The 144,179-nt window shown below is 42.1% G+C and overlaps 1 protein-coding gene across 1 annotated transcript; it reads left to right on the top strand.

Moving 5' to 3' along the window:
• Positions 1-98,855: 98,855 nt before the first annotated feature.
• Positions 98,856-138,361, top strand: sp4 (sp4 transcription factor). The gene is made up of 7 exons (XM_042346973.1): positions 98,856-98,957; positions 99,339-99,421; positions 99,811-100,584; positions 100,654-101,356; positions 127,040-127,274; positions 132,648-132,847; positions 135,879-138,361. The coding sequence occupies exons 1-7, from the start codon at positions 98,951-98,953 to the stop codon at positions 136,130-136,132; spliced, it is 2,256 nt and encodes a 751-aa protein (XP_042202907.1). The 5' UTR covers positions 98,856-98,950; the 3' UTR covers positions 136,133-138,361.
• Positions 138,362-144,179: the final 5,818 nt, after the last annotated feature.

Raw genomic sequence — 144,179 nt, 5'->3', positions numbered from 1 at the left:
AAAAAAGCCTGTCTAGTCCAATCAAAAGAAAGGGACATAACTTTTAAATTATCCACTTAGCCTCTAATGTTTCCCATAAATGCCATTTCCATCTTCTTTTACCGAATAGCAAAACAACAAAGCAATGATTGACATTTATATCCTGAGGGGAGAGCCATGATGTGAACTGGTGTCAATTTTACTGAACATGCAAAGCAAACTCTTCTTTTCTCCCCCAACTTACAAAGATCAAAGCAGCAATAAACCTTTTCTTGGTTAAGCCATATTTAACAAGCAGTATCTGCTTATGGGAGGTTTCTTTTAACCCTTAAGGTGCAAAGCACAACAATGTGCAAACCTGTTGCAGGGATTTTGTATTTATTCAACAAGGTTAGGGGAACTCCATACAGTTTTATTTAATTGAAACTATGGCTCTATGTTTATTACTCCATATTTTATGTCATAATTATTGCATTTGGTAGCAGCCACAAACAGAGGTAATTGCGATTTAATATGTGGATTTATAGACTAATAAAGTATGAACAGCTTTCCCGACAGAAGATGTCTATTCATTATTAAATCACATTGAGTGTGTCATAATTACTTCATTCATAGCGTTTAAAACCCTGCTGTAATTACAGTTTAAAATATGGTTCAATAAATTATGCACATTTTCTTACTTGTAAAATGGTGCAGCATGCATTGCGGTATTGCCATTTTACTGATCTTTAGTGTTCAATCACTGAAGGGAGAATAGTCTGAAGTACCAAAGAGGCATTGTGTTGTGATAATTAAAGTAATTTTATATTGTGTTCTGTCTATAGCCTGTCTAGTATCAAGTACTATAGTAAAACATCTGGCCTCATAAATAGATGCTGATCGGGGGGCTTCTATTATTATTGGATGTTATTATAAGGGGTTCCCAGGGAAGTGGGACACTTGAGTCTGCCAGCCCTGTTCACAATGAGTTCTGTTCTTTTTTAGTTTATCGCTTTCCCAGAGATGTCTCATAACAATGGAGTGTGTTGCCTTGGGGGAGGAGGAGGGAGAGAATGAGAGAAATTACCATTTGCCATCTTACTCCTTAATTCCAATTTTTATTGAGAAACCCGTATGAATCATCCTCTACCAGTATCTGTGTTTCTGGATCTGTTGAAGTGGGATTAATAAAAAGATGACTTCAAAACAACACCAACAACAATAACAAATTGCATTTATGTAGCACCTTTCACGTTGGGAGGATGACCCAAGTTGCTGGGGTGAGGGGGGAAGATGACCGAAGGCACAGTCAATGAGGAAGCTCTTGAGACAGACCTTGAAAGAGGCGAGGAAAGGGGCGAGGCAAAGGGACTCTGGGATGGAGTCCAGAGATTGGAGCCGGATAGGCTGAAAGCCCGGCGGCCGATGGTGGAGCAGGCATGGTGGGGTCATGGAGCAGGCCAGTGCTTGCCGAGTGGAGGGAGCAGGTGGATTGGTAAGGTTTAGGAAGATGACAGAGGTAGAGTGGGGAGTTTTAATAATAATAATAATCCTTGCATTGGATACAGCGCCTTATCACGTTTTTGAGACATCTCAAAGCGCTTCACAGAATATACTGTAAAGTGAATTGACTGTATATTTTGTGGGCAAAATGCAGCAGCCAATTACGCACATCAGGATCTGCCAACACAGGATCTGCCAACAACAATCCCATCAACTAATTGAAGAACAATGTCACAGCAGTTGAAGAAAAGTCCATGGACTGTTGTTCTCCCCACCCCCTTTTAGTTGAAGGATGATGAGTACAGGTAAGTAATGCTTTAGGAAAATAAAATGCAATAGCAATCACTAAGCATGTAAAAGGGATTTTATTGTGTACAACTTTAGCCAACCCAATCACTTGTTTCCTCTCCCAGGCTCAATGAGGTCTTACAATTTATTCTGAGCCCCCTCTTCTCCCCATACTCCATGTTTATGCGGTGCAGAGATCTAGCTAACTGACCTAGGGCAAATGTTCTCTTTGAAATGCAGGGACTCCTACGGTAATTGGAAGCTCTTTATATGCAGGAAGCAGCTCAAGATGCTGTGTTGTTCACCAGGTAAGAATTTGTTCTAAATAATCTTGTTCGAAGCTGGAAGAGTTTCATTGTCAGTGGGAATGCTAAACTATTCTCCTTGACTTTAATTATGCATGGTTTTAAAATGCATTATTCCTGCAGGTGTGATCAAGCCTTTGTTGTGAATCTTTTGCCATTTCACCTGCATTAATCAGCAGAAAATCTATTTGTATGCGCACGGTCAGTGTGCTGGGGGTGGGGGTAAAAAAAATGCACAACCTGTTAAATAAACTCCCTGCACCTGTACCAAGACTTTAAATTGTTCTGTCTCCCATTATTCTCAGAGATCAAAGCCTCTGACTGTGAGGAACTGGACGGGTTGAGGAAAACGATAGACCCGTTTGTCCTTAAGGCATAAAAGTGGACCTTTTTGAGTTACCTGAAGGGCCAATTGTTGAACACTAGTAGTGATGCAGATGACCCACTGTATGAACTGTCTGAAGGGGAAGAAATTAATTTGCCAGGCATAACTGGTAGCTGTAGTAGTCTTGCTTTGACCTTCAATTTTTTAAAAAAGTTTAGTGCAAGTTTTATCCTGTCCACAGGTCAGTTTTGTTGCAAAGGCCAATTAGTGGTGCTACCTTAGCCTGCAGCTAAAGCCAACTAATAGCGGGGCTAGCCCTGTCGGGAGGTGATGAATAGCCTGTAGAGCCACAATTTGAGAAGAAAGCCTTTGAAGCATTTACCTTACATCGGACCTCATTGTCACTGCTGGCTGTTTGATCTTAAAATAATTCACTTAAATGATCTCACCATGGGAGCTATTGGTACTCCAAGATTAGGCTCCAAGGCCTAATGGACATGGGAAAAGTTATAAACCACTCTGGGACACACACAAAAAAAAGGGTTGTACAGGACAAAGATGTGTCGGAGCTTTTCTTCTGTATACATCGGTGGAAAATATTTTAGTGGCATATCGACAATGCAAGGGAAGATGTGTCACATGTGAAACAGAATGTCGTTTCTCCAGACTGCCAATAAACCACAGTGTTGCCATTTAGAGGTTCTTATTCAGATGAAACAAGAGGATCTAAATTTTTTTCATGAAAGTCTAAATGCAGCCAAGTCTTTTCTACATTGTCAGATGACGTTAACATAAATTGGGGATACTTCTTTATTGCCCAGTGATAAAGCTATCACAAGCTATCCTGAAGGTCACTAAATTCTGATAATCATCTCGCCACTTTACTTGGTTGTTTGTTGCTTTCTGACTCTACTTTCTCAACCTGCTTTGTGCTGTCTTTCGTGGAGTGACCCCAAGACAAGAAAAGCTTTTAAAGATTTACATCACAGTGGATGCCTAGAGACAGTGTAGAATTTTAGCTGGGCTATCTTTGAATATTTCCAATTATCTTTAATACTGCTTGAAATGCATTGTGCATTTATGTACTTTTGAAAGACCAATTCAATTTTTTTCAAGAAAGGGAAATATTTTTCTATGCCAAGCTCAGCAAGCATTTAAAAAGCTGTACATTTTTTGTTGTGAGTTATATGGTTTAAGTAATATCAACAATTTTAAAATGGACAGATTAATCTTTCCTACATTGAAGAGCATATCTGACAGATGAGTTTCCTGGGTAGTCTGACTATTCAGCGGAGATGGTCCCAGCTTCACTCCTGCACCATCACATGTTAAAATACTGAATTGTTTGATTCTCAATCCGCCTGTTACATGTTTAATACATTTGCTCTTCTCTTAGCCCAATAATGAGGTAGATAACCTCACAGATCCACTGGGACATTGGGAGGTAACATTAATAATAATAATAATCCTTGCATTTAATACAGCGCTTTTCACATCTTCTAGAGGTCTCAAATAATGGTAATACATAACAAAGGCTGTCTTGGTCCCACAAAAGTAAACTTTGTGTTAAATTGATATGGAGGGACAATAGGTCAGACAAGAGTTGCTCTGCTCTGCCCTCTTGGCTAAATATGAAGAAGTGACTTGTTGAGGGATGTGGGGGAATCATGGAAAAGAAAACATAAAATGGACAGACTAGCTGGTGTTCAAGCATAAGAATGGGCAAGTCTTATTGCTGTATTATAATCCTTACATTTGATAATGTCATTGAAACATCTCAAAGGATTTGCTGTAAAGTGCAGTGACTGTATTTATAGACTGCTGTTTTGTTATTGATTCAGTAATACACAGCCAGTTCAATTAATCTAGAGGCTTGAAAAGGTGAATTAATGGACATTTCTATTCTGCTTTCTTATATTCTAGGATTTATAGCTGTACAAATAAACAGTACTCAAGCTACTCACTTATCAAGTATATCAAAGGTCTTTTGTTTTATGATTATTAATGACTGGACTTTATTTAACCCTTTCACAGCCATATTGGTCTCTATTTTGACATGGTGCCATGACCCGTTCTGCCATTCCCCACCGCTGCAACACTGTTTGGCTCTGCCACTTCCTTTCCCACCAAGACCCTCATCCATGCATTTGATTTGATTATGCTAAATGCCTGCTTGTCGGTCATCCCAACTCCTCCCTTCCAGAAGCTGCAGATTATACAGAACTCTACAGCTTGTGTCCTCTCTCGTACCAAGCTGCATAAATCTATAAACCCCATTCTCAATCTGTTGGCTTTAAAATCCTCATGCTCACTTTCAAAGCCCTCCATGGCCTCGCTCCTTCCTACCTCTGTGACCTGCTAACTCCATACCAACCTGTCCACTCACTCTGCTCAGTGGGCTCCAGGCTGTTACTTGCCCCCCAACCTGCCCACCATTCCTCCTGATCCCAACCCCCAGCTCAGGTATCTGTTTACCAGCATTTCAATATAGCCGTTCTTCCCAGGGTATAGTGTGGGGAAAGATGTAACAATATCATAGTCCTATATATCTTTGGTACTTCTTTGAGCCATAGCTAATCTATGAAAATGGTACCAACTCTAAGACCAGAAAGTAATGAAATTGTTCTGGACTCACGAGGGCAGTTATTTTCCACTTGTATTAAACTTGGTCAGTAATAATGGGAAAATCACATTACTGGCACAAACCATCAAGGCCAGTGAATGTACCGACAAGTGGAAAATAACCAGCAATATTAGGGAGAAATTATTTCCACTCATAGGTGAGTCAGTAACTAAACATCATAGATTTAGGGTAATTATCAAAGACCAAAGGGAGAGGTTAGGAACTGGGAGGGTTGTTTGGATGTGGGATGCACTACCTGGAACAATGATTGAGGCGGAATCCATGTTAGCTTTAAGAGGGAATTAGATACATTTTTGGAAAGGAGGAATATTAGGCTAAGCCGCGTTTCGCCCTCAAAAAAAACAAGTCAATTTATTTTACAGGTATATTCCGTGAAGCGCTTTGAGACGTCTTGAAGACATGATAAGGCACTATATCAATGCAAGGATTACTATAATTATTATATTACAAAAGTAAATTAGGTCAAAATTAACAATTGAGTCAAACTGAAAATGTGAAGCCTCATAGTTATACCACAGAAAGAGAATAGTCACCTAGCAAGAGTTGAACAGGGAAGAAGACTTCAAGCTGAGTCATAAAGTGCCTGTAGGAGAGTGACATACTTAGTTTATCAAAAGATTTCCTCGCTATACACAATGGATCTGAAAGCTCTGGTGTGCAACTGCACTGATCCAGGAACTCAGGTCAGAACACACTCTTCTGAAAGTGCCACCTGTCCCCAGGACCTGCTAACATGGTACTGATGCTGCATGACCCGACCCCAACTCAATCCCCGTAGGCCATCTGAAATGAACCTGAGGCAAAACAGGCTAATCTAGGTTTGACTTTATGTGGACAATCAGAGGATGACTTCTGGCAGTGATGAACTCCAGATTCCTGTCACAGGTAAAGGACTTCACTTCATAAGGCTCAGGTCTCTGCCTGGTAGATTTTCCTAGTTTGAATTCTGAGGCCACCAAAAAAATTTCCCGTAGTGTTAGCCTTAAGATGTTTTAATGTTTTGTGAAATTTTTTTAAAAATGTATTCTTCATTTTTAATTAACTGGATTCTAGTTAGAGATTGGCTTTAAATATTTTCAAAAATTGTGCACAATATTAAATTGTAATATAATTAAATGTAATGCAATTTAATTTTGTCTAAAGCCTACGACCGGTTGGAATTTCTTGATTTTGGAACAATAACAAATGATATTTGTATAGCGCCTTTCACGTCGGGAAGATGTCCCAAGGTGTTGGTTAGTTAGGGTTTTGAATCTGAGCTGGGGGTTGGGATCAGGAGGGGTAGGGGGTAGGAGAGATAGGAGTAGGCACGGGCCAAAAGGAGGGTATTGAGACATGCCTTGAAGGAGGCAAAGGAGGCAGCGAGGCAAAGGGAATGTGGGGTGAAGTTCCAAAGTGTAGGAAGGTTTGCTTATTGCATTGTTTGAGGTCAATAACATGCCATATCTAAAAATGAAATAGCAGGCCAGATCAAATAGTTGAGTGGATAGAGCTACAGCGTACTGACCAGGAGCTTCCTGTTAGAATCACGGTGCATGCTGAGTCCGCTAGTCTCAACCAGGTCACTGCATTGACTTCAGCCTCCAGAGGGTTCGGGAGGGAAAAACCATCCAGGATTCCTGTTCCCTCTACAGCTCCCTCTACTGATTATGTGCATCTGTGGAAGCCGGGTTGGGAGAGTTCAGGCTCAGCTGTGACACCCTCCCCAAACAAGTAACTCACTGCAAAGTCTTTCAAATGAACAATGACCACTTGGGTGAGATGCTAGAGGACTACTAGTGCCTGTGGAACTGCACCTCAGCAAGAGAAATCCATGAACAGAGAGGTGTTTGCCAGTTGGGAAAAAATTAGGAAAAAATATTGGAATAAAAATCTTCGGAAGGCGAGGATACATGTGGTTTTCCTGGGATTGAAATGGCTCTGCTCTGATCCAAGGCATTTGTGATGGGTTGACCTACCTGGCTAGTGCATCAGTGATACATGTCCTCAACCCTGTGACTCGCAGTGAAATATACCACAGTGCCACTCACTGATAAACTGTGCATAACTTAAATCAGACTGGAGTACTAAAGGTTTGAATTCCATGTTCCAAATACAATACTCATCCAATCAAGAAATCGTAAAGATCAGATTTATTCAAAGAAGACAGATGCATTTCACACCCTCATTACTGCCGTGTGACAGTGGAAGACTGCTGGAGGTAGGCCTCTTCGGGGATAGATGACAGGAATCATGTTGTCAGGAGCAAAATCAATAGCAGTGAGGTGTGGTACACTGCTTGTACTGTTTGTGGGTAAATAATAGGTATTTGAAGCTTCTGTAATTCAATTCTCCAGGAAGTGCCAATTTGCAGATCAGCAAAGCTTACTGAATGGCACTGGAATACTAATTTTGAGGTCTATGTCTTCTTTTGAATGCTTAATGTCACCATTCAGCAAAACTTGAACAGATGGATGCCTCTTCTAAACGCCACAGTTGGTGAGTGAATACCTATGAGCCAGAGTTTCTGTTAATCCGCTGGAAAATGCCTCTGCCTGGATCTACTAAAGCTCACTAAATAGAGGTGTAATCAATAGAATAGTGAATCGTGAATGACCCATATTATATCATTCATTGATAAAACTTCCAGTTAATAAAAGTTTGAAGTATACTTACATTCTGAAATTTGTACTGTGATTACTTTCTGTGATTATTGCAGGAATTGGGAAAGGAGGGAAAATTTAATGTGTGGTCGTGCAGTGAACTCACTAATCAAGTGATCTTCTATCAGTGTTGCAAGTCCGCGGAATTGCAAACCAAACACATTTGAAACATGTGAACAATAATAAATTATATTTATTTAGCACCTTTCCTGTCAGGAAGATGTCCCAAAATGTTGGACAGTCGAGGGTTTTCACATGAACTGGGGATTGGAATCAAGAGGGGAGGAGGGCAAGGTGGTAGAGGGTAGAGGTGGGGGTGGGAGGAAGGCTTTGACTACATCTTTTCACCCTCCTACCCCTACTTATGCCACCCCCACCATCCCTCCTGATCCCAATTACCAGTTCGAGTGCAGATCTCTGACTGTCCAACTCCTTGGGACATCCTTCCGACGTGAAAGGCGCTATACTAATATAATTTGTTGTTGGGTTGATATGGGCCTTGAAGGAGGCAAAGAAGGGTGGAAGGCAAAGGGGCCTCCGGGATGGAGTTCCACAGGGTTGGGGTAAGAGATGCTGAATACCCATTCCCTGATGGTGGGGAGGCAGAAATGCTGAAGGCCTGGCTGCTGACGGTGAGGTGTGCAGGGCAGGGGACATGGAGCAGTCCAGTGCCCATTGAGTGGAGGGAGCGAGCTGGTTCGTGAGATTTTTCCAGGTTGCAGAGGTAGGTAGGGGCAAGACTGTGGAGGGATTTAAGAGTGAGAATGAGGATCTTAAACTTGATCCTCTGGGGGATGTGGAGCCAAGCGAGGACAGGGGTGATAGGCTCATGAAGTTGGGTGCGGGAAAGGACACAAGCTGCAGAGTTCTGAATAATCTGCATAACCTTCTGATGCAAAGATAAGAGTGCTTCCAATTGAGCCAGCGTGACACAGGCAACACATTTACACAGCAGGTAGTTGGAATGGTGAATTATCTGCCATAAAGCATAGCTGAAACAAAGTCCATAAACTCTTTTAAAATATATATGCTTGAATAAGAGGCATATTAAAGGACATAAAAGCATGCAAGTGGGATTCACGCGGAGAATAACACTAATGAAGATTTGTTGGGCTAAATGATCAGGTCCTCCCTACTTGAAAGGAGCTTTATAAATGTAAATTTATTGTTGTATTCTTGTAATGTATCATTCTATGATCCCATTGCCGAAAAATGTCTATTTGGCTATTATTATAAAGAGGAAAATTCTTTGCTTGAAGACATATTTTTGACAATGAGCCTCATGATTCATCAGTATTCAAATTTGTATAATATTTAGATTTTTTTACAGCAATACAAAATTATGATTTTCATTAGAGAATTGGAAGATAATAAATGATGAGCAGGCAGGTATAGATTTTTGCTTTACAAGTGAATTATCTGGGGCTTTCTTGTGAGTAATGTAAACATTGACATCTCGCTTATCATCTATTGTACTTGTTTATTAGATGCACGGAGATTAATACAGTATTTTAAAATCTATTTTTAAACAAATACAAGATATACACTTTTTTTAGTTATGGACCATTACAGGTTATGTGATACAATTTATATTAGTTGTACAATGATAGTACTGTCCTCTTTGGGGTCTCCTTGAGATAAACTGGCTTTAAGGTGATGTGCTTGGCATAAAATGTTGCTTGGGATTCCCAAGTGTTGGCTTCTGGTGTACAGTACATTCAAGTGAAAACATCAATTTCTTGTATCGGCCATTAGCAGGGATTGAACCAAGCTAGTTTCAGTTGTTTACTTTAAAGGTGCAAAGGCCAATTTTTTGTCAGTCTGTCAAATCAAACTGTGCTTCTGGCAGTTGAAAAGAATGTCAATGTAAAAAGAAACTGCAATTGTGCATGCACAAAAGTTCTTACTGTGAACCCAAATTCTACTTAGTTTTAGTTTGTGAGACTATTTTGTCTTAAAGTTTCAGATTGTGCAGAATTGTGAAAAATTCTTAAATTCAGCCTTCAGGACTACAGGTGAACAGAGGCACGAGAGATTGGGCTTCGATTCCTGGGCAGGGTGAAATCTTAGGCAAGTTTACTTTTGTGGAATGTGCTTGTCCCAGTTTTTAGATAAGAATGTGCCAATTATTTGTGTGGCCTAGCTGTGTGGAGTCCTATAGCTCAGTGGTTAGAGCGCTCGCTTCGCAAGCAAGAGACCTGGGTCTGATTCCCAGCAGGGCGAAACGTTGGGCAAGTTTCCTTACTCTACATGCCTTTGTTTACCTAGCAGTAAGTAGGCACCCAGTCGTTAGTCGATTGGTAGATCACTTTTCCGGGGGGAATAATTCCTTCAAAAAACAAGAAAAAATTGGTCACTCAATCCACGACTGTTTGTGGGACACTGCTGTGCACAATTGGCTGCTGCGTTTCACCCATAAAATATACAGTCAATTCGCTTTATAGTATATTTTGTGAAGTGCTTTGAGACATCTTGAAAATGTGATAAACGCTATATCAATTATTATGTTCTCATTTTTCTCTCTCATTCCAGTATATTTGCAGAATTGAATAAACATGCAGAGGTCTTCATAGAGAACCCTTAGCCATTTTGAAAAATAAACCTTCAGAGGCTCTATGTTTAGGCATTTACCTAGAATCATAGAAAATATTGCATAGGAGGAGGTGCCTATGCTGGTTCAGGTACATCAAATGGAGCTCACTACTTTTAGAGTCCTGTAGCTCAGTGGTTAGAGCACTTACTTTGCAAGCGAGAGACCTGGGTCTGATTCCCGGTAGGGTGAAACCTTGGGCAAGTTTCCTTTTTCCACACACCTGATAATAATCCCTCAAACAAAAATAATAAATTGGTCATTTCAATCCACGACTGTTTGTGGGACACTGCTGTGCGCAATTGGCTGCCTCATTTCGCCCACAATTATACAGTCAATTCACTTTACAGTGCATTCTGTGAAGCGCTTTGAGACATCTAGAAGACGTGAAAAGCACTATATCAAATGCAAGGATTATTATTATTATTTTGTTCCAATTCCAAATCTCCTAATCTTACTCCATATCCATTCTCTCCTCTTCGAATGTTTTTCTGATTTCTTTCAAGTACATATTAATGCCTCGGCGAAGCATTCTGTGTTGTAATAACTTTCCAAGTGTGTTGCTTGTGCAGTTACTACTTCCATTCACTCAAATATCTTGGCTTGTATGCTCCAGTTATGCATGTATGCAAAGTAATCGCTTCCTCTCGTGTAAAGCCAGGTTATTACAATTCACAATGGTAGATACAGAACTTTCAAAGTACTCATGCTACAGCTGATGGAAACTAATGAGAAAAAAATATTATTTGTACATTCGATATACACCTTTTGTGACGGGAGACTTAATACCATTTAATGTAATGTGTAGTAACTGTATTTTGTAGGTGAACATGGCAGCCAATTTGTGTACAGCAATGTCCCACAAACAGCCATGAAGTGAATGATCAATTTTATTTGGGGGATTGTTTCTCACCAGGAGAAACTCCCTTCTCTTTTTGAATAGTGCCATGAGATCTTTAATCTCCACCTGAACAGGCAGATGGACCTCAATTTCATGTCGCATCTAAAGTACAGCACCTCCAACAATGCAGCATGCTCTAAGCACTGCAATAGATTGTTAGACTAGTCTATCTAAGTTCAAAATCCCAATGTTGGTCTTAAACCCCAACCTCTGACTCAGAGGTGAGAGTGCTGTCAACTGAGATAGGCTGACATCTAAATGTTTGCTTCCTGTACATGGTAATTTCTGTGTCTGGAATGAAATGTACTCTCTCCTTGGAGGGTCATATGCTGCTTATCGAATTCCAGAGAGTATTAGGCACAGTAAGAGCCAAAGCTTGGGGAACTAAGAGTTTGTGTTAAGCTACTAATGGAGTTAACCAGTTAAAAACATATAGCTTGTCACCGAATGCATTGTGTGGCAAGCTTCCAACTGCTTATCCGGCTAGAACCACATTTACAGCTTTAGCTTACAGGGTTAAAGGGAGCTGAGTGGGAACAACCCCTGCTCCCAGTGACTGGTCTGCCTTTCCACATCCTCTCGTGAGCCAGGCTGGCTGCCCTGTCATCTATTCAAAACTGAAGGCTCAATTTTCAAACTTCACATAGAATCATTTGAGAATTGACTAACTGAGTGACCACAAGTTTCTACATTTTTTTAATTTTTGGAGTCTTATATTTAACTTAATGAAGTTCTAGAAGAAGGTTTATTCACAATTTAATCTTTGACCAGTTGGAACATATCACAGTTTTTGTTAACTAATGTCTCAATCTGGTCAATAAAATATGTTTTACAATGTGTTAGCCAAACTTGGGTGCCTGTATACAACCAGCTAATACTGAAAATTAATCAACAAATTAAGTGGCAGATTTTATGGCAGATGTTTGTCAACAGGATTGTTGTTTTCATGTGTTTCCAGACGTTGAGGAAGGTTCTGGAGTTATTGTCATTAAATGTATCTGTCTTCGCCAGCATGTGCATAAATGGGATTTCATTTAGTTAGCACCAAGAGTTTATCTATGTGCTGATAATAACTCCCAATGACCATGTTACAAAATGATTCCAAAATATGTCAACAAATTGTAGAATAATAGAAAGTTTGCATTGTAGAAAGAGGCCACTGTGGCTATGTTGGTATTAGACCCCACAACCCTCCCCCCACCCTCACAAGCCCCTCGCCCAACCCCCCATCCTTCCTGGAGTTGTCTGCTATAATCCCACTCCCTTGCTCTTTCCCCTAAACCTTTAATATTATTTTTGCTCAAGTATTTATCCTGCTCCCTATTGAATGCTATCACAGATTTGGCTTCAACCTCCATCAGCGTTAACATATTCCCCATTCCAACAGCCCTCAAGTCAACAGCACCACAACCATGAGAAATTCTAGTAAATAGCTCTTTTCTGAGTGCCACTGATGCATCCAAATTGTTGCCAGTGGTGCACCTTGTGTATTCTATAGGGTTGTTACAGAACCACCCTCAGTCACTCAGAGATGAACTTACTGTATGGGAGCTGTCATTCACTAAACAAACAAAATCATGGCGAATGACAAGAAAAAGAATAGTAAATTGATTTGGAATTCAAGTTAAATTAATGTAAGTGAAAGAAAATGTAGGAGACCAGTTACTGTACGGGAAACGATAGATTTAAGGTAGCAAAGTCCAGGTACACTGGATATCAACTGCTCTGATGTCAGGTTAGTAGGATAATGCTTTAAAACATTTTTTACTTATATTGCTACTAATTTCAGAGAAATCGTACATAACAGGAAACAATAGGGTAATTTGCAAAAGAATTGTAAAAGCATTCATAATTATACAAGCGAACAACAACAAATTACATTTGTATAGCACCTTTCACTTCGGAAGGATGTCCCAAGATGCTGGATGTATGTCCCCATACACATCTCACGCCAACCTTGTCACTCTGTTTCAATTTTTGAGAGGTCTTGAAGTCCAAGGAGGTTGCCAAAAATCAGCCAGATATCATTGCCCGAGAGGAGTTCTACCAGGTTGAAACAAATGTAATTTGTTGTTGTTGGGTGAGAAACATTGAGCGCATGTGGGATTCGATACTTTTAGATCCTTTTACGAATCCACAAGTAAGACACCATGGTGCAATCACTTTTTTAATACTAAACAAATACTTTTAAAGTAGCCACTGCACCTCTCTGAATTTCGAATCATTGGAGATGTGTCAACTATTACTTTAGTGGAACAAGCATCAGACTTGGTTCCTGTTATAGTCAGGATTCAGCAAAGGAGCTATGCACAATGCTGAATGGAATATTTATCCAATTGTTCTTACAAAAGCACTCATTCTGCACCACTTCAGGCATTAAGCAAAAGAAGAGAAATTTAAGCACCAAGGCAGTAAGACAAGTGGTGTTAGCACCCCACTGATCCTCCCCACTGGTGTTAGTAAGGATGAAGGACTCGCTCAGGATAGACGCCAGGAATTTTTCCTCCCACTGAGTAATCAGTAGCTGTAATGAAGTACTAGGAAAGTTGGTTGGATTAATTTTAAAAAAACAGCTTGATCTTGTAATTCCAAGATAATAGAGTGAGTATTTTGGAAGGATGAGATCAAATCAGCTAATTCTTCATTCAACCTCTCCTGCAATCTTGCAAAAGTGAAATGTTCAACAATCCTTGTATTTGATATGGCATCTAATATTGTCAAACTATCTCACAGTGCTTGTTGTAGTTGTAAGGAATTGATGTAAACTGTAATGACTGTGTATTTGTAGGTGAACTCGGCAGCCAGTTTGCACACAGCAGTATCCCATAAGTAGCAATAAAGTGAATGGCCCCTTTTTCTGGAAGATTGTTGGCCAAGCCACAGGAAAAAATTCCCTCTCTTCTCTTTTCAAATTGTGTCATGGGAACCACCTGAACAGACAGAGGTTACATGTAGTGGAAAGGAGATGAGAAGGGAGGTGGTTGCCAGCTTCACAGTCCAAAGAGTGACAATCAACTCACACAGTCTAAGATGACACTCCAATACGTGCTGGGGAAGTGCTGCATTGCCGGAGGTACCACCCTCCACTCCACTCCGCTCTCGCCTCGGCCAAATCACTTGTCTTCTCCAGGTTAATCCTGGAGGCGAAGGGCAACGCCAGGCTCCTGTTCTCCACCACCAACCGGCTCCTCTGCCCTCCCTACCACACCTCGCAGATTCTTTCCTCCGACTCCCACTGCGAGGAGATGCTGGACTTCCTTGAGTCCAAAATCAAGGGAATCCACTCAGCGGCTACTGTCCCCCCATCTTCCACCCTCACCCTACCCCTCACCCCATACTCTGACCACTACCCATCCCTCCTTCCACACCTTTGAACCTGTCACCACCTCTTCTGTCATCACCACCATATCCTCCATGAAGCCCACCTCCTGCTCCTGGACCCCACCCCACCCCTCTCCTTAAATCCCAGCTCCACCTGCTTGCCCCACTACTCGCTGACATCATCAACCTCTCCCTCTCATCTGGCACTGTTCCTACCCCGCTCAAAACAGCCACTATCATCCCCACTTTGAAGAAACCTTCCCTTGACCCATCACAGCTATCCAGCTACCGGCCCATCTCCTGCCTAAGATCCTTGAGAGAGCCGTCGCCTCCCAGCTTCGCTCTTTCCTCTCCTCCCACTCCCTCCATGAGCCCCTCCAATCAGATTTCCGTGTTGACCGAGGTTCCCTCTGCCTCCTCGTTCTCTTTGACTTCTCTGCCGCCTTTGACACTGTGGATCACTCAATGCTCCTCCACCGCCTTTCCTCCCACTTCAACCTTCAAGGTTCTGTCCTTGACTAGTTCAGGTCCTATCTTTCACACTGCCTCCACTTCTCTCTGCAAATGGCTTTTCCTCCAGCCCCTGCACCATCTCGTGCAGCGTTCCTTAGGGCTTTGTCCTCAGTCCTCTCCTCTTCACCCTCTACATGCTCCCCATTGGTGACATCATCCGCAGACATGGGGTAAATTTCCACATGTATGCAGATGACACCCAACTCTAATTTTCTGCCTCCATCTTCAACTCCAGGACTACTGGCATCCTGACCGACTACCTGTCCGACGTCAAGTCCTGGACGAGGGACAACTTTCTCCAACTCAACGTCAGCAAGACGAGGTCCTCCTGATTGGCTCGCACCAGTGCCTCCACACCTCAGGCGCTGGCAGCATCAGCTGCACACTCAACCTCACTAAGCCAGTCAGGAACCTGGGTGTCTTATTTGACCCTGAACTGTCCTTTCTCCCCCACATTCGCGCCATGACCGGCACTGCCTACCACCACCTCCGCAACATTGCCAGACTCCACCACTGCCTCACCCCTCAGGCTGCCAAAACCCTCACCCACGCATTCATCACCTCAAGGATCGATTATGGAAACTCCCTCCTCATCGGCCTTCCCAACTCTTCCCTTCACAAGCTGCAGATCATCCAAAATTCTGCAGCTCATGTTCTCTTGCACATCAGGCTTCATGACCCCATCACTCCCACCCTCGCCCAACTCCACTGGCTCCCCATCCCTCAGAGGATCGAATTCAAGATCCTCGTCCTCACCTTCAAGGCCATCCATGGCCTTGTCCCCTCCTACCTCTCTGATCTGCTGACTAACTTCCAACCTGCCCACTCCCTCCTTTCAGCGGGCTCCGGCCTGCTCCATGTCTCCCGTCTGACCCACCCTACCATCAGTGGCCGGGCTTTCAGCCTCTCTGCCCCCACACTCTGGAACTCCATCCCACAGACCCTTCACCTCGCTTCCTCCCTTGCCTCCTTCAAGGCCGGTCTCAATGCTCTCCTCTTCAATCGTGCCTTCAGTCGCCCTCCCACCTCTCTGCCTTCCCTCACCCCTACCCCATCCCTCCCCTATGCTCGGGTCCTAACCCTTGACTGTCCAGCTGTCCTTGGGATGTCCGCCCAACATGAAAGGCACTCCATAAATGTAATTTTGTTGTTGTTGATGTCCTTCACATATTGGCTGCCAAGTTCACCTGCAAAATACACAGTCACTACACTTTACATTAATTCCTGTATTGCTCTTTGAAACATCCTCCTAACATGAAATATTGATAAAGAAACTGTTTTAATTTAAGGAGTAATTTTGTAATGGTACACAAGGTCACATCTAAAATTTGACCTGATTATTTGAGGCCCTAAGAAAGAGTCATATTGCCTGCACTTAAACGTTGCATTGGAGCTGATTATTTTGTAATAGTTGACCAGAATAATACTAATAATCCTTGCATTTGAAACAGCGCCTCAAAGCACTTCACAGACTATATTGTAAAGTGAATTGACTGTATATTTTGTAGGCAAAACGCAGCACAGCAGTGTCTCACAAAGAGTCGTGAATTGAATGACCAAATTGTTTTTGAGGGATTATTACCCCTAGAAAGCAATCTGCCAATTGACTAACAACCGGGTTCCTACTTACTGTTAGTCAAACAGGGCCCTGAGGAGTAAGGAAACTTGCCTCAGGTTTCGCGCCACCCAGGCTTTAAACCCAGGTCCTCTCGCTTGTGAGGCAAGGGCTCTAACTACAACACTGGAACTCCGCAGAATACCTGACCTGCAGTCTTCCCATTCCATGTGATTGGTATGTGTAGAGGACATTCCTCTACAGTAGACCAAGAAGCTGTATAGTTATTGCTCCCGAGCCAGCATACATTGAGGTGGAATGTTACAAATACATGAGCACCTTTAGGTCCAGTTAATAGACCAATGCTCAAGCAGAGCGTATTCCTCATCTACAAACCGTTTGGAGCAGTTGCTGAGATGAGGGTCATGCTCATGCCCAGTAGAAAAGATGCTGCTGTGAGACGAACAGACCTTGTTTGTTATACTCCCATCCAATGAAGTTGGAAGTCATTCATGAAAACTGAGAGGGAAAACAGAAAATGAAAAAAAAAAAATTTTTTAACCTCCTGTCTAAAAATGTTTTAGATCCTATCTAAACATCTAAAAAAAGTTTCAAATGGCTTTTGGTTTCTGCACCTTTTGTGCTTATGCTGTTTAAAAGTGTGAAAGGAAACTTGCCTCAGGTTTAAATGTAAAAAATGGCCATTAAACATCTCCTGTACTTGCTGTGTGGTCTGGTGATGTCTGAGTATAAGTGTACACTCCTCCAATTGTGTCGATCGAGCATTCCTTTTATGAATTTGTGGGTGTTTGCTGGAGTTTCATTTCACTACATGACATGGTTGTATTACCCCCTGCACCCACCCCCCCCATCGCCCCACAGTGTGGACGAGTGAGGCTCAATGTCTATTGAACTGCCTGAATACCTGGAAGTGTATCCCTTGCTTTCTCATCTTCTGATCGGTTTGTTAGCCAGTCGGCTAATGAATACTGCATTCAGCAAAATACACTTTCCACAAGATGTGGCTGCACCCCACATCCAGCTCGATTGAAAAAGAAGGGCGCCTTCACCTCCCAACACTCAGCTATAGGAATTTCGATCCCCTTTGTCATGGTGTACTAACACCCTGCAATACAATTTAATATGTATCATTTAATTTCATCCTGTGATTTTATTGATATTTTAATATTGCTTTACAGTTATTTATAAATGCAAATTTACCAAAAAGCAAGCAGAGTAGATAGCTCTTAAAGCACAGTTATGAATTTGCTACTTGGAGTGCACAGAGCAGAATAACAACGCTAATTGTTGTAAATAGATTGCCTTCAGAAATTGGAAATCTATCTTCAGTGAATCCATTGCTTTTGTTTCCTTGTTCCAAGCAAGGTTCACAATTTAAATATTCTGGGAGGTAGTCATTCAGAACAAGTGCAGCCTCACATAAATTTAAGAGCAAAACATGCTCCATAATCGTATTCATATTTGGCAAAATGTTGCAAATACTGTTGAAAAATGTCTTGCGTTTATGAAACGTTGATAGGCCTTGATATTTTAAAGGCAGTTATAGAAATACAGGAAACACTCTTGCCTGATAAAGAATGTATTTATTGCAATTTTTTGTGCAAATCAATTAATCTGCTTCACTCTGGACTGTCAGCTTAAAAAAATGAAATGTTTTTTTTCTAGAGGACATTTTGAAAGCTTTAAAGGAGTTGAAAAGGGTAAGCACAGCTCTAAGTGGTCATGTGGTCAGTGCCATTCATCTAGACAGCACCTGACTATCCGTCAAATGTGGCAGAACCCTTCTTGACAGCGGTGACCTCTGGCATAATGAAGGAAAAGTGTACAGTAAAGTGTCCATTATCAGGCAGTTGGGAGCAGTAAATTGGTGCAGTTTTCTAGCAATCTCCCAGCAAGTTGAGATGGAAGATGTGTGGGGGAATCTGTAAGAGGTATTTTTTTAGCCCATGATCATTTCTGTCAGATGTTGCAGATCGCAGGCAGAGTGAGTATTCAGCGGGATTTATGCTTTTGAATTAAAGCAGTGTTAAAGGGGTGTAATAACTGTCATTCCTACAGATGTTAACCACTCCATGTTCCTACCAGAAAGAGTTCCAGTGATTAATGGAACACACCTGATGCACCACCAATCTAGAATAAAATTGGTGAATAAAAGATTTGAAACTTTTATGCAGATAATTCTTTAAGCTTCTTGCGTAAGGCATTTATTTTCACAAAAAAAATTGAAAACGATTTGGTTGACAGGTGAAAAAAATCTTACCAACAGAAGGATCCGTCAAGTGGAAAACAAAAAGCTGCAACTCAACTGCGCTGTATATTCTGTGTAGGTAATGATCATTTTGTGCTGCTTGATAAATTGTACAAGTCCTTTTATTGATGTCTTTGGGAATGTTTTGCTGTCCGTATAGGGTTAGACAGCTGTTCTGCTGTTGTGACACTGTAGGGCCCATTTACCAAGCACTTAATATCCTTATATTCAATTGTATTCGGGTTGTTCACAGCTGGATCAGGAGATGCTGGTGACATGGTGGTTTCAGAGGACACCCAATTAATTTATAATAATCCTTTCATATAGCCCCTTATCCTGTAGGTGAAACATCACAAAGTGCACTACAAGATTTTACTGTGTAACTTAGTAACTTGTAGGCAAATACGGAATCAATTAGCACACAGCAATGTCCCACAAACTGTCTTGAGATGAATGATCTATTTCATGTGGGTATCGTTCCCCATGACACCGGAAGAAACTCCTTTCTCTTTTAAATAGTGCCATTGGACCTTTAACATCAATCTAAACAGGCAGATAGGACTTTAGTTTAACACCTCACCTGAAAGACAGCATCATCGATAATGCAGCACTCCCCCAGCTCTGCATTAGGGTATCAGCCCAGATTCCAACTTGGGGCTTGAACCCACAACCTTCTGACTCGGTGACAAAAGTACTACCACTGAGCAAGGATGACGTATATTGAGCTACTGCCGCACTTGAGGCACATAATGTTGCTCAGTCACACTGTATGGTTTATAGCTGCTCCTCTGGATTCAAATCATCCACATACTTACTGTGAATTTTGTAGACATTTTGTTCACAAAATTCACAGTCAATCCACTTTACAGTATATCCTTTGAAGTGCTTTGAGACGTCTCAACTACGTGATTATGCGCTGTATCAAATGCAAGAATTATTATTACAAAGTAATGGCACACTGAGTGACAACAAACAGCAAATTACATTTGAAAAGCAAGTTTCACGTCGGGAGGACGTCCCAAGTCACTGAGGTTTTATATCCTTTGCCCCCGTGTTTACTACAATGCAGAGATTACATTGTAACTTTATACCAAACACTAAATTAATATGACTAGAAATGTCCAGGAATAAATGTATATCATGCAGAACTTGTCCCTATACGCATGCTCAGTACTTGTATTCTGAGGGAGTCTGTGGAAAAGTGGCAAGGTGATGTGGTAGACAGGAAGCCAGGAGGATAGAGATATCCAGGCCACCAGACTATATGCTGCCTTAGAATTGCCAGCAACTCAAAAACATCCAGCTTCTAAAGGCAACAAAAACACACCAACAACAATGTAAAACACAAAGGACATATTCTCCTTTTCCTCTCTCATTCCAGTATATGTTATGGCTCTGGATATATATATATGGCTCTGGAACTCCATCCCCCAGTGCCTTCGCCTTGCTTCCTCCCTTTCCTCCTTCAAGGCCGGTCTCAAAACCTTTCTCTTTGACCGTGCCTTCAGCTCCTCTCTCGACTCTCTTCCCCCTCCTCGCTCCCTCCCTTCCCTCCCCTCACCCTGACCATTTCCCCCCTCCTCGCTCCCTCCCCTCCCCTGACCATTTCCCCCCTGCTCGGGTCATGACCCAACTGTGCAGCGCCTTGGGACGTCCTCCTGACGTGAAAGGCGCTTTATAAATGGAATCTTGTTGTTGTTGTTGTTGATGTGCAGCATTGAATAAATACATACAGGTCTCCATGGAGAATTACAATTCACAATGGTAGATACAGAACTTTCAAAATACTCACTGCTACAGCTGATGGGAACTAATGAGAAAAAAATATTATTCTTACATTTGATATACACCTTTCACGATGGGAGTGTGTGGCAAAGTGCTTAATACCATTTAATGTAATGTGTAGTGACTGTATTCTGTAGGTGAGCATGGCAGCCAATTTGCGTACAGCCATGTCCCACAAACATGAAGTGAATGACCAATTTTATTATTTGGGGGATTGTGGCCCAGAACATTGGGAGAAGCTCCCATCTCTTTTTGAATATTGCCATAGGATCTTTAATGTCCACTTAAACAGGGGAATGAGACCTCTGAATAACATCTCATCCGAACAACGGCACCTCCAACAATGCAGCACACCCCCAGCACTGCATTGGAATATCAGCCAAGAATATGCAAGGTCAAAGTCCCAACGTGGGGTTTCAACATACAGCCTTATAACTCAATGAAACCCAGGGCATAAAGAACTGTTTGGACATATGTCTTATACACCACAAGTTTGACCTTCTTTGGGATTTTGTCGTCACTGAAGACAGACGAGAATGACTGGCGAGTGCCCTTCACTCCCTACGTAATGCAATCCTAAAGGACAGTGTCCAGGCAGAAATGATAGCCACCAATATATTACAGTGGTTGTCATAGATTCGTGTTATTTCATACATTTGCCACCCACTATCATTGAGCACAGATTATTTTGTTGTCCTACCTCTGTAGGCATTGTTTTAGTTATAATAACACACTACATATGATATTAATTGTGCTTGGACTGTTGACAAGAATTAAGTGAACCATGATTGAAGAAGGGCTAGGAGTATGTGTAAACAGAGAAAGCACTTTATACATCTGTTGTTCTCTTTAAATTAGACATTACTTGCACAATCTTTTGGTTGTCCTGCTGTTAATCAGCTCCTGTGAGGATATGTGAGAAGATGGTGTTCTCCAGAACTGTATTTAGTTCTTTAATATACTTTAATATAACAGGATGTGCATACAGCATTTACATTTGGATTGGAGTACTATCTTGGTGGCTCTGAACCAAAGTTATAATCTTTTCCATTGGCAATTTTTTAAAATTGATTTCAGTGTAACAGTGTAGATTCTGTGAATCTTCTTTGATTTAGTTTGCATTTTCTTCGATTCTGGCAGTGCAGCTTTTTTATTGTCTCTACCTGATGTAAGGGAGGGAAGGAGGGAGGGGGGGTTGTTTGTGACTGTTTTGCATACCGGGCAGGACCCAAAAAGTGAATGCACAGAAAAAAAACAATAATAAATTGGTCAGAGCACTTGCCTCATAAGCGAGAGACCTGGGCTCGATTCCCGGCAGGGCGAAACCTGGGCGTAACAAGTTTCCTTACTCCACACGCCTGATAATAATTCTTCAAGAAAAAAACAATAAATAATAATAAATTGGTCACTTCATCCACAACTGTTTGTGGGATACTGCTGTGTTGGCTGCCGCGTTTTGCCCACAAATATACAGTCAATTCACTTTGCCGTATATTCTGCGAAGCGCTTTGAGACGTCTAGAAGATGTGAAAAGCATTATACCAAATGCAAGGATTATTATTATTATATTTGCTAACAGAGCAAAACAACTGATTCTTATTGTAATGCTGACTACTTCACACAAACAATGTGATAAGATCATAGCTTTACTTTGCTCATTGGTTCCTGTAGGCCTCAGAATATGCATGTGATGTAAGTTATGCACTATAATTAGTGACAGATAATCAATGACTGATGGGAAATCCCATCAGAAAGACACAATGTAAAGACTGCTATTTTTAGTATTTGGTGTATTACGATGAAAAGATCTGCCAAAATCTAATAAACTGGTAGAACAGGCTCAATGCGCTGAATGGCCTCTTGTTCTTGTTCTAAGTTCCTAGTATTATAGTAACAAGCTAAGACAATTAAAAAATCTGTTCTGCAATTCTTCATAGCACCTTTATTTAATTGCAACAAATTTTGTTTATTTTTAGCTAAACAATTAATAATAACATCAACAACATTACATTTGTATAGCGTCTTTCACGTCGGGAGGCGCTGGACAGTGTACAGCATTTCAGATCCGAGCTGGGGTCAGGGGGGCGAAGGGAGGGGAGGGGAAGGGGGGTGACCAATGGCATGGTCGAAGAGGAGGGTTTTGAGGCGGGACTTGAAGGAGGCTAAGGAGGGGGCGAGGCAGAGTGATTGTGGGATGGAGTTCCAGAGGTTGGGGGCAGAGTGGCTGAAGACTCTCCTGCCAATGGTGGGGCGGGTGGGTCAGGGGACGTGGAGCAGACCAGAGCCGGCTGAGCGGAGAGAGTGGGCAGGTTGGTAGGGGGTTAGGAGGTCACAGAGGAAGGGTGGGGCGATGCCATGGAGGGCTTTGTAGGGGAGGACCAGGATTTTGAACTGGATCCTCTGAAGGATACGGAGCCAATGGAGTTGAGCGAGAATGGGGGAGATGGGGTCACGGAGTTTGGTGCAGGAGAGGACATGGGCTGCAGAGTTCTGGATTATCTGCAGCCTGTGGAGGGAGGAGTTGGGAAGGCTGATAAGTAGGCATTTGCATAGTCGAGCCTGGAGGTGATGAAGGCACGAACAAGAGTTTCAGCGTCCTGAGGGGTGAGGTAGTGGCGGAGTCGGGCGATGTTACGGAGGTGAGGGAAGGCAGAGCGGGTCATGGCTTGGATGTGGGGAAGAAAAGACAGTTGAGGGTCGAACAAGACACCGAGGTTCCTGACTGGTTTGGTGAGTTGTCGTGTACAACCATGGAGGTTGATGCTGCCAGAGCCTGAGGTGCTGAGGCGCTGGCGGGAGCCAATCAGGAGGGCCTCAGTCTTGTTCACATTCAACTGTAGGAAATTTGCCCTCATCCAGGACTTGATGTCCGACAGACAGTCTGTCAGGACAGCAGTGGTCCTGGAGTTGAAAGTAGAGGCAGAAAGATAGAGTTGGATGTCATCCACATACATGTGGAAGTTGGCCCCATGTCTGCGGATGATGTCACCAAGGGGGAGCATATAGATATTAAAGAGGAGAGGGCCAAGGACAGAGCCCTGGGGGACACCAGACATGACAGGGCGGAGGCTGGAGGAGAAACTGTTAGAGGCAACAAAGTGGAGACGGTGAGAGAGATAGGAATCGAACCAGGCAAGGACAGGTCCGCGAAGATTAAGTAAGGAGGAGAGGTGATGTATGAGGATGGAGTGGTCGACAGTGTCGAACGCGGCAGAGAAGTCGAGGAGGACAAGGAGGCAGAGGGAGCCCTGATCACAAATGTTCAGAATGTCATTAATGACTTTGACCAGGACTGTTTCTGTGCTGTGGGCAGCGCGGAAGTCGGATTGGAGGGGTTCAAAGAGGGAATGGCGAGAGAGAAAGGAGCGGAGCTGGGACGTGACAACTCGTTCCAGGACCTTGGAGAGGAATGGGAGGTTAGAGATGAGGCAGTAGTTGAAGAGAACGAATGGGTCCAGGGAAGGGTTTTTCAGGATGGGGGTGATGACGGCTGTTTTTAGGGGGCTTGGAATTGAACCGGTTGACAAGGAGAGGTTGATGACGTCGGACAGGAGAGGGGCCTGAAGGTGGAGCTGGGAGATGAGGAGAGAGGTGGGGATGGGATCGAGGGAGGAGGTGGTGGGTTTGAGTTTGCGAACAATCACGGAGAGGGAGGAGGGAGAGATAGGGTCGAAAGAGTATAGGGGGGATGGGTGGGGGGTGGGTCATGAAGGAGAGATGATGTGGGGGTGCCTGTGGACAGGGCTGAGGGGTTGAGTTGGCCAGCATCTCCTCACAGTTGGAGTTTGAGGAGAGGATGGGTGAGGCATGGCAAGATGGACGGAGGAGACGGTTGTGGTGGAAAAGAGAAGCCGGGGGTTGTCCTTTGCCTCCAAGATAACCTTGGAGTAGAAGGAGGATTTTGTGGAGGCAAGAATGCAGTGGTAGGTCTCAGTGTGGTGAAACCAGATCTGCCGATGGACCGTTAGTTTGGAATTGGTCCAGGCGCGTTCGGCAGCTCACACTTGTGCCTTGAGGGAATGGAGATGGCTGGTGTACCAGGGGATTTATGGGAGTGTGAGGCAGTTCGGGAGGTGAGGGAAGCAAGGGAGTCCAGAATGGAGGAGAGGGAGTTATGGAGAAAAGAGAGTGAGGAGGGGAGATCGGTCAGGGAGGGCCAGAGCAGAAGGAGTTCAGATGACTCCAGGGCAGTGGAGAGGGAGGAATTTTTTTTCGGACGGACAGTATGTGATGGTGGAGGTCGGGAAAGGGGAAGGGGTACAGAGGTGTTGAGGGAGATGGTGGTGGTCCGAGGTGGCTTTATCGACGATGGTGATGTCTGAGACGGTGAGGCCCCGGGTGATCACCAGGTCAAGGGGGTGGCCACGGACGTGGGTGGGGGAGTGGATGAGGAACGAGAGGTTGAGGGAAGAGAGGAGGGAGGAGAAGTTGGCAGAGGTAGAGCAAGAGGGTGTGAAGTGGAGGTTGAAGTCGCCTAGGATTAGGAGGCATTCAGAGCAGAGGGAGAGGGAAGATAGGAGGGTGGAGATGTCCGAAAGGAAGGTGGGGGAAGAGTAGACAAGAAGGATTTTGAAGGAAAGCCTGGAGGGGTGGTAGAGGGTAAGGTGTTCGAAGGAGGGGAAGGTTACGGAGGAGTAAGGGGAAAGGCCGAGAGGGGACCAGGAGATGAGAGCCACACCACCACCACGGCGATTAGGCCATGGGGTTTGGTGAAAGGTGTAACCTGGAGGTGTGGCCTCAACTAGTGGGAAGGTGTCGCCTGGGATGACCCAGGTTTCGGTGAGGGGGGAGGATGTCGATATTTTCCTCGACAGTGAGGTCATGGATTATGAGTCAAAAAAGAGGATACAACTTTACAATTAAAGCTGAACCAGTGACAGGGGAGCCTGGTAAAAAAAGAAATGTATTTACATGAAAGGTTGTGAGAAAACGGGAAAAGTGCCTCAGGATACAAAATCAATTGATGGGTTCAAGGGTGCAATAGACAGATACTTAGTAAGAAAGGCTATTCTGGATACAGTATCCAGCCTGGCTCAGTTAGTAGCACTGTCCACCTCAGAGTCAGAAGATTGTGGGTTCAAGCCCTACATTGAGATTTTTTACATAGAATATATAGCACAGAAACAGGTCATTTCTGCCCAACTGGTCTATGCCAGCATTTATGCTCCACATGAGCCTCCTCCTGCCCTTTCTCAACTAATCCTATCAGGATAACCTTCTATTCCTTTCTCCCTCATGTATGTATTTGGCTTCCCCTTAAATGCATCTATATTTTAAACTAATATATTCCAGGATGACACGCTAATACAGGAATGCATCTCTGCATAGTCAATACTGACTATTGTCCTTCAGATGAGATGTTACACCAAGGCCCTTCCCATTTGTGTAGGTGGATATTAAAATTCCCATGGCACTATTTGAAAATAAAATGAGAGTTTCTCCCCGAGGCCTGGTCAATAATCTTCCAGATAAAATCGATGATTCATTTCGTGTTGTTTGTGGAACATTGCTGTATGCATTTTGGTTGTTGGTGTGGTCTATATACAAATGTAATTGTGTTGTTGTTGTCTACAAAATGCACAGTAGCTAAACTTTACAGTAAATCTTATGAAGCACTTTGAGACAACGTACTCCAGATGTGTAAGATCCTATATCAAGGATTATTCACTTCATGGCTCTTTGTGGGACTTTGCTGTACACATATGGAGAGGAGATGATTTGTGGATTGTGATGGGACAATTATCACACAATTTGCTCCATTTTCTACAATGCTGAGGCTTTGTTTCCTTTTTCCTCTTATTTTCTCCCATTCCTATCATCAAACCATTCATTTATGCTTCAGCGTAGTCTCACGCCATCTTCTGATACCTCTCTGGCTGACTTGTTCACCCTTCATGTGTCAGCTAAGACAGTGGGATCAAGTTTATATTGATCAGTAAAATTTGCTAAGCTTTCCCTATAACTTCATAATAGTATTTTGCATTGTAAAGACTTAGCAAAAAGATAATAATAAAATCCCTTCACAATTTTGCTCCTCCATTTAACTTTGCCCAATGTTCCTGCCAGTGACCTCCACTCTTCCAGCTATTGCTCATTGCTTCGATCTTATGTCCCACCATCAGGGCCAAGTCTTCACCTATTACGCCTCTGATCTGTGGAACTCTACCCTCAAATCTCTTACCTCGGGTCTTCTCTCCCTGCCTTCAGAAACTTCTTAATACCTCTCTTTGACCATGCCTTGGGCCATCATCTTCAATTCCCCTTCCTCTCTTCTTTACTCCATCTTGTCCCTACTATCTGTCTTTAAATTCACTTGAAAATCTACCTCTTCTACCCACCTATAGTCACTTTGCCCTCTCCCTGCTCGGAATCCAACACCATCCTTGTGAAGTGCTCTGAGTTGATAGTCCTATGTGAAGATATAAGCGTAAGTTGTTGCTCAATGTCTTTGTGAAACATTTTGTGATAATCATCCTGTGCAAAAGATTCAAGTTTCTGCAGTAATTAGATTTTGTTTCATGTAAATACGTAAAAATAGATTTTAAATAATGTTGCATTATAACTAAGAATAATCCACATGTAGCAAAATAATATACCTTCCTAGGGCTGTGGAATTCAGGTTATATATTTTAAAACAATCTATAAGATAGTAGGTGGGTTTCAGTGGAATAAAAAATGACAACATATTTCAATTAATTTGGTTTCAAAACCCAAGCAGTAACTGTTAAATAGACCTGCTTCTGTTTACTTTCCTGAATATTATTCACCTCACAAATTGATGAAAACTACATTAAACTTTACTTCAGCATAAACTTTGTAAAAAGTAATTCTAAAACATAAAAAATATTGCTGTTTCTCTTCATATTACAGTATATCATTCAAATAGTTTTTTTTAACATACCTTGTTACTTTGCCTCTTGCTTCAGGGATAAAAGTTGTGAGTTTGTGGCCCCCCACCCCACCCCTCCCCCTGAGGAATTGAGCTCAGGAGCTAAGGAGAGCAGAAGATTGGTAGCATTGCCCTTCAGATGAAATGTTAAACCAAGATTCTGTTCTTGGTGGTGCAAGTGGACACCAAAGATGTCAAGGAACCATTTCAAAGAAGCAGAGGGTGTTCTGCTGGTTTCTTGGCCAGTATTCTTCCATCAGCAAAGAAAAGAGCAAATTCAGTCTGATCATTGCTGTTTCTATAGGGTGATGCTGGTATAGATTAGATCCTGCATTTGCGTGCATAATAACAGTCATTTTGAATGAAACATCAAAGTAACTTACTGTGAGATGCACTTTGATTCTTTTTGACATAAATCAAATGAAAGGTCAGTAATTCTTATTTTGCTACGTCACATTTAAGGGTAGTTGTACATTGACTGTTTTATTGCTTATGACCAGACTATTGATTGTTCTTCCAATACTTCAAAATCAGCAAACTTTCTATCTGTACCCATTGTAAAACTGAAGACACACTCTTTCTGATCAATGTGACTCTAAGGGATTATAGATAGTATTCCTTTGACAATGGTCTAAGTGAACTGTTGATACCTTAGCATCCAAGACACTGCCCATATTAACAACAATTATTGATCTAACATTGGTAAGCTGCTGAAACATATTTACTCTGACCTTGCATGTAAGACAAAGCTTCTTATTGCCTGAATGGATTGAGTGAACTTCATCAAAATGAATGTCCTGCCACATTGTCTATATATTCTTCAGATGTTGCTAAGCAGAGGATTCCAATAGCTCATTTGCATCATTGGAGCTAAATGGTTCTCTGCAGTGCCAAATATACCAGAACACATCTGAAAATGCTTCAACTGTCTGGGATACTGTTTTACTTTGTGGAATATTACTTTAAGCTTCGCAGGAACAAATGGTAGCTGGAAATACAATACATTCCAAATGGATAAATATGATGCATGTGTGTTTTCTGTAGATGATCAAAGGCATCCAAGAACATAAGTCATTAAAGCTAGTTCCCAAGTGCAAAAAAAATCAATAAGGCTAATTGGACAATTGGTTAAAAAATAAAAACTGGATTATCAAAGAAAGGAAGTGTTGCTGCTGTTGTAGAGACTGTTGGCCAGACTCATTTGGCATACTCGATTCAGTTGTGGATGCTCAACTTTAGGAAGGATATCATTGTCTGTCCAACAATTCCATCTGTGAGCAATAAAAGCAGATATCTTTCTTGGTGGTGCAGAGTGGACAGAAAGAGATTATATATGAAGTCAGGCAATGTTTTCCAAATGCTTACCCATGCATCTCACTAAAGCTAAGAATACAAGACCCCCCCCTGTGTATCACTGAATGTTACAGTGCAGAAACAACCCATTCAGCCCCTCATGTCTGTACTGGCGTTTATTTCTACATAAGACAAGCCAGTCTCACACTTCTACTTTCTTCCCGTACCCTCTAATATTCCTCCTCTTCAAGCATCTATCAAATTCCCTTTTAAAGTAAGTTATCTAATTTAGTTTGCTTCAACCAAGGTTTGTGGCAGAGAATTCCACATTCAAACCATCTGCTCTATAAAACCTTTTGTCTAATCTCAATTTAATTATTTTTGGAATTATACAACAACAACTTGCACTTATATAGCGTCCTCCACGCAGGGTAGCGTCTCAGAGCGTTTAACAGTGATGGAGCCTGACTCCGAGCCATGGGAGGAGGTGACCATAAGCACGGTCGAAAAAGAAGGTTTTCATGTAGGACCTGAAAAAGGGGACTGATGGGGCAAGGCGGAGGGATTGAGGGAGAGTGTTCCAGAATTTGGGGGCATCGTGGCTGAATGCGTAACCTCCAATGGAGGGCGCGAGGGACGAGCAGGAGGCTTGTGCCAGTCGAGCAGAGGCACCGGGTGGTGGACTGGGGAGTAAGGAGGTCAGAGAGATAGGGATGCACAAGGGAGTGAAAGGATTTGAACACAAATTATGTTAAATTTGTGTTCTCTTGTTACTGACTAGCTGATCATTTAAAACAATCTAGCACTGCTTATACTATCATAAACGCTCCATAATATATCAGTGTTTACCCTATTCTAACCTGTCCTAAACTTGAAGATTTCTTTCAGGTCTCCCCATAACATTGTCAGCTCTCATGGAGAAATCCTACTTATTAAATATTTCTTCATAACTGATCGCCCTCATAACATCCTCATGAATCACTGCTGCACTTTTCCGATTGCTTGTTTATCCTTCCAGTAATTGAGGTGCCCCAAAATAATAATAATAATAATAATCCTTGTATTTGATATAGCGCTTTTCACGTCGGGAGGACGTCCCAAAGCGCTTCACAGAACACACTGTAAAGTGAATTGACTGTATATTTGTGGGCGAACGCGACAGCCAATTGCGCACAGCAATGTCCCACAAACAGTCGTAGATTGAAAATGACCAATTTGTTATTGTTTTTTGTTTTGGAGGGATTATTATTAGGCTCTGTGTGGAGTAAGGAAACTTGCCCAAGGTTTTGCCCTGTGCCTGGATTTGAACTTAGGTCTCTCGCTTGCAAAGCGAGTGCTCTAACCACTGAGCTACAGGACTCCACGAAATGTACATAAGGTTCCAAGTGTGTTCTAACCAAGGTCAGAGTGTGACAATGCACTATTCACAATATCACAGTTCAGACCCAGCAGCACCAAGACCTAAATTTGGTTAGCCTGATTTGATATGCCGCCCATCTATATAAAAATATTCCTTACACTTGGAAAAACACCTTTCACGTCAGGAGGACGTCTCAAACACTTTACATGTAAATTGCAGTGGCTGTGTATTTTGTGGCAAACGTGGCAGCCAATTTGTGCACAAGCATTTCCCCATGGAGTGAGTAAGCAATTTTATTATGGAGGATTGTTGGCCAGGAAACCAGGAGAAACTCCCTTCCCTTTTCAAATAGTGCCATTGGATCACAAGAATCACTACATTTCAATGTAATTTGTTGCGTAACATGCTTTGCAACTCTTGATTTGATTAGGCACGAGACCAAATTCAAGCATTGTTATGTTATTGTTCTGTTATCTAATTTGTCTGATAGAAGAGCTCCTGCACATCAAAGCCTGGGAGGCCACAAGGAGTCCTGCTCCCCTGAGTGGAGAAGGATGGCATCGAGCTAAAAAAAATAGGAAGAATTTGAGACTTTTTGCACAAACCAAATTAGAATGATGGAAATCATAGTTGTACTGTTGTGGAGGTAAGTCTGCTAGCAGACACATAAGGACAATCAATTCACAAATTTATTCAAAAGTAAAAATAATTGCATAATTTCACACATTACCTATCACCAACATAATATTTTTGCCCACAAAATATAGTCAATTAACTTTACAGTATATTCTGTGAAGCACTTTGAGAAGTCTCAATGACGTGATCAGGCATTATATAAAATGCAAAGATTATTGTTAGTATTATTATTTAAGAGGTATTGTGCCTGCTCTTAAATGTTCACTTTTTACATTTATAAATATGATCAGCCAACAAAATAATACTCTTGCTGAGTCAAGTGTTTCTTTAGATCTCGATCCATCTGATCAAATTTCTTACCAGCAAATATCCATAATTTTCATCGCCCCATAATCATCAGACACACAAAGCCTCTTTTTTATATATTGCTGTTGATACAGTGTGTAATAGGAGCCTAACCTAACATAGACTTCCTCATTCCAAATAGGCAATGGACCTCATCTTCAGCCCTAAGTTTGCCCTTTAAAAGAAGAAGACTTCTCAATATTGCCACTTAGTGGCAACGTTAGCAGTTGATAAATGTGCTGGGTTTTAGCAGAAAAAAACCTGTAAATACTTTCTGGCGATGCGGGGCATCAGGCATCAACAACAACTTGGATTTATATAGTACCCTCCACTCCGGACGACGTCTCAGAGCGCTTTACAGTAAAACAAACTTAAAATAAAATATGAAATGCTAACTGCTTTATTTTCCATCATTGTCAAAATGTATATATATATTGGTTATTTAGGTCCAGTACAAAATCTTTACTTCCAATAGCAAGTTATTAACTTTCAGGCAACTTCCACATTTGATTTGAAATGCAATCAGAATACATCCTCTCAATCTAACATTACTAAAAAACTCGTTTATTATTAATTTATTGTGAATTTCCTTAGGAAATAAATTCTAATTGTTGCCTGAAATCAGATCTCATTTTTTTCCAAAAAGTTTACAATGATTCTGATATTCACAGACTCGCAGGTACTCCTCCCCTCTGCTCTATTAGCTCAGGTCTGCTATCCATCCCCATCCTCTCCGTGGCATGGTCGAGTGTAAAATTTACTACAGCCCTACCTCTTAGCACTCCCTTCCTCCACCCTCCATCTCACCCCTGTCCATATATATTTAAATCCCGCCTTAAAACCTACCTCTTCAATCTCACCTACAGTCACCTCACCCTGCCCTTTTACCCCTCGCTCAGGCCCAATCCCTTCATTGCTAATCACTCCGAGACTTTATCCTGTGTAAAGGGTGCTATATAAATGCAACTGGTTTGTGCTGTTGTACACGCAGGTGTATCACTTTGCAAAGTGTAAAATAGAATTCATGTTCAATTTTGCTTAAGATATCTTAAACTTCTGAGGCCCATGATTTCTCAGGTTCCTAAGCTTAAGACCATCTTCTTTCAAATTTAAGACTGTGCAGAATTTTGGAAAATTCTTGCATTTAGATTTGATTGGAGTCTCAAACTATAGAAAACTGGCTTCCAAATCACCCATGATTGCCATTCCTGCTCATCCATCATTGTCCCCCAAAATAATAATAATCTTTACATATGATATAGTGCCATTCATTGTCAGGAGGATATCTCAAAGTGGTTCACAGGATATACTGTAAAGTGTAATAACTGCGCGTGTTGCCATGAAGTGAATGGCCAATTTTATTCAGGAGATTGTTGCCCAGAACACAGAGAGAAACTTCCTACCCCAGAATCAAACAGTGTGTCAACACTCACTATCAAGGTATACACATGAACAATCCCCGGCAATCGCTGAAGCAAAAATGATTCAACATCTTCAAGAAAGCGGGAGGGGAGAAAGTAGGAAATAGAAGGGCAACATATATCTGTATATAATAATCCTTTCATTTGAAATAGCACCTTATCACTTCTTTGAGCCGTCTCAAAGCGCTTCACACAATATACTATAAAGTGAATTGACTGTGGGTGAAACGCGGCAACCAAACACACAGCAGTGTCCCACAAACAGTCATCCTCATACATGGAAATTCCAGAGATATTTATTGGAACAGAATGGCAATCTCTCCCTGGAGGGATGCATACTGCTTAATTCCAGTAAATACTAGGTGCAGGTTGGCAAAAGCCAAGTTTTGGGGATCCCAGAGTGTGTGTTGGGGTCTAACCATTTAAAAAGGCATGCTTGCTGTTGAATACGCTGTCTGGCAAGATTTCCCACTGTTTGCCTAGCTCGGACCACCATACTCATAAGGCCTTTGGCTTGAAGGGTTAACTGGAACTGAGTAGGACCAGTCCCTGCCCCCAGTGATTGGACTGCCCTTTCAAGTCCTGCTATCAACAGCTGTGCCCTGGAGTACTGCAGACCCTCTGGCTCAGGAACTGGATTGCCCAGACTGCCACAGAGGGCTGGCTTGATTCTGACATTCTGTTCTCAAGCATGTTACCTTGGAGCCAGTTCAGTTTTAAGGAAACCCTGTTTAACCTCCACCCCCAGGAGAGTCACTAGTTGGTCTCCAATTTGCAAATGTCGAATTTTCAAGCCACATCTCATATCTGTAATGAATTCCTTCTTGTGGTCACTCCCCCCCCTCATGATTAGCAGCATTTTGCACAGTAGATGAACAATGTATAATGGGTTTTGAGAACACAAATTAGAAAACAATGAGTAAACAAAACTACAAGCCAAAAAATGGGTTATTCACATATGCACTTAACCCTTATTCCCAGTGAAAATGGAGGGGACACCACCCAGGTCTTCAAAATGCCGAAGCATAGATAGTGTATCTACAAATAACTTATATGATTTGATCTGTGAGTCCAGCCCCAGGGGACCTGGATTATGTGCCTTCTCTGTCCTGTTTTTATGAAGCATCTGACAGCATCACTTGCAGATAGAATCAGGCTGAGCTTTGATTCTGGGAACCACCAAAAAAAATTACTTCCCAAACTTGATATCATTGGAGTTTCAATTTAGGAAAGCCAGCCATACACTCCTGAGTAACTACATTACTCCCTACTTGTTTTCCTGCCCTGGGGAACAATCGTGTCGGTGCCTATAGGGGAAAGTGAAGGCAAAGATACAGTTGTGCCCACCTGCCTACAGAGTCACAGAGGTTAATGGAAATTAACACAGCGGCAAAGACTTTTTTTTAAAAAGTCAGAATTGATTCACTGTACAATTGAATTCAACATGTGAGAAGTGGTCCTGTGAAGGGCTGTTCCTCGGTGCACTAATGCGCTTGTAATGAAGGTCTTCGTGCGCTTTGCGCTGGAATAGGGGGACAGGGAGCTGATTAAAGTGTGAGGAGTGGTTGAGTGATTTCATCAGCTTGTGGTCCCTGTACTGCAGCATTTAACGCACTGGAACATTCATTATAACCATTAGCAGCCAGGACAAAGGCAAACGTGAGGAGGTGGTTGGAGCTTAAGAACCCACAGGGCACTCTTTCTGATCTGCCGAGCTGACTCTCGGATTGCAGACTATTACCAGCCATTTATTGCAACTCTCTCAGGCAATTGGATCACACTTTTATACTAATCTATTTCCTGATGTGTTTCTTTCTCTCTCTCCCTACCTCCCTCTCTCTCCTTCCCTCCTCTGCAGTCATCGTGAATGAAAATACAATTCGCTCTTCCAAAAGTTCTTAAATTAAATAAAAGCCTCCTTTTGATCAGTCAGTGAGTCAGTCACAATTGTTGCAACTGAAACCCAAGACCAAATCCTGGTTTGAATGGTTAATAGGATCAGCCAGCAAAGATGGGGGGGAATTTTTAAAAATTTGTGTTATTGTTTTTACTTTTAACCTATCGATCTACAGGCTGCAGCCAATGTGAGTTAACATGAGAGTAATCTGTAAACTGTAACTGTGCTGGAAGCTGCACTGGTTTACTCAGAGTAATAGTAACTAGTGTAAGTAGTTGAAGGCAGTGCCCCAGGCTGGGGAAGCAGGCAGTAGTGCAGTGTCCGGTCATTATCTTGCCATGTTATCTCTGAGGGATGGTCCTTTCTCAAACCTCACCGTTTGCAACAGTAATTCAGGGAGGGAGACAGTGCTTTTGCATTAACCCTTTAGCACCCACTGGCCCTTCCCTTGCAGTGTGTTGCCAGTCAGGACAAATGCTCCAAGCAAAAGAATAATTTTGGGGAGAAATTCCTCCTGGGTCTAGAGCGAAAGGACCTGGGTTTGATTCCCGGCAGGGCGAAACATTGGGCAAGTTTCCTTGCTCCACACACCTTTGTTTTCCTAGTAGTAAGTAGGAACCTGGTTGTTAGTTGCTTGGTGGATCACTTTTCCTCAGCTAATAATCCCTTCAAAAATATTTTGGTTTAAATAATAATAATTTGGTCACTCAATCCATGATTGTTTGTGGGAAACTGCTGTGTGCAATTGGCTGCCGTGTTTCACCCACAAAATATACAGTCAATTCACTTTGCAGTATATTCTGTGAAGCGCCTTGAGACGTCTCAAAATATATATGCACTATATCAAATGGAAGGATTATTATTATTATTTTGCAATGTGTTGTTGGTCAGCAACAAATGCCAGGCAAACCATAAACCATGGGCGAGAAATTTCACCTGGGTCTAGGTTTACTTCATTTTCTTAGCATTTCACAGGTTCAAAATTTGTTTGGAAATTCAGTCTTAATTTTGAAACCCGTTTTCTGTTTGTTTCATGAAGGAGGACAGCAACACACCTTCAAAGTTATGACTGAATTCAACACATTTGTCAAATTCTGCGTACGCTGAATATGCGAAGAAAATAGAATAAATCTACAAACCAGGTGGAATTTCTTCGCCTGTCTGTGTGAGTGAGGACGCGACTGCTGTATGTAAAGGAGAGTTGGAACGGCAGACTGAAAGGGCAACGCACATTTTATTAGGAGTGTTCTGTGAATGGAATAAAACATACAGATTATGCTTTGTGAAGCATGAAAGGACAGCATTAAGCTGTCCCTGTCCATCTGTCTGGGTATTACTGTGCCCATAAACGTTGGGCATCAACCTGTGTATTAAATACAAAACTGCCTTGAAAGCTTACCTCAATGTGAATAACTGCAAAACATAAATCTGATTCTTGGGTGGCCTTGTTTTTTTAAAATAAATTTATTTTTAGAAAATACTATTTTAAACAAATGGTAAATGTTTACAGTAATAATGCGTGGACCAGCTCTTTTAGCTTCAACACATTTACTGTAATTGAATTAGCGTCTCATATCTTTGTTGAGGATCCGATTATCTGGAAGACAGAATGCTCACTTTTGGCATGACATGGGACGATGAATGGATAGACAGACATGGTCACTACAGTATCCCTGGTAATCAGGTGCAGTATAAGAAAGTGAGAGGGTAAAGCATTTGGGCTCCACACAGATAGAAAAGCAGAGAGAGAGAGGTATGCACACACAGATGGACAGACAATCAGATAGGAGAAAGAGAAACACAGAAACAGAGAGAGGAACACAGTCACACATAGAGAAGCAGAAGACAGATGGACAGACAAACAGAAGACGAAAGGGAGTAACAGAAAACACAGAAAAATAGATACAAAAAATAGATACAAACAGATAGAGTCAGAAAAAAAGAAACAGAGAGAAAAAGAAACAGGCATATTGACTGTTAATTTCACCTCTCCCTTAAGAGAACGAAAATAATAATAATCCTTGCATTTGATAAATGCCTTTCATATCAGGAAATATCAGGATTTGAACTCACACTGACAATCAAATTTGCTGGGGAGGTGTTGCATTGTTGGAGATGCCATCCTTCGGATGAGATGTTAAACCAAGTTCCCGTCTGCCTGTTCAGGTGGATGTTAAAAATCCCACGGCACTGTTTGGAAATAGAATGTCCTGGCCAACAATCCCCCCAAATAAAATTGGTCATTCGTTTTATGGCTGTTTGTGGGATATTGCTGTGTGCAATTGGACTGCTGTGTTTCCCTGCAAATGCATAGTCACTGCATTTCACAGTAAATCCTGGAAGCATTTTGAGATGCCTTTCCAACATGATAGACGCCATGCCAAATGCAAGGTTTATTATTTTATTATTACATGCTTCCCAGGCATACTTTCATATGCACGCAGATGCCACCCAACTCTACCTTTCTGCCTCCATTCTGACTCTATTGGGTATTGACCTCAGACACAGTGAGAGAAAAAGACACAAAGGAAATAGGTAGAAAGAGAAAGCAAAAGAGAAAAACAGAGAGAGAAAAAGATGAACGAACATGAAAAACATAAAGAAACTCAAAAGAGTGAAACAGAGTCACTGATAAAGGCAGAGAGAAAAATATAAAGACACAGAGTCAAAGATACGGAAAGAGAGAGCCACTGAAAGAGAAACCTGCACACACAGTATGAATAGGACCTGCAGAGACATGCTTAAATTACAGTCTGGCACCAGTCTACTTAGTGAAATGATGCTAAATGTTATCCTTGACAAAGAAGGTGAGTTTTTTTTAACTCAATGCTTCCAACAGCTCTTTACATTTGTATTTAATGATCCAATTCCCGCTCAGACAGAGGAGCCAGAATCAATGAGAGCTGCCTGCTTAAACTGCTTCTCACAAACACACCTCCACAGCATGTTTGACTGATAATATTATGCACACGCTCTGTGCTAATGGCTGGGCACCAGCAACATAACTTGAGGTGCTGGTTGTGCTGGACAATCTCACTGCTTGGTGAAAAGAAGGTGCATATTTACACCACTGGATCAATGACAAGACATAATAGCAAGTCTGGGGAGGGCCAATTTCCACCTGGTCTTAGCTTGTAAGACCAATTTGTATCAAAGTTTATGATTGCACAGCACTGTGGAAAATTCACAGGTTCAGCTTAATTTGGAAGCATGTTTTCCGTTTCTTAAAAATAACTGGCTTCAAAATTAAGTCTGAATTTAAGAAATGTCCACAATTCTCCATGATTTTAAATTTTAAGTCAACATGTTTTTTTTATATAGGGTAAAACAAGGTGGAATTTCAGGCAGATGAGAGTCACTACCAAGTACAACATATCCACAGAGTGAGCTAGAGTGATTCCTAGCAGCCTCAGAGCATCAATGGATCTGTGTTGAATCCACATTCATCATCCTAACACTCTTTGTGGACAAAAGAGGCCAGGACACCAGGAAAAACTCATTCACTTTTGAATGGTCCAACGGTAGCTTTAACGTACACCTGAACAAGGAGACAGGACCTCAATTTAACATCTCATCTTAAGGACCATCTCAAGACCTACCTCTTTGACTATGCTTTTGGTCATCTTTCCAACATCCTTAGCTCAGTTACTCAGCCAGTTCTGTTAAGTACTTTGGGATGCCCTCCTAATGTGAAAAGCATTATATAAATGTAGATTTGCATTGTAAGGACAACATTTCCAACAATATAACGCACCTCAAGCACCACATTGCAATGTCATTCTACCTGGACAATGTGAGTTCAAAGTCTCAACATTGGGCTTGAGCTCACAACCCTCTGATTCAGAGGCACAAGTGCTACCAAATGAACCAGCCAAATAATCCTTTGATACACTGAAGGGGAGAAATTCCACGTGGGTCTAGATTCACTCAATTTTCTTATCTTTTAAAGGTGTCCTGGATTAAGTCTAAATTCAATAGTTTGCCAAACTTCAGTTTACTCTGTAATAGATAAATAAATAAAATAGAGTAAATCTAGACTTGGATGAATTTTTTTCCCCAGCAAAGATCTGACTGTTTAGATCATATTTACTTAACTTGTCAAAATGACAACTTCATTTTATGATCGAGGAGAATTAAGCAATTATCCATTGAAAGTAAACAAAATGTCTCTATCCAAGTGCAAAGCAGAGGTTTGATAATTGATCAGCTTGTTGGCAAAAAGATGTCACACATCATTTAACTGCTGCTCTGTCAGTTGGTCGCTTGATTGTTTTGTTGCTTGATTTTTTTTGCGACTAATAGGCTTTAATTGCCAACTAAATCTTTTAAAACATTTTTTCAAAGAGCACCATAAAAATAACAGAATGTCGACCTCCCCACTTAATAAGTATCCTCCGACTAAATAGTGAATTTTTATAAGGTAGATCTCAGAGCACGTCTTTGCAAAAAAATCTCTCTGTTGCACTGTGACTGTAAACCACATGACGAGATCTGGTTAAACATATTCAGTGCAGTTCCAGCTAATTGCATCTATTTCAAGAGGCTTTGACTGTTGAATGAAATCACACAATGCAAAGCAGGCCAGCCATGTGCTCTCAGTTCTACGCTACTGAGTTACAAAATCTTCTTCCTCACAGTGCTCTCCAGGTATCACTGGGTTTATAACTAGATGTCAGCAGTGAGATGCCATCCTTCCAATCAACGCTCGTTTTTTTGCCACCACGTTTGCTATTTTTTGTTCACACCTTGAATCTCAAAACAAAGTGAATTATCCACAGAGTCTTTGTCCATACATTAGATTAAAAAAATTGTGATGCCATTCTTTCAATGATTTTAGCTCAATTACTTGGCATTGAACAAGCAGCCAGGGTAGTCAGTGCCCTATCCCACCTCCCATGGGGAGCAGCTGCTAATCCTGACTGTTTAGCAGCAGATGCGTCAACTTTAATACACCCAAGTGTATCACACATTGTTGTGCCTGATGCATCCTCACCCATTCAGGGAATCTGATCTCACGCTCATAAGCACTGCTGTTTTTAATCTACGTTGCTTAGTTGAGGTTTATTCTTTATACGTTTATCCCCAAACCAAACAACAGCAGTTGTTACAGATGCTTCTTAGCACAGGTGAAGCAACCGTTTATAATAATACTCCTTATCATTTGATATAGTGCTTTTCACATCAGGTGGACGCCTCAGCGCTTTGGTGATATGGAAAGTCCCTATATCAGATGCAAGGATTATTATTATACCAATAACACCTCTATTATTGGTTATTGGTGATGATTGATTCCAAGTTGTATTTCATTATTGCATAGGTATGCTGCTATTATGGTTGTCTCTCTTTAATATCCACACCACCACCATCCCCCTCGCCCCCCACCCTCACCCATCCTCCCCTGCCCCCTCCGTTCAAAGCTGAAGTGGTCATTAAGGAAAATCACAGGGAGCCACACAATTGAGTCCATTCATAGTTCATTTAAAGCAAGTTACATGTGAAGCTATGAGAGGCGAGACAATAAACCTTGAAGCGCTTTGAGACGTCTCAGTGACCTGTCAATATCATCTGTCAAATGCAAGGATTATTATTATTATGATTGTTTCCTTGAATCATGTTGTACGCAGCTCGCAGGGCAAACCACCTCCATATTTCTCCAACAATGTTTTTTCAATAATTGAACTTTTTGGTCGCTTTACTTATTTTGTCAGTTCTCGCAGTCTAACCAAACACACAATAAATAGCAGGTTGTACTGAGCTCACTGGCGTTTACTGAGAAGTGGTATTTGGCTGCCTTCGCTAACTCACGTAGATTGTGCTCTTTCTGTGCAAATTCTGTCAGGCTGTCGGTAGCATTAAATACAGCTGCAACATACGATGAGTGACTTTCAATATCATCTTCTTTTCAAGATTATATAAGTGTGTTAATAAAGTTTAATAGATATGTGCAGCTTACCCAGGAATCCTTTCAGCTGCAAAAAGCCAATAATACAATATCATGTTGAAGCCTTGTTTGCAAACTACAACTGTATATTCCCTCTATGTTGCGAATCTGCAGCTGATGAGCAGCAAAATTACTCGTGTGGAGTTATTTACCTTGATCTGTGCAATGCAACCTCCCACCTCTTGACTCTAGATTCCAAACAAACTGAATCAGGGGCCTTCCATCAGACCAGCATAAACAACTAGATGCCAATCTCCTGACATGCTCCTGCACACAGACTGACATGGCGCGTGCCTCAGGTAATTCATCACTTTGGCAGACTTTTCGGGCAGATAAATCCTGAACCAGCTGGGAACAACCCGCCCCGTAAACTCCCCTGGCAAGATGCCACTATAAATGGCTCCAGCAAGGCTGTGCTGAGGCAGATTGTGATACTGGATGTTGTACGCTGTACAACTGTGGTGTATCCTGTCCCCTCCACCCCTTCAGATTTGTTCCCCCTTCTCCAGGAGGCTGTGACTCGTGCTGGGATATGGGTTCAGGACTATGTGATGTTCTCTGTTGGTGGTGGTACTTTTTATTATATTTATATTGTGTCTTGTTTATTTTATTGTATTGTAATCAAGTATGATAGAGAGAGTTTGGTTTAGTTGGTAAATGTCAGCTTTGTTGGTTGGAAACATTCCTGCTTCTGGGTCTGAAGGATGTGGTTTCTAATCCCACATAGGGACATAATCTAGGTCGACTGTCAGAGATGTCGTTCTTTGGATGAGATGTTAAACCAAGGTCCTGTTAAGTGGATGTTAATGATCCCATGACACTATTTGAAAGGCGAGGGAGTTTCTGCTTGTGTTCTCACCAACAATCTTCCTGATAAAATTGGTCAGTCACTTCACCACTATTTACTTTGTGTAAATAGGCTGCTGCTTTCTCCTACAAATACAGCCACTACACTGCACTGTAATTCGCTGTGGAGATATACGAAAGATAGATAGCTTTTGAGATATATTACTTTATAGATGCTGTGTCAAATGCAAGGATTATTATTATTATTAATAATATTATTATTATTATTTTGTCCCCATCCAAATTCACTACAAAACCATAACTGATCATTCATTTTATTCTTTTGGGGGGGGATTTGGGGATAAATAATAACAACGAATACAATTTAAAGTAACTCATTGTATGAAGCACTTTGATACACTTCAACATGACGTGCTACAGCAAGTGCAAGTTATTTTTTAGGTAAACCATCATTTCGGTAAATATTTAATTTAAAGACAAATTTAAAAACAAATTTAAAGACAGGAGAGTACATCATGCCGCAGTGTATGTGGAAAAGAGCCATTTGAATAAGCAATATGTTGTTCATCATTTAGTAAAATTACTTCATGGCGGATTGGACTAGCAGCATAATAACAGCTGAAAATTACAACGTGTGACATGGATGTGATAACTATTGGTCTAGGCTGGCACTTCATTGGTCTAGGCTGGCACTGTAGTGCTGGGGAAGTGTTGCATTGTCAGAGGTGCCATCATGCCTGCCTACATTTACTGGAAGTGTGTTTCACACATCCACAGCTTGGTTGGGAAAGACTTTAAATGTTATTCTCATTTGAGGCGTGTTAACTGTGAACCTGTGCTCTCCAAATCTGCACACATGGTCTAAGTCAAATGTATAATTTATGCATGTATATCATCCAATATCATTTAGATAATTATTTGGGGAGGACAAGTCTGTCGGGCTATGGGAAGAGAGCGGGGGAATGGGATTGAATTGGATAGCTCTTTTCAAAGAGCCGGCACAGACACAATGGGCTGAATGGCCTCCTTCTGTGCTGTATAATTCTATGATTCTGATACAGTAATGTTCTCAATCATGGCTCCCAACCTTCTTTTTCGTCAGTGAAAACAAGTCTAGCGCTTGGAGTCCCAGAATCATCCTTCCCATACTACTCTGAACATTTTGAAGGTAGGGTACCCAAAACTATCTATTGAGGATGGGTCAGCCTGGCTCAGTTGGTAGCACTCTCACCTCTGAGTCAAAGAATGTGCATTCAACATCCCACAGAAGGATGAGCTCACAGTCTAGGCTGACACTAAGTGGGAGCACAGCATTCCTGGATATGCTGTACTTGAGATGAGACAACTTGAGGTCTTGAGGTCTCTTTCTGCCTATTCAGGTGGATCAGTGTGGCTTAGCTGGGAGAACTCTCAAATTCCTTTGTGGCATAACCTGCTGCTTAGCCTCATGGCTACCAGTTTCACATTGGCACGCACTGGTGGCACTTGGGCTTGCACCTGTTGTGCCCATACAGTGACTTTCGGGTGGGGGGTGGGAGGAGGGGCACTTCTCCACAGGAAAGAAAGGAAGGAGGGAAAAATTGGCAACACTGGGCTACCTGCACACAGTTCTAAATCGCCCCGATCATGTACCTGATTTTTATGTGTGGGAAGCTAATAAGTGAATCTCACAAAATAGCCCCTCCTCTGTTACCTTTTTTTTTGGACAAGCCGGGTGTCTGATACATGCTGAAGCCCATCAGTGTACATATAAGTATCCAAATTAAAAAGAGAGTTCCATGCATCCCACCTATACATGGAAATTCCTGTGAATTGAAATGGAATGTGCACTCTCTCCCTGGAGGGACACATCCTGCTTATCTAATTGCTGAGAGTATTAGGTGCAGGTTGGCAAGAGACAAGGCCTCTTTGACTTCAGTCCATCCATTTTAATATACAGAGTGTGGATTGTGTATTTTTTCACAGTTAATAACAGCAAAAGTCCCTGGATTTATCTTTGGAATTCATCTTGTCATTTCATGATAGGTTTAATGTGCCGCCCATTCCAAAATTAACACATGTCAAAAATGATTTACATTTTACAACTATTTGTTATGACAAATGCAATAGATATCTCTACATTAAAACTAACAACTTAAAATACCCTATTTGCAAATGAACCTCCACTTTCCCCCCAGGATATTTGCCAAAAGATCAGTTTTCTTGCTTCTTCTGATGGCATGTTTATGTTCAAGTGTCAGCCAGACTCAATTGGTATTACTCTCGCCTCTGAGTCAGAAGGATGTGGGCGCAAACCCCATGTCGGGACATGAGCTCATAGTCTAGGCTGATACTATGGAGAGCATCACATTCCTGGAGATGCTGTCCTGCTGATGAGATAACTTGAAATCTCGAGACCTCCTCTGCCTGCTCCGGTGGTCAGGCTGGTTCAGTTGGTAGCACTGTTGCCTCTGAGTTAGAGAATTACAGGTTCAAGCCTACATTCGGACTTGAAACTCATATCGTCTCTGGTGACATTCCAATGCAGTAGTGGGGTGTGCTGCATTATTCGAGGTGGTGATGAAACACTAACACAAGGTCCCATTTGCCTATTCAGGTGGATGTTAAAAGATTTCATGTCATTATTCGAAAAGAGAGGGGAGTTTCTCCTGGTGTCCTGCCCAATAATCCCCCAAATAAAAAAAAGTGTTCATTCATTCAATGGCTATTAGTAAGACATTGTTGGGTGCACATTGGCTGCTGTGTTTGTGAAATACACAGTCATTTCACTTGACAGTAAAAATCCTGTGACGCTCTTTGAGACAACATGATCCAGTGCTGAGCATATGGAAGAATTATTTTTTACATTACAAGAAAAACAGCAAACGGCTCATTTGTGTTCAGAGGCACACAAAGAGAACAGCATTTTCGTTATTTGTTTGGGTACGTTTTCATTAATAGGAAACGTAAAAGTATTCATTGAGCCGGTAAATCGTTCAAAAAAGGACAGTAAATGTAGCTTTTCAATTGGCTTGGAATACCAATGAACCAATCGTGCCACCAGAGGGCGCAAGTGCACAAGCTCTCAAACAGAAAGAAGAATTCAGATAATAACTAAACTACATTGCCAATTGGCAAGAATTTCTTTACTATCAGGAGACTGAAGGTACAGTATTTCTTGGTAAATATGCAGCCTTTTTAAACATAGTTGTCTGATTTTTAGCAATTGATATGTTGCTTCACAAAATATACTGCAAAGTGAATTGACTTTTACAGGATACAGTGAAATGCATTTTAAAAAAAGTTTTAATTTAAATTGCCCAATAATGGCAAGAATATTTTTTCATTGCCATTGAGGCATTCGGACCAGTGTTGTGATTGAACTGCTTTTAATAGACTGATTGATTCTGTGTTAACCAAATCACCACCAGTTTTATCATTTGATATACCCAGATTGTGACTGGTTGGTGTTCTGCACTGTTATTTTTAGATTTTAATACAGCTAAAAGTGAAATAATGTGCTGCTTTGGGACGTCCTCCCGACGTGAAAGACGCTCTATAAATGTAATTCTTTTGTTGTTGTTGCTGGGGGTTGTAAAATTCTAACTTGTATTATTGGAGCATTTCACAACATTAAGCGTGGTCTCATTAGAGCTAAGCGAGCTTGGCAAAGCAACGTGGGAATCAAGTCAACCCTCTGTGGCGGTCTCGGCAACCCGGTTCCTGAGCCAGACGAGTCTGCAGTATTCCAGGGCACTGCTGATGACCAATCATCCAGCCTGGCTCATCATCAATACTTGGAGGGACAACCGGTCATTGGGAGCAGAGATTCTTCCCATCCAGCTCCAGGTAACTCTGCAAGCCAAAGCCCTAAGGGGTTAGGTGATCCTAGCTAACAAGCAGCAGGAAGTATACATATTTGTATGGATACCAAGCTATGACTGTCAAGCGCTGTGGGACATCTTCCCGATATGAAAGGCACTATATAAATGTAAATTTATTGTTGTTGTATTGGCATTTATAATGATGTGTTGTATATAAACATGCACACATGTGAATGGATATATACTAGACATATGAGTACAATTGTTTATGTGAGTGCTGTACACATGTCTTGAGTGTATATAATACACTCTTCACTCACTTTCAAGGCCCTCCACGGCTTTATTCCTCCCTACCTTTGTGACTTGCTGACCCCATATCAACATGTTCGCTCCCTCTGCTCAGCAGGCTCTGGCCTGCTCCACATCCCCCACCCGGCCCACCCCACCATCGGCGGTCGGACCTTCAGCCTTTCAGCCCCTATCCTATGAAACTTCATCCCATATTCCCTTCACCTTACTCCCTCCCTTGCCTCCTTCAAGGCCATCTCAAATCCTCCTGAATAGCATGGTGACGTATTTCAGCTTTCTTTATTCGAAAAGCACCAGTTAGACTCATAAGTGATCCAGACCCAAAAAGCATCTCTGCAGTCTCAGAAATATGCACATGTGAAGGGCCAAAGGTAACTTGAGATATACATACTGAACAGGCTGTGCAACAACAAAATTCTTCCCCGTTCAAAGAAACCAAAAACCAGGCCCCCAATTTTATTTTGAAAAATCTAAATTAAAAATATAAATAAAAAATGACATTTATAATTGCACAGCAGCATGTCTACAGGAACCAGAGACTGAATTTATAGCTTTGAATTCCTTCTCCTACATCTGTTATTTTTATACATTGGAACTAAAAAGCATTTGTTGGGAAAGCGTCAGCAAAAGTGGTGCCTAACACTGCAAAAAGTGCCCTGGGACATGACTGTATCTCATCCAGAGTTCCCTCCAAGTACATATAAAAATGAACCTACTTCACACCATCCCTTGTTCCAACCAAAAATTACTTTAGAAGCAAGTTCTCATCAGACTGTGCCACATACATGGGGTTCCCATGTGTTAGGTACCGTTTTACATCCCAAAGTGTTTTATCCAGTGAGAGGCATCATTTACACTGCCATTTTCCAAATGAGAACTTGTTAGCCCCTGTTGTATAGTTTGTTAAACATAAAACAAACTCTTACATTACTGACTGGAGCTGTTGAACGTTCTGTATGGTTACTGGCTGTGACAACAAGAAGGCAACAACACCTCAGTAAGTCTCTGCTAAATTCACTAACCTGGACCAAAAATAGCCTTGCGATGATGTGTTGCTTTATGACTTATCTCATGTTAGAAGATAAGCTGGATAGACAATGAGCTACTCTTGTTAGAAACCTTTACTAAGCTTAAGAACACACTGATCCTTCAACCAATGCAGCCACAGACCACATTCCCACTGTGGGAATTTCCATAATAACTAAATTATTTGCAGAACAAATAACTCTATAAATAAGTGCACAGCAGACATTCAGTCTGTTGTACACTTATAAATGTCTTCATATCAAAGCATATTGGATGATTGATAAACCTATTTTAGGGGTCTGTATGCAAAGTGCACAGACTACACTTTATGGTAAATCCTATGAAGCACTCTGAGATGCGCTTCCAATGTGAAAGGTGTTATATCAAATGCAGGAATTATTATTAACAGTTTATGTAATAGTCCCCATTATTAGGTGTTGAGATAGATTTCTTAAAGGAAGTTTTAAGCTATGACAATGAACTATTCTTGCGGGAAACTCGTAATAACTTTAAGAAAACATTGACCATTTGTCCCACTGCTTCCACAGGCCACATTCCCACTGTGGGAAAATTCCAGAATAAATAATTTCAATAACAAATAATTCCTACCCTCCAAAGGAATGAAATTAATTGTTAGGTAGAAAATATAATAATCCTTGCATTTGCAAAACAGTTATTAAAGTAACTGGAGTCTGATATTGATGTATCTGGGGAAGAAAGTGTTTTTTGTCTCATAAAACAAATGTTGTAGGCAGGAATGATTTAGCTCTCAGACTGAATAATGTAACTGCTCAAAAGAAAGAAGCAGAATAAAGAGTTTAGATTTAAGTTTGTTATACAAAGGGTGGTGAATATATCCTGCTGCTTGTTCAGCTCGGACCATTGTACGTATTAAGGCTTTGGCTTGCTGGGTTTACTTGAGTGGAATGGGAAGAATCCTCTCCCGGCGCCTGGTTTGCCCCTCCATGTCCTGTCGATAGTCCATTGTTAACAATACCTTGGAGTATCAGGGATCTGCCTAGCTCAGCAACCAACCAGACATCAGAGACTGTACGGAGGATTGTTTCATTTTAAATATTCCATGGCCAGATACGACATCTATGATCCAACTCAATCCCAAAGAGACCCTGTTTACCTTCCCCTGTCCCCCAGCAGGATAGTCACCAATTTGTCATTAGGTATATCCTGGTGAATATATGAAACATACTGCCCACAAAGACAGGGGAGATCAATACAAGAAGGAGCTGGAGATGTAGGACCAGGTAGGTGTGTCATCCTGGCTCAGTTGGTCAGACTCACATCTCTTGAGTCAAAACATTGGGACACCCTCTACTCCACTATCCACCGCCTTCACAGGCTCAAGTCTTCTGAACATCCCTTGTCCCCTCCACTCCACTATTAGCAGTTGTGTTTTCAAATACTGTGCCCCAAATCTCTGGAACTGCCTACCTCAATCCCTCTGCCCATCTTGAAATCACACTTGAAGACTTTCCTCTTCAACCGTGCAAATAGTCACCTCTTTCCAGCTCGGCAGCAAACCATACTACTGTTAAACACTCTTAGACACTACCTGCATGAAGGATGCTTCAGGTTGTTGTTGCAATGGGCTCAAGCCACATGTCAGGACCTGGAGCTCACAGACACTCCAAGACAGTGGTGGGAGTGTGCTTCATTGTTGGAAGTTCTGTCCTTCAGATGAGACATTAACTTCTGCCTGTTCACGTGGATGTTAAAGATGCCATTCCACTATTTGAAAATAGAAGTGAGTTTCTCTTCTGGAGAGCTGGCTAATAATTCCCCAATTCACTCCTTGACTGATTGTAGGATATTGCTGTGCACAAATTGGCTGCCAAGTTTGCCTATAAAACACACACTTTACAGTAAATCTTATGAAGTGCTTTGACAAGCTCTCCTGACATGAAATATGCTAATATCAAATACAAGTATTTTTGAGTTGTGATGTTGTACGTCCCTCTCCCCTCCTTCCTACCCGCCTAACTGTGTAAATGTCTTTCTACTCATTCACATCCACCTCAGAGATTTAGACATTTAATGATCTCTAAACCCTCCTCCCGCCCCCCACCATCCTGTATGAGATTGGAAAGTTACTGCGTGGGAAATTACAAGACCAGCCCAGAACCTACCGCCCATGCACAAGGGAGTTGTGCACCAATGCACAGCCCTTAAACATTTAGTTTAAAATTAATCTACCTACGTAGATACTGTGCAACAAAAACAGATGCTGGGGAGGGAATTCAAGGCTATAATTCTTTGGTTGCTGCTGACATTCACAGTCTGCTGGGTTTCCATCCTCATGGTTTGGGATTGAATTATAGCATTTAACTCCATTCCAAACATCCACTGTCTCTAATTCCCTCTGCAAACTTGTAGCTCTCGCTCCTTCTCACTTCGTCTCAAGCTTTCTCCACCTGTCCTTCTGGCATTATTTTCCACTTACAATAGTTTTCTCTCTCTCTTATTGCTGTTTTTTCCATTTCTGGTACTTTTTTCTTTTACTTCATTTCAGCTTCTTTCTGTACTTATCTTTCAGCGCTGGTCAAGACTACAAATGATGTCCTTTGTCTCTGTGACCTGGGCTCCCTCTGCCTATTATCCTGCTTAGGGGGAAGGTAAGTAGGGTCTCCTTGGAGCTGAACTGGCTCCAAAGTGTCATGTTTGGCAATCGATGGTCAGAATCGAGCCAAACCCTCTGTGGCAATCTTGATCGTCCAGTTCTTGAGCCAGGTGGGTCCACAGTTCTCCAGGGCCCCGCTGATGACAGCACAGCCAGCCTAGGCCATCGGCAGGACCAGGAAGGTTAGACCAGTCACTGGGGACAGGGACTCTTCCCACTCAGTTCCCATTAACCCTGTAAGCCGAAGCTCTAATGGGTAGGGTGTTCCTAGCTGGACAAAGTTTGCCAGACAGCGCTCCCTCTGCCTCCTTGTCCTCACTACTGTTTCTGGCACAGTGGATTATACCATCTTCCTTGACCACCTCTCCTCGCTCATCCACCTCAAGGGGACTACCCTCTCCTGTCCTACCTAATACTCTGCCACCATTGTGTTTCCTCTAAGGTTTCTCCAGACCTGTGGTGTACCCCAAGGCTTTATTCTCAGACCCCTCCTGTTCTTATTCACATGCTCCCTCTGGGTCATATCATCTGCAGGCACCGTCTCACACCGCAGGCTGCTGAAACTCTCATACATGCTTTCATTACATCGAGGTTTGACTATGCAAACTCATTGCTTGTCGGCCTCCCCAACTCCTCCCTCCGTAGGCTGCATGATCATCCAGAACTCTGCAGCCTGTTTTGTCTCCCACACCAGGCTCCGTGACCCCATCACCCCCATCCTCGCCCGACTCCACTGGCTTCCTATCACACAGAGGATAAGTTTGAGATCCTGGTCCTCACCTTCAAAGCCCTGCGTGGTCTTTCTCCCCCCTACCTCTGTGACCTCCTAACCCCCTACCATCCTCACTCGCTCCACTCAGCGGGCTTCGGCTTGCTTCACTTCCCCACCTCGCTCGTCCCACTATGCCTTCTGCCGCTCTGCCCTTACCTTCTAGAACTCCATCCCACAGCCCCGCCACCTCGCCCCCTCCCTTTCCTCCTTCAAGACCCATCTCAAGACCCTCCTCTTCAAACAAGTTTTCGATCTCCTTGCTTCCGCTTTTGCCCTCCCTCCCTGACCCCGACCCACAGCTCGGGTCCAAAACTCTGTCTATCCATTACCTTGGGATGTCCTCCCGATGTGAAAGGTGCTATACTAATGTAATTTTGTTGTTGTTGTCGTCGTCTTACTTCAAATGCTGCTGAAACTCTCAATTGTGCTTTTATCAACTCCCCTCAATTTTCCCAGTTTACTCCTTACTGTTTTCTCCACCTTCACTATTAAGAAGATTCAAATGATTCAATCCTCTGCTGTCCGTGTCCTCACCTGTACCAGCCCACGCATCCCCACCATCACCCTAGTTGTGACCAGGCTCCATTGGCTCCCGGTTGCAGAAAAGATTGACTTTGAGATCCTGATTCTCACTTTCAAATCATTTCAAGCTCTGGCATCTGGAGGGTAATAGCCCCACCTCCTCACACCTCCACTCACCCCAGAAACTCATGGCAGTTCTTGGGACACCACCTTCTAAAGGTTCCTCACTGTGCAGCCACACTTCCCGAACTCTTTCACCCTCAGCTATGCCTTGTTTTGTGCTCTAGCAAGTCCTGTATCACCATCTGCCTTGCCCTCTCAGCTGCCAAATCCAATTAGTTTTGGTACAAAATGCAGGACCACCATCTAGATCCCTTTACTAAAGTGACACATGGAATTTCCACCGGCCCCCCACCCTCCCTTTATAAAACTAGAAATCTAGCACTAAATATGAGGTTATACAGACACAATTGTTCCCTGAAGACAATTAGGATTGCAACAAGAATTGCAATCATTTTTTTTGATAATAACAGCCTGAGGTTTGAATTTAAAAGTATACTTTTAAGTCAGACAAACCATGACAAACTGTGGCTGCACATTACTTTGTGCACATTGGTCATTTTGTGTCTGTGCAACACTCTGATTCAAACATAAACAAATTGTTTTAATTGAGAATTGAAACACTGAGCGACATGGCGAGGTGTTTTGAAGTGTAATCTCCAATATGTTTGACTCGTGAAGACAGGCAGCTGGCAAATGTGCCTGTGGCAAATAACTTTAAAAAAATGACATTGTACAAGCTCCTTCCTTACAGAATAAGCCCTGTTTATTCCCAGACTGTCAAAATAATGCCTCTAGGTACAAAGGTGTCCATCCTCCCCGAATGCAGAAGTAACCCGTAAGTTATTGTTCACCAAACAGAATTTTGCTTTTTTTTTTCCTTTCTCAATTTAAACCATTGCAATAGCTCAAAATTTAAGATGACTTTGGAACTTTTTATTTTAGAAAATATTATATTTTACACAGCAAAAACATCAATTAAGTTTGTGTGCAGCAGCTTCATTGGCACGGGAACGGTAATTTATGGCAGTTTCAATTATTTTGTGTATAAGAATGTCTTGCCTCCAGCTCTCTGGGTGTAGGAACAAATGTGGGGAGGAATTCCACCTGGATCTACATTCACTATATTTATATAGCAGAATTTGGCAAATGTTGAATTTACTCTTAACTTTTGAGCCAGTTTTTTGTCATTCTTAAAAGATTGAGAAAACCTGCTTCAAAATGAAGGCTGCGTTTCAGAATTTGCCAAATCCTGAGTATTTTGAAATGCTCCACAAATAGAATGAAACCAAGATGCAAGTGGAGTTTCTCCGCATTTGAAAGAAGCGGTGGAAAAATATATTAAAATTTATGAAGAAAAATAACAATCTGGGGATGGTAGTTCCAAGTTCAGGCCTTCTTTTTATGTAACCGTACTGTCCATAATAAGCCGCAGAGGTCAAAATTGTGATATTTTTAAACACATTGCATTCTGCTTCATTACCTCCTGTGATAGTTAACAAACATTTTATCGACTGAAACTGTCCTTAACAACAGGCTTGGGACTGAATATTTCCCTAATTTCAGAAGAATGGTTTCTGGCTCCAGGCCTTTCAGAATTGAAGTACAAACTGCAACAATTTACATTTATATCGTGCCTTTCACCCCAGGATGGTCTCAAAGAGCTTCCTTTGTTTTTAAGCTCGCGCACAAAAAAAACATAATCACCACACTTTACAGTATATCGTATGAAACACTTTGAGACGTGCTCCTGGTGAGAAAGACGCTGTACTAAATGTAAGGATGATTATTATTATTGTTATGTTAGCGTGGGACCCAATTTATTCAAGTTATTAAAATTTACCAAAACAAGCTTCAAGTGTAAAGAACCTACTAAACCTGTATGGTGATTCGCAGCAACCTAAAGAGCAAACTTTAATCTTACAGTGTTTTGTACAGTGCAGTGTGTCAACCTAGCTCAGTGATAGCGCTCTCGACTCTGAATCAAAAGGATGTAGGTTCAAGCCCAAAGTCGGAACTTGGAATCAGATAGTCTAAGCTGACACTTCAATGCAGTACTGGGGAGGTGCTGCATTGTCAGAAATGCCATCCTTCGAATGGGGAGTTAAACTGAGGTCCTGTCTGCCTGTTCAGATTTATGTTAAAAACTCTGTGGCACTATTTGAAAAGAAAAGGGAGTTTCTCCCTGTTTTCTGCCACAAAAATTCCCCCACAATAAAATTGGTCACTCACTCCATTGCTGTCTGTGGGACATTGTTGAGTGCAAACAGGCATTTCACCCACAAAATACACAGTCAATCCACTTTACAGTATATCCTGCGAAGTGTTTTGAGAAATCTTGACGACGTGATAAGCGCTCTATCAAATGCAAGGATTATCATTATTATTTATTCATGGCTACAAATTTTTTTTTAACTTTAAATAGTTATTTTTAACAAATAAAACCTAGCAGCATCACTTTGTGTGCCAATAAGGAAAGCATTTAGCCAGGCAATGGAGAGCACACACCGTTCACTTCTTTGTAACACTCTGGTTTAAAAATAAATTTGATCATAAAAAATTAAAATAAAGAAGCTGCTCTTGCAGCTTTAAATGAATAAATTGTCTCTGAACAAATAGAAAGCAAAGCTTTGGATTAGGTGGACCTTGTAAGTGGTGGAACTGGAGAGACCAGTGAGGAGTGTGTTTAACAAGTCAAGTGACAAAAGCGTAAAGTGAGATTTCCAGCAAGTCACGGGCTCAATTTATTGCACGAGTCAGTTAGATAATCACTTTGCTGTCAATCCTCAACTCTATCACTTCAGCAAGGCTGTTTACCTGTTATTCTATGTATTCAAATATTATACAAATTATCAAGGTGGCTGGCACATCACAATTAGTGCAGTATAGCATCCTCCACCAGTTGAAGGCAGATGTTCATCGAATAGGAAATTCCTGATGAAGAAACTCTGAGGCTTGGGATGACGGTTGCTGGAACGTGTTACTTGGAATCTAGGTTCGGGAACATACTATCATATAGGCAGGGCTTGGTGCCTTCTCAGTAATAGGCAAGCAGGACTGGGAGAGACTGCACCCTCCATACCAGACAAATGGAAACCAGACGCATATGGTAATCTCAGGCGTTTGGTTGGGCGACTCTTAAACACAGTGATACTTTTCTGCATGCGTCAGATGCCCGGCTAACTAAAGAAAATATTATAACGTATACCAATGAATTCCAGCACATGCAAATAAATAGGACTTCATACATCGCTGGCAATAAGATCACAGAATTGATTGCAAAGGGAGAGAATGACGGCAGCATTCCATCGAGTCCGTGCTTTACACCCTTATCAAACATCTTGCCAAGCATCAAAACAGCAACTCACTGCCAACGCCAGGAGGGAAGGGGCGACATAAACAATATCAGCAAAATCACATCAAATGGCTCAAGGCCATCTTCTGATTAAACTCTAAAGTAACTTTAGGAATTATGCGTAAATATTAAATGTTATCAGGTGAGTGGCATGATTATTTCTGTATATAGATGTGAAACATATGGAATGAGTGCTGCAAGCACTGTCTGATCTTGATGGATTTCAAATGCAAGGAGTAGGCGTATTCTAGCAGAACAGCACAAAAGTTCAGACTGGCTCCAAGTCTGTGGCATGAGCTCGGCTGGCATCACTGCCTTCGCAGCTGTGCCCAGGTCTCTGCTCCTCACTGAAGCCAGCTGGTGCAGGCTGAGCAATAACCCACTGAGGCTGGTTAGCATCGCACGTGAAATGAGGCTGGCACCTCTTCGCATTTGATCTCAGTGAGAGTAAAGGCAGATTGGCCAAAACTGCAACATTACACAGGAAAGATTCTGGAGTCCTGTAGCTCAGTGGTTAGAAGCACACGACTAGGTTAGATTCCCAGCAGAGCGAAATGTTGGGCAAGTTTCCTTTTTCCACATGCCTCTATTTACCTAGCAATAAGTGGGAACCCCCGGTTGTTAGTCAATTGGCGGATCACTTTTCTGGGGGTAATAATTCCTTCAAAAAAAAAGAAACAATAAATTGGTCATTCAATACACAACCGTTTGTGGGACACTGATGTGCGCAATTGGTTGCTGCATTTCACCCACAAAATATACAGTCAATTCACTTTACAGTATATTCTGTGAAGCTCTTTGAGACGTCTCAAAGACGTGATAAGGTGCTGTATCAAATGCAAGCATTATTATTATTATAAGATACAGTTGCAAATAACCAACTTCAAAATTAAGACCAGATTCAAGACCTTTTCTAAAATTCTACAGTCTTAAATTTTAAGATAATGGTCTTAAAGTTTTGATCATGTTAAATGTTGGGCTAATGTTTCAAGATACAGATACAATTGTTTGCTATTTCATTATCTTTCTTTATCAAGATTCTTAGTAAAATTACAACCGTATTCCAATTTTTGGAATTAACGGGTAATATTTTCAGTTTTCCTTGAATCAAACCTGAGGCCCCGAAATCGATTATGAAATAACATTTTTTTGCACCAGAATAAACACAAAACTTACTACCCATCCAAAGATACCCCACACCCAGGCACCCCTCCCCACCCCCAAAAAGTATGTATAAACAATGTTTTTTTGATTTCAAAGAGCCAATATGCAAAAACTTTGGCCTGTCACCTCATGACTGAAAGTCCACAATGTTTGCAGATCAATTTGAAGATCAGAGCCAGGAAGTCTGGTGAGAAAGACAATACTTTGTTTGGGTATAAAGTCATGCTTTTTTATTAGAGGAATTTTGTGAGAACCGAAGTGAGGGATATTAATGCACTGGGAGATGGAAAACTTTCCCTCTCAGGTCAGCTATTCCACAGAAACAGGCTATTCAACTCTACTAGTCCATGTAAGTATATATTAGCCTCCACCCATCCTAACCCCTTCTCCCTATCAACCTCCCATATTCCACTATTCCCTTCACCCTCACACATACCGCTAGAGTATGTTGACATTCAAAGCTAAGCTTTGGCCCCACAGTTTGCTTCTGAGTTTGTTATATAGCAATTGTTCTTTTGGACAGCTGGGTGTCTGACACATGCAAAAATCCATCACCATGCGTAAGCATATCCATATACATAAGTTATTCCCCTGTGACTGCAATGAAATGTGCACTCTCTCATTGGAGGAATACATCCGACTTACCTAATTTTGGAGAATATTAGAAAAAGGTTGGTGAGAGCCAAGGCTTGGGGACCCCAGAGTGTGCACTGGGTACCCTTAGAGCTTAATCAGAAAGACAATCCCTGCTTCCAGTGATGGGCTGTCCCTCCAAGTCCTGCCAATGAGCCAGGCAGTCTGGCCTGTCATCAACAGTGCCCTGAAGTACTATGGATCTGCCTGGCTCAGGAATGGGACCATCATAGAGGGTTCACTTGATTCCTTCATTCCATTGCCAAGTAAAATGAAAGCTCAGCCCAGCTTAGGAGAGCAGAACCCACATTTTAAGGAGAAACCACTCTCCACCACCCACCCACAAGGATAGTCCCGTAGAAGTCACAGGAGTTCGATTCCCAACAGGGCAAAACCTTGGGCAAGTTTCCTTACTACTGATAATAATCCCTCAAGAAAAAATAAATAAATAATAATAAATTGGTCACTTCAATCCACGACTGTTTGTGGGACACTGCTGTGCGCAATTGGCTGCCGCGTTTTGCCCACAAATATACAGTCAATTCACTTTACAGTATATTCTGTAAAGCACTTTGAGACATCTAGAAGACGTGAAAAGTGCTATATCAAATGCAAGGATTATTATTATTGTCACTTTTTATTGTTTCAAATTGGGAGGGGACAGAATGACAGCACCAGAAGAGAAGTGTAGGTGAATATTGTGAGGTAGGTGGTGTGGAGGGATTCTTTTACGGAAAAAATATAATAAACCTCTGGACTTCTTTTGCTCCTTCCTGTCTGGGTATCAATGCATGTATCATTGTTATTCTCTACACTAGCTATTTCCTGGCTTCTCTGAATGAGATTCCCAATTTAGGGTCAAATTCAGGAAGATTTGTGTGGTTAGCCTAATCCTAACCCTAACTACAAGAAACTAGGTTGAATCTGGGCAAGCTGAACTTTACAAGGACATTTACAAGCCAACAGAAGAAACATTTCTGCCTGGGCTGGATTCAAATCCATGACCTAGAGGTGAAGGCCAATGTACCACCTTGTCCCCAAGGTAATGCACTTTAACCTATCTGATGCAAGTTCCTTGTGAAAGTGATTTGTAACGTGGAGCCAAAAATCACCAGCTGTTGTTCTGCTGTCATGAATATTCAAATATTGTCAAGTCAGCAATCTAGTCTAGTCGGCCCAAATCATTCTATTTGAATTGACCTTACACCCTTGCCATCACGTATGTGACAGAATCTCTGAGAGTGCATCCCAATGTGTCAAAGTATAATTATTAAATCACAAGAACAAAAGCTGTGATTTCCACATTAGAAAATCGTGTGAAGGATTCCCTGACCCTATGCAGCTCAGTATAAGAGATACTGAAAATTACTGATTATAATTAGTTCTAAGAAGAAAGAAATATCACTGTCGTTTTGTCGTCTGCATATTTACAGCCACATTAATTAAGCCACAATCAATAACTAAGTCAAACACACACCAGCATTCATTCAGATGCTTCACACAGCTCCTCTCATTAAAAATGCCAAGTACAGAGTCTTAATCTGCAATGTGTTGTCTTAATTGCTCCCAAGAATGCAGTACAGTTTTATCATACTTACCGACTGTTTCACAGAGGTGCAATGAAGGCACTTTAATAAGTGCTTCCACCAAACTCAAATCCACCCGTGACATCTTTGGTGAATTTGGTCGCTTGAAGTCAAATATTTATAGACTTGATAATGTTCTAGAGTATGTATGGTGACTACATTGCATCTCCATTCTCAGGGCATCCCCTTTACGTGAGATTTTGCAAGGACTTTATTGAATGCTCTGCATCACACTGTTCTTATCCTACCAATCTTGTACTATCTATCTGGCACCTAACTGGTAGTACAAGACCATGGCCAGCAATTCATTTTAGTTGGTGTTCCCATGACCAGCTCTTGTTAATCTAATGGGTAGGGTGCTTCTAGCTGGACAACCAGCTCAACTGTGCTCTCAATGGTAAGCTATGTTTTATCTTGTTAAACTCCAGAAGTAATTCATTGCACACTTGGGATCCCCAAGCCTTTGCTCTTGCTAATTTGTACCTAATATTCTCTGGAATGATGTAAGCAGGGTGCATCCATCATTGTGGAGTCCTGTAGCTCAATGGTTGAGCACTCGCTTTGCAAGCGAGAGACCTGAGTTCAATTCCAGGCAAGGTGAAACCTAGGGCAAGTTTCCTTACTCCACACGCCTAATAATAATCCCTCCAAAACCAAACAATAATAAATTGTTCATTTTCAATCTACGACTGTTTGTGGGACATTGCTGTGCGCAATGGCTGCCGCGTTCGCCCACAAATATACATTCAATTCACTTTACAGTGTGTTCTGTGAAGCGCTTTGGGACGTCCTCCCGACGTGAAAAGCGCTATATCAAATGCAAGGATTATTATTATTATTATCCCTCTGGGAAGAGTATTCCTTTCATTCCAGACACAGAGAAATTTGCAAGTGTAGGTGGCATATAAATGTGGAAAGCTCTGTTTGGCCTGGATACTCAAAAGCACAGCCTTAAGCTCTGGCTGACCACAAAAAACGTTGACAGCTTCATGTTTACCCACAAAAACAAAAACACTTACAATTACTATAAAGCACACTGCAGCTTTTGACATGGTGAGGCAAGATAAAAATTCAAGTTCTTCCGAATTGGAGATCTGAATCTGCATTCATGTCATGTCAAAATCTTCTGACACAGAGTGAATTAGCTCTAATCAATGTATTCGTCCACTTGAGACTGATTCTGTCTCCCCTCCTCACCCCAACCCCCTCCTCCTTTCAGGCTGGAAGAACTAGAACGTGAAGTCTAAAGTGGGCCATACATATGGTGAACTTTGGCTTCCAGGCAAGCTGATTCCTGTAGAGGAAATCAGGGCACAAGTAAGTGCAACCCAGTGAGTCTGAGTGATTAATGTCACTTCCCTCACTGAGCTCTAGCCTCCCTTTACTGCTGCTGCAGACACGGCAGCCCAGACTGTATTGCGTTCCACTAACAATGTCTTTACAAGAGAAACTCAATGTAGCACTTTGTACTCTTATGTTTCAGACATGTTAAAATAACACAGATCATAAATATCCAAGAACAAAGGTAAGAAAAATGTCAACTGGACAATTAGGGGATCGGAGTGTTCAACTCTCCAGGAAGAATGTCGCAGATTATTCCCTGTGGCCTGGTAGATGATTATCCATTTGCTATAGTTTCGCTTTTGCTGCAGGAGTTTTTCAAGGGAAGGATCCAAATCAATTCTGTGCCCCAGTTTATTCTGTTAATTATTCATAGCAGTTACTAAAACTTTAACAGTTTAGTTTTCTGGTCTGTTCTCCAGATGTTTCAAAGCAACATGATTGCCTTATCCATTTTTCACTCAGATAAATAATAATAACAATGATCCTTGTATTTGATATGGCACCTTTCATGTCTCAAAGCGCTTTACAGGATTTACTGTAAAGTTAATAACTGTGTACTGTATTTTGTAGGCTAACACGGCAGCAATTTGCACACATCAATCTCTTACAAACAGCCGTGAAGTGAATGACCAGTTTTATTTGATGCATTGTTGGCCTTGATACTGGGGGGCCTTCTCTTTTCAAATAGTGCCCTGGGATCTTTAACATCTACTTGAACAAGCAGATGGTACTTTGGATTTAACGTCTGATCTGATGGATAGTTCCTCCAACCATGCAACACTACTCCCCTGAACTGTATTGGAGTGTCAGCTAGACTGTGAGTTAAAACAACAACTTGAAAGTCCCAATATGGCATGTGAACGCACAACCTTCTGACTCAACAACAAAAATAACAAATTACATTTATATAGCGCCTTTCACATCAAGAGGGAAGGCAAGAGAGCTAACTGAACCAGGCTGACACAGACGAGTATGAAGTTAGTTCTGGAAAACAGAGCCACATTCCTGAATGTTTACAAGTCCTGTCTAGAATGCCAGATACACAGGGCTCTGTGTAAGGCAATACTGTCTAATTTGTGAACAAATGGCAAGCTCTCCAAAAAGTGGCCAAAAATATTTTCAGAGGGAAACTGACTGCCATCTTTGACGAGATGAAATCGGTACTTACAGTTTGCAATCCCTCCAGGAAAATTTCCCTCAAAGACATTGCTCCAACCATATGGCCTTTTTATAACAATTCAGACATTTTCCTGCATTTATTCTTAGTGCACAGGCACTTATACCATTTTTCTAGACTGCCTTGCGATCTGGTAAAGTCCTTTCATTGATTAAAAAGACCTGGCAGGGTGAATATAATGGTATTCTGAACTCTTTACAGAGATGGTAAAATTCATAGATTGGCTCAATGTCAGCACCCTGATTGTTAAACAGAGACAGTAACAGGAAAATGTTTCTCCAGACAATGACAATAGAAGAGTTAGTAAAACACACATGCATGCCAGACCAGATCCTGACAGAAACCTGCAACATTATTACTTCAGAACTACAAGGTGACCATAACGTTGTGATATCTATCCTGCTATCTAAAAAATATGTCATCATTTCTTTGAGACTTATTAGACATTGTAATGGTATCACAACTTTTTGGTCACCATGTGCTAGATTAAAATGGCCCAATAATACTGAATATATGGTTAAAACATGTCAGCACAATTTAATACTGTTTTAGCACTTTGAGACATCCTCCTGACGTGAAAAAACGCTTTATAAATGTAAATTGTATTGTATTATAAAACTCACTTTGTCTCCTTTTAAAACATAGCTTGTTGTATAGACGATAGCATTGAAATCCATGCACAGGTTAATAATCCATTTTACAGATTGTAGTGTTGGTGGAAAACCTTCATTGTTGCTCTCGTATTTCAGTTGACTAAATTATGCCTTTCCATTTATTTAAGCGTTGAGGTGAAATTTGCGATAATTATCCTGAAGAATATGAGACGTAGTTATTATTTTTTCTATAAAATGTTGAAAATTGTTGTGGATCCTCAACAAGGTGAGATAAAATAATACAGGATAATAATCTTTGCCTTTGATTATAGTGCTTATCATGTCAAAATGTCTCAAGGCGCTTCAGAGTAATTACTGTTAAGTGCAGTGACTGTGTCTCCATAGGTGTACTCAGTAGCCATTTTGCACAAAGCAGAATCCCACAAAAAACGAGGTGAATGATTTGTTGTCCAGGCTGGCTTTGGGCGTAGGAATTGTAACAGTGTTGAGGTAAGGCTGGCCATCAAACCCATGGACCACTCGATAAATTAACATATCAACTGGGCAAAATCTCCAATAATGTGATACAGTAATCTCCTGATATATCATCACTCCAAGGAAAAAGAGCCCAGTGGCTCTACATGCAGGATGACTATGTACACATGAGTCCTCTGGGGCCACTAGGGATGCTGTGGACAGGAGTACCCACACCAAGTTTTTTTGGTTAGCCGGGTATCTGACATGTGGAAACCCATCACATGCTTAAGAGTATCCAGACCAAACTGAGAATTCCATCCATATTAATAATTATAATTATTAATAAATTAAAATGTATTGATGATTATTATTATTATATTCCATACACACATGGGAATTCTAGGGACTTTTATTGGAATGGAATGTGTACTCTCCTTTTGGAGGGACGCATCCTGCTTACCCAATTCCGGAAAGTATTAAGTGCAGGTTGGCAAGAGTCAAAGCTTGGGGGCCCCACAGTGTGTGCTGGGGTACTGCTGGAGTCCAACCAACTAAAACCACACAACTTGCCATTGATATCGCTGTTTGGCAAGCTTTCCCGCTGCTTGTCCAGCTAGGACCGCCTTATCCATTGAGGCTATGGTCTTGTGGGGTTAACAGGATCTGAGGGGATGACTCCCTGCCCCCAATGACTGCTCTGCCCTTCCAGGTCCTGCCGATGAGCCAGGCTGGCTGTACTGTCATCAGCAGTGCCCTGGAATACTGCGGACCCACCTGGCTCAAGAACTGGACCAGCAAGCCCGCCACAGAGCACTGCGCATGCACAGAGCAAGCAGCTGTCAGTGTGACAGAGTGGCACAAGCCCCCACAGTTTATGGTATCAAGGCGGGGGGTCAAGGAATGCACAGCAGGCCTGTGTTAACTGAGCAGAGGGTCGAGCAGTGGAGTGAGGAATGAGCAGATCAGATAGGGAGGTGCTAGGGTGAGAATATTCTCCAATCCTACATAACAATTCTATTCATCACATCACCAGTTCTCAGAAGGAGTTTTGATTTCACAGGGACCACTCTATTTTTTTCCAATATGGGCTTCTTCGATTATTGCGAGATTAATATATCAAGCAGAAGGTAAACCTGCAACCTTGTGGGTAGAAATCTTACAACAACAAAAACAGCTTGCATTTATATTGCACTCTTCAGGCAGGATAGCATCTCAGAGCACTGAAGACTCGGCCATCAACGATAGCGCGCAGGGGATGGGGAATGCATAGCAGACGTTCATTAGTTACTCTCCCAGCCTTCATCACCAATGTAGAGCACTCTCCAGTTGAAATTAAACCGTTATTTGAGACTCATTCTTGTGTGCTATACCTCAATGGCGTTTAAAGACCTTGTGGGCAATATCCCAAATGTTAGTTTTCATGCCAACCTACTGCCATGTGGAAAATGGCAGCCTAGTTGTGAAGCTATTTCAGACATAATTATCACCCTTTTGCGAATTCCAATTTAGTTTTAACACAGTAGTAAATCTTTTACACCAGTAGACTAAAAACACCGATTGGGCCAATTATGGGGGAGAGGGAGGGGAGGGAGGGTTGGACCCAATTAACTTAAGTCATGCTGCAAATTCCAACTCATTAAGCGGCAATAGTCTAACAGCATCATAAGTCATACACTAGCAACCCATCAACCATTGCCAGCAGAATAAAGTCAGTGATATTGAAATCTATATTTAATATTTGTCAGAATTTGTTGGTCAAAATTAATGTGAATGTCATATTGGATCTATAAGATGGATATTTCATATTTTATAATATTTATGCATGAAAAATGATTGCCAGTGTTAGTGATTGAAGGAATGGGTGGACGTGGACCTCAACAATATATCTAGAAACATCAAATTCCTCAGTAGAACCAACTTTTTCCTAAACATTGGTTAAGATGTGAAACTTTGATCGCTCTTACCAAAGACTTTTCCACCTGAATCCCATAGCTTAGTGGTTAGAGCACTCACCTCACAAGCGAGAGGACCTGGGTTTGATTACTGGCAGAGCGAAATGTTGGGCAAGTTTCCTTACTCCACCCTCCTCTGTTTACCTAGCAGTAAGTAGGAGCCCGGTTGTTAATCGATTGGCGGATCACTTTTCCGGGGAGTAATAAGCCCTTTAAAATAAATAAAAATAATTTGGTCACTCAATCCACGACTGTTTGTGGGACACTGCTGTGTGCAATTGACTATCGCATTTCGCCCACAAAATATACAGCCAATTCAGTTTACAGTATATTCTGTGAAATACTTTGAGACGTCTCGAATACGTGATAAGAAGCTATATCAAATGCAAGGATTATTATTATTTTTATCTCCCTTTTCTGACAACCAGGAAACAACGCATTTTTGGGACCTACAGTCACTGGTGCAAAAAGGCAATCTATTCCTTAATCATGGAATCCACCATAATTATCACTCACCTATTCTTGCCGATAGGACCTTGTTTTTCCCAGTGGGTTAAGCAGCCACTCACTAATATATTGCCTCTGGTTATTCTTCCCTGTGTCAATACCTATTCTAGGGAAAAAGCAAGGAATTGAGATTAGGATAGATGGCTTCTCTGGAGAGGTAAACCCTAAACACTAAAATAAAAGATCAAGTGGCCTCTCACTGTGTCGCAGTTTTCTGTGTTTTTTGTCCTCATGGGAATCATGCACTATGTACCCATTGAATAAATCTGGACTCATAGAAGTTTTCTGTTGCTTCTTTGTTTCTCACAATCCAGAGGGTGGTTACTTATTTAATGTACTACAGTATCCCCTCTCTTTCACTGTGATGGCTACTTCCTGGAATGCATCTTCCAGGAACTTCCTCCTGGCATATTATACCAAGTATGACCAGTTGCTGCTCACATACAACACTGAGACTCTCCTTTATGTGAAAGACACTGTACAAATTCAAACTAATATTTTATTATCTTTGCCTACAAATACGCAGTCACTAACCTGATCACAATTATCTAAGAAGTGCTTTGAGACGTTTGATATTATAGGTCTGAATCAAATACAAGGATTATTTTTTATATTCCCTTTTCTTCTTGGGTTCCAAAGCGCTTCACAGAATATATTGTAAAGTGGATTGACTGTATTTTGTGGGCGAAACGCGGCAGCTAATTGTGCAGAGCAGTTCCTCACAAACAATCGTGGATTGAGCAAACAATTTTTTGCACTGTAAAGTGTAGTGACTGTGCATTTTATAGGCAAACGTGGCAGTCAATTTTCACATAAACAAATAAATTCTCAGAGGATGCCATAGAAAGCACTGCCTGGCAAGTTTCCCACTCCTTACCCAGCTACCTAACCCTCCCCATTAGGGTTTTGGCTTGCAGGGTTAACAGGAACTGAGTGGAAAAACTACCTGCCCCCAGTGACTGATCTGTGCCTCCAAAACCTACCAATGAGCCAATCTCACTGGTCTGTCATCAGCAGTGTTCTGGAGTACTGCGTACCTTCCTGGCTTAGGAACCAAACTATCGAGACCGTCACAGAGGGTTAACTCGATTCTGACATTCCATTGCTAAACATATCACCTTGGAGCCACCTTAACTCCAAGGAGACCCCACTTACTTTCCCCCAAGGAGGGCCCACATATGTTACATAAGAGAATACTGAATGGGAATCTGTGAAGTTATTGGTTCTTCTCGTCTGCAGGATAATGACAATGGACAAGTGTAATTAACAAAAAAGCTGTCCATAAATGCACAGCTGGTAAATGATTTCAGGAACATCAACAATGGATGTGTTTGTAAATGTTCCCAGCTCCAGCCAGGATTACTTTATGCTTGCCAATGCAGCACATTCCTGCAAGGAGTAAGCATTTAACCTGTGCATCTATGGGGCTGTAGTTCATCAGTTTGCTGATGTTTGGGCAAAGATAGATGTATGCAAGCAGTGTGGGATATCAGGAGTGATATAAGGGAATGTCCTGCCGAGAACCATGGTTGAGGCAGAATTCATATGAGCTTTCAAAAGGGAACTAGATAAATATCTGAAAAGGAGTAAACTGTAGGGATATGAGGAACAGGACAGTAAATGGGACTGAAAGGATTGCTCTTATAAAGACTAGCCAGATGTGATTGACCAAATGGCCTTCTATGCTATAACATTCTGTGGTTCTATATAGGAGGTGACTTATAGGATGTGCAAACTGAGAAGACTGGAGGATATTTGTGATGGAGAACATGGGCATTGTGGCCACGGAAGGGTGTATCCAAGTGGAGAGGGAGGCAGGAGGTTCATGTGTTGCAATATCTGGGCTTGGTAGGGAAGCAGAGTGTCAGCCTGTCTTATTTGGTGGCCCTCTTGCCTCTGTATCAGAAGGCCATGGATACAAGTATGGCCAACAATTCCCCAGATAAATTAATCTTTCATTTTTGGGCTGTTTGTAAGGCATTACTGTATGCAAATTGCTTTCAGTTTCTGCCTACAAATACACATTTTAGGCAGGAACAGTGTTTTCAGATGTCAGAATCTAATTTCAGATTATGGAATTCACCATAGAAACTACAACCAGCACATCAAATACAGTTTGTGAATATCGCAAATTAGACTCAGTTGTCGTGGAAGCACAGGGTTAAGCATTGGCGAGGAAGGGATACATATACACTGATAAACATAGCCAAGTTGGCTCAGTTGATAGCACTCTCATGTCTAAGTCAGAAGGTTGTTGAGTTTCAGCCCCATGACGGGACTTGAAACTCATATAGTCTAAGATCACACTCCAATGCAGTGCTGAGGGGATGATGCATTGTTGGAGGTGCCGTTCTTCTGATGAAACATTAAACCAAGGCTCCATCTGCCTGTTCAAGTGGACGTTAAAGATCCCATAGCACTATTCAAAAAGGAAAGGGAGTTTCTTTTCATGTCCTGGCCAACACTTCCCCAAATAAAATTGGTCATTCACTTCATGGCTGTTTGCGGGATATTACTGTTTGCAAATTGGCTGTCATGTTTGCCCACAAAATACATAGTTTATAGTATATCCTGCAAAATGTTTCTTATCATGAAAGGCAGATTACCAAATGTAAGGATTATTATTATAGTCAATGTAACAAAGGTTAGCCTGGGGCTCAGTTGATAGCACTCTTCCCATTTGGTCAGAAGGTTGTATGAATTGTTTTTCACAATTTCTACCCTCAATTTCTACCTTCCTCTCCTAAGTGATTGATATGATTGATATACGTAATGTTTAAATGCTAATTGTAGACACATCTCTATTGAAGAGAACATTAACCTGAAACTTTCAGTCACATATAATGGCCTGCAAGGTTATTAAAGAAATAAGCAAAATAGATCAGCGAAGTAATTATAAAATAAGTGTTTTGTACTCCACTTTGAGTGTGGAATAGGTCTGGCAGCATCTTAATAATAATAAGTTCAAGGATTATTATTATTACCTGCATCACATAGATCTGCTTAGAGACTCCAGCATCCTTTTCATGTGCATTAGCCAAGCCAAGGAGACACATTGGATACCCACCAGAATGTTGGGAGGGATGTGTAAATAGCGAAACACACTCCTTCATGTGAGGTGGGAAATCCCCAACTCCCACCATTCTGGGTGAAAAAAAACTGCATTGTGCAGTTCTGTTTATAAACACAGTCATTTGTGCTCAAGGGAATCAAGCTCTCTCCAGCCAAATGCCATAAACCATCACACTGTGTAACCTTGGTGCTGAGGTTTGTACTAGACTGCTGTTTCTATGGTTTCCTTGAATCTGTGTGACAATATGACATGTGATAGGTCACTGTTCGCAAAGGATTTAAAGGTGGCAAAACCAAAAAAATCCTCCTCAATTTCTTTTTTAAAAAGGTTAAAAAAATTCCATTGCAATGATAAATATTGGATTTTTCACATTTCTCTTTAACTTTGCATAACTTTGTTTAAAATTGGAGGGCAATTTCATGGAAATTCCTCAATGCAGATACTTTATGAAAGAAAAAATGCATGAGGATAGACCACTTCAATCCTTGCATTTTGAAACTCTTCTCTCATTTAGAGCTCTTTCCTTACTCTGAGGTTAATACCATGGTGTATTTTGTATTAATTGCACATCTGTTAAATGGTTAATTTTTTTCTGTATCTTCTTTTTGTAGAGTTGTATTTACCATTTGTTGTTATACTTTTTTGCAAGTATGTATGTCAGTTTATGTGTAATTGTTAACTTCTGTATTTTTTGTGTGTGTTTGTTGTAAAATAAAATACCTTCTAATAAAAAAAACTTCAAACAAAAAATGTCTGTGTTCTTTTGTTTCTTTGGTTGCAAGCAATAAATTCCTGCAGGTTAACTATTTCAGCCTGTTGACCTTCTCTCCAACAGAATTGTTTGTGTTATATAATTGGATAGATCAAGTTTGCGGTCAATTTTACTATGTAAGCTCTTGAATAACCTATTGATGGGGAAATTTCCAAAATGTTACATAACATTGAAGCTAGAGAACTGAGCCAGACTTTGCCAGTGACCCAGGCCATTTCAGAATGTGCTTGACCCAGTTTTTAGATAAGAATGTGCCAATTATTTTTGTGGCCTAGCTGCGTGGAGTTCTGTAGCTCAGTGATTAGAGCACTCGCCTCGCAAGCAAGAGACCTGGGTCTGATTCCCAGCAGGGCGAAACGTTGGCAAGTTTCCTTACTCCACACGTTTCTGTTTACCTAGCAGTAAGTAAGAGCCCGGCTGTTAGTCGATTGGCGGATAGCTTTTCCTTTAAGGTAATAATTCCTTCAAAAAAATATATAAGTTGGTCACTCAATCCATGATTGTTTATGGGACACTGCTGTGTGCAATTGTCTGTGGGGTTTCACCCACAAAATATACGGTCAATTCACTTTACAATTCAAGTCAATTCACAGTCTTGCTCCCCCACACCTCTCCGACCTCCTAACCCCCTACCACCATGTTCGCTCCCTCCCCTCAGCAGGCTCCAGCCTGCATCACATCCTCCGCCTTGCTCACCCCACTATTGGCGGGAGGGCCTTCCACCACTCTTACTCCCCACCCTCTGCAACTCCATCCTGCAGTCCCTTCTTCTCGCCCCCTCCATTGCCACCTTCAAGACCCACCTCAAGACCCTCTTCTTCAACCGTGTTTTCGATCTCCCTGCTTCCCCCCCCGCCCTCTCCCCTCTCCCACCCCGACCTTCAGCTCGGGTTCGTAACTCTGTCTGCACAGCGCCTTGGGACGTCCTCCCGATGTGAAACGCACTATACAAATGTAATTTTGTTGTCGTTTACTGTGAAGCGCTTTGAGACATCTCAAAGATGTGACAAGGCGCCATATCAAATGCAATTAATATTATTATAAGTTGTTCTTCTACTACTTGTCAATATAGTTGATAAAGCACAGCTACTTTATATATAGGGTGCAGGTTTAATGAAATATGCCAATCTAAGCTGCTCCATAGTCACTGATTGGAACAAGCCTAATTCATAAGCTTTGATCGTCTGCCATCTTTTATTGGCATGAGGGAAAAAAGATACAAAGACTTTCCTGCCAACAACTGCTCTTCTACTACTTCAAATATTTTTTATTTAGCTGTGCATTATCCAAAACATTTTAAAGCAAAACAAGTTGTGGGTAGAATTTTCCATTTGTAGGTATTGGTTTCCACCTGTGCAGCATTCTATACCATGGGATTGAGTAATAATATGATAATCTTTACATTTTGTATAGTGCCTTTCATGTCAGGAGAACTTCCCAAGTGCTTCACATGATATACTGTAAAAGTACAGTGACTGCATGTGTTTTGTGGGTGAAAGTCGCAATCAATTTGCATACAGCAATGTCCCACAAACAGCCATGGAATGAGTGACCAATTTCATGTGGGGGATTGTTGGCCAGGATACTGGGAGAAACTGACAAAAGGTCATCAACTTGAAATGTTAACCCACTTTCCTCTTTCCATACTGCCTGACCGACTGAGTGTTCCCAGCAATTTCTGTTTCTATTTCAGATTTCCAGCATCTGCAGTAATTTGCCTTTTATTTTTCTTAGTTTATTTGAACTTATCAAAGTAACTGCAGGAGGTGGACATTTGTGCACTGAGTATCTTGTCAAGCCATATCTGAATTCTCTTATTAGCAGTCCCAATTGCACCAATGATTATAGGAACCATGCTTGTCTTGTACTGCCACCTGCGTCTGCATTCAATTTGTAGATTAACATACTTCCTGATCTTCTCTTGTTCCTTATTTTGTATGTTGTAGTCACTTCGAATGGCCAGATCATTGATACTGCATGTACAATCTAATTGATTATTCTAATGATATCTGGTTTATTACAGGTTACCGTTCTATCTGAATCCACTTGCGATTCTCAGATTATTGCAATGTTATCTATTGATGTCACTTTTGCTGGTTGATGTTCATGCCACTTGGTTTTGACAAATGTTGACAAATTGTCCAGTGGATATATTTAGCTCCATTGTTATTATACAACAACTTGCACTTATAGAGCACCCTCCATATAGGGTAGAGTCTCAGAGCACTTAATAATGGCGGAACCTGACTCCGAGCCGGAGGTGAGATGGCTGTAAGCACGGTTGAAGAGGAAGGTTTTCAGGTAGGACTTAAAAGAGGAGAGAGGGGGCAAGACGGTGAGATTGAGGGAGAGTGTTCCAGAGATTTGGGGTGTAGTGGCTGAAGGTGCGACCTCTGATGGTGGAGTGGAGGATGTGAGGGACGAGCAGGAGGCCGGTGCCAGTCGAGTGGAGGCACCGGGTGGTGGATTGGGGAATGAGGAGGTTGGAGAGTTAGAGAGGTGCCAGAGAGTGAAGGGATTTGAACACAAGTGTGAGGATCATGAAGTCGATCCATTTGGTGATGGGGAGCCAGTGGAGCCTGGCCAGAACTGGTGAGATGTGGGTACGGAGTTTGGTCCAGGTCAGGATGAGGGCAGTGCAGTCTTACTCAGGTAGATGAGGGAGGAGAGCCGATGAAGGAGGATGGCGTGGTCGAAAGTGTTGAACGCAGCAGATAGGTCCAGGAGGACGAGGAGATAGAGGTAGCCCTGATCACAGATAGAGAGAGTGTCATTTGTGACTTTGACAAGGGCCGTCTCTGTGCTGTGGGCAGGGCGAAACCAGACTGCAGGGGCTTGAGGAGGGAGTATGACCGAAGTTGACCTGCAACAATGTTTTCCAAGACTTTAGCAAGGAAGGGTAGGTTGGAGATGGATGGTGAGATGCGATAGTAGTGTGAGAGATTAGAGGGATCAAGGGTGGGTTTTTTGAGGAAGGGTGTGATATATAATATATATATACCTACATTGTTGTTATGATTATTATCATTTTAATGAAGGTGTGTTCAGTTCTTTCAGTTTTTCTTAATAGTATAAATTCCTGAGGCTGGAATCATCTTGTATATTTCTCTGAAAACTTTTCAATGCTTTTATGCCAAAAGTAAGTTAGAGTGACCAAGACAGCACAACTCTTGATTTCACATTTCTATTGATGAAGAAACCAAGAAGTTCAGGAAGCAAATTTATGGAAATGACACTCCGAATCAGTCTATTTTTGCAGTGGGGTCACCTCACATGAGAGAGATGTGTGTTATTTATTAGAAATAGTGCAAAATTCTCCCATTATTTCAGAAGTGATGACAACCAGTGATCTCTAAAACATTGGAATAATTATTTTACTTGTAACAAAATGCTATCCAGAAGTTCCCCAATATGGTAAATGATTTCTCTTGTTCACAGCTGCCTCAGTCACTGGATACTGCCAGGGAATAGTCAATGATCACACCCAATTCCTCTTCCATCTATGCTAATAGATACCTTATCATGATGTACCCATGTTCCTTGTTCTCTGTTCCAATATGCATTACCTTACTTATTGCCACATTAAATATCCATCTGCCACTCCTTTACCCATCTGCTTAATTAGTCCAAATCCACATCTCTATGAATACTATGAATTGCCTTTCTGTTCACCACCTGGTCACATAGCTTAGTGTCAGCAGCACATTTTCTAATATTCTATAAGTGACCTCCATCATATCATTCACGAGTAATGTGAACAACAGAGAACCCAGAACAGATCCTTGTATAACTCCACTGGTAACTGACCCAGTCTTAGGTTTTCCCACTTATCACCGTATATTGCTGCACAATGTCAAATTAAAACAGAATTATGTGGACCGATACTGTACGGAAACAAGCCATTCAGCTCAATTAGTCCACGCCAGGGTTTATACTCTATGCAAGTATAAAGCAAAAACAAATTAGATAAGATTTCTTTTAGGAAATAATATCTTGGGATACAGTATAAAATTTGGGATATGATAATGTGCATGTGACTGCCAGGATGGTGGAAGGTGAAATGGATGGTCTTCTTTCGTCTAGCAATTCCTATGTTCTTATATACAACCCCCCCAGTGCTGTTATGCCCCTTTATTCCAACAAAATCTTGATGCAATAGAAAAAATGCATCACACACATACACTCCTTACTCCATTCCCACCCACCCACTCACACACACACTCCTTACTCCATTCCCCCCTCCCCACACACACTCCTTACTCCATTCCCCCCCCCCCCCCCACACACACACACACACTCCTTTCTCCACTCCCATACCTTCTATTCCCTGCTCTTTCATTTGTATATTCTCGTTTCCTTTTAAATGCATCTATATTAACATTTCACCAATTACTTCAGGCAATGAATTATAAATTTTCACTGCTCTTTGCATGAAGAAGTCCATCCTAAATTCTGTTTTAGATCCCATACTTGCAAACATTTATTGTAATTTGTTGATAAGCAAAATGGATTTGTTCAGAAAGATTTGCTATTTTACTGATACTTTAAATTTCTTAAGCAGTCAGTAAAGTTTGAGGATTCATGTCAAAGAATTCTCCAGTTGAAGCCAGTGAACCAGACACAGTAAACCCAACTATAACATACACTTACTAAAAAACAAATGATATATGTTAGCAAATTAGCAAGACTTTCTAGCAACACCTCCGAATTAGGTCAAATATACTTTAATAAACCCGTTAACAGTTACATTCATATCTGGCAATGTTGTGTCATCATTTTTCATGCCTCCCACTTGTAGCTAATGGTCAAAATGTGGAAATTAAACTCAATCAGCAAGTCTGTATTGGACCCCTCCAAAATGAATTCACACCTGTATAAATGATTTGCAATGTTGCAAAAAAAACCTGTAAATTGTTCCCATGTGTTGTACCATTAAGTAAGACCCATAAAACAAACAGACATCACATTGTGAGATTTGTTGCACCAATTGGGAGTTCCCCAAAGCATAAATGTGTCGGTTTCTCAAATTATTCTTTTTGTTTTAATGGAGTGAAGGAAAATAAATTTTCCAAAGCTTTCTTGTGAAATGCACCAGCCTGCTCTGCCATGTCATTCCATAAGACACTGCCTAAAAGCATGCAAGAGCTCTATGTCAGTTGCTAAGCGTTCTTGTCTCCTAATAAAACATTATGGGTTCAAGTCCACATCAAGACTTAATTTCATAGTCTAGGCTGGCAGTATAGGAATGCTAGATAGTCATGAGTTAAACCAAGGTTCTCTCTGGACGTACATTAAAGATTCAATGATATTATTACAAAAAGACAAAGGAGTGTCTCAAGATTAATTATCATTCACCTTGTGGCTGTTTGTGGGATCTTGTTGGTGCACATTGCTACCAAGTTTGTCAACAAAAAAGACACTACACTTAATAGTAATTAACTGAGCGGTTTCAACTTGAGACAGGCATTTCTCCTTATATCTTGGCCAACAATCCCTAAGGTAAAATTGATCATTCACTTCATGGCTGTTTGTGGTTTATTTTGTAAACTGTCTGCTGCATTCGCCTACAAAATACACAGTCAATATATTTTACAGTCATTTCTTTTAAGTGCTTTGAGACATCTTCCCAATATGAAAAGCAGTATATAAAATGCAAGGATTATTATTATTGACAATTATTATCTATTTGCAATTTTCTTTCTAAAGAGAAATTGCCTATCTCTAAACTCCTAATGATAACACTGCTAAGACTGGAAAGTCATAATATGGGGAATCTGAAGCATGAACTCAACTATATAGCAGAGCACAACTTGCCACATCACCATGCCATTGGTTATCCCTTTGTTTGAATCTTTTGTCACAATCTGCAGTCAAATCACTATAAATGGAGTGGGGACCAAAACACAGATGAGATGCATGGAACAGGATGTGAAATTCCAGTAAAACGTTAAAGAAAAAAAAGAGAAAAAAATTCTAAAAATTCCATGAGAAAATGGAATGGACAGCTTTTAAACAAAGTTTACTTATTGGTTACTCATTCCTTGGCTGTCTGTGAGGCATTGCTGTGGGCAAATTCGCTGCCATATTCACTCACATATGCACTTTACAGTACATCCCATGAATCACTTTGGGAGATGAATGGAATCTTCCATCATTATAACTTACATCAATAATGATTATTCTAAACCTAAGTCCACTGGCAAAAAAATACCTTCAATTTTGTAGAAATGTTGCTGATATTAAACTAAAATGTTTCTAACACTAAACAGAAGGGAACAGAATTAGTAATTAACATTGCAATATAAAGCTATGCAATGAACTGTGCTGTAGAATTTATAACCAGTAATAATAGTAACGTACTCTGCTTCTTCACAGCAAAATTGTTTTCATTTTTAGGTAATAAAAAAATTCTTACATTTGATTGAGCACCTTACCATGTCAAAACATTTCAAAGTGCTTCACAGAATGCTGTTAATGGGAAAGAGGGAAAGAAACAGTTGAGATGGTTGTAACAAGGTGTAAAATTTCTTCAAAACTCAGAGAAAAAAAATCCCAAGAGAACAGTATGGGTAACTGCAATGAACAGCTAAAATTTGCGCTTATTGAGGTCTATATACAAACCTGGAAGCTTAGCAGTTCATAAGAAAAAAAAATAATGAAAAGAAACTTGCATTTTAATCTAGCGCCTTATTGCATCTTCAAAACATCTTTAAGTGCTTTACAGGATTTATCGAAAGCATTTCAAGATTCGAAATAACTTCAAGATCCTCACCCTCACATGCAAATTTCTTCATTCCTTGTCACCTCTCTACCTCTCTGTCCTTGAAGCCCACTCCCCTGCTCACCCCCTTTACTCAGCTAACACAGGCCTGCTCATCATCGGTGGCTGTGCCCTCAGTCACTACACCCCAAACCTCTGGAACTCTCTGTCTCAATCCCTCTGCCTTCCTCCCTCTTTATCATTAAACACCACCAGAATTCTTACCTCTTCGACCGAACCTATGGTCACCTCTCTCTTCTCCCTCGTCGATGTCCAACCCCACCACTGTGTAGCACTCTATAAGACTGTATCCTGTGTGAAGGTCATTATCTAAATGCAAGTTGTTACTGATGTATATTTATTGGTAAAGATGCCAGACATTTTACATACAACGTCCAGCAAACAGTTGTGCGGTGAATGACCAATCTGAGGGATCGTTGGCCAGGACACAAGGGAAACTCTTCTCTTAAAATATAATAATCAGCAGCATTCGATACGGTTGACAACGCTATCCTCCTCCACCGCTTGTCCTCCCACCTCAACCTTCAAGGCCCTGTCCCTTGAGTGGTTTAAGTTGTACGTCTCCCACCGCCTTCATTTGGTTTCCACAAACGGCTTTTCCTCCAGCCTCCGCACTGTCTCGTGCGGTGTCCCTCAGGGCTCTGTCCTCGGTCCTCTCCTCTTCACCCTCTATACGCTCCCCCTTGGTAACATTATCCGCAGACATGGGGTTAACTTCCACATATATGCGGATGACACCCAATTCTATCTTTCCTCCTCTACCCTCAACTCCATGACCACCGATGTCCTGACAGCTGCCTGTCCAACATCGAGTCCTGGACGAGAGACAACTTTCTTCAGCTCAACGTTCGTAAAACTGAGGCCCTCCTGATTGGCTCACGTCAGCACCTCCGCACCTCAGGCGCTGACAGCATCAGCATCCAAGGCTGCACTCTCCACCTCTCAAAGCCAGTCAGGAACCTCGGGGTTCTGTTCGACCCTGAGCTGTCCTTTCTTCCTCATATCCGCGACACAACTGGCACCGCCTTCCATCACCTCCGGACCGAGCCAGACTACGGCACTACCTCACCCCTCAGCTGCTGAAACTCTGGTCCACGCCTTTATCACCTCAAGGCTGGACTATGGGAACTCTCTCCTCGTCGGCCTTCCCGGCACCTCCCTCCACAAGCTGCAGGTCATTCAGAACTCTGCAGCTCGTGTACTGTCCCGCACCAGGCTTCGGGACCACATCACACCCACCCTCGCTCACCTCCACTGGCTCCCCATCCCCCAGAGGATCGATTTCAAGATCCTCATCCTCACCTACAAGGCCATTCACGGCCTCGCTCCCTCCTACCTCTCTGACCTACTATCCCCCTACCTACCTGCCCGTACCCTCCGTTCCTCTGGCTCCGGTCTGCTCCACATCCCCCGCCCCAACCGCCCTACCATCGGTGGCCGGGCCTTCAGCCTCTCAGCCCCCAGGCTCTGGAACTCTATCCCCCAGTGCTTTCGCCGCCTCCTCCCTTTCCTCCTTCAAGGCCGGTCTCAAGACCTTTCTCTTTGACCGTGCCTTCAGCTCCCCTCTCGACTCTCTACCCCCTCCTTGCTCCCTCCCTTCCCTCCCCTCACCCTGACCATTTCCCCCCTGCTCGGGTCCTGACCCAACTGTCCATCGCCTTGGGATGTCCTCCCGAAGTGAAAGGCGCTCTATAAATGGAATCTTGTTGTTGTAATGTAATAATCGTTGCATTTGGAATAACATGGAGAGGATGTCCCAAAGTCCATCAAACTGTGTCAAGCAGATTTAATCACGTTTTATCCTCTTCCTTTGTGTTTTGTAGGTTTTGTTCTCCTGCAAACCTATAACCTTTATATATAGTGGCTCTTTCAGACCATCATCCAAAGCAAATGTATTCACTTACTGTGGATTTCCAGCATTTCTGTTTTCCTTATAGATTTTTAGCATCTGTGTTTTGTTTATTTCTCCAGGCTTGGCTTGAAAAAAGCATGCAATAGAGAAAATCTAATTATTAAGCTTTTAAAGTTCACAGCCTTGTGCAATGCTCAAACCATGTAATCCAGAAACACAATTTTGAGGCGTCTGGTTCAGTCTAATTATAAGGCTCTACCTTCCATGCAATGTCACTTTATTTTCCAATGTTCCAGATCCCGCACTAGTGAGTAAATACTACTCACTAAAGCAGGATCCTGTCCTGTCATAGAAAGATCTGCAAGTTCCTTATTTGAAGCAAAATCGTGTATAATAATATAATATAATAATCCTTGCATTTGATATAGAGCCTAATCACATCTTTGAGACGCCTCAAAGCGCTTCACGGAATATACAGTAAAGTGAACTGTCTGTATATTTTGTGGACAAACGCAAAAGCTGTGTACTTGGTAGATGAAATGAGGCAGCCAGTTGCACACAGCAATGTCCCATAAACACCCATGGAGTGAGTGATCAATTTTATTTGGGGATTTGTTGGCCAGTACACTGGGAAAACCTATAATAGGTTACACCAAATTGAAGAATTATTACTTTTTGCATCTCACCAAAACATACCGATCTTCGTGAATAATTCAATTCCTCCACTCCATAGAAATAATTAAAGAGTAGGAGTTTATTAAAATTTAAGAATGGGTCTCAGACATTTTTTTCCATAGTTTCACTGAATGTATTTCCCTCAATGAACTGCATCACACAATATATTTTGGGGAGCAGCTGAAAATTTACAATAGAAAGAAGGAATTTTCTCCAGACATCTTAGCCAACAAAATGAATAATTGACCTCATGGCTGTTTGTACGACATTGTAGAAATTGGCACTACACTATACAAAAAACAGTCAAGCTTTTGAAACATTTTGACATAATGGAGTCCTATACCTCGGTGGTTAGAGCATTCACCTTGCAAGCAAGATCTGGGTTCTATTCCCAGCAGGGCGAAACGTTGGGCAAGTTTCCTTACTCCACACGCCTCTGTTTACCCAGCAGTAAGTAGAATCTAGTTGTTAGTTGATTGGCGGATCACTTTTCCGGGGATAATAATCCCTAAAAAAAAATAATTTGGTCACTCAATCCACGACTGTTTGTGGGACACTACTATGCGCAATTGGCTGCCGCGTTTTGCCCACAAATATACAGTCTATGCACTTTACAGTATATTCTGTGAAGCGCTTTGAGACATCTAGAAGACGTGAAAAGCGCTATATCAAATGCAAGGATTATTATTATTATAATAAGCTGCTACATCAAATGCAAGAATTATTATTGCAATGCTAAGAGTATCCATAGCGGAAACACATAACATTTTGTTATTTAGAAGGGAAATTTGGAAGACTGCAGCTTTTGATAACAATGCACAATCAGGGCAGCTGCCCCAAAACACCGAACTTCGTGTCATTCTTACTTTCCTCAATCTGCACAAAAACACTTATTTTCTTTGATGTTTATAGGCTGCACCCAACAGAGGGAGCTGTTATATCACAGAATCTGTAGCACCACTATCTACGAAGGGGATTGAGTTAGATTGTAAGCTTTTGACCTTCAGCGCTTCACTTGAATCTTACCCCAAATTATCAGATGAAAGTCTCCTCTGTCTGATGGCTTTAAGACTCTTCAGTGAAACTAACTTAGGAAGTTTTAACCCAATTCCCAGAGGACACATGTCTACACAAAAAACTGCCCATAATCAGTGCACTTAATGGCCCTTATTCAGAGGAACAACAAAGTAAGTAGATGTGGGAAATCACTGATGCTGAGCGCTCTTCTGATGTTGAGGTGCATCTGCTTGGCTCAGTTGGTAGTCGCTGGGTCAACAATTTGTGGGTTGAAGCCCCACATGCCAGGACTCACAGCTCACATTAACATGCCAGTGCAGTACTGGGAAGTACTGCTTTGTTAGAGATGCCTTCCTTTGGATGAGATATTAAACCAAGGTCACATCAGTGTCATCTTGGCACGGCTTGAATAGAGAAGGCAGTGTTTCCTGGTGTACAGCTAACATTCCATGTAAACTAGCTACTCTATTTGTTGTCTATTTGTGGCACCTTGTTAAGTGTAAATTGTCTATTATATTTACCTATGAATACACAGCCACTATGTTTGAGAGCAGTTACCTGTAAAGCACTTTGGAATGTTTTGATGTGGCAGGCTCTATGGTACATGAGAGAATCATCTTTATTATGATTAATTACAACTAAAACAAGGTGAGGGGAAAGATTTGCGAGCATTTAATCTGTGTTATATTTATACTGGTGGGTTTTTTGATCAGCCAGGTGTCTGACACATGTGGAAACCCATCAGCATGCTTAAGAGTATCCAAACCAAATTGAGAATTTCTTGTATCCCATCTATATATGGAAATTCCCATGTTACACTGGTGAAAAGTGAAGCCCAGCACTTTTCTCTTGAAGACCCCAAATAAAACTCCTAACACATATAATAATCCTTGCATTTAATATAGCACCTTCTCACACCATTGAGATGACTCTAAATGCTTCATAGGCTTTACTTTAAAGTGTAGTGACTGTGCAATTTATAGGCGAACTCGGCAGCCAATTTGCACACAGCAATATCCCACAAACAGCCATGAAGTGAGTGACCAGTTGTATTTGTAAAGAAAGAATTTCCAATCTTATCACAACTTTATATCCAGTTCCTTATCCTCACCAATCTTGATAGAGAAATTTTAAATGCTGAAAATTATTTTTTAATTTGAAAAACTGACTTACCACAAAACTTACCTATCTTGTCAGTTTAAATATATGTTGCCTAGGATGTATGATCTGAGACCCAAAATTTTGCATGTCTTAACCTGAAGACCTTTACCTGGAAATATAAGAATTATGCAGAATTTTGAATTTGTTTTGAATTGTGCAATATTTTTCTATCTAAGTTTAGTGTGTCCAATTTTTTTCCCTATTGTCTCTCCTCCTCAGCTTCCACTTGCTGTATGAAGTGTGATTTGGTTGGAGCTGGTTTCCAGTATCTGACCAAATGACTGTTGTTCTTGTTTGAGCCTCCTCAGTGAGCATTCACAGGCTACTCAACAGTAGAGAGTGTCAAAGCTGAGCCTAATCACTCCTCATCTACTTACCACAAACAAGCACAACCAGTAAAGGTGCTGTACAGGAACCCAGGTGGTTTTCTACACTTAACCTGGTGTGAGTGTTGACAGGCAGTTTTACTGTACAGGGTGTCACAGCCAAGCCTGATCTATCCCTTCTCATCTAAAACACAAAAATTAACAGTGGTATTAGAGGGACCAGGACCAGTAATCCGACCTGGCCATTCCGACCCTGGGCCAATTTAGGCTACCCTCAACTCCCACCCCTAGGCATGGCTCCCACCCCCAACCATGGTTGCCCCATCCAGCACTATGTGGATATGTATATGGACGACAGTGTTATCTCTCTGCCTCCACCCTAGACTCCAGGATCCCTGCTGTCCTGGCAGATTGTTAGACATCAAGTCCTGGATGAGAGCTAACTTTCTCCAGCTAAATGTCAACAAGACAAAAGCCCGCCTGCTTGGCTCCCATCAGCGCATACACACCTCTGGCATTAACATAATTGTTCACGGGTGCACACTCTATTTCACAGAGCCAGTACGGAACCTCGGTGTTCTGTTCAACCCACAGCTGTCCTTCAAACCACACATCGGCGCCATGTTCTTCCTTCCCACCACCTCTATAACATTGGCCGCCTCCGCCATTGCCTTTCACCCAGGGCCACTGAGACCCTCATTCATGCATTCGTCATATCCAGGCTCAACTATGCAAACTCCCTGCTTGCCGGGCATGCCAACTCTTCCCTCCGCAACTGCAGATATCCAGAACTCTGCAGCTCCTTTCCTCTCCCGTACTAATCTCCATGAACCAATCACCCCCATCCTTGCCCAGTTCCACTGGCTCCCCATCCCTCAGAAGATCGAGTTTAAAATCCTCACCTCATTTTTAAAGGTCTCCATGGTCATGCTCCTCCCTACCTCTGTGACCTGTTAATACCGGACCAACTGTCGCTCCCTTCGTTCGGTGGGCATTGACCAGGTCACCCACCCTGTCTGCGCCAGGATGTGCCTTCTGCATTTTTGTCTCCACCCTCTGGAACTTCATTCCTGAATCCCTCCGCCTCATCCCCTTCCCTCCTTCAAGGCCCATTTCAAGACCTTCCTCTTTGACTGTGCCATCGGCCACACTCCCACCCCCATTCCCCCTACTCTCCAACCCTCATGATTCCAACCTCCAGCTCAGCTCTTAACTGTCCAGTGCCTTGGGACCTCCTTTCATTGTGAAAGGAGCTATATAAATGTAATTTGTTGTTGCTAAATAATTGTAAATTGTATTATATTGCAGACCAGCTTGGCTCAGCAATTCTGAGGCAGCAATGCATTGCCAGAGGTGCCAATCTTTGGATGAGACGTTAAACCAAGGTCCTGTCTACCTATTCAGGTGAATATAAATTGATTGTTCACTTCACAGCTATTTGCAGGATCCTGCAAGCTGCTATAGCTGCTATATTTGCCTATAAAACCAATTACTACACTTTCCAGTAACTAATGTAAAAAAATGTGAAATATTCTGACGTGATCAAGCACTATAAAAAAGCAATATTGTTATGGGTTTTCACAATAAATGACCAGTGCTATGCACAAGTAGGGAAAAATTCAGCTTCAATGAATTGCACCAGATTCCTGAGTGGGGCTTTCTTCAGTTTTCAGTAAGAGTTCAGGTCTGAAGTGTGCCCTCCCCTAACTCTGATTTCACTCCCACCTGCCCGCTCCAGCACTATGCTTTGTTCATAGAAGCTTTTGAGATTATTCAGTCACGTACGGCAAAGGTACATTTTTATGGGCTCAGAGGCAACATCTGAGTGTTACATTACACTATAGGACCTCAGTTGAGTGAAGCCAGTATTGTAATAATACATGAAACCTTGCATTTGATACAGTGCTAAGGTTGCTACCTCCAAGACGCAAAAAAAAGGCCTTGCCAAGCTCATCGCGACCTTTAGACACCATGTAACACCTCTCCTCTCAGGAATTTCTGACTTATTTCCTTGAGCACTACAGTAAGTCAAACCTGGGATCTTTAATGTATAGCTTGAATAGATACAATGTTAGACGCTAGTACACTATTTGAATGAAAGCCCATGATTCGCGCTTTCACTCAAATTCACTCATTTGAATGAAAAATATAATAATGAAATAATAACAATTAATAATTCTACTTATGTTTTATGCAAAATTCTTATGTTCTTATGCGAATAGTGAACCTGTGGAACAGAATCCCTCAGAAGATGGTTGAAGCAGGAAGTGTTGGTTCTCTCAAACACAGATCAGATAGTTTTCTTTTAGGAAATAATATGGAATATAGTACATAGGTAGTTCGGGACATATGTGCAAGCGACTGCCAGGAAGATGGAAGGCGAAGTAGATGGATCTTGGTCTTTTTTCATCTAGCATTTCTTATGTTCTTGTGTTCTTAATAATAATAATAATAATCCTTGCATTTGATATACCACTTTTCACATCTCAAAGAGCTTCACAGAATATACTGTAAAGTGTATATTTGTGGGCGAAACGCAGCAGCCAAATGCGCATAGCAATGTTCCACAAACAGTCATGGATTGAAGTGACCAATTTTTTTTGAGGGAGCATTATCAGGCATGTGGAGTAAGGAAACTTGCCCAAGGTTTCGCCCTACTGGGAATCGAACCCAGGTCTTTCGCTTGCGATGGGGAGTGCTCTAACCACTGAACTACAGGACTCCAGATTCTTAATAATGAAATAATAATACAGAAACTATAATATTGAAATAATATGGAAATAATAAATAAAAAGAATTATCAAAACATCTGAAAGTACCGTGCAGTAATTTCTGTTACGTGTAGTGACAATGGGCTTGTAGACGAAACGTGGTGGCCTATTTGAGCACAGCAATGTACTGCAACAGTCTAGAGGCAAATGGGCAATTTCTCTTGATAATTGTTGGCCAGGAGACTGGGAGAAACTCACTTTTCTTTTCGAATAATGTCATGGGTTCCTTAATGTCCACCTTAACGCACAGGATCTCAGTTTAAATATCTCTTCCGAAAAACGACACATCTGACAAAGTAACATTGTCCCAATTCAGGGCCGGCATAGACTGTGAGTTCAAGGGCCCCTCATGGGCCTTGAACCCAGAATTCTATATTTAGATGCTCAAATCACTTTTCTCAGCGATCAGGAGTATGGAGTTCTTCAGGCCCAACCATTGTGCCAAAGCTGGAGGGGGTGTTCAGACCTCAAACCAGTAGATTCTTATTGACAGGAATTATGCCATTTCTTAATACATTTTATGTGATCAGATTGAATCAGTTATAAAATGTTGCATTGTCATCTTCTGGTACATGAGCCCCTGTAGTTTATCATTTCTATCCATAGCATAGACGACCTTGAGAGCTACAAGCAGTCCTCAGTGGCTTTGGGAGTAATACTCTAGTCGTTTCCAAATATGTTTAGGTTTTCTATGTTGGAAGCAGCAGCTTGGAAATTCTCTCAGCATCTCCTCATCTGTCTAAAACAAAACAAGTCTTATATAGGCACAGCAGTCATGACACCAACATCAAGTGTCTTATTCCACATGAGTCCTTTGCAATTTTCACCTGAACTTATTTTGCTTTAAGCAATTGCTGAAACATATCATGTGGTGTTGTTTTAAAGATGTTTGACTGCTTTTTACTCTCGCATGAACAGAGCTATTTTATCATTTTAATCTGAACACATGGCCATTTGCAAAATTTATTGTTCTGTGTGCCAGATCAACAGATGGTCTGAAATTACTGCACAAAGGATTCCTTTCTTATTGTGTTATTGATAGGAAATGAGTCAGTTTTCAGCCTACCTGTCAGTTCAGGAGTTCAAATAATTTATAGTTTTCTTCCCAAAATAAAACAGAAACTGTGTTGTCAGCTATAAGTACACCAGCACAGGTAGAAACTTGCCTTGTGTCCCAATTCCTTACAAAATTTGAAAGATATTTCCCCTTTTACCAAGTGCAATCTGCCTATGATATTGCCCCAGGGACAGGGTGCACCTGAGTCTGGTAAGGTTCGCAAGTCAAAGCCATCACATGTTACAATAGAATTCCAGATAACTCTTCACTCCAAGGGAAAAGGGCTCAGTGGCGAGTTATCTGGAGTGGGGAATTAGGCATATATATATATATATATATATACACACATAAATAAATGCAGCTGGGATATTGACAGCATGATGACACTGACAAATTAAACCAGGTTTGAGTTATCAGGAGTTGACTGTATATGATAGGCTATGGAGGCCATTTACACAACTGTGATGTTTCATTTATGTTACCCATTTTTACTTTAGATGTGTTCAGGGATGAACTGAATGATGTGGTCTATGTAGTGAACTGTTTTTATTTACACTACAGTTAAAGATGAATGTGGATGCAGGAGTAATTACAGTTAATTTTTTAGTTTGAATATTCAATTTAACAGCGGAAATTATTCAATAAACTGAACTATTCATATAACCAGTTTAAACAAAGAATAGACCCGTCTCCTGGAGCTCTAAATTCTATTCAATAAAAAAGCTATTCGATTATTCATTATTCAATTTACCGAATTTCACTATACTGAAGTGCTGGTAATGGTAGATTTTAAAAAATTAGATGCAGCATTTCATATATTTCTGTTCTGGGAAGGTTCACTGTAAAGCACCTAATTGTTGTTCGACAGGGCCCAGTTAAGTCTAACAGTACAGATTTTAAAATAGAACTGGTCACAACATATACTAATAAACCCAAACACCACAAAGATTAATTCCATGTGAATACCCCTCACCTCCTTTTATCACACAGCACATCCACATTGGAAGAGCTATTTTTAATCATTACCTCCAGCAGACCATGGGTTCACGATATTTCCTCCAACAAGGCTGAGCTTCCAATTTGAGGAACATCGCTGTGTCGAACTGCAAGCTGGAGGTCAGGCACTCCCTGTTGGGACAAGAGGAGGGTGAGGCAGGGAAGTCATGACCCAGACTTTTCTCATTTACTTCTACACAGTCATCTGCTACTAAGTGCGTTCAAAGTCCCAACGTGGGGCTTGAACTCAAAACATTCTGACACAACTGTTATAAATTGTTTATGTTCAACACTTCTTCTCTTCCAAGCAGTCAAAGAACAATTAGGTGTCAGCCTGGGTCAGTTGGTAACATTCTCGTCCCTGAGTCAGAAGGTTGTGGTTTCAAGCTCCATGTCACGACTTTGAACTCAAATAATCTATCTGTCTAGGCTGACACTCCAGTGCAGAGCTGGGAATACTGCATTGCTGAAGGTGCCGTCCTTCAGATGAAATGTTAAACCAAGTTTTTCAGTTGTCATGTTTTTCAGTTGAACATGAAAGATCTTACTATTTGAAAAGAGAAGGGAAATTCTATCGGTGTCCTGGCCTACAGTTCCCCAGATAAAATTGGTCATTCATTTCATGACTGTTTATGGGACACTGCTGTGGGCAAATTGGCTGCCATGTTTCCCCCACAAAATATACAGTCAATTCAATTTAAAGTGCTGTGAAGCACATTGAGATGTCTCGAAGATGTGATAAGGCGCTATATCAAATGCAAGAATTATTATTATGTTAGTCTACAAACACACTGTAACTGTACCTATAGTATAACCTGTGAAGCATTTTGAGATATCATTGACAGCCATCCATTCACAAGTGGATACAGCTGCCTATCAATCTGCATCTCCCTTTTGCTTGAACATCAGAGGAAGGGGATAATTATATTGAATCGCAGTGCGAAAAAAGACACAATTTTGGGAGACTTCAAACTATTGTATGTACTTCTATTGACAAGGTAACAATTGCAAACATCAATCTACATGGTAGATCGTATCATTGGTAGGATATCCAAATCCCTTCAAAAAATAAAAAATGTAGTCACTCAATCCATGACTGTTTGTGGGACTTGCTGTGCGCAATTGGCTGCTGCGTTTCGCCCACAAAATATACAGTCGATTCATTTACAGTATATGCGGTGAAGCACTCTAAGACATGATAAGGCGCTATATCAAACGCAAGGATTATTATATCCTCCCGATGTGAAAAGGGCTATAAGAATGATCATTTTTTATAACTAAAACTTTTAGTGAGATGGAGGAAAAATTCCATCTGAGTTTTTATGTTAAAGTCAATGCTCTTTTGCAATATCACACAGCTGAAAGGGTGAAAGTAAGGGGAGCGTTTAACTCCAGGTCAGACATAGTGTTAGTGATGGATTTCGGAGTATTGCCACAGCAGTGAGTAGCACAGAGAGATATTCTACAACAACAAGATTACATTTATATAGCGCCGTTCACGTCGGGAGGACGTCTTAAGGTACAGTGTCCAGCATTCAGACCTGAGCTGGGGGTCAGGGGGGGAGAAGGGAGGAGAAGGGGGGTGGCCAATGGCTTGGTCGAAGAGGAGGGTTTTGAGGTGGGACTTGAAGGAGGCTAAGGAGGGGGCGAGGCGGAGTGATTGAGGGATGGAATTCCAGAGGTTGGGGGCAGAGTGGCTAAAGGCTCTCCCACCAATTGTGGGGTGGGTGGGTTGGGGGACATGGAGCAGGCCCGAGCCAGTTGAGCGGAGGGAGCATGAATGTGGCACTCTTGTGGACAAAGTGAGGTAGAGGAGGAGGGAGTGGAGTAGGAAAGCAGAACACTTATCCTGCTTTATACATCTAACAAGCAAGATAAATTTGCTAGAGGGCAAATTGTAAATCAAACATTTTTTGCAGTCAATTTAATTCTGTTACAAGTGCACAGGATCAGTTCACAACAATTTAAATTTATCGTATTTATAGCTCATTCAATCTTATGACATCCAACAGCCAGATCCCAGTATAAAATATTTCATTCATAATAATTAATAAGCAGAATGAACCTGAAATCTCTCAGAAACCTCAATAATAACTAAAGTCCCACTTGTCTGTTCAGGTGGTTGTGAAAAATTCTCTGACACTACTCAAAATCTCCCAGTTCTTCAGAATAATTGGTCATTCACTGTTTTGGTGGGATATTGTTGTGCGCAAATTGGCTGCCATGTTTGGCTAGAAAAAAACCAATCACTACACGTGCCAGTAATTACTTGCAAAGCACTTTGAGATGGTTTAGCATTATAGACTACACCTATATTACTATTAGTAGTGATAATACTATGATAAGTCATTATAGAGCAGTCCAGTATACCTGAAATTTGTTTTGGGAGCAGTGATTCATGTTCACCGGAGAATTGCAGAGTCTGTCAATGACTGAGGTATAAGCAGGTACTCTTTCTCCAGGGATATAGTACTTACAAAATCTTCATTGATTTGAGCAGCACTATTCTCAATGTCACACTTGCTGTATCCTACTTTATCTGAGGTGTGCATTGATAGCACTGTACAGAGAATTACATAGGATGTTACAAGTTCAACTTGCATGTATAAGGCGTCCCTCACGCAGGGTAGCATCCCAGAGCACTTGAACAGCATGGAAACAGGCAATCAGCCCAACTAGTCTATGCTGGAGTTTATATTACAGGTGATCTCTACCACTCCTAATGCCCTCTCCGATACCACTTTATTTTCTTCTCCCTCATACGTGCATCAAGTTTCCTCTTAAATACACTGATGTATTTTGCTTTAACCACCAACTTCCGGCAGTGACTTCCATATTGTCAGCACCATCTGTGTAAAAAAGTTTCTGCTAAACGCCCTTTCAAATCCGTTACTGGTTATCTTATATTCATGCCTCCTTATTTTGGACTCACCAACTGATGGAAGCGTCCTATTAACATCCACCTTATCAAATCCTTGTATAATAATATAATAATAATAAGTCTTACATTTGGTATTGCACCTTTCACATTGGGAGGTCATCCCAAAGTGCTTCAAAGAATATACTGTAGTGTAAAACTGTGTTTCATTGCATCACAAAAGGCATGTATCTTCTTGTGTAATAATCCTTGCATTTGATATAGTGCCTCAAAGCACTTCACAAAGTTTTAAAATGTAGTGACTGTGTATTTGTAGATGCATGTGGCAGCCAATTTGCACACAGCAGTGTCCTACAAACTTCCTTGAGAAACCGATTTTATCTGGAAGAAGGTTGACCAGAACATCTTCAGAAACTTTCTTCTCTTTTCGAATAGTGCCATGGGTTCTTTTAACACCACCTGAACAGGTATAGGATGCATCTGAAGATCAGGACATTTAGCAATGCAGGATTCTCTCAGCACTGCACTGAAGAATGAGAGACTATCAGCTAAAATTGAAAACTTGGGGCTTGAACTCACAACCTTCTGACCTAGAGATGAAAGTGCTACCAAATGAGTTAGGCTGACATCTGTGCGCCATAAAAAACAGGCAACCCTTGTCTTTCCCCACATTTCCCAGCTACAACAGAAACAGCATACTAGAATAGTTCACCGTCATGCAGATTAGATTACCTTAGTACCTTGTACAGCAATCAGGTAAATTTGCACTTCACAAGACAACAAAGAACAAATAAACCACTTTGTTCTACTCTTGAGAACATACAAGATCAGTCTATAAAAGATGCCAACCTAACCTGCTCAGCACCTACCCGTGTGATGAATCAAATGTCCATGAGTAAAAGGTCTTGCCTCCAAATGAATTACTGAAGCTGATAATCGAAGTGCTGCATTGCCAAACAAACAACTGCCTGCTCCTGAGCCTCTGCCAGCAGCAGCTCATGTGACTGGAAACAGTGAGACTCTCTGCTCAGTTTTTTCAGGCAATCTTGAAATTGAAGAAAAGGATATGGTGCACTCTCTCCCTGGAGGGACGCATCCTGCTTATCTAATTTCAGAAAGTATTAGGCAAGGAACAAGTCTTGGGGATCCCAGGGTATGCATTGTGGTACTGCTGGAATTTAACCAGCTAAATTGCATGGCCTCCCATTGAGTGTGCTGTCTGACAAGCTTCCCACAGCTTGTTCAGCTAAGACCACACTAGGACCACACTGTGTATTAGTAAGGCGGTACGAAAATGACTTCTATCCAATTACCTTCCACATACACAAATGGTACTGCAGGTTCACTAATTGCAAAGCAAAATCCACATCTTGGACCCACAATTGCCTATGAAATAAATAATCCTCCCCTCCTCACTAAAGCAGGTTGATCTTGTTCCATAGACAACAAACATCTCAATAACTACTGCAGGCTAACTACTGCACCGAGTACGACTTTAAACATGGTTCTAAATTACAGCCAGGCTGGTGAGGTGATGTATGGAGGAGAGCTAAGTTAAGGATGTAAAAGTACAACTGAAAACAGGCATCATTGTTTGCATTATAAGTCTTTGAAAAATCATATTTTAGTAGTGTTTGCAACTGGATTGCAACTAATAGGCTTATCTGGTCACAAGTGCAGTTTTATAATCAGTTACTTTCTTTGCCAAATTGGTTATAATTTTATCAGAGCTTAACTGTATTAACCCAGGCCAAGAGCAATTACATGTAAGAGGCATTAGGTCATGCATGCTAGGTGGGGCTACAGGATTTTTAATTACATTCTGGTGTTATATTTCATTTTAACCCCTACCTTTTGTCTTCGATCTTGCTGAAGGAGCAGAATTGAATATCTGTTTCGCTTATTGCTTCGATAAGACCTTAGAATGTAGCCCGCTCCTGGTCCCAAGCAGGTATTAAGCATGCACCAAATAATACATTGCAGTTAAACTTGCTTGCTCCAAAATTAATCCACTTTCTGTAGCTGTTTGTTCATACTCTTACATATAAGCAAGTACATTCAATTATGTGCTGGTCTTCTTTTTGGACTGACGTGGTTTGGGAGAAGTTACACTGGGTCACACATGTGGTCATTGTGGTCTGTGTTTAAATTGGTATCTATAAGTGTATACTTTCCCCATTAGGCTGGAGGCTTGTTAGAAGCTGCAGTAACATTTGACGAAACTCTTGAGTAGTCTATATTTAAGACATTCATCCATTGCATAATGGCTATTACACAGCACATCAGCTTATTTATGTGGAAATTCCTTTCCATTTCTACTTTGTAGAAGTGCTCATAGTGAGAACATCAATTGAGGGATTATTCAATGCAACTCATTTTATTCTGGAAGATATTCCTGTAATCTCTATTTAAAATGGTTCACATCCATGCTTTGTAGACCCCAGGAATTTAGTCAGTAGTTTTCATTGTAGCAAGAACCGGATAAATATCTAGTTAATAATAAGAATACAAACTGATGTGCTATGAGATTAAAGAACCAGGTTCATATACTTGGCTGTACCAACAAAAGGAAAATAACTCCACAATATCTGTGGACATTCAGTTCAAATCTACGCCTGAATTAGATGAAAGTCTCCTCAGCATGAAAAGTAGATAAGCATTTACCAGGCAGTAGGCCAGGACACTCCTGATGGCAGACCAGCCAGCCTAGCTCCTTGGCAGGACCAGGAGAGGAAGATCAGTCACTAGAGCAAGGATTCCTCCTCCTGGATAGCACCAACTCTAAAAGGGTGTGAACCGAGCTAGACATGCAAAGGGGAAGTTGCCAAACAGTGCCTGCAATGGCAAGCTATGTGGTTTTAACTGGTTAAACTCTAGCAGTACCCCCAACATATATTCTAGTGTCCTAACTCTGGCTTTTGCTAACCTGTGCTTAATATTTCCAAAGACACATCAATAATACCAGACACAAACAAGAGTCAAAATTTCCAAGATTGTTTTTCAAAAAAGAATAATGTTGCAATCTTTGTATCGTATAACATAACATTACAAGTCAACTGGCTCAGTTGGTAGCAGTCTCACTTCCGAGTCAGAAAGTTGTGGGTTCAAGTCCTGTAGCTCAGTAGCTAGAGCACTCGCCTCTCAAGCGATAGACCTGGGTTCGATTCCCGGCAGGGCAAAACCTTGCACAAGTTTCCTTACTCCACATACCTGATAATAATCCCTCAAGAAAAATAAACAATAATAAATTGGTCACAACAATCCACAACTGTTTGTGGGACACTGCTGTGTGCAATTGGCTGCTGAGTTTCGCCCACAACTACACAGTCAATTCACTTTACAGTATTTTCTGTGAAGCGCTTTGAGACGTCTTAAAGACGTGAAAAGCGCAATATCAAATCCAAGGATTATAAGTCCCACATCAGGTCTTGGAGCTCATATAGTCTAAGCTAACAATCCACTGCTTATGGGAAATAGCCAGGTTGATGACTTATCCCAGAGGTGAGTTATCAGAGTTCCACTGTAATAACACCAATGCTCCAACACATAACAAATAATAATAATAATATTATTATTATAACAAATAACTGTATTTGACATAATGCAAAGAAAGAGTAGATTTCCTAGAGACTAGCATTTGTCTGAGAATTATACAGACAGGATTGGAATACGATTATTGTTGCTATTCTGTACTGCATGCAGCTGGTTGACCATCCTCATTTAATTCATTACATTTATTCAGTTCATTTCAGATAGAGACATTGCTGTTCCCCTTAATAGTTCTTCACTATAGTCCTAAAGCATTTTCTGTAGGAAGCTTCGACTTGTAAGCTTGGTCAACAAATTCTGCTCCAGCTAATTCTCCAGTTCACAGCAATAAACCTTTAATGCTGTTGCTGTACTATAAACATGCTGCCTAATTCATAGCAATAACCAGACCTAAATCGAGCCAGACTTAGAATCTAAGTTGCCTCCAGCAAGGCCCGCCTAAATATGTGGCTTAATGCTGAAGAAGCCCCAATGCCAGCATCAGTAAAACAGCTGGAGTTGGCTCAGTGCCGCAGAAACCAATGTGATTCTTGATACCACAATGTACTGGCCTTTCTGTCTTCTGACATGAATGAACACCCCTCTCGGGTCAGTAGATGCATGACAGTAAGTAAATTACATTACGTGTTTATAGTGCATTATTCACGGCAATTCAACTAAAAAATGTGAACATAAATTTGGCTTGAGCATTGTGCAATTTGGGAATAGATCATAGTTTTGGAACTGAGACCACCTTAATCTTCACACAGAGGTAAAAGCACACTTCCCCAACTCTTCCAACTGCTCCCTCCACAAGCTGCAGACCATTCAGAACTCTGCAACTCATGTCCTCTCCTCTTTGACCATGCCTTCGATCAGCCTCCTACCTCCATCTCCCTTAACTATTCACCCCTTCTAAACCCAACCCTCAGCTCGGTGCAAACGCTTGGAACATCCTCCTGACTTGAAAGACACTATATAAATGCAATTTGTTGTTACTGATTTAAGACAATGGTCTTAAGCTAAAGAAAATATATATGTTTTGGCCAGTAACAACACCAGATGTGTATCAGTGCAATTTTATGCAGGAAGCAAAACCACAAGGCTGTATTTTCAAGTACTTAGCCAGTTAACTGGGTTTCGTTATCACTGAGCTACTGACAACCAATTCTCAGAAAGTTAAGCTATCCAATCAGCGGTACTCAGAAAGTACTTGAGCGAACCAGAAATGAGGCTTTTGGCCACTGCATACTAATGCTGACAAGAAAGAAAAACAAGACAGTCGATGCTTACAGTACGAGGAGGCACATGTAATGACAGAGAGGGCAATAGCCAGGAAGACAGCAATATTTCAAAGTGCAGAGGAAGGAATCCATCAACTCTTCAGGCAAGAAGAGTTCACCCAACAGATGTTTATTATGTTCAATGGAACATAATGTCCAGCAGCAAAAAGGACCTGATATGATATTTGTAAAAAGATAAGTTTAATGATGTGTAAATAAATATAAAAAATACCAAAAAATATATTGAAGCAGAATGAAGAAGAGGAATCAGAAGAGGACTCCAGAATCAGTCCAGTAAATGGATTCCCAAATTATGTGCATCTATGAAGAATACTGCTCACATTTTATAAACCATTAGCATAACATTAATATTATGAAGAATCCTTATCTAGCACCAGCACAGAGACTAAATGTTAATGTATCAGCACCACATCCATACATACAACAGCACAACCCCTGTAGCACCACCAGTATCAGAAAGCAAATTAGAGAGAATAGTTTTAGGTTACATTAATTCCAGACCTGAGGCTCCTATGTCAGTCAATGGCATACCTTCAATGCAAGAGTGAGGAGCATCAACAGAATATGAACAATTCTCTTGGTCATTTTAAGAATTTCACAGCTATGAGACTAGATAATAATGAATGCTCCATCGTGGAGATTCATGGAGTGTGGGGCAATCTATTGGCTGCAATTCAGTCCATAGTGACTGGAATGTCAATTAATAATAATAACATAGTGGTACAACAATTGCTCTTTGATAGTGCTGTTGAAGAGTACTTGTTAGATACCATAGGGCTGGAATCATTCTACTTATGGGAAAAATCATGCTTCTCATTGTGGTTTATAAAAAAAATCACAGGATCTGCCACAAAATATCATACTTTGACAAATTACAAGGCTGTCATTGTTTCAAGCAAAGCCTGTTAGTCCAAAACTAACTTTACAGCCAACAATTACCCTGATGACAAGATTGATTTGGATGAAAAAGGCCTTCAGACAATTTGTTCTCCTCTTTTCTGAGTACACACTCTACCATCCTCACATTACATGGCCACCAATGGTGATGTGGAGGGGTTGGGTTGGGGGATATGCAGTGGCCCGGTGTTAGCTGAGTGAAGGGAGCAGGCAGAATATTCAGAACTCTGCAGCTCCTGTCCTCTCCGTACTGAGCTCCGTGAGCCAATCACATCCATCCTCGCCGGCTCCAGTGGCTTCACATCCCCCAGAGGATCAACTTTAAGATCCTCGTCCTCACTTTTAAAGCCCTCATGGTCTTGTTCCTCTCTACCTCTGCGACCTAACCCGTTACCAACCTGCCTACTCCATCCACTCGGTGGGCACTGGCCTGTTCCCTATCCCCTGCCCCACCATTGGTGGTTGAGCCTTCAGCCATTCTGCCCTACCCACCTGGAACTCCATCCAGGAGACCCTTCACCTCTTCCTTGTCTCTCCCTTGCCTCCTTCAAGGCCCATCTGAAGACATTCCTCTTTGATTGTGCCTTCGGTCATCTTCCCTCCCAGTTTGGGTGCAAATCCTTGACTGACCAACACCTTGAGATGTCCTCCCAGTGCGAAGGGCGCTATATAAATGCAGTTTTTTGTTGTTATTGTTTCATGGAGAATCTCACCTACCTTCATCTCACAATATTCAACAATATACATGACCCTTGTGGTTTACTCCTTCGTCTATATCTTTTCTCAGTTGCCGGGTGTTTGATACAATATCTTTATGTCTAAAATGGAGTGTGCACTCTTGCTCTGGAGTGGGCACCTTAATTAGTTAGGTACGCTAATTACTTAATTCCAGAAGATATTCAGTGCATATTGGCATGAGTTAATATGCCCTTTTCACCAGTCTCCCCAGCTCTACCATGCACAAGATCCAGTTAACCCAAAACTCTGCCCCCCCACATACACACGTGCACTAAACTCCATAACCCCATCACACCAGTTCTAGCCAGGCTCCACTGGCTCCCTATCGCTGAACAAATTAATTTAAAGATCATAACACTCATTTTCAAATCCCTTTATGCTCTGGCACCTTTATACCTCTCTGACCTGCTTACCAGCCAACCCACTACCCGCTTCCTCCACTCGACTGGCTCCGGCCTTCTCCATGTCCCTTGTCCCCTCTGTTCCACCATCAGTGGCTGCGCTTTCAGCCACTACACCACGAAACTCTGGAACAATCTTCCTTCCTGTCTTGTTCCTTGCCCCTTCCTTCCCCATTTTCAGGTCGCACCTGAAGAACTTCCTCTTCAACCGTGCCTACAGTCGGCTTCCCCTCACCCTGGCTCAGCATTGTGCTCCACCACTGTCAAGCGCTCTGGAATACTACCCTGCGTGAAGGGCACTATATAAATGCAAGTTGGTGTTGTTGATGACAGGCTGGATCTTCGGCAGGACTTGAAAAGGTAGACCAGACACTTGGGGCAGAGAATCTTCTCACTTAGCCCCCTTTAACACTGAAAGCCAAATCCCAAACAGTAGAGTAGTCCTAGCTGAACAAGTGGTGGGAAAGTTTGCCAGGCAGTTTTAGCTGGTTAGACTCCAGCAATACCCCCAACACACATTCTGGAGTCCCCAAGCCTTGGCTCTTGCCAACCTGCACCTAATACTTTCCAGAATTGGATGAGATTCCCTCCAGTGAGAGAATGCCCATTCCATTCCATGTCTGGAATTAGGCGGGATGAGGGGGGAAGGGGGGGCTATGGAGGGAGTTCAGTGATAAATACATTTGGATTGATATGGTGCTATTGCCTGAAATTTGTGTGCTAAACTGAGAGCCAAGGCACTCATTTACACCACCTCCCCAAATCTCCAAGCTGTTTTGGAAGATTGATCAATCTCACAGTATTTTGCACAAACCTTTCTAGTGCAAGCAGTATTTTTGGGTAACTAAATGAGACCATAGGAGCAGAATGGGGTCATTCAACTCATCCCACCATTGTATTAGATCATGGCAGATGCTTTAATCAAATTTCCTTGTCTTTCCTCCATGTTCCTTATTATCCACACTGCTCAAGTATGTATACATATATTATATATATATTTGTATAACATATGTGTTGATCAGATCTGAAACATGCAGTTTCAATGTTAACCTTTTGAATAGCAAGATATATGAAATTTATTTTTGATTTTAGAAAGGGCCCAAAATATCATCAATATAAATAATGAGCTTTATATTTGGAGTGCTGGGAATATTTCCACCCAATTACTTTGGAGCAGAAAACTACACTTAAATCATCAAAGGGATTTTTAAACAGTACCACTGGAATTCTGGATATTGTGATATGAGTTTAACACAACAATAAACAATTACCATTAGTGAACTCAAAGCACCAATTTAGACAATTATTAGGGAGCAGATTTGATTAACCTTAGACATTCATTTTCTAGTATGTTAAAGCTCTTGCACCACACGTGGTATACAATTAGACAGACTAGATTTTATTCCTGCCACTTACTTTCCTCAGTTCAGCTGCAGTCATTGTTTTTGTTAAAGAAGAATCTAAGATGCAAGTGAAAATGTAGAGAAAAATAAGGAAAAGGTCACATCACTAGATCACAAACATCTACACATAGAAAATCCCATGTCTGGAACGGAATGTGCACTCTCCCTGGAGTGAGAGCGTTAGACACAGGTTGGCAAGAGACAAGGCTTTGAAGTTACCTTTAAGTATTCATTGGGGGTGCTCATGGAGTTTAACCAGCAAAAACATAACTTGCCAAAGAGCACTGGCTGGCATGCCTCCTGCTGTTTGTCCAGCTAGACCATGCTACCCATTAGGTCTTTGGCTTGCAGGGTTAACATATGCTGAGTGGGAAGAATGCCTCAGTTTGCCCCTCCAATGAGCATGCCTGAGAAGTTGTTTGGAAATCGTGTAATTTCTGATATTCATGTTTGTGTTTCATTCAGTGGCATTTTGCTATTTATCGTGTGACACGCCTGGGATTCAGTCACAGTACTCCCTGATCATATATTATAAAATAATAATCCTTACAGTATATACAGTGCCTTTCATGTCAGGAGGATTACATGAAATTTCAAAATAGGCAGATGGGACCTCAATTTAACATCTTATCTGAAAGATGGCACTTACAACATTGCAGCACACTCCTAGTACTGCACTGGACTGTAAAGAAGAATCTAGGATGCAAGACAAAGGTAGAGAGAATGAATTCCACGTCCTAAAGTGGGGCTTGAACCCACAACGTCTGACTCAGAGACCAGAGTGCTACCAACTGAGCCAGGCTGACAGCTTGCTACTACCTAAGTGGCTAAGATGTAGAAACCTGATGTATGCTGTGTAAAAAGATATCTGACTTTGATAATACAACACCTGCCCCAGCACTGCATTGTTTGATAGTCACTTACCTGGAACTAACTGCTCCCATTTCCTCCTGCCTTGGCACATGAGTCCTACAAGCTTTCAAATGGAAATATAATAATATCATTATTATCAATAGCTTTAAAAGCATGCATGGTGTGGGTGCTGTAAACAATGATAATAATCCTTACATGTAAAATAGCACCTTTCACATCAGGAGGACATCTCAAAGCACTGCACAGGATTTATTGTAAGGTGTAGTGACTGTGCATTTGCAGTCAAATGTGGCAGCTAATTTGGTCCCAGTAAATTCCTCCAAACAGCCATGAATCAAATAATCAATTTTAACTAGAGGATTATTTGCAAGGCTTCTGGGGCAAACTCTTTTCCCTTCTGAATGGTGCTATGGGATCTTTAATGTCTATCTTGAACAAGCAACAACAACAATTTGCATTTATATAGCACCCTTCACGCAGGGTAGCGTCCCGGAGCGCTTAAAGCAGATGGGAATTCAGGTTTAATGTCTCTTCTGAAGGAATTCAGGTTTAACGTCTCTTCTGAAGGACAGTACCTCCAACAATGCAACACACCTCAGCACTGCATTAGAATATCAGTACAGAGTATATGAGTTCAAAGTCACAGGATAGGACTGGAACCCACAACCCTCTGACTCAAGAGGCAGAAATGCTATCAAAGGAGCTAGGCTTGCACTGTTAACCACATTAATCAGCCACAGAGCCAAAAATGAACACTGTAACATTTTAAATACACGCCCATCTCTTAGCAACCTTTTTAAAAAGCAACTTCAAATATTGCAATTAAATCTTAAAAGTGGCCTGCAGTTCATCTAAATTTATGGAACCAATTTGTATTTTAAACACACAGGTTAAAAACTTTTGAAAAGTCTAGCAGAAAGCAAATAAAGTTAAAAGAAGTGAAAACGAAGTTTTGCAGCTGGCCCAAGCACGTTTGGTTGTGGAAATTGCCATCATTTCTTAGTATATTTGAATTTTAAAAAAATTGCAAGCAAAATAAAAAAAATTTAGGTTAGAAAAAATTGCAATAAATGGAAAGCTGCAAGTGCACTGCAATGAAAAACAAATCCAAGACCCATCAGCACTCAAGCAAACAAGAAGTCCTGCGTTCGATTCCTGGGCAGGAAGAAACCTGAGGCAAGTTTCCTTACGCCACACGTCTCTGTTTACCTAGCAGTAAGTAGGAACTCAGTTGTTAGTTAATTGACGGATTGCTTTCCGGTGATAATCATACCCTTAAAAAAACAATAATTTGGTGACTCAATTTACAACTGTTTGCTGTGCACAATTGACTGCTTCGTTTGGTGCACAAAATATGTAGTCAATTCACTTTAGAATACATTCTGTAAAGCGCTTTGAGACAATAAGGATGATTATTATTATTCTCTCTTCCTTCTAAAGAGTCTCCTCTCTCACCTCTCTCAAGACCCTCCTATCCCATCTAAAAACCCTCCTCTCTATCTCTGTCTCTCTCTCTCTAAACAGGGTCTCCTTGGAGCTGAATTGGCTCCAACGTGACATGTTTGGCAACAGAATGTCGGAAACAAGCCAAACCTCTGTGGTTCCTGAGCCAGGCGCGTCCACAGTGTTCCAGGGCACTGCTGATGACAGCACAGCCAGTTTGGTTCATCGGCAGGACCTGGAAGGGCAGACTAGTCACCGGGTGCAGGAAATCATGCCACTCACCTCCTGTTAATCCTGCAAGCCAAAGGGTGGGGTAGTCCTAACTGGACAAGCTAGACAAATGTGGTCCTAACTTGACTTCAAGAACCTTACACTTGTGTTTGAATCCCTTCACTCTCTGGCACCTCCCTATCTCTCTGACCTCCTCACTCCCCAATCCACCACCTGGCACCTCCGCTCGACTGGCACCGGCCTCCGACTCGTCCCTTGCACTCTCCACCCCACCATTGGAGGTCACGCTTTCAGCCGCTATGCTCCGAAACTCTGGAGTGCTCTCCCCTCAATCCCTCCGCCTTGCCCTGTCTCTCCCCTTTTTCAAGTACCGCCTGAAAATCTTCCTCTTTGATCGTGCTTACAGCCGCCTCCCCCCCGCTCAAGAGTCAGGCTCCACCTCTGTTAAGTTGCCGGAAAGCAGCGGGAAAGCTTGCCAAACAGTGATATAACAGGAAGCTATGTGGTTTCAGCTTGTTAGACTTCAGAGTACCCCAATGCACATTCCGGGGCTCTTGCCAACCTGCACCTAGTACTTTCTGGAATTAGGTAAGCAGGATACATCCCTCCCAAACAGATTGTTGGTAATGTCGCATTCCATACCAACAATCTGTCTCTGGAATTTCGATTTGTAGGTGGGATGCATGGAATTCTCAGTTTGGATACTCTTAAACACGATGATGGGTTTCCGCACGTGTCAGACAACAACAACAACATATTGCATTTGTAGCATAGCGCCGTTCACATCCTTTCTTCTTTCGCTTTGCAAATTCTTAAGTTCTTATCAGAAATAATATCTCGGGATACACCATATAGTTTGGGACATGACATGTCATGCACCTGCTCGGGTGGTGGAAGGCAAACTGGAAGGACTTGGTGTTCTTTCGCCTGGCAAATTCTTATGGTCTTATGTTCTTATCGTGAGGATGTCCTGAAGTGCTGGACAGTCGAGAATGTGTATCCAAGATAAAATCTCCCTCTCTGATCCCTCTCCATTCTCTGTCTCTGATCCCTCTCCTCTCTCTGTGTCCCTCTGATCCCTCTCTGTGTCTCTGACCCCTCTCCTCTCTCTCTGACCCCTTTCTCTCTCTGTCTCTGACCCCTCTCTCTCTCTCTGACCCCTTTCTCTCTCTGTGTCTCTGACCCCTCTCTGTCTCTCTGACTCCTCTCTGACTCCGCCTGTGTTGGCTCCCAGTCCACCTATCATGATGGAGGGGGTGGAGGGGGGAGGGGGGGATGGGCGTTAGACACACAAACACAGCTGCGTCCCGCCCGCCTGGCTACCGCGCATGCGCGCTTCCCTCCCTCCAGCAGCGGTGTGGACGATGACGGGGCGTGGCAGCGGGAGACTACAACTCCCGACAGCCTCTCCATCTCCCGCCCCCATCCCGCGGATTCACCCAATCAGGGCTGGCGGGCCGCCTCGGAACTCGGGGGAGGCGGGCTCGCGCCGGGCTGCGTCACTGGGCTCTGCCCCGCCTCCTCCGTGTTCCATTTCCGTCAATCAAGAGGAACCTGCTTATTCCATCCTACGCAAAACAGCCATTCGTGGAGAGAAAGGGCCAGCCCAGCCTTGTTCTGCCTACATTTTGTACTGGCCTTTATTTCCCCCTCCTCTTAAGCAATGCAGAATGAGTGGTACGTAACCCTCCTCTTTTCCCTCCCTCCTTACCTCCCTCCCTCCCTCCTTTCAAAAAAAAGGAGAGGGGAAAAAAAAGTCAATTTGCCCTGGTGACAGCTTTTCTGCTAATTGATCAGCTTGACACCAAGAGTCTAACAGTACTGAGTTGACTGAGACAATCCTCTGTTTTGGGGTGTTACTTTGTATCCATTGGGTAGGGTTTCAAACCACGTTTCTGTTTTTTATTTCCTCCCCTCCCTTCCTTTGGGTAATGATGGCTGATTGAGGCAAGTATATGAGAGTACAGTATATTCAGCAAAAAAAAAGGAACTCGAGTGTGATGTCTTGGCTTTTTTTTTGCTACTTATTTTATTAATGATTATGTTTGTTGTTCACAGATCAAAAGGAGGAAAGTATGGCTACCTTAACTGAAGGAGGGAAACCTGGTGAATATTTACAGATCAAAACAACAGGTTCACAGGTGAGAGCACCAACATTTGGAAACGTGACTTATATACATGTACGAAATGTTTGCGCCTAAAAAAAAATATGCTTCCTGTGCTAAAACTACAGAAATGCTGCTAACCACTTGCCTGTGTAGCATTTGTAGGTGTAGCCATGTTTTACAGGTTTCAACAGCTACTTGCTGATTTTAAAAACAAATTGCAAAGTGCAGAATTTTAGACCTTTTTTAAAATATATACATATATATATATATTTATACCTGTATTTTAAATGCATGCGTCTAACGTTAATTGCTGTGTACTTCCTGAGTGAAGCCCCTTTTTGTGCTAATGTAAATTCACACCCACTCTGTCCTCTCTAAACCCGCCCACTGTGTGTGTGTTGTGTGTGTGTGTGTGGGGGCAGGACACCCAGCCCTCTCCTCTCGCCCTGCTCGCAGCCACTTGCAGCAAGATCGGATCCCCGGGCCCGCCTGAGAGCCCGGTCGCCTGCAACGCTCTCCCCGCCGCCGGACAAGTGCTGCTGGAGCCGAGCTCGGGGGCGGTGCAGCCTCAGCAGCTGGAGCTGGTCACCGCTCAGCTCTCCGGAAACGGTTGGCAGATCATCGCTTCGGGGCCGGCGGCGGCGTCGGCGGCGAAAGATAGCGTTGTCACCCACCAAGTCTCCACCGGCACCACCACCATCGGCACCGGCACCGGCAGCGGCTCGACCAACGGCAACGTTGCAAGCGCGCAAGATGGCAGAGGGTCGCCCATCGACATCAAACCAATCGTGCTGCCGGTGCAGAGCGTCCCGAACCCGTCCATGGTGGTCAACGCCGCCACCAACACCACCGCCACCGCGGCGGCGGCCGTCAGCGGCAACGTGCAGTATCAGCTCATCCCGCAGATCCACACGGTGGACGGTCAGCAGTTTCACATCAGCGCCGCCAACCTGCAGCAGGACTCGCAGGGGCAGCTCCACATCATCCCGGCGGGGAGCGGCAGCCCCGGGAGCACTGCTGCAAACGCACCGACGTTAACCTTGGCCCAGGGGCCGCCGCCGCCGCCGCCGGGATCCTCCCCACAGCCCATCCAGCTCAGGCCCGGCCTGTCCATCCCGCTGCAGCTGCAGGGAGTCGGCCTCCCCGGGGCCCAGGCCCAGGTGGTGGCCGCTCTGCCCATCAACCTCGGAGGCGGTGTGACTCTCGCCGTCCCCATCAACACTCTGGCGGCGGCGGCGGCGGCGGCGGGCGGTGGGTCCATCCAGTTTGTGCAGCCTGCGGACGGCGGGGCCGCCAACGGGAATCCGCTGCTTTCCGCCCCCCTCTCCGCCGCCTCCCTGAGCAGCGCACCGGCCTCCCCCGCCCCCGCCTCCCCCGCCCTCTCCGGCAGCGCCGAGGCCGGTCCGCCCGCCTTCACCGCCGCCTCCAGCCCCGACCCGGCCCGAGAGGAGACCGCGGCGGCCCCGGCCGGTCTGGTGCACTCCAACGGCCTGCAAACCGCGCAGGGCCCGGGGCCGCCTCCGCAGCTGCACGTTCAGTCTCCGCAGCTGCAGCAGCAGATCGTTCAGACGGTGCCCCAGCGCGCTCTGCAGGCCCTCCAGGCCGCTGCCGTGCAAGGGCAGGCGGGGCACCAGCAGAGCCCCACTCAGGTGATCATCAGGGCCCCGAGCCTGACCCCCTCCGGGCAGATAAACTGGCAAACCATCCAAGTGCAGAACATCCAGAACCTCTCCAACCTGCAGGTCCAGAGTGCCCAACAGCTGACCGTGACCCCCGTGTCCTCCAGTAACTCTGGTGGGGCTGCAACCATTGCCCAAATCACTCCCGTGACCGTCACCGGCGGTGCCATCAACTTAACCGCAGCCCAACTCGCGTCATTGCCAAACCTCCAGACGGTCAACATTGGCAGCTTGAGTTCAGGCGGAGTCCAGGTCCAGGGGATACCGGTGGCCATTGCCAATCTCGCAGGTAATGCTGCCTTTTTTTTTCACCAAAAAATGTGTATTTTTGCCTATAATGCAGGACGCGCGATTGATTACATTTAATACTATTCTGAAAGAAAGGCAAACACCGACTCTTCACAAATTAAATGAGATGCTCTTATCAACATTGTTTATAGAAAACCTCCAACTGCATCTCCTGCTATTCTAAAAGTATTGTCAACGTAATTTACATCAACTTCTTTTTGATAAATCAGGGACACAACAAATTCGGATATGTGGATGTTTTTCCGGTGTTAAGTGACAGTAGCGTTGTGTCAACAACCTGTCAACCTTACAAAAGGACTGCATTATTATACCTGCATCAAAATCAGGTTTGCTCTTTGAGTCCTATGAATTAAAACATCTTCTGGTTCTTCAGGTTGCAATTACATTTTCTACAGAGAAAATATGTTGGTTGTGTATTGTCAAAAGTAAAGTAGTTCATCGATTACCGAGAAGACTAAACTATTGTGCTGGTGGCTTCTTGCTTGTATATTTTGGCCATGTGTTATTCAAGTTCTACGCAGGTAATCTCTTGTTCCATAATTGCCTGGTTAAAGAAAAGTTGCATGGGTTAAAAAGCATTTTATAATGTGCAAGTGAGGGAATGATGCATACCCGTGCAGAACTTTGGCCAAATATTTATTCAAGCATGTGCCCCTTTTAATTAATCATTTTCGACTTAATACTGTACAGTGCGATGGCTTGATATCTGTAAGAATAATCACTCCGATAAGTTCAGTAATATCAAGTGCATCTTGCCTTATTATTTGCACATTAATCAGAAGTTATACTTATGAACCCCGTCATAGTGTGGGGGAGGGCCATAAAATCTCAACCAGCCTCGTATTGGACCACATTAACTAGTCATTTCTTCTGCATTGATTGCACATACATGCAACTGGTTGACTTGCTTTCTGCATACGCAGGAAGTAACCTGAGTACTCAGAAGTTGGCTAGAGCTAAAGCCAACCAACTGCATGCATTCAGAGCGAATAGGTCCACATTCTGTTTGTACTTTAAGGAAATGCGCGTTATAATGAATCGCATAATAATAGGGTTCCATTGCAATAGAAAAGAGTTGCAAAGTTGATCTTGGCTTACATTCATCAGCTGCTGTTATTCTTCATGCAGTGTGGTTCTGGCAGATATATAATGTTCTATGTAGCAGGATTTCCTCTCAAACTGATTAGCTGCGTGTCAACAAAAAAAAATCGCAAAATTGAAGCGCAATCTTAATGGATTTCTTGTTTCATCATGTAATGTCAGTGAATCTTCAGAGTGTAATTCGCTCAAGCATCTTGCAGATACATTTATTTTATTGTGGTTTGTGCAATTCCAAGTAACATAGTGAAAAGAGTGAGCTCATGTAGGAATGGAGAAATGATTGTACTCACCAGGTCTTGTGGGGTTTTTTGAGTTGGAAAAACACTGCAAACAATTTGAGCTTGTTGCTAAGATAATTTGTTTTGGAAAATTGGACCAACTTGGCCTTTGGCGAGTTATTACATTACTCCAAGATGCTATCCTGCTTGAAGGATGCTCCATAAATGCATGTTTTTCCTTCTACTCCCTGCTTGAGTTCCTATAATGCGGCTTCTGCCCTACCCATAGCAAGCACCAAGCCAGCCCTTGTCAAAGTCACCAATAACCACCCCACTCTCTCTTTCTCTTCTCTCTTCTCTTGCGCTCTCTCTCTCTTGCACTTTCGCTTTCTCTCTCTCTCTTTCCCTCCTCTCACTTTCCCTTTTCTTGCTCTCTTTCTCCTCTCTCTCTCTCTTGCTGTGACCAGGGAGCCTCTGCTTCCTATCCTCAACCTTTGTCCATCTGTAGGCATGGGTTCCATTTCTGCATTGCCTGCCTCTGCCACTACCTTTTCCCCCAGGCGATAGAGACCCTTATCATGCCATAAAGATACCCAAGCTCAATTAAACAAATTATTGAATCCCCAGCTCCTCCGTACAAGCTGCAGACGATCAAGACCTCTGCCACCATGACCTCTCTCACACTAAGCTCCGCCGCCCATCAATCCCAAGCTCATACAAAACTGCTACCTGCGTTCTCACCCTCATCAAACTCCACATCCCCATTACTTCAGTTCTCACCAGATTTCACTGTCTCCCTGACTCCCAACAAGTCAATTTCAAGATCCTTGCCTATAAATCTCCACATGCCCTAGCATCTCCCTATTTTTACCCATAAAAACACAGTTACTGCACTTTACAGTATGTCCTGTAAAGTGATTTGATATGTCCACCGCTCTTCCCTTGCTCGTGTTCAGGTCTCTGACTTGTGACGTCCTCTTGACATGAAAGATGCTATACAAATGTAAGTTGTTGCTCTGACGTAGTCTTTACAAAGTTTCTTAGATGTTATCATGACAGACTCTACCCAAGCTGTTGGTTTGCAGATTACTGCTGGGCGCTGCAGTTGGTCTTAGTGTCTTGGGTTAGGATGGCGAAAGTCAGCCGGAATTGCTGATTTTGTTCACTTCCTGGAAGAACCATAGAAAATCACAACTCAGAGGAAGGCCATTCGGCACAATTATGTCTGTGTGAATAAAGATGCAGAGGTCAGGTGAAGGCAGGTTGGACTAGACTGTGACATCTTGTCAGATAACTTGAAAGAAGTGGAGAAAACTGGTGGTGATGATGGGAACGTCATCAAATTTAAAAAATATTCAAAGTGAATTTTTTAAAAAAAAGTTCTCTTTGGCTGGTCTTCAAGCAGAATTGGCATGTTTCAGGGCACCGTGCACAGGTCTAGAAGGTGGTATTACTTTGTGACCTACATTTCAATTAGATATTGTTTATAAATTTGGGTGCAGGAATTTCCTGTGAATGTTTAACATAGTGTGTTAGAGCCTAGTTTAAGGTTTAGGAGAATTTATTTATACAGCAGACGATGAGACTCACTGTTAGATGCTGTGGTTGAAGCAGAAAGCATCTATATTAAGTGGAAATTCGTTAAAGACACGAGGGAGAAGGGAATAATGGGGTAAGGGGGGAGGTGAGGGAATGGAATTGAAGGCTCTTGTGGAGTATAAACACCAATTGGCACAGACTAGCGGGACCAAATAAATAACCTGTTTTGGGTTTATAGTTCTTTGTAATAATTATCATCATTGCATTTGATTAGCGCTTTGGCACAACAACAACAAGATTACATTTGTATAGCGCCTTTCATATCAGAAGGAAGTCCCAAGGATTTTTACCATGTAGTGACTGTATTAGTAGATGAATGCGCACAGTTGTATCCCATAATCAGCCGTTTAAGTAAATGACCAAATAGAGTAATTACTATATAGGGTATTTACTCATTGTTTTCTTAAATGTAAGTCTAACATACAATATTTCAAACTCAAGTCTAAAGGAAATAAATAGTAATAAATTATTTTCACTGATCTGAAAGTCTAATTCAAGGTTAGTTACCTGCCTGCAATGTTTGTTGGGTGGTAAAGATAAGGAAAGAGCTTGGAGGATGGAGTAGTATAGGGAATAAAGGATTTTGTTAAATACTAAGCAGTACATTGAACAGCACCATGATGGCAAGTGTGTTATATGTGACCTATGTGAGCTCACGTAGTGTATTTCCAGACTATCATAGGATCCGGGAGGTGCTCTTTTTTTATTTCAACAGGGTTGAAACAAATCTCTGAGGACTCATTAGCCCTGCCTTTGGTCTTTTTCACAGCATAGAATACAACAATGGCATAGATAGTGAAAATTATGCTTGTTGTTCTATTCAAGCAGGAAATATTGGATGGGAAGTGGGTTGAGCTTCATATTGTTAATTTTTGTTGGGAATGGAGGCTGAGCACTTTTTGTGTACACTGAAACCTCTGCTGCTTATGGCCCGCTGCTGTGGGAATTCCCTCCAGCATACCAAAATAGACTGTGACGCTTCTGTTTTACGTATTTATTTGTTCACATGGGAAAGAGAAGAGTTTTTTTTAAAAAGATTACTCTTTCCGCTTGCAATCAAAATGAATCCTATTGTTGACTCCATGCCACTCCCTGAATCTCATGTGGGAAAAGGCAATCAAACAAAATTTTCCAGAACTTTACCCAACCTTGTAGCTGCTGTATCAACCCTGGTCTGTATTCATTCACAGGCAATATTCCTTCTTTACCCAAGTTTAGTAGTCGATGTGTCCTGTGGGGAATTCATTTATCTCAATCCACATCTAATTTCCCAGAGTTTTACAGTGATGGGAGACTGGAAGGGAGAGAGCGTGGATTCCTTGAAAAATCTTGTGATTGGAATAGAGAGGTAAGCGGAGTCTCCTTGGAGCTGAACTGAAATGGAATGTCAGGAATCGAGTCAATCCCCTGTGATGGTGTTGGTATCTAGTTCCTGAGCCAAGTGGGTGGTCTGCAGGACTCCAGAGCACTGCCGATGACAGCCAGTCAAGCTGGCTCATCAGTAGGATTTGGAAGGGCAGACCGGTCATTGGGGCAGGGATATTTTCCACTTGGCTCCCATTACCCTCCAAGCCAAACAGGTTGGGTGGTCCTAGCTGGAAAACTTGCCAGACTGTGCCATCAATGGTAAGCTATGTGGGTTTAGCTTGTTAAGGCTCCAGCAGTACACCAACACACATTATGGAGTCCCCATGCCTTGGTTCTTGGCAGCCTACATCTAATACTCTCTGGAATTAGGTAAGCAGGATGTGTCCATGGAGAGAATGCACATTCAATTCCAATAAATATCTCAGGAATTTCCATGTACAAATGGGATGCAGAGAGCACTATTTTATTTGGATACTCTGAAATGTGTTGATGGGTTTCCATATGTGTCGGACACTTGGCTGACCCCCAAAAATTAGGATTGGATTATCAGTGCTGACTGAATCATTGTGATTAGGACTTTACTGAGAGTCGGAATGGGCATGGGGGAATATAGCATCTTGATGATGAGTTATTAAAAAGTACAGTTGGGATAAATTTTGTTCTGCTTGTATTTGTTTTCTCAAGAAAATTCCCGATTGGAAATGTGAAAACAACTTTACGTAATTACCCTAATTTTGCATTGCATCCTGTAAATTGTCAAATAAATAAATAGTGTATGAGGTTAAACCATTAACAAAATGTGAATCCCCAGATTTACTGAATCTCCAGTAATTAAACTTAATGGGCAATAAAGTGCCCAAAATTTGAAAAAACTCCCTAGCCTTCACATAGAAACCCCTTTGTGTGCTGTTCTTTGATACAATAGGGCGATCCTAGAATATAAAGGTTCCTTGAAGAAGTGGTTCTTACTGATCTGAGTCTGGGTCCATAATCTCTTCAGATCATCATGTTAAACAAAAAGCGTGAAACGTGCCAATGACATCATTTTATGCGCACGCTGGCATCACTGTCCCATGCATATTGGTTGTGACCTGACAACCCGTGAGTCAGCCATTGATTTCCGGATCCCAATATACCACACTTTGGTATACAGTAGCTTTCTCCCCCCAACCCTGTAAGGAAACCTGCGCTTAACTAAGGGGGTCTCCTCTTAAATAGTGGGATCTTTCTGTATGTAGGTTAAGGTATCCAAGGTTACTTTTGCCCATTTGCATTGGGTCATCCGGAAATGGAGAAAAGGAGCACTCTTACCTTGACTTACGATCATAAGGATAATGACAAAAATTTTACTTGAACTGTTATTGTTTTGTTGGCTGTCAGTCACATGTTTCACAGAGGCATGTTTCACATAGCATTATTGTTATCTTATCACAGCTACTTGCTAGATGAATGAGCAAACAGGCTGTGGGGCAGAATCACACCTTTCTGTAGTGTGCCACAAAGGTTTGCAGAGATATGCAATATGTTGATTTTCAACATGCCCTCTCTTCCCCTAGTCTTCTGAAGATTTAAGATGCTAGTTGGTCACTGGCGGATGTCGCATTCTGGCTGAAATACGTGAAAATCTAGTTGCGTGTTTTTTTCTAACCTGAGATTCTCATACAGTAGTTGCTTAATTCCCCTAAAAAACTGAACTAAATGGTGCATGAGAGTTGGGAACGGGAAACAACTTATGCCAGTTTATGCAGCAAAAATAGGTTGGTTTATTTGCTTAATCTGTTGCCCTCCTTTCCACAGCAAAACTTTTGAATGACTCAGTGCGACTTTGGTGAGCACTGTAACAACTTGCCTCTCGTACAAGGATGTTTATGTTTCCATATTAGATCAGTGACTGCTCCTTTGTCCTTATCTTTGTGTGAAGGGAAGTTAATTACAGTGAAGCTGTAATTTTAAAAAAACATGCAGAATTGACTTTAACATATAGATATCCTCTCCGTTTAACCTCTGGCATAAATCTATTTCAGAAATGTCTAAATATTTCCCTGTGCTTTATCCAACAGTGGTAAGTACTGTGACATTATCCTCTTGGGACAAACTGTTAAATAGCTCTCCAAAGCACTTAATGGTTGTTACAGGATAGATAGCAGATGTCCTTGTATTAAATTATCTCTTCGGAGTGGCTAAAATCCATTCAACAAATGGGTGTGGGGTGGGGCGTTGCTATTTTGCTAGATAATTGATCAGGTATCATCATGGTGGGAATGCCTAAAACTTCTGGAATTATAGTAATGGAAAGAACCATGAAGTGGCTGGTTACGCTTCTGTTCAGTATATTCTGGAGCTCCATTCTGGCATCCCTCTGACTCGTTCTTTCCCTCACTGCATTCAAGGTCTGACTCAAGACCTACCTCTTTTGGTCATCTACCCCCGCCCCCCCCCACCCCCTCACAATCTGCTCCCACTCCCAGTTATTTTCCAGTTTTTTTTATTTCACAATTCCAACATCTGTATGCAGCTTTCCTTTTTACCTCCTGTAATTAAAATATGTTGTGGTTGCGATTATTTCCCCTCCATTGGCCAGTTACTTTGGCAGATAGAGTGGGAGGCAGCTCCCATGATATGTTTCACCCACAAAATACACAGCCAATTCACTTTACAGTATATTCTGTGACTCATTTAAGTCTTTAGTTTCTAAAGAACAGACATGCAGTCTGTGAAGGATGGATTCTTCCTGGCTTATTTTTTAAATGGGGTGGGGGGGGATTCTCAAGTCCGTTCCAATTTATTGTCGAGCTTGGCACTAGTCACTGTCGACTGACTGAAGAATATAAATTACAAGGATTCAAGAAATTGATTCAAATACTTCGTCAACTGAAAGCGCAGACAAAAACTTAATTATTCCAAGAACTAATCTGTAATTGTCAGCCCATAATAGCGGAACAAAATGTTTGTCCAAATCAATATAAAGATGGCTTATCTGCAACTATTTGTTGATGACTACATTGTATTGGTTGGTCTTGTGGATATAATCTCCATCTTCCTTTACCTTCTGTTTCTGTGCATTGTACTGAATCCTTACATGGACCTCTCTCAGTAAATAACCATATCTAATTACCTGCATAGGGTTATTATTTATCACAAATTGTCCCAACGCCTGAAACTCATTGTCAATATCCAACAATAGTTTTAGTGGTGGAGTGTTCAAATTGTTTGATCTTATAATAATAATCCTTGCATTTGATATAGCAAATCATACCACATATCACCGACATCATCAACCTGTCCCTCTCCTCTGGCTCTGTCCCCATTCCCTTAAAAACTGCCATCATCACGCCCACCCTGAAAAAACCCTCCCTTGATGCGTCGCAGCTATCAAGCTACCGGCCCATCTCCAACCTCCCCTTTCTCTCCAAGGTCCTGGAAAGAGTTGTCGCCTCCCAACTGCGCTCTTTCCTTTCCACCCATTCACTTTTCGAACCCCTTCAGTCAGGTTTCCGTGCTGCCCATAGCACAGAAACTGCCCTGGTCAAGGTCACCAATGATATCCTGACCATCTGTGACCAGGGCTCCCTCTGTCTCCTCGTCCTCCTCGACCTATCGGCAGCATTCGATACGGTCGACCACGCTATCCTACTCCACCGCTTGTCCTCCCACCTCAACCTTCAAGGCACTGTCCTTGAATGGTTTAGGTCGTACCTTTCTCACCGTCTTCACTTTGTCTCGACGAATGGCTTCCCCTCCACCCCCCGTACTGTCTCATGTGGTGTCCCTCAGGGCTCTGTCCTCGGTCCCCTCCTCTTCACCCTCTATATGCTCCCCCTCGGTGACATCATCCGCAGACATGGGTTAACTTCCACATGTATGCGGATGACACCCAACTCTACCTTTCCTCCTCTACTCTCAACTCCACGACCACCGATGTCCTGACAGCTGCCTGTCCGACATCGAGTCCTGGACGAGAGACAACTTTCTTCAGCTCAACGTGCGAAAAACCGAGGCCCTCCTGATTGGCTCACGTCAGCGCCTCCGCACCTCAGGCGCTGACACCATCAGCATCCAAGGCTGCACTCTCCACCTCTCAAAGCCAGTCAGGAACCTCGGCGTTTTGTTCGACCCTGAGCTGTCCTTTCTCCCTCACATCCGCACCACAACTGGCACCGCCTTCCATCACCTCCGGAACATCGCCAGACTACGGCATTACCTCACCCCTCACGCTGCTGAAACCCTGGTTCACGCCTTTATCACCTCAAGGCTGGACTATGGGAACTCTCTCCTCGTCGGCCTTCCCGCCACCTCCCTCCACAAGCTGCAGGTCATTCAGAACTCTGCAGCTCGTGTACTGTCCCGCACCAGGCTTCGGGACCACATCACTCCCACCCTCGCTCGCCTCCACTGGCTCCCCATCCCCCAGAGGATTGAATTCAAGATCCTCATCCTCACCTACAAGGCCATTCACGGCCTTGCTCCCTCCTACCTCTCCAACCTACTATCCCCCTACCTACCTGCCCGTACCCTCCGTTCCTCTGGCTCCGGTCTGCTCCACATCCCCTGCCCCAACCGCCCTACCATCGGTGGCCGGGCCTTCAGCCTCTCAGCCCCAAGGCTCTGGAACTCCATCCCCCAGTGCCTTCGCCGCCTCCTCCCTTTCCTCCTTCAAGGCCGGTCTCAAAACCTTTCTCTTTGACCGACCTTCAGCTCTCCTCTCGACTCTCTACCCCCTCCTCGCTCCCTCCCTTCCCTCCCCTCACCCTGACCATTTCCCCCCTGCTCGGGTCCTGACCCAACTGTGCAGCGCCTTGGGACGTCCTCCCGACGTGAAAGGCGCTCTATAAATGGAATCTTGTTGTTGTTGTTGTAGCGTCTTATCACGTTTTGGAGATGCCTCAAAGCACTTCACAGAATATACTGTAAAGTGAATTGACTGTATATTTTGTGGGAGAAATACAACACAATTTAGACTGTTATAGTGCCTTTAACGTCGGGGGGACGTCCCAAAGTGCTTGGAAAGTGGAAATCTTGGAAGATGAACGGAACCTGCAGGGTACCAGTGTTTTATTAAAACACTGATTGGTTGGTGCGTGACTAAGAATAATATAGAGTTGGCTAGAATTTTTTTAAAAATCTAGTAGATACCATGCATATTCTGAAATGAATTGAGCACTGAACTATCAATGTCTATAACAACAAGAAGATTACATTTGTTTAAGCATGTTTATGGTCTGGTTACATGTTAAGTAGGAGCCCTCCAGCAAAGCAGCAAATTTAAGTAACTACTGACGCTTTGTTTTGGTCAATTCTTTGTTCTCTAATGCTGAACAAAACCTGCCATGTTTATGCTGAAGCTATGTAAAGTATCCATTTTAAAGTGTCCCACCTGTGGCAACAGCTCACCTGTGCTGTCGAGTGCTGCTGATTCCAGTCGGCGGTGTCATTGTGTGCTTTGAAATGGAGATCAGTGCGGCACATGCATTGGTCAGCACTTCCCACCACGTTACGAATAGCTATTGCAAATTTGCTTTGGAGTTTAAAGGTAGTGGATCACACAGCACATTCTGTACTTTTTCCCTGACTGCACACGTTCGGTCCACTGAGCAATGCTGCTCTACAGGACCACCAGAGAGGTGCCGGACTTATGGCCCAGTCAATTTTTAAAGTACACTATGGGAGTCAGTTTGGCCGTACATTCAGTATTTATCACACTAGATGTTCTTGAGGTCTGAGGTCCCCCCTCTCCCCATGCTATTCTCAGTGGTGATGTCCGTGAGATCCACGGCATTGGACTTCTTGTCACTGCTTTTTAGCAGTTTGCTGAATGCCAGCTGCTCTGATTAGTGCCAAGTAAGAAATCGAATGCTGCAGACACAGCTTCACTGACGCTTCCATTGAGAACAGCATGGGAGACGATGTGGGTGTGTGTGTGTGTCGGCTACACTTAAGCTGATCAATATGTACTACTAAATGTCCCAATGATTAGCATCGGCTTTCTGGAGGTTAGAACATACTAATATTTGTTCAACCATTGTACTAGAGTTGGCTCAACACAATTCCATTCACTGTTACAGCACAGAAATGCGTCATTTGGTCCATTAAATCTGTGCTGATGCTTTTCTCCACATGAACCACCTACTCTAATCCCTCACCTGCTTGCTCTCCATGTTCTTCAATATTCCTGTTTTCCAAGCATCTGTCTATAAGTTCCCTTTCCTAAAGGCACTGACTGGCTTGGTAGGGTTTCAGTGAAGATGGGCAGTGATCTCAGCTGCTCGGTACAGTGGTATTCTTGTGCTCAATTTATCCCACTGCAGCTTAAATGTGGTATAAAAAATTCTGGTATAATGGGCCTAAATGAACATTGATGTAATGTTATGGAGTCTCCAAATATGACTGGCAGGAATTGCAAGAAAACCATTTGATCCGGATCATGCTGCTTTGGGTAGTGAAGCGTATCTTTTTGTTGCTACAGAAGCTTGTGGGTTCAAGCCCCACTTGTGTTGACACTCCCGTACATTGCTGGAGGTGTACTGCGTTGATGGAGGTGAACCCTTCAGATGGAACATTAAACCGAGGACTCTGCTGATATCACCCATCGATGGTTTCTTCAGGAAATCGATTCACACCACCGCAATATAAATAAATTCAGTTAGACAGTCCCTTTTTTTCAAAAAAATGTGCATTTTATTTTTTTAAATTAAAAAATAAGTGCACTCTACGAAAGGACATAGGATTTCTAGATATGTGAATATTTCTTTAGCAGACAGAATGTAAATACAGCAAATCTAAGTTCTTCCTGCTACGTGTTGTTAAAACTTCGCTTTTGTTGAAATCACATCGACTTCATTTCTGATCCGTTATCACCAGTTTGTCAAAAGCACCCAATCATTCCTATCCAGGTGTATTATTCAATATATTGTTTAACTGCATGTCGGATACCTCAGACAGACAATTGTGAGTGACACTTGCTGTTTGTGTCTTCATTGTCATTATTCACAGACATGTGGTCAGCAGCCAGACAGGTATGTTTTAAACAAAAGTCCAGAAGTTGTCCTGAAACAATTGCAATGACATTCAGTGTGAACTAGGCAAGTAAAACATCAAAGCCTGTAACATGTCAGCACTGTGGGTGGCACAGTGCCATCTGTTTTGCTTCCTATACAATGTTGACTGTTAGCTGCCCTTGAGCAGGAACAAACTGTAAAGCTTATTTCCAAAAATACTCTTTTTTAAAAAAAAATTGGTAACCTGTGACAAATAATTTTCATTCATATTGATGTGTTTTTTTTGTCGAGTGCCATGTTCATTCAGTGGTGAGTTTAATCAGTCAGATGCAGTACATGCAGCTAAGGGGCAGGTATTGTGCTCACTTTAAAGTAAATTTATCATCAAAATTCCAGTAAAGAATTACTATCATTGGTATTTTTTTCCCAATTTTGTTCCATTCCTGAACATTTTCTCCTGGGTTACCAGAAACGCCAGGCAGTCTAGTCTGTACAGAATCCAAGTGACCATTATTTACTTCCTGTGAATATTAAGACTGAGATCATTCTACATATATATCCATACTCAAATGCACACACATGTGCAAGCGCACATGTGCCCACACCCATGCATCTGCGCATGTGTTCACACACCCACAATAAAATCACACAGCATTGTGCTGTTACACAAACTCAGCTATAATTTCTCTCAATCTTAAGTTTTGAGACGGTGGTCTACAGGCTAAGAATTTTATGGTCTTTGTTGGGGGCATTGGGCTGTGATGCAGTCATGGTTGAACAGCTTGCCAACATTTCTAGATCACACTCGTGCATGAAGATGGCCATTTGAAGCCCCCGTTGAACTGTACCTCAGGAGAAGACGCAGGAGTCAAAGTCTTCCAGAAAAGGAGGAAGAGAGGATTTTGCAGGAGCAATTGGTGGGAAAAGAGAGAGGTGGGATCAGTGAATATTGCCCTGACTGCAACTGAAAAGCCATGTAGTACCCACGGGGTCTATTTTTTTTCCTCTTCAAATTAAACTCTGACTATTGCACCGCTTATAATGTCAGAAAGTTTCAGGTTTCTAATTTTGTAGCAGACAAGAAGGGAATTTTCTTTTCTTCATTGTTTGTTGGTGCAGTGTTCAGCCTGTCAACGTCTGGAGAATCAGCTGTATCTCCCCTCGCCCGGTCAATTCCGCATCTGTTTATATCTACTCTATTAAGAAGACATGACCGAGAGAGTTGGTTGTATTATCTGAGACGGTATTCGGCATTGGCCGTTGGTCTGACACAGCCTGATGCTTTCCAAACTAATTTGGGAATCATTCTAATCATCTTCAGGATGTGTAATGTTTATTCTAACTGCAAGAGCTTTGATTAAACCCGCACAAAGACAAAAAAAGTATACAATCCAGAATTATTATCAAATCTTTTGTATCAAAAATACATTTTTCTTCTCCAGCTCTAATTGCATCATCTGTTTCCTCCCTCCATTCTTGCTTCTGAGGCCAAATATGAGGAAGTCAGGGATTTCCTCCTGAGAAAAATTAATAAAATCTGCTTGGTGGCATCTTTCCTCTCTCTTCCCTTGCCCTCCTCCACTACCCCTAAACTGTGCACTTTACCCCCATCACTCCCTTGTCCCGCTCCACACTTAGAAAATTCAAAACCCACATGAAACTCATCACCTATTCTCTCAGTCCCTTTCCCAGCCAATTACCTCCATTCCCCCGACTCCTGTTGATGGACAACCTATTTCTGGCATTCTCTCCCTCCCCTTCAAAATCTTCCTCTAAATTCCCAACTACTGTCCAAGGTCTGGAATGTGGCATTGCCATATACCTTTGCTCCCATCTACTCTCTGCTCAAGCCCCCCATCTGGTTTCCACCCTGCCCACAGCACTGAAACAGCGCAGGTCAAAGTCTCCAACAAAATATTCTGTCTCTGCTACTAGGGCTCCCTCTGCCTCCTTGACCTCTGCCACTTTTAACACAATTAACACATCCTTAACCGCCTCCCTTCCCTATCCATCTCCATAGCTCAGAGACACTACCCCGGGGCTGTGCAGAGCACTATATAAATCCACGTTGTTGTTGTTGACTACACTCATTCCATTACTGCCTTACCTTGCACTCTACTTTCTCTCCTCTAATGGTTTCTTCTCCTGCTCTTTCACATTGCCTTTGCTGAATACCTCAGCGCCCTATCATTCTCCCTCTCTTTTCCTCATCTACATGCTACCTCTTGGCTTCGTCACCCACAGACACAGAGTGAACTTCCACATGACTGTGGATGACATCCAAATCTACTTTTACACTCTACTCGTGATTCTAAGTCCACCAATGCTCTGTCCGCTTGTCTGTCAGGCATGAAGTCCTGGATCAACAACAAGATTACATTTGGGGAGGATGTCCCAAGGTGCTAATCAGACAATTTCCTACAATTCAATATGGACCAGACAGAAGCCATTCTCCATGGCCATTCCCTTCTGCTTCTAATCTCCCAAACCTCTCTCTCAAATTCACTGAGCCAGCTTTAGGATTCAGTTCGATCCCCACTTTCTCCCTCATATCTGTCCCTGACCAAGACTGCCTTCCTTCATCTCCCATCACATTAACCCCTATCTCACACCAAATGTCGCTGAGACCCTTATTTTTGCCTGATTATTATTTGTGTGGGAAACAATACAATATTTAGCTGACAGATAGGACTTGGAATAATAGATTGGGGAGGAGCACTTTGTCTCGCTTAGTTTGTGTCACTCTCGCCTCTGAGTCAGAAGGTTGTGTGTTCAAACCCACCTGTCAAGACTTTGAACTCATAGTTTGGGCTGACCTTACAATACGGTGCTGGGGAATTTTACATAAAATGATTTGAGGCCATTTAAGAGTACGTTGGGTGGTGCTTGTTACTTTCCTGATTGAATCTCGTTTCTTTATGCTCAATTTCTTCTCTATGCTGGTTTAATCATGAAGACAGAAGATCCTCTCAAAGGGAATGTTATTGTAAACTTTAACAGTAATATAGATTTCAGAGTAAAAGTTTTATAAACTGAGAATTCAACATATAGTCTCTGGTCTGTACTAAGAAGTCTGGTATTAGTCTGTGTAAGGACACGACCATTGGCCTCAGACCCTTGATAGAGATAAATGAGTCATGAATTCCCATTTCTAATTGCAGTCCAGTGATTCTTGTTAGAAAGTGCATTTGTACAATTTATTATAATAATCCTTGCATTTGATACAGCGCTTTTCACGTCTTCAAGACGTCTCAAAGCGCCTCACAGAATATACTGTAAAGTGAATTGACTGTATATTGGTGAACAAAATGCAGCAGCCAATTGCGCACAACAGTGTCCACAAACAGTTGTGGACTGAGTGACCAAATATTATTTTTTCGTTTGAGGGATTATTATCAGATGTGTGGAGTAAGGAAACTTGCCCAAGGTTTCACCCTGCTGGGAATCTAACCCAGGTCTCTCGCTTGCGAGACGAGTGCTCTACCACTGAGCTACAGGACTCTAATTTATCTGTAGATTAAATTTGGTTGTCACTGCTAATAACCACTCACATAGAGTCCATTGAGGCTTTCAAAAAGGAAGAAAAAGGCTTGATGGGGAATGGGAATAAGTCAGGGCAGTGGGATTGAATGGATAGCTTGCTCTTGAGAGCTGGTGCAGACTTGATGGGCCAAATATCTTTCTGTGCTGTAAATTTCTATGACTCTATATGTATAGGATTAGGTGGAATATCAGAACTGTAGGAAACCTTGGAACCCAACAGTCGGCACCATCAGGAGTGGAGCGAACATTGGGACAGACAAAAACACAAGGGGTGATAGAGAATATGGTTCTTAACAACTCTGTAATAATTTTTATGGTACAAATTAAAAAGCACACATTGGAATGATTTATGAAGATGTCACTTCGACATTGCCTTCTTGTGTCAACACAGATGGCAGCAACCTGACAACCCAGAAGTTAGTATATATCCAGATGGCCAGTCCATGATTGACAAGCAACTTGATTCCACATGATATCTGCTTTATACACAAACCCATCTGGTCTCAGTTTTCTCCTTCCTGAGCCAGGTGGGCCCACAGTACTCTAGGGAATTGCTGATGACAGACCAGCCAGGCTGGTTGCAGGTAGGATTTGGAGGTGCAGACTGAGGGCCGAGATTCTTTCCACTTGGCTTCTATTTACCCTGCAAGCTAAAGCCCTGATGAGTAGGGTGGGCCTAGCTGGACAAGCAATGGGAGGTTTTGCCAGATAGTGCTCTCAATGGTAAATTAAGGGGTTGTAGCCATTTAAACTCCAGCAACCCTCAAAGCCCACTCTAGGGTCCCCCAAGCCTTTGCTCTTATCAACCTGCACCTAATAGTACTTTCTGGAATTCAGTAACCAGTGTCCGTCTGTCCAGTGCGAGAATGGACATTCCATTCCACAGAGAGAAATTTCCAAGAGCAGGTGGCAAACGTGGAACTCGGTTTAGTTTGGATACTTTTTACGCATTTTATTATAATAATATAATCCTTGCATTTGATATAGAGCCTTATCACATCATCGATATCTGAAAGTACTTCACAGGACACTTTACTGAAAAGCGTGTATTTTGTGGGGGAAATAGAGCAGCAAATGTCCATGCAGTGAGTGACTAATTTTATTTGGGGGATTTGTTGGAAACTCCCTTCTCTTTTTGAATAGTGCCTTGGGGTCTTTAACATCCACCTGAACAGGCAGACAGGACCTCGATTTAATGTCTCATCTGAAGGACGGCACCTCCGACAATGAAACACACCCTCAGCATTGCATTAGTGTCAGCTTAAGAGTATGTGATTCCAAGTCCTGCCGGGTGACTGCAATCCACTCAGGGCGAGAGTGCTGCCACTGAGCCATCGTGAGACAAAATTACATCTTGACCATGTGATAAGACAAAATGATGATAATTAGTATTATCAGATCTCTCATACCTCATACATGTATGTATGCATGTAATAGCGAAAATATGTCTGCATCCTGCTCCCTGGAAGCTTTTGTTCTTTTAGCCTTGTACTTTCTTTAATAATTGCTTTTAGTTAGCTTTAACCATACTGGATCATTAGGCTTTAAATGGTGTGTTCAACAGCTGAACCTGGCAAATTTGGTTGGTTTGCTGAAATTTGGATTTGTGCCAAGAATATTCAATTGGTAGCAACCTGAAACATGAAGCTTGGTATGTTTCAGGTGCTTCGTGGGTCTTTAACCAGTGTTTTTCCAGTGACAGATATTCAGGAACTTTATAATTTAGATTTCAAAGTTATTGTTTAGAAAAGTTTTTTGAAAGAGAGAGAACTTAAATTTTTATTGCGTCTCATCACATCAAAATTTCTCAAAGCGCTTCACAGCTAATTAGTAGTAGCTGCTTTATAGGCGAATGCAGCAGCCATTTGCACCAGCAAGATCCTACAAACAGTCATGAGGTCAATGGCTGTTTTCATTCCTTCCTTTTCACCACATGGGATCTGACATTTACTGGGCTGATTAAGTGCTCCTGAAGTATAACCCAGTGTTCTTTGTTTCCACAGTATCCCCATTCTTTTCTGTGTATGAGCACTATTAACAGCAGTCATTAATGAGGACAATATTATGTTAAATCTCTTGTTTATCTTATGTATCGCCCAAGTTTCGTACTGGTACAGGATTGTGATTTTTGCCATAAAGGCATATTTGGTAGCACACTCCCTCTTTATTCAGAAGGGTGTGAGTTCAAGACCCACTTTGTCACTTTGAACACCTAGTCTAACACTCTAATACAGAGCTGAGGGAGCCCTGTATTGTCGATTATAATAATAAATAATAATAATCCTTGCATTTGATATAGTGCTTTTCACGTCTTCTCAACGTCTCAAAGCACGTCACAGAATAGACTGTAAAGTGAATTGACTATATTTGTGGGCGAAACAGAAGCCAATTGCGCACAGCAGTGTCCCACAAACAGTCGTGGATTGAAATGACCAATTTATTATTGTTTTGTTTTGGAGGGATTATTATTAGGCGTGTGGAGTAAGGAAACTTGCCCAAGGTTTCGCCCTGCCTGGAATTGAACCCAGGTGTCTTGCTTGCAAAGCGAGTGCTCTAACCACTGAGCTACAGGACTCATGAAGATTAGACATTAAGTTCAAGTCCATGCTGTCTGTGAATGCACACTCCACCTCACCAGGCCAGCCAGGAACTTGGGCATCTTGTTCGACCCTCAACTGTCCTTTCTCCCCCATATCCATGACATAACCTGCTCTGCATTCCCCACCTTTGCAACATTGTCTGACTCAGCCACTGCTGCACCCCTCAGGCCGCCGAAACCCTCTTACACGCATTTGTCACCTTAAGGCTCGACTACAGAAACTCCCTCCTTGTTGGCCTCTCCAACTCTTCCATCCACAAGCTGCGGATTATTCAGAACTCTCCCACCCTATCATCAGCAGCCGGGCTTTTAGTCTCTTTGCCCCCACCCTTTGGAACTCCATCCCATAATCCCTTCACGTTGCTCCCTCCCTTGCCTCCTTCAAGGCACGACTCAAGATCCTCCTTTTTGACCGTACCTTCAGCTGCCCTCCTACCTCTCTCCCTTCCCTCATCCCAACCCTGCACCCCAAGCTCGGGTTCTGATCCCCGACTGTTTAGCGCCTTGGGAAGTCCTCCCCACGTGAAAGGCACTTTACAAATGTAGTTTTGTTGTTGTTGTCCTGTCTGCCTTTCAAGTGGATATTAAAAGTCCCATAGTGCTATTTGAAAGATAAGGGAATTTCGGCTGATGTTCTGGACAACAATTCCACATGTAAAATTGGTCATTCACTTTATAACTGTTTGTGGGACATTGCTGTGCACAAATGGCTGCCTCGTTCTTTTTTGTCAGCTAAGTGACTGACACATGTGGAAACCCATCACCATGCTTCAGAGTATTCACACCTGTCTCTTTACATTTTGCAGTAAATCCTATGAATTATTATGAGGCCTTCTGTTGACTTGGAAGGACCGGTATCAAATACAAGAAAGATTATTATTATTATAATTCCTAATGGTCTTTTCTCTATCAAAATTTCCCTTTTTCCTTTAAATGTGTTTGCTGTTTTTTTCCTTTCTGCTATGAGTATGGGTCAGTGAATGCTGGTCACCGTCCAATTGTTGTTTGTTGCTGACCATTGACCGTGAGTGTTGGCAAGCTATTTTGTTCCCTGTAGCATTATAGCTGAGTCTGATATTGTCCTTACTTGGCATTAGCATGCACAGCAGCAGCAGCAGGAGTTACTGGACAGTGATGAGGAGCAGGAAATCTGAATTAGGTCAATTTTGGTGCCCGTAGGGCGCCCCCTGCTAATAACAGCTAACTGCAGACAGTGAATCAAATCTGGGATCTTCAAGATCTGTTTATCTACCTAAAATGTCATGTCTTGATCTTGCACCATTATTGCAATGCTATATCTTCTCTGTTATCGCTCTGGGCTCAGATTGAGTCATTGCCTTAATCTCTCAGGTGCCCTCTTTATAGTAAGGCTTTCACATCACTGCATAATATAACACAACAAGATGCACCAAATGTTGCCCACACTAACTTGGTAAAACGTGAACCTGTTTGATTGTTTGAGGGGTGAGAAAATCAGCTGGAAGCAAAATAAAAGATAGTTGTAGGATAATTATACATTTACCATAGTTTGTGATGAAGTCAAAATGGAGAACAGCATTTTTTTTAGTAATGCACTGTGTCAAAGTTTTCAGTGTGATTTTTATATTCTTTTTATAAGTTGTCGAGTTACATTAGATATGCTTCATCTAGATCAGTGGTGGCCTACCTGTGGCCCGCGGGCCGGAAGTGGCTCGCGGGGCCGTAAAGAAGTGGCCCCCCGAACATTCGCTTGAGTCTAGGTAAGTCCATGTTCGATCGTTAGTGCGTTTTCAGTTTCTCTTGATTGAATATTTCTTGATTTATGCCATAAAGGTTGGCCACCACCGATCTAGATGGAAGAATACTGCAATTCTATAATAGTTCAGCAAAAATCTCTGTTAAAATAGCAAAAATAGCATTTTTTTTCACATGCGTAGTGATTTATTGGGATATCAGCCACTGAAACATTCTACTTCAACCCCTCTATCTCTGTCTTTCTCCCTTTCTATCTTTAAAAGATGTCTTCAAATCTGCCTCTTTGACCATGCACAGGCCACCTCCTTTTTTTCCACCAACCCCCCCTGTTCAGGTCAAGCCTGAGACATTAGTTTTTGTGAAGGACACTATATAAATGTAATCTTATTATTCCTAATAATAATAATAATTCTTGCATTTGATATAGCACCTTATCACATCAAAGTGTAGTGAATGTGTATTTGTAGGTAAATGTGGCAGCCAGTTTGCACACAGGAATGTCCCAGCCAGAACAGCCAGAAGGTGAATGACCAATTTAATTGGTTGATTGTTGGCCAGAAATTGGGAGAAACGTCCTTATCTTTGAGTAACCATGGTATCTATAACGTCCAGTTGGAAAGTAATGGGATTTTGGTTTAACCCCAACAATGCAGCATTCATACCACATTGAATGTCAGCTAGACTTTGATCTCAAAGTACATAACAACAACAGCAAAATTACATTTGTATAGCACCTTTCACGTCGGGAGGTTGTCCCAAGGCGCTGGACAGATAGAGTTACGGACCCTAGCTAAGGGTCGGGGTGGGGGAGGGCGGGGGGGAAGCAGGGAGATCGAAACCACGGTCGAAGAGGAGGGTCTTGAAGGTGGCGAGGGAGGGGGCGAGACGGAGCAACTGTGGGATGGGGTTCCTGAGGGTGGATGCAGAGTGGCGGAAAGCCCGCCTGCCAATAGTAGGGCGAGCAAAGTGGGGGAACGTGAATCAGGCCAGAGCCCGCTGAACAGAGGGAGCAAACAGGGTGGTAGGGATTAGGAGGTCGGAGAGGTAGAGGGGAGCAAGACCGTGGAGGGCTTTGAAGGTGAGGACAAGGATCTTGAACTCTGTGTATCCTCTGTGTTATGGGAAGCCAGTGGAGTTGGGCAAAGATGGGAGTGATAGGGTCGCAGAGCCTGGTGTGGGAGAGGACATGGGCTGCAGAATTCTGAATGATCTGCAGCCTGTGGAGGGAGGAGTTGGGGAGGCCCACAAGCAGTGAGTTTGCATAGTCGAGCCTCGATGTAATGAAGGCGTGTATGTAATCATAGAATCGTACATCACAAAAAGAGGCCATTCGGCCCATCGAGTCTGTGCCGGCTCTTTGAATAGAGCAGTTAATGTCAATCCCACTCCCCAGCCCTTTCCCCATAACCCTGCAAACCCGTCCTCCTCAAATACCCGTCCACCACGTTTTTAAAAGTAGTTATCGAATCGGCCTCGGCCATCCTCTCAGACCTGCGGCGACCTGCGGTGTGAGACAGTGGCAGAGCCGGGCGACGTCGCAGAGGTAGGGGAAGGCAGAGCGGGTCATGGCTCAGATGTGGGGTAGAAAGGATAGTTGAGGGTCAAACAAGACACCAAGGTTCCTGACCGGCTTAGTAAGGTGGAGTGAGCACCATGGATGGTGATTCTGTCAGTGCCTGAGGTGTGGAGGCACTGACAGGAGCCAATCAGGAGAGCCTCGGTCTTGTTGACGTTCAACTAAAAAAGTTAGCTCTCATCCAGGACTTGATGTCTCACAGACATTCTGTCAGCACAGCAGTGGTCAAGGGTGGAGGCAGAGAGGTAGAGTTGGGTGTCATCCGCATGTATGTGGAAGTTGACCCCGTGTCCGCGGATGATGTCACCAAGAGGGAGCATATAGATGTTGAAGAGGAGGGGACCAAGGACAGATCCCTGAGGAACACCACACGAGACAGTCCGAGGGCTAGAGGAGAAACCGTTTGAGGAGATGAAGTGCAGGCGGTGTGAGAGATACGATCCGAACCAATAAAGGACAGCGCCATGGAGGTTGAGGTGAGAGGAGAGGCGATGGATGAGGATAGAGTGGTCGACAGTGTCGAAAGCAGCAGAGAGGTCAAGGAGGACGAGAAGGCAGATGGACAGAATGTCATTTGTCACTTTGACCAGGTCGGTCACAGGACATGAGCATACAACCTCCTGACCCAGAGGCAAGAGGGCTGCCAACCGAGCCAGGCTGTCACAAAAGCAGTAATCCACTCTCTCTGCCTCCGAGCTTCATGTTACTAGGACTCTGTTGGGCTGCAATGTAAAACTAATGTTCTTAACATCATTTCAACAGACAAATGGCTGTGAAATGCCAGGTTACTTCTTTTTTCAGATACATGGTGAGCATTAGCTGCTGTACTGATGTCTTTGTCACAAAGCTGTCAGCTGTCATAAGGTAGCTTTCAAGACATGAATGCAATCCCAATTAGAAACCAATTGAAATGCAAAGCGTATCCAACTTTCCGCAAACTAGCACACTTAAATACCTTACAAAGTTAGCAATACACAAATCAACATACTGAGAGCAAAACTCAGCCCTCTGAAAAAAAATTGTACTGGGAATAAAGAAAACAATCGCATGACAATAAGCAACATGACAGGTTCCTGGAAACTAATAGATTTATTCATGTGTTTGAAGATTTCTTGTGACAACCATTCCCATTACAGGAGTGTATGGGAACACAGCTGAATGTTGGGCGTTAATAAAATACATGGTACCAAGAAGACTAAAGTAGTCATACAAGCCAGTTCTTCTCCATTGTGAAGGAGAGTGTTGTGTACTATTGTGTGGAAGAGAGCCAGAATTGAGATGTGATACTTGGAAGAGGTAGCATTGGAGAGAATGCAGTGTAGATGTATGAAGATGCTTCCAGGGACGTGTGCTATCAAGAATGATTGGCCAGGTTAAAGCAATTTTCTGGAGATGAGACAATTGAGATGGAGGGCCCTGACAGAGGTGTTTCAAAATATGACGGGAATGAATAAGTGGGTGTTGATGGGCTGTCCTCACCTGCTGGTGTTCCTAAAGGAGGGAACGCAAATATAAAATAGTCTACAGCATAGCTAAAAGGAGTTTAGGAGGATTGTCTTTACCCAGAAGGTGGTGAGAATGTGGAACTCACTCCTGGAAGCTGTGGTCGAAACAAAAAGCATCAGCATTATATAAGAGGAATCTTGATGCCTACATGAGGCAGAAGGGAATATAGGGACGTCTGAGAGAGGATTTAGAGGTGTAGAGGCTCGTGTGGAATATAAACCCTGGCATGGACGACATATCCTGTTTGCTAATGTGTTATAGTAGCTACAGTGCATTTCAGAATTTTCCATAACCCACATAGAATACAGTAATAGGACTTCCAGTATCACTTATGTAGATCACTGACTTATACTTGTAGATTGTACTGACTTTGCCGAGAAGGCAATCTAAATGTTACACTTAGCCACAAATCTCATGGTTTAATAATCCCCATAACATAATGTTTGTTACTCTCAGCTTTAGTTGGCACTTTTTTTTGGAGGAGGGAGAAGCTTGGAGGGCAATATTTTTTTAAATAAAATAATTTCTACAAACTATGTTTTCAGTACTTTGTTTCGGATCCTATTTTGTTCCAATCATCTCCCCTTAAGTGACGGCTCTTCCCAAATGGCCTTTCTTCATGTGTGAACATAGACAGTGAGTGGCGGCAGGCAGTTACTCTTTGGAGGGCCTTACAGTCATCATGATCTGTTTCCTCCCATCACCCACACATGTATTTTTTCTAGCAGGAGTTCTTGGTTTTGCACTAGGAATGCTGGTTAATTTAATTTATTTTTTTCCCCTTCCCCAATGGCTCAGGAGTACTAGAAAAATTGCAGCCTTTCTGGCAAAGATTTAGGAATCCTACGTAATACCTTATGGTTTATATGCCTTAGTGCTGCATTGGGTAGTGCCTTTGCCCACTAGAGGGAACCAGAAATGACCCATTTCCAATTTAGGTGAGAAATAATCGGATTAAATCCACACTAAAATCTTTGAAGTTTGAGAATAGTTGTATTCACAAGTTAAAAACAATCTGCTTTTGTAGTTAATATTGTGTTTTTTTTCTGAGGAGCTTTCAGATAACAGGAAAGGGAAATTCACAGATCTGAATTTAATAATCATGGCACTTGATGTAGCGCCTTATATTGTAACATCTCAAAGCGCTTGATTGAGGTATTTTACTGGTGACTATTTTTGAAGGCGAACCCAGCTGCCAATTTGTACACAGCAATGTACCACAAATGCCATTCAGTGAGTGATCAGTTTTATCTGGTGGATAATTCACCAGGACACCGAAAGAAATTCCTTTCTCTTTGAATATTGGCATTGGATCTTTAATGTCCACCTGAACAGGCAGACAGGACCGGAGTTTGACTTCTTATTCCAAAGGATAGCACCTCTGACAATGCAGCGTAGCCTAAGCATGTATTGGAGTGCCAGCCTAGGCTATGATCTTAAAGTCCCAATGTAGGGCTGGGACACACAACCTTCTGACTCAGAGGCAATTGTGTTACCAAATGAGCCAGGCTACTGAAAGCTTGATTTAGTGGAGAAAATATTAAGGGGAACATGGACCAAACCTAGAAAATCCTGAGTGTGATGGATAACCTAATTGCAAGCAGATTATTTTCTTGCGAAGCAGAGGCTACAAGTACAAAATTACCAAATTGAAACAAGACTGTATTGTGCGTAGATGCTGCCTCGCAGCATGCCCGTGAAGGGCATGCAAGTTGTTGTTATATCAGAAGAACCACATGTATAGTGGCTGAGTATTTCCCTTTCACCTCTGAATACTGAGCTTGAATACACAGCACTTTGATAGGATAATTTGGAAGAGCATTTTGTGCAATGAATTTTTAAAATATTTACAACTTACTTCTGTGAGGGTGGCCCCCACAACACAAAGTCTTGAGTTCGCTCCCTTGGTCATCTCACTCAGAAAGGGCACAAAAATATCTAGTCAGGAAGTGGAAATGTCGCTCTGGTGGCATATGAGATGCTCTTCTGAGGTTGTGGCTAAAACATGTTTTTAGGTTAGCTCTTCTGTGTGCTAAGCTGTTCTGTACTGTACTTGATATAGGAATACGTGAGGATGACCACAAGTGCCTGAAATGGACAAGTGCTCTATTCTCTAGTACTAACATCCTGTGTAAAAGTTCACCGATTTTATTTTGGTGGAGAGGATACAGGATTGAAATCAATTTAGCTCCCTCCGTCTGTCCAATAAGGATCCATCAAACTTTGTTTGAACATTATGAGCTTCTGTTTGTAATCTTACAAAATAATAGCTCAATCCCTCTGTCTTGCCCCCTCTTTACCCGTCTTCAGATCACACTTGAAGACTTCCCTCTTTTACTGTGCCTGCAGTTGCAGGATTTTCTTCCCACTTGGCATAAAACTACTCCATTGTTCAGCCCTCTAAGAAGTTACCCTGGCATGGGAAGGGCGCTGCAGGAATATAAATTGTTGTTGGTCTTTGTTTCTTGAAAAGCTAATTCAGTCATTTAACAACTTCTCCAAAAATTTAAATATTAAACAGATTATTGTGCAAAGATTTGGATGTGAAATAATAATAAGAGAAGGGAGTTTCTCCCGGCATCCTGGCCAACATTCCCTCAAATAAGATTAGTCATTCATTTCCTGGCGCAGTTCTGCTGCCGCATTTGCCTATAAACGCACAGTGCTCGATTTCATAATAAATCCTGTGAAGTGTTTTGAGACATCCTTCCAACGTGAAAAGGCACTATACCAAATGTGAGGATTATTATTAATAATTCTTATACTTGGTATAGCGCCTTTCACATCAGGGGGCATCCCAAAGCGTTTACAGAATTTTACTGTAAAGTGTAGTCAGTGTCTGTGTTTTGTAGGCAAAAGTGAATAAAGTGCAACCAGAAATTTTTGATAAAACTACATAGCTCTCATCATTTAATCTTAACTGATAGCAAGGTGACTAATCTAACAGGATAAGCAGCACCTGAGAAAAGGTGGGTTGGTATTGAATAATACATTCTGAAACTAGAGATTTGCAACAAGTAAAAGGGTATTTATTTGCAAAAATGCATATAGAGAGAATTTGAATGCAATTGTAGACTTCCAGCTATTGCTATTAGTAGTAGTATAAATTAATTCTCAATTTTTGAGAATCTTTTGTTATTTTTAAAAACTGAACGCTTAAGTAGAAAATGGAGGAAGATTTAGATGGAAAATAATTTGATTATTTTATCAGGTGAAAGTATTGTGCACAGACATGGTCAAGGTAGAATTATAGAATCCTAGAAATTGCAACACGAATGAAGGTCATTTGGTCCCTGGAGCCTGTGCAAAAATGCCAGGTTCTGGGCTATTTGTTCCAATCTCAACTCCCCGCACACTTTCATGTTTCTTTATTGTCCAATGCTCATCCAGATCAAATCGGTTTGCATCTATTTGTGTTCCACAGGTCAACAGAGCCAGGATGGAGGAGACACCAAATGGCATTTAAAAGTACAACCTGCATCTGTAACTCCAGTTACAGTAGCTGTTGGAAACATTGCAAATGCAACGCTAGGCACAGTTAGCCCTAACAATATCACCCAGGTACAGCTGCAGACAACTAGTGACCAAGACACGCAGCCTGGCAAAAGGCTTAGAAGGGTTGCCTGCTCATGCCCCAACTGCAAAGATGGGGAAGGAAGGTGAGTGACGCTAATTTTAGAAGTTTATTCAAAGTCCTGGGGCATGAATTTCTAGGAGCTATTTTTGAATTAATCTGATTAAGTGAGAGTTTCAAAAAGGACATTGTACCATAGGAGGCGGAATAGAGGAAAGTATTAAATTGCAGTTTTCTAATTTTATGTCAGTGGAGTTTTGTGGTTTGGGTGAGAGATTTTTGATTTGAGATGAAACATTTTGGCACATCCGCATCAATATTATAGAACAGGCAAGATTAAAAGCAATAAATGTGAGAAAAGCTTAGATTTTGGTATGAATACACTATACCCTAACCTCAATTTTACAAGAGCATTGCCCTAGTTTGATGTTGAACCAGCCATCCTGGTGACTCTGCTGAATAATATCGCGAATATAATATCCATTTGTGCCAAATTATAGTGATGACACTGCAAAACTACAAGAAAGTCGTTGAAACAATTTAGCTTAGGCTCCATGTAAGATACTAATCCTTCCAGACCTGGATTATTATCTAAGAAGCTTTCAATGTTCAAAGGATAAATGACAAAGGTTTATTGACTGGATCCAAAAAATGTTTTTAGACGTACGAAGCCTCACAGGTGAGGTGGGAAGCTGTGGGCATCACGTGAGCTGCTCAGTGCGGTGTTGGTAAATGTGCTAGGAATCTAGCGGGAATCTACATTGGGCTTGTGAAAATTGGTAATGAACTTCAATTCACTTAGAACTGGCCCCTGGAAAGGGTATCTGTACACTAATACACTAAATCAGAGATGGCTGTGTTAGACAGGTGGTTGCTGAATAGATACCGTTTATTATGGAATATTGATTGATTAGGCTCTAATAGAAGGGGTGGTCCCAGTAGTACAAGCATAGGAAGCTTGCTAGATAGACAGTGCTTTCAATGGCAAGCTAATCGGTATTAGCTGGTTTGAGTCCAGCAATACCCCAAGGTTCAGTCTGAGGTTGCTTTACTCTTGCCAACCTGTGATTAATGCTCTCTGAAATTCGGTAAGCAGAGACCATGCCTCTAGGGAGATGGTTTCCATTCCAGACACAGGGAAATTTCCATGTGCAGGTGGCATACATTTGTGGAATTCTGACTGGTCTGGATACTTTAAAGCATGACTGACCAAAAAAAAATTACCCAATATTCATTGTTTTATCCAATGTTAAAACATCTTACATTAAATGAAAAGAGCTTCCTTCAAACCTCAGCAATTTACTTTTGGGAAATATCTCATTCTGGTCTCCCAGCTGAGGCAGTGAACAAGTAGTCCCTTCTCCTCTCTTCCCCCTTGCCTCCTTCAAGGCCGGTCTCAAGACCCTTCTCTTCGACCGTGCCTTTGGTCTCCCTCCCACCTCTCTGCCTTCCCTCACCCCTACACCACCCCTTCCCCCATGCTCGGGCCCTGGCACCTGACTGTTCAGCGCTTTGGGACGTCCTCCCGACGTGAAAGGCGCTCTATAAATGTAATTTTGTTGTTGTTGTTGTAGCCTGCTTCCTGGTCGCTGCTTATTCCTTAGCCATGTTCTGGAAAATATTTAAGAGCGCCGCAAGATTCTTGCCTTCTCATGTTTCCTTCCTGTAGGGAAGTGGCGGCCCTCTGCTTGGCACTTTCCCCAATACCATGTCTGAATTTGTTTTGTTTGGTCAGCTAGGCGTCTGTCACATGTACAAATCCATCGCCCATGGTTTAGCGTCTCCAAACCAAACTGAGAATTCCATGCATCCCACCTACACAAGTGCAACTTAGGTGTGAGGATAGATCCCTAGCTTTCCATTCTATCACACATCCGTTCCCTAACCAGCACTGCTTTTTTCCAACTCCACCACATTGCCTGCCTCCATCCAAACCTCATAACCAATGTATCTGAAACCCTTGTCCATGCCTTCGTCACTTCCCGACTGGACTATTCCAATACCCTCCTGGCTAGTTTCCCCAGCTCCATCATACACAAAATCCAATTAATTCAAAACTCCGCTGCACAGATACTCACCCACACGAAACTCTGTAACCGCATCACACCATTCCTTGCCAGGCTCCATTGGCTCCCAATCACCAAATGGATTGATTTCAAGATCCTCTCACTTGTTTTCAAATCTTTTCATTTCCTCACACTTCCCTACCTATCCAACCTACTTCCCCCCACTCCATCACCTGCTGCATCTGCTCAACTGGCTCCGGCCTCCTATTTCCGCTCAGCTGTCTCTACCCTTCTGACCACTAATCCCCTCCCTATCGTCCCCTCATAATCTGGCCCCCACCCATCCCTCCACACCTTCGAACCTGTCTCCCCCTCCTCCCTCATCACCACCATAACCCACATGAAACCCTCTCTCGTTACTTCCCAGCTTCAGCTCTTTCCCCCCTACTCACAGACATCATAAACCTCTCCTTCTCCACTGGTACTGTTCCCATCCCATTAAAAAATGTCTGTCATCACTCCTATCCTTAAAAAATCCTCCCTGGACCCATCACTGTGCACAAACGTCCGCCCTATCTCCAGCCTCCCTTTCCTTTTCAAGGTCCTGTAACGAGTTTTTGCTTCCCAGCTTCACTGCTCTCCCGCCACTCCCTTCTTGAACCCCTCCAATAGGGTTTCCGTGCCGCCCACAGCACAGAAATAGCTTTGGTCAAAGTGACAAATGACATTTTGTCCTTCTATGACTAGGGCTCCCTTGCCTCCTGGTCCTCCTTGATCTCTCTGCTGCCAGCCATACCATTAACCACTCTATCCTCATCCACCGCTTCTCCTCTCACCTCAACCTTCATGATTATGTCCTTGAATGGACCATCTCTACTTCATCTCCACAAACAGCTTCTCCTCTAGCCCCTGCACTGTCTCGTGCAGCGTTCCTCAGGGCTCTGTCCTTGATCCCCTCTTCAGTATCTATATGGTCCCTCTTGGTGACATCATCTGCAGACATGGAGTCAATTTACATATGTATGCGGATGACACGCAACTCTAATAATAATAAATAATAATCCTTGCATTTGATATAGCGTCGGGAGGACATCCCAAAGCGCTTCACAGAACACACAGTAAAGTGAATTGACTGTATATTTGTGGAAGAACGCGGCAGCCAATTGCGCACAGCAATGTCCCACAAACAGTCGTAGATTGAAAATGATCAATTTATTATTGTTTTTGGGTTTTGGAGGGATTATTATTAGGCGTGTGGAGTAAGGAAACTTGCCCAAGGTTTCGCCCTGCCTGGAATTGACCTCAGGTCTCTCGCTTGCAAAGCGAGTCCTTAACCACTGATCTACAGGACCCTATCTCTCTGTCTCCACCCTTAACTCTGTCAGACATCAAGTCCTGGATGAGAGTTTTCCTGATTGGTTCCCATCAGCATCTCCTCACCTCAGGCGCTGACAGCATTACCATCCAAGGATGCACACTCCACCTTACTAAGCCAGTCCGGAATCTTGGCATCTTGTTTGATCCTCAACTATCCTTTCTACCTCACATCTGCACCATGACCCACTCTGCCTTTCCCCCATCTCCGCAACATCACCCAGCTCTGCCACTGTCTCACACCGCAAGCCGCCGAGACCCTCATACATAACATCGAGGCTGACTACGCAAACTCCCTGCTTGCCAGCTTCCCCAATTCCTCCTTGCATAGGCTGCAGATCATCCAGAACTCTGTAGCCCGTGTCCTCTCCAGCACCAGGCTCAGCGATCCCATCACCCCCATCCACGCCTGACTCCACTGGCTTCCTGTCACACAGAGAATACAGTTCAAGATCCTGATCCTCACCTTTGAAGCCCCCCACGGCCCTGCTCCCCCATAGCTCTGCGACCTTCTAACCCCCTAGCAGCCTGCTCACTCCCTCTGCTCAGCAGGCTCCAGTCTGCTTCACGTCTTCCGCCTCGCCCGTCCCACCATTGGTGGGCAGGCCTTCTGTCACTGTCACTGCCCCGACCCTCTGTAACTCCATCCTGAAGTCCCTCTGCCTCACCCCCTCCCTTTCCACCTTCAAGATCCACCTCGAGACCCTCCGCTTTGACCGTGCCTTTGGTCACCCTCCTTCCCCCCTGCCCTCCAGTCTCACTGATTCCAGCTCGGGTCCGAAACACTGAGTGTCCAGCGTGCAGCATCCTTGCGACGTGAAAGGCGCTATACAAATGTAATTTTGTGGTGGTTGTTATCCCCTTCCCCAGGTGGATAGTATTCAGTATCTCGTAATTTGGGAACACCTCACACAAGGAATCAGTGACATGAACTCAGCATTCAGTGTTGTGTTAAGAAAACCAGTTATATCCCTTCGATATTGTGCTTGTCTCACTGATAGCACAGGTCTCCTGTGAACCTGCGCTTAACTGCAAGTCTGGTGGTCTGGCTACCAGCACTGATTAGCCAGCTTCTTCTGCGAAAACATGGCCAGTTGTAGGGTCTTCACCTCCTGAGTGCCTGAGTACTATTTGCTACTAACATTATGCTAGAAGTGATTCAAGCGTCATTTTCTGTGCATGACTCACATACGTGCAGTACACATGAAATTATGTCAGCAGTGATCTCACAACCTTGTTTATAGTGCGGTCATTGAGACATTAGACCCAGCTGATTGCATTACAGTGAGGATTCCCTGTAATATGTAAACTGCTCCTGCACCTCATATAATGAGGTAGTGTATCTAATTTAAGGTGTTTAAATTACTTCTGATGGCGTATTATATTGTTTCTGTAAACATTTGATTACCTCACGCCAGGATTCTGTTGAAAGCTAGCTTGAGGTAAATGAAGAGTTCTGTGATTGATGTGAATATATTTAAATCTGTATAAGTAAGTTTCATGTACCTGGTTTCCCCTCCACAGTATAGGCATGTACATGCCCAGAAAGCCCATTGTGGTCAATCCATCAGGCTGGTTCCAATGTAATCCTTTATTATATTATGCTTCTCAATTGAAATATTTACCAAATAGCTACCTAATTGCAAATTTTTAAATTTGGTGATGTAATGTGCCTAACCGGGTTTACATTTTTCACAATCTCTGTTCCGTCTCTGCAGCCAGAGGCTGGGATGTCGCTGAGACACTCGCTGGTCACTGATGACGTCAGGCTGTACACACTATGACGTTTGTTATTTTCACCATTACCTTCTTTGAGACTTGATCGGTTTGTAAATCACATACTTGCCAATTTGCTTCAGGAGCAGTGTGCAGGGACTCACGGTCATGAGTGAAATAAATTTGCAAAATCCAGAGGCGGTCACGCATAGGTTGACAGATATCAGGATATCTAGTTACAATATTTGAACAAAACATTATTTTCAAGAGTTTGCATACATTCACAAAGAATGAACTGTTGTAGAGTCATTTTTGTTTACAAGTGTATTATAATCCTCCAACTGTGAATTCTTTCTAAATAGAGCCCCCAGTGAACCAGGGAAGAAGAAGCAGCACATTTGCCACATTGAGGGCTGTGGAAAAGTCTATGGGAAAACCTCCCATTTAAGAGCACATCTTCGCTGGCACACTGGTGAGAGGCCATTTGTGTGCAACTGGCTGTTCTGTGGCAAGCGTTTCACACGGAGTGATGAATTGCAGAGGCATAGGAGAACTCACACAGGTCAGTAACACACAGTGAAAGATTTATTTTTTCTCAATGAATGTCATTTTAAAACTGGAATCTTTATAAGTAGAAATACACTAATAAATTGAATAAGGCGTGGTGAAATGTAAAAGTGAATGACGTGAAGCGATTGTGTGGAACTCCATTCCGGCGTCCCTTTGCATCATCTCTTCCCTCACCTCCCTCAAGATACATCTTAAGAGTTTCTTCTTTGACCGTGCCTTCGGTCATCTTCCACCACCCCCTCCTGAATCCAACTCCCTGCTCGTGTGCAAACCATCGCACCCTGCCCAGTGCCTTGGGACGTCCGCCCGACGTGAAAAGCACTATACAAATGTAAATGTTATTGTGGTTGTTGTATAAGCAAAAGAACTCATGTAGTTGATGACTTTTTCAGCTCAGTGTAGAGTTTCTGAAAAATGAACGTAATGTTACAAAAATATAATAACATAAGCTTTGTGAAAAGTCCAGGGACTGCCGTTCTCAGCATTTGATCACCAGTCGGTTTTCAAACCACTGACCCAAGGAGTTTTCCTTTGATGAAAATGTAGTTAACTTGCATTGCCCAGGGGACCAGACGATTTCATTTCAGGCTTGTTTGTTCTTAGGAATAATTATTAACCCTCACTGCATACGTAGGATGTGATTAGTACAATAAAGCTTGGGAGGGGTGGGGGGGATTGTGATTACTAAACAAATAAGCATTCAGTTGGAACAGCTTTGTGGTTACTAAAGGAATGTTCATGTTCAGGTTGAAAGACTCCAACCAGCATTAATTTCTTAACACACTTTTACTATGTTTATGATTTAGGATAAACGCAGTGTTTGGTAACTGGTTCTATTTGAGATGTTGCAGTGATTCTTCTTGCTCTGCAGTGTTTATCTGAAGGGAATCTGAACAGTGGTTTATTCTGATCATGTTGATAAGGATGGGGGTGTTTGTTTAGAATAGTGTAATGTAGTGCTGGCTTGAGGTGACTTGTTTTAATCAGCCATCATTGCCTGTGGCAATGTGCCCTGGAGTCATGTTTTTGCTGCATCGTGAGTGTGAAGCTTGGTAAATTGTTACTGTGGTTTCAGAGCACTGTTTAGGGCTGGCTGACAGTCGACATGCTGATAATGACTATAGCAACAAAGTGAAATGCGTCTCCAAACAGTAGTGAAATGCAATGTGACAATGGCTGATAGGATTCAGTTGTCATGGGAATTGGAATTAATTTTTTATGATGGAATTACAGTCTTTGTCAATTATCTATTAATTAGAGACATGTAAACATTCATTTAACTTTTTTATTTTAATATCTAATAAATGATCTGTTGATGAAAGACTTCACGCACAAAGTGAAAATAATGTACTGTGGAATTGCTGATTACCCACCGAGGTAAGACGCTTGCAACTAGTTCTATTATAATAGCTCTCCAACAATTATTGGAAGGATTGACTAAGCAGGCCTTTTCACATTGGCTTTTACAGCCAACACGTATGTCAGGTGTCTGCCAATAAATGAAGGAACACTAAAGTAAATTTAATCAAGTCTGTACCGTGTCTCCACCGCTGGCTTGATAATCGCTCGATTGTTTACCAATTTTTATTACTTGAATTCAATCAAATTATTTTAATAATTTAGCCTAAATATGTGTAAATTGAGATTTTAAATTTAGAAAATCTGGTCTGAGCGATAAATCATAATATTGTAACCATGTGATTGTTGTTGTTTGGAATGATAGCAGTTAATGAATAAAGAGATTTGATGAGTGGGTTGGTGTGTGATCTACACCAGTGGATGTTTGCGTTAATACAGAAGATATGTGCCTGTGGACTGTATATATTTCTATTATGCGCAAAAGTAATGAGAATATAGCAATGGTTATCCATGTAATCCGTTGGGGGGGTGGCTAAAGGCCTGGAAATTGTTTAATGATCCAGTCATTCACTTATGCCTTACGTTCTATTACCTGTAAATTTTATTTTCAGGGATATTGCTTTCAATACGAAACTGAGAATTTGAATTGGGGATGATATGTATTTAAAGGGTCTGCCTGGCTATGTTGGTAGCACTCCCACTTCTGAGTCAAAAGGTTGTGGGTTCAACTGCATTTGCAGCAAAGCAGGAAGTGATGGTCACTTGAGGTAAATGTAATAATAAAAAAAATTTTAATGGATAAAATGAAATAACACAAAATGAAATAACCCTGAAAAACAAAATTTAAAAATTATATTGAAAAAAATAGAATTTCATGGGGCTCCACTGATGAGGCTGGATACAGATAGTGAACAGCACAATTTTGATTTGTGATTTGTTGCCACTGGAAAATGTTTGACAGCATTTTTAAATTTCTAACAATACTAATCAGTCAAAACTGCAACTGGTGTCTGAGAGTCTGTCTGTATGTCTATTTGTATGACGTAGAGTGTTGCATTACAAAATGTCTCAGGATTGTGCCATGTTTCCATGTGGTGCCAGCAAATGTTCACCAAAGCATTCCTTATATTCCATTTAGAAAACAGGAAGAAACCATTCAGCCTATCAATCCTGTTCCACCAGTTTATTAGATTATGACAGATCTTTTAATCCCAATGAATTTTCACCAAACTGCTTTATATAACCACAAGCTCAAGTATCTGTCTACTTCTCTTTTTTTAAACTTCCCTTTATATAGCTCTATACGGAATAACTGCAGTCAATGTGGCTTAATATTATGCACTGGGGACCAATATCATTTCTAATGCAATTTTAAAAGGTTTAACATGAACAGGTTTGGTGTAACAAAGCTGATCTGTTTCTAAAGTCACTGTAGCTTTCAAGTGGTGATAAATCAGGCTTAAAAAATAAAAATTCAAGTCCAAAACCTGAAGTTGACAAGTGGAAAATAAATATCTCTGAGAAGTAAAATATGAAAAAACGGTATGTGTTCTGTATGTTTCCCGCCCCCCCCCCAGCACCAAAAAACGATAGAGCATGTTATACATAAAGCTCAGTCCTTTAGCAGAGAATATCTTTAATTTTATTTTTCTTCATTCTTGCAGGTGAAAAAAAGTTTTCTTGTCCAGAGTGCTCCAAGCGGTTTATGCGAAGTGATCACCTATCAAAGCATGTTAAAACCCACCAGAACAAGAAGGTTGCTGCTGTCATCCAGAGCGTGGTTGGGAGCCCTTCCCCGGGTATGGAGTCATCTGTGGCAGAGGTTCTCGTCTCTCCCAGAATAGTGGCCATAACCACAACCTCACAGGAGTCCAGTCCGGCAATGCCAGCTATGGAAAACACCATTGATGAGTACTGAGGGTTTTAAACATGTGAAGTGGTCCAGCATCAGCACTTACTGATTTGTATCTCTTCAAAGAAATAGAAAAGATGTTGTTGAAAAATTTAGGAGAGAGTTAAAAAAAATCATTTCCAAGAATCCATTTGATAAATCCATTGGGAAGCTTGGATTCCTAAGCATTTAACTGGACAAAACGGCATTCTACAAGGTAGCTGTTCAGTTTTTAAACTCTGTTAACGATCATCACTTTGCTGAGTAAATGATTGTACATTAAATGATTTGCAGTGATTTACCACTGTTTACTTGAAGGGTAATTGATAGGAAAAAAAATGGTTCTAAACGCATTGCTTCTTTTGACAATACTCAAGACTGTCAATCCAATTTTTTTATTTTAAGGAATTTTGTTTTATTGCACTCTTAATTAACAAGAATATATTAATTATGAGGATATCTTTAGTTTTTTTTAAATAGCGTTTTTGTGAATGGATCCCAGTAACTTGCTTTCTGCCACAACCTTGGGTAGAGCTTGTGTGATTTTTGTAGAAACGTTGTGCACTGTTCTAAGGGGCTCCAATAATCTGTTTCTCAACTCCTTCAACACCTTTCCACCCCCACTGGATGACAATCAATCTTTCGGAGAATTATAATCGCCTGAATCGTATCCTTTTCAATAAGACTTAAAAATTTAGAAAAGAATTGCAATCTAAACAAAGAGAACTGGTTTCAGATACATGGCAGCAATACTGCGAAAAAACTCAAATGTGTTCTGTTTTGATTCAGCTTCTGTGCAAAGAGCATAGTTTTATTCCATGTTCTATGCAGATGTGGAATATGTTTCTTTAACATTTACTCACGATGAGCTTTTGTTCCCTGCTTCAGTTTAATTATTCAAGCGTCTTTCTTGGATCATTTAGATAACAACGCAGAGGGAACGTTTGTATTGCAGGGTGTGTTCAGAAAGCCTCATCTATTTCTTCGTAGATGAGATTATTTGTTTTGAAAACTTTTGAGAAGTCAAGCAAGTTCACAAAAGATTTTTTTTAAAATGAACATGGTGCAAAATTCTTGTACTTAAATGTCTCGAATTATTTTTCATCCAAACGTAGGTCGATGTTTTAGACAGGCTTGTCGATTTGTTCAAAATAATCTATCCACAAACCAGTGAGAATAGAGGATTTGTTTTGTTCAGCTTTTCTTCACTTTTTTGTGTGTATACGTAAGTGTTTTTGTTTGTTCTTCCCTTGTTTTTAATAAATTGTACGTTCACAGTGTGTTTGCTTTTCACCTTGATGGATCTTCTCTTGGAGATAAGATCGGCGCTGATTTGATGAAATATCCCAATTGAAAGCTTTGTTTCAATGCTCATTCCTTTTTTGTATAAATATGTTTATACCACTGATTTACTTGTGTACTTTGTCAGTCTTAATTCTTGGTAAAGCTATATAAAATGATGATATATGTATAGTTCTATGAATGGTCAGTGTTGCCATTTGTAAATCTTGCCGTTTTTTTCAGTGAGTTAAGTGTCTGTTGCAAGTAGGACATTGCTGTAGATTACAGTTCTGAAATTTGCATCTCGAGTTATTATTTATCACAAGTGTTATTTACTAGCTTATCTTATGCAAGGCCAGGAACGAATGAGATATATTTGTAGGTGCAAGTAAACTTGTCCTTTTGGAAGCAGCAAAATAAAAACATTTATATATCTAGATATATATATAGATTTTCAACAATTTGGTGATGTAACCACTGCATTGTAACCTATAGTTTTGTTTCTGGTCTTGCAGGGTACGTTTGCTTTAACTTATGTCCGCTTCCATTTGTGGTTATAATCATGCATGAAATGATTAAAAATAAATAATTTCCCATAGAAGTGAATTCTAAGTAACTTACAGATGTTTAAGAATTAAAAAAACATAGTTAATATGTGTACAAATATTAAGAGGGAATATTGTTGATGTTTAGGGAAAAAAATTGGTTTTGAATATCAGACTTTCTACAACAAAATTATTAAACTGAATATTTTGTTACAATAATTCACTTGTAAATCTTTTTTTAAAATGTGTTTTCCTGGCATCATAAACTTTTAATAATGGATTCTGCCAGAATGGCCTTAAAGGCTTGATTTGTTCACATTTTTATAAAGCAAATTTGTATAAAAGAGTGCATTTTGTGGAAAAAAAATTAATGTTTTTCACCTGCAACAGAAAACTGAATTTGTCCATTAAAATATCCTTTAAGTTGAAATATGTGCACCTGTGCATTTTTTCGCTTAATTATCTGTCATCATGAGGGGGAAGATGTTGGTTGAAGGAGAATATTTCATATAAAGGTCTATGAAATTTGCGCTTAGTTTTACTAAATTTAGTTTGGGATGAACCATAAACAAGGTTATTTACTGCCCTATTACATTTAACAAAAAATGGGAACACTCCTTAAATGGCATTGAAACAGATAAGGAATCTGTAAATCAGTGAGACAGACCCACAATGTGCTGAGATGCAGGATGTGAACAACTATCAAGGTGCCAAAAAACACTTTCAAAGTGTGTTCAGTCATTTAATTCCAGAGTGTAGTTAGCTTTAAGAAAGCTATGCAGCACTTAAATTATTTCTCTCAGCTAATACAGTTTGCTGCTCAATTAAGAACATTTGGAGGGTTCTGATAATATTCCTTGAAATTGATATCGCACCGTATCATCTCATTGAGATGTCTCAAAGCACTTCAAAGAATATATTATAAAGTGGATCGACTGTATATTTTGTCGGCAAAAAATATAAAGGATCTGTTTATGCTTTCCCAACGTGGTGGATGAGGGCATCTGCCATAAGAGATTTCTTTTCAAGTTGCACAGTAAAACCTGGGAAAATTAAATATATTTCCAGTGATTATGGAAGTCCAGCAATTACATGAATAAAGTCAACAAGTTAACTGACTTATAGTTTGAGATTAGCTTGTGTTTGTTTTTATAAAAGATCTGGAATTTGTATATTCTTAAGGTTTTATCCATAAAAGTCTAAATTTTAATCAAAAACATTATTTTGGAATACCCCTGTATATCTTTCTATGAAGGGTTAACAATGGTAGGGAATAAAAATGTATTTGGAAACTGCACGTCACTGAGAATCATACCAATTTGCTGTTTGTGACTCAAATTGCATGATTTTTTTTACAAAATCTGCTTTAAAACAAATTGTTATTCCAAAGGCCAGCAAAGTTCATTTGGCTTCCCAAACCTTTTCTTGGACTTTTCAGTTCTTTTCTGAAAGGCTCTGTCCTTGACTGGTTCAGGTTTCCACCTTTCACACCGTCTCCACTTTGTCGCGGTAAACGGTTATTCCTCCGGCCCCCGCACTGTCTCATGCAGTGTTCCTCAGGGCTCTGTCCTCGGTCCCCTCCTCTTCACCCTCTACATGCTCCCTCTTGGTGATGTCACCCACAGACATGGGGTAAATTTCCACATGTATGCGGATGACACCCAACTCTACCTCTCTGCCTCCACCCTCAACTCCAGGACTACTGAGGTCCTGACCACCTGCCTGTCCGACATCAAGTCCTGGACGAGGCAGAACTTTCTCCAACTCAACGTCAGCAAGACCGAGGCCCTCCTGGTTGGCTCGCGCCAGCGCCTCTACACCTCAGGCACTGACAGCATTAACCTCACTAAGCCAGTCAGGAACCTGGGTGTCTTGTTTGACCCTGAACTGTCCTTTCTCCCCCACATTTGCTCCATGACCGTTACTGCCACCACCACCTCCGCAACATCGCCAGACTCTGCCACTGCCTCACCCCTCAGGCGGCCAAAACCCTCACCCACGCATTCATCACATCAAGGCTCGACTACGGGAACTCCCTCCTCATCGGCCTTCCCAACTCTTCCCTTCACAAGCTGCAGATCATCCAAAACTCTGCAACTCGTGTACTCTCACGCACCAGACTCCGCAACCCCATCACTCCCACCCTCGCCCGACTCCACTGGCTCCCCATCCCCCAGAGGATCGAGTTCAAGATCCTCGTCCTCACCTTTAAGGCCATCCATGGCCTTGCCCCCTCCTATCTCTCTGACCTGCTGACTCCCTACAAACCTGCCCCCTCCCTCCGTTCATCAGGCACCGACCTGCTCCATGTCTCCCGCCCGACCCGCCCTACCATCGGTGGCCGGGCTTTCAGCCTCTCTGCCCCCACACTCTGGAACTGAATCCCACAGTTCCTTCGTCTCGCTTCCTCCCTTGCCTCCTTCAAAGCCGGTCGCAAGACCCTTCTCTTCGACCGTGCCTTTTGTCTCCCTCCCACCTCTCTGCCTTCCTTCACCCCTACACCACCCCTCCCCCATGCTCGGGCCCTGACATCTGACTGTTCAGCGCTTTGGGACGTCCTCCCAATGTGAAAGGCGCTCTATAAATGTAATTTTGTTGTTCTTGTATGTTCTCAGCTGAGAAATGGCACAAAAGCAAAATGCCAGCCATCATTGCAACTTCTGGTTTGCAATCACAGCTAAGATTTTGTTTCTCGGTGAGAAAAGATCCAATAAGTCAGAAAACAGAATGCCAGCTGCAAAATAGGAACAGCGGTACCATGGGAACAACTTTGCCCTCCAAGATCATTACTTCAGCATCGCTGTGTCATCCTCCTGGAATCATCAAAGAAGGACAGCGGTAGTTTAAAGCAAAAGCCCACCATTACTTCCTCATAGCAAGCATGGATGGACAAGTTTTCCTACCAAGACTTCCAATCCCAATGTATTCAGGAACATGTATATTGTCACTTTCCCTACTCTTAAGCATTACTCAGAACATTGCTGTAATGTTTCAAGCATTAAATATTATTTGTCTGAGTTTGGTTGTATAGAAGTTAGCGAACTGAATTAAAATCAATCTATTTATTGTACTGTAGCTGTAAGCCATTCCTATGACTTTCTATTGGTTCAATTTAATATTTTTAATATTAATCAGAATTGGCAATGAGACTGACTAAAGTAACCTTCACTCCTGAGCTGGGAACAATCTACTAGGTTAAGCGGTCAAATAATTTACTGCTAGCATGAGTATAAACATCATTTTGATGAGCAACTGAATGTAAGAATTTTGACACGTTAAGCCTTCTCGACTTTGCAGCAAAACAATATCATTCACTGCAGGTAGATGAGCATGTCAACATCCTTTATATTAATTCTGCACCAAATTATCACCAAAGGGACAGATTTATTGCACAGCAGGCATTGTAATACCTTCCAACAAGCAGGGAAGGACATTGTTTGCTGAGAAGTGAGAGTTTTTATCTTTGTTTCCACAGGCAGCTTGCAGGGAGAGCTGCAGTGAAGCCTTCAATAATGCCATTGTTGAATTGCATCCCATCCCGGTCAAAGTTTAGTTTGAAGAAGGTGTTACACGTGTAAAATTTTTAAATAATTGATGTAGAATGTTGTGATGCACATCTAGTCAAGATGATGTTTGATTTCTACACGATATGCCTGACAAGCTTCATTCGATCATACTGCTTTTGGAGCGATGATTTGAAATTTATGGAGGAAATTGAACTTCAAAGACAATAACAGGATGTACACTTCATTTTGTGGGACTAACAGTCATGACGTGAATGACCAATTTTATTTGTGGAATTGCCCAGCAGGACACCGAGAGAAACTCCTCTTTCTAAATAGTGCCATGGATTTGAAACATCCATGTGAACAGATAAGCAGGGCCTCTGTTTAATGTCTCATCCGAAGAACAGCACCTCCAACATTGCAGTGCACCCCCACCCCAGACTATGAGTCAGTCCTGATGTGGGGCTTAAACCCACAAAACGTCTGACTCAAAGGTGAGAATGTTACCAACTGAGCCAGGCTGACACCTGTAATTTCACTCAATGGATCAGATACCAATGACTAAGTGAAATTACTTAATTATGACAGTTACCTGAATCCAGTTATAATACATGCTAAACATATTTAAATTAACTTTGTTACTGGTACAGATTTTGCACCTGTTCTTGCAACTACAGCCCTAATAAAATACAACACAATTTATACTTATATAGTGCTTTGTACAGTGGGAGGACGTCTCAAAGCGCTTGTTTCACATCAAAGCTATTCTTATGTTGATAAATAAAACAACATCCCTTTTTTTTGCATGTATTATTTTCAGTTTTTGTACTACTCTGCTTCCAGCGCAGACCCAGTGAGCTGAATGGCCTTCTGCACTGTAAATTTCTATGGTCCTAAAATGCATTGTTGGCCCTTGTTTTGGAGGGAAGATAACAGGGAACTGGAGGTTGAAACGGCACTCGAGGTTACAAGAGTAAGAGTCAGGTTGGAAATGTTGCTTTATATAATTTAATGAGATGTAAAAAACAATGAGATCTGAAACAACATATTATGGAGAATTGAATAGGATATTGGTGCGACAGCACAGAGGGAGGTGGCTCAGTAATATAATAGGATGAGATGTTAAACCAAGGTCTTAAGCTTGTTAAATACAGACATCAAGATCAGAAGAATTAAAGTGAACAGGCAACTCAGATTTAGTTACCTTACACAGAGAGCAGTAAATATATGGAATGGAATATTATAATAATAATAATAATAATAATAATCGTTGCATTTAATCTAGCGCTTTATCACATTTTTGAGACGTTTCAAAGCACTTCATAAAATATACTGAATTGACTATATTTTGTGGGGGAAGCACGGCAGCCAATTGCACACAGCAGTGTCCCACAAACAGTCGTGGATTGAAGTGACCAACTGTTTTGAACGAATTATTACCACCGGAAAAGTGATCCACCGATAGACTAACAACCGGGTTTCTACTTATTGCTAGGTAATTCAGGCATGTGGAGTAAGGAAATTTGCCCAACATTTTGCCCTGGTGGGAATCATAAGAACATAATAGGAGCAGGAGTAGGCCATTCAGCCCCTCGAGCCTGCCCCGCCATTTAATAAGATCATGACTGATCTTCTAACCTAATTCCATTTACCCGCCCTATCCCTAATAAGCCTTAATTCCTTTAGGTTTTAAAAAATCTATCGATCTCAGTCTCAAATATGTTTTTCATGACTGAGCATCCACAGCCTTCTGGGGTAGAGAATTCCATAAATTCACTACCCTCTGAGTGAAGAAATGTTTTCTCAACTCAGTTCTAAAAGGCTGACCCTTAATCCTGAGACTATGACACCCAGTTTTAGATTCTCCAACCAGGGGAAACAGTCTCACGGTATCTACCCTGTCAAGACCCTTAAGAATCTTATAGAGAATATAGGCCTAATCTACTCAACCTCTCTTCGTAGGTCAACCCCCTCATCCCAGGAACCAACCTAGTGAATCTACGTTGCACCCTCTCTAAGGCAAGTATATCCTTTCTTAGATAAGGAGACCAAAACTGCACACAATATTCTAGGTGCGGTCTCACCAAGGGCCTATACAATTGCAGCAAAACTTCCCTACTCTTGTACTATCAAACCCAGGTCTCTCGCTTGCAAGTCGAGTGCTCTAAACACTGAGCTCCAATATGCATGGAAGCATCAAATTCAAGAGGGCACTGGATCGCTACATACTTGGCGAAGAATTAATTTGAGAGTTATGAGAGATAGAATAGTGCAGTTTTGTTTTTAAACGGTATGGTTTCACATTGGGCAGGATGGACCACAATTGTCTTTTCTGGTCCTATACATTCCTGTTTTCCTGGTTGTTCCTAAATTATTTTCATGGTACTATCAAGTATCCAAGACCTGGTCGTTATCAACTTAAATTAATTTCTTGTTGAACATGGCTGATTTTGCAATGGTTCATTTCTGAATATTCAGTGAAGTCCTGCTGTTGCAGTGTTTCTCAGAAGGAAATATGCTGAACTGTATGTTAAGGAAGCAGTCTTTGGAATATAGGAAGACACATGACTAGAAACGTTTTCTTCTGGACATTTCTTCCTAAAGATGCTCTTCTCCAGTTGGCTTTACCTCTTCCAATAGTCTGGTAATCCAGTTGTATTTTACACTGCCTCAACATCAGGTCTCATTGATCACATTTGACTAGACCTGTGGGAAAGCTTTGTACAATACTCAGGCCCTGAA

The sequence above is a fragment of the Callorhinchus milii genome, unplaced genomic scaffold (assembly GCF_018977255.1).
Source record: "Callorhinchus milii isolate IMCB2004 unplaced genomic scaffold, IMCB_Cmil_1.0 Scaffold2, whole genome shotgun sequence".
Lineage (NCBI taxonomy): Eukaryota > Metazoa > Chordata > Chondrichthyes > Chimaeriformes > Callorhinchidae > Callorhinchus > Callorhinchus milii.
The sequence above is the reverse complement of the archived record's forward strand: the minus strand, read 5'-3'. Positions and strand labels throughout refer to the sequence as shown.

Excerpts from the sequence above, each read along its gene's own strand:
- sp4 (XM_042346973.1), top strand. Across the intron at positions 100,585-100,653 it reads CCATCAACCTCGGAGGCGGT|TTTGTGCAGCCTGCGGACGG; the intron begins GTGACTCTCGCC and ends GGGTCCATCCAG. Across the intron at positions 101,357-127,039 it reads GGCCATTGCCAATCTCGCAG|GTCAACAGAGCCAGGATGGA; the intron begins GTAATGCTGCCT and ends TGTGTTCCACAG.